Source organism: Thermobia domestica, chromosome 1 (genome assembly GCF_964235325.1).
Source record: "Thermobia domestica chromosome 1, izTheDome1.hap1.1, whole genome shotgun sequence".
In the NCBI taxonomy this organism is placed as follows: domain Eukaryota; kingdom Metazoa; phylum Arthropoda; class Insecta; order Zygentoma; family Lepismatidae; genus Thermobia; species Thermobia domestica.
The window spans coordinates 338,534,518-338,678,696 of NC_137454.1; the positions used below are offsets into that span (position 1 = coordinate 338,534,518).

Here is a 144,179-nt window from a genome sequence, read left to right on the forward strand (position 1 = left end):
AATGTGTACAAGAACAAGCCACGCACCATTGACGAGTTAATGAGAACATCCACCGAGAATATCAGGCAGTCACGTCTAAAACACTGGCAGCAACATTCAGGAACATGCAGCGCCGTATTTAACGGTGTATACAGGTGAGAGAGGTCACTTTCAGCACTTCTTCTAATGTACCTTCATTTCTCAACCATGAAGGTATGTTATGTACAAACTTTGTTTCATATCCTCTTTTATTAAGATTTGGTAACACTTTTCCCGGGGCCTCCTAGAGTGAGACACGCTGTATATATATATATATATATATATATATATATATATATATAGAGAGAGAGAGAGAGAGAGAGAGATAGATAGATAGATAGATAGATAGATAGATAGATAGATAGATAGATAGATAGATAGATAGGTAGGTAGGTAGATAGCAAAGGCATTTCTCACATTTGTACGAGACACCGTGTGCGTGGGTTTCCTCGGGGTTCTCCCGCTTTGTCCCATATTTTCAGTCCACCATTTCATTCATTTCTCATAATCACCGTCTCCTTTACCCTAAACGGCATTAGCGTGGGACGTAAAACTCAAAGATTTCATTTCATTTCTTACATTTATAATTAACATGACCACAAAAAGATTTACAATCGCCACGACCTGGACTCGAACCCGGATCTCCTATGTTGCCGGTCATGTATACTGTCCATTATAGCACCATGGCACGGCAAAAAATTGAGAAATGTACCCTAGGTTAACCTACTGTGCTTAGTGTTGAATTGTGGGTGCAATTGACTTTAGCTCCTTGAAATAATGAGTTCACAATTTTGTTTACAGTCTCGATAGTTTTTGGATACAATGCTTGCATTTTTTATCGACTGTTACTCATGTGTTCAAGTGTAGAGGACATTTTGGTTTGAAAAGGTTATTATCTCATAATGTAATGATCACCATGAAACGAAAACCGTGGTATAAGGTACAAGATTTTCATAATCAGCATACAAGAGCACTAAAATATGCTGGAATTTCATGCCGGAAACTGGACAGAAGTCCATCAAATAATGCTCGAAACAGCATATAAATCTTACAAAGCATGCTAGAATTTCTTGTAGAATCATCACAGAATCAAGCATAATATGCTAGAATTTCTTGCTGTAATAGTTTAAAAATCCATCATATAATGCTCAAATTCTTTGCTAAAACTAACATATAAATCCAACAAAGCGTGCTAGACTTTCCTGCTGGAACAATCATAAAATCTGTCAAAACATCGTAGAATTCCTTGCTAGAACCCTCATAGTAGTCCAGCAACACACGGTGGAATTACTCCCAATTATCAGTAAAAGGCTGGACATTTCTCTGGCCCAGCAACAAATTATTGCTGGATTGACTGGAACTCTTTTGCTGGAAATCTGCAGTTGATCCTAGTCCAGCAAAAATTTGAACCTGGAATGTGTGCATTTGTCGATACAGCTCTCCTAGTACCATGAAACTCCCTTCTCCTATTGTGGAATGAAAAAAGATGATGTAATTGACGCTACTTAGGAAGATTATACACCAAAAAAGTCAGTATAAAACACGTTACAAAATTTAGTTTTTTAGGCTCATTTTGGTCTGCCCCTGAGAAGACCACTGAATGTCCTTTCTATTCCACAGCTTGAATTCTGTCAAACCAATGGGAGTCAAAGCTGCGTATGCACATTTGAAACTAAACTTTTTTCTTCAAAGCTGACGTCACGGAGAATAACCACTGCATCCTAACACTTGCAATATTTTTATTCTTTAGGAACAATCTCAACTCTAAATCACAAGATAATGTGTCAATTTCCGAATATAACTTCAGATCACCTCAGTACTCCCTCCATTAGTAACACGTTATCCATTATTGGAGCTTTTTTCAAATTTCTGGCTGGTCAAGCTTGTACTTTAATCCGAAAAGAGCTGTGTCAATCATCTGGTAGTATTCTCTTCTATAGTAGTCTTCTTAGAGTGATATGTATGAAAATTTCTCATTTCTCCACTGTGTTAATCATCAACAAAGTTGCCACTCTGAGGATACGAATGCGTAGGATAGAACAGAATGAGGTTGTATCTCGTATGGAATGTGGAAGTACTCTATACTCAAGGATGTTATAAAATAGAGGATCAGCCTATACGTATCTTCATATGAACTCAATGAAGCCAGAAAACAATCATCATCTGAGCCGGAACTTTCGTTTCCGCCATGATTGTTGGCTCGAAACATTGTGATCTTAGTTGGCACACTGGGCAAAGTAGGTGTGGTGAAGCAGTGACGTATGGCTCCACGATTTTGTTGTGTGGGGAGATCCTCTATTTTATAACACCCTTGTCTATACTCGTGTAATTTTTTTCTTCGTTGTTCTTTTGTTTTCTATTTCATACTTCTCATATTTTATGTTAGATTAGTAAGTATTTCATAATCCATCTTTTATCTATGTGTTTGAATGCTTTTTGGAGATAAATTGTCGTTGGATAGGAAAGGGTAGCAATCGGTAGTTTCGATTTCGATGTTTACTTCCTTTTCTTTTTTGGAGTACAAAAGGAATATGGTGTAAAAGTAAGGATTCTCTAAATCTCTTAATGAGATTTTAAAACATCAATGTTCTTCGGACTAATTATATATGTATGTATCATCTAATACTCTTCGGACTTCGTAGTAGCAGCTCAGGTAACACTAATTATTCATAAACGTGCATAGATGTATCCATTGAGACGTTGAATTGGACATTGATTAACATAGTTAGCTGGAAGGATAACGTTGTGACGGGATTTTGTGATGGAAATATTTTGTCTTAGCAGTGTCGTCATGTCATCGGGTAATGATTTTATCAAAAATTAACATTATCAAGAGTAACTTTAGAAATAATTTTTTGATCTGATTGCCCGTTAAACAGTGACTTAAAAATTCGTAGTAATCATTAAAATTCGTTCGAAATATGTTCAGTTTCACGTTGCACAAGGTATGATACAGCATGGCTGAATAAGTCTATTCCAATAGGCGAAACTTCCTGCCTTGGCTAACGGCTTTGCTCCGGACATCGTAATCATCCTTGTTAACGCACTCTCGTCCCTCTCTCCTTCTCTGTGTGAAATACAGCTGGTTGTGTTGTAAATAATTTACGATAATATATTAAGAAGTTTTCTCTATTGTCTGTATGTATTCATTGAAGTTTTGATCTTTTCTTTTACGAATTCAGCTGCCTTTGAAGAATATTTTGCGTCCAAATGTCTTTATTGTTATCGCAAGTTCAGAACAAATGTATGATATTCGATCGGGTTTTGTAATCAATGATCGTCTTTTTCGTTAGTATCCATCACTTTACATTTTGTCCACATTAATAAATTGACATTCACAAACCAAAGCTTAGTCTTTCTAGTGATATTTTGTGGAGGTCAATAAATCTCGTCTCAGTCGTTCAGTTAGGTGCTGCCTATAGTTGTTTCAATTCAAACCTTAACATTAAATTGTCAGTTTTAAGAAATAAACAGCAATTTTATAATTGAACGAAAGTAATTGTTTCGGTGCTTTGAGGTATGTCTCTAATTTAAAATATTAGTACAGTGTTGTTGGTATTACACTGTACTGGAACAGAGATGATTTACTTAATACATTAAAGTTCTCTGTTTCCCTTTTGTTCTCGTTGCGCTAACACCTGAGTCAAATTGTGAATTATTCTCATTCCCGAGTTTCGACAAGTGCTTCTAAGAAAAAATAATTAATCCTGCTTAACAGTGAAACTGCATGTAATATGTGAAAGTTCACGGTTTTTCATGGTGACTAACATGATTATATGTATACTTCGTTCAAAATATTTTAGGCAGCTAAATTTAACTACAAATTCGTGAACGACAAATTCATGCTGTGATAAAGAAGACAATAAATGTATAGTTCAAGCAAGTTGCTTTGAACATTACGTAATCTTTGAACACCAGCTTAATTTGAGAAGGTAATCGAAATGATATTACACTGATTGACTGTTTTCTTCGAAGTACAGTTTTGAGATTTGCTTGATTCAAGAATTTTTTTTCCTCTATTCGAGCAGCATTTTCTGCGGACAAAATCTTGGTCCTGATCTTTTCTTTTCTTTTGAAGTTTTGCCTCCTTTCTTCCGTTGCGCTTGTTACCATCGTATCCAGTCCTATAAGGATTGCCAGCATCCCGAGTTAAGTGTTGATAAGATTGGGCTAAAGATAGACACATACAGTTTTTTGGCGACATTTCACCATGACTTTACCTTGTAGTGTTAGCTCAACATATGATACTTATTCTCTTCTGAAACTTAATTCTAGTGTGCCGTTAGCGAAGTCTACTTTTAATTCGGACACATTTGTGAGTACTGTTTGAAATACTGTATTAATTTTCGGTAATAGCAATACTTCAATAGCTACCATGTCTAATTGGACTTCAAGTTATTCGACTTGTTGATATCCTTTGCTAAATGAATCTGGTTACGGGAAGTTTTGTAGTAATACATCATGTCAAGAGCCTTAAACACTTCTATAATGTTTGATTCAAGTCGTTGGCAAGTGTTCTGATTGGTTTAGGTTCTCGAGTCAACCTGTTACCAATAGTCTTAAAAGTATAAGCTTAGGGATTTCCCCTGTTTTCAGGGGAAGTTGGACATGGTGCAGTTAGAATTTTCCTAAGTAATTATATACGTTGTAGGACATACCCTATTTCAGATTTTGAAAAGATCAGTGCTTTCCAAAGTTGCTTGCGAGACGGAGCTGAAGTCTGAAAACGGTTCGTATCCCAGGAAACTCGGTCGTTCGCTGATTGCATCCGGTTCTTCAAAAGTCAATACTGTAACCAGAACAGGGATTAATGCAGAAAAGGTATCTCCACAGACTAAAATTTGATAAAAAATAGTTTTATTTGAGTTTACTTGGCTTTTGGTAGACATTTATTACAGTACGAAAAGTCCTATTTACGAAGACTTTCTGCTTTTATATTCGGAAGCCACGGCAAACTTGACATTTATGAGGTTCTACACTTGTACGTGTGAACTAATCTGTTACCAAGATGAAACTTTTCAAAACCTCTTTACAAATTCTTGACACATACGAGGCCTTTCACTTGTATGCATCTACATGTTTTAACAAATCTGATTTGTTAATAAATCACTTTCAACATTTTTGGCATTTATTAAGTTTTTTACTCGTATGTATGAACATTTCTGCCAGTGTTATTTTAATAAAGTCCTTACTATACTCTTCGCATTTGTGAATTTTTCAATTTCATGTGTAACATGTTTTACCAGCTCCTATTTTGAAATAAATCCCTTTCCGCACTCTTTGTACGCTTTTGTTTTTCACACATATGCATTAACATATGTGTTGCCAAATTAATAAATCCTTTCAACATTTAAGGTATTTTACACGCTTTTGACTTGTATACGTAAATATGTGTTTAGCTAATCTCGACATTTTTGTAATCCTTTACCACACTTATGGCATTGATCAGGCTTTTCACCTGTCTTTAAACATGTTTTACCACATCATATTTTGATATAAGTCCCTTTCCACACTCTTGCCCCTTATGAGATTTCACACTGGTACGTATTAACATTTGCGTTACCAATTTGAATTTAGAGTAAATCCTTGTCCGCACTCTTGGCATTTATGAAGTTTTTCTCTTGTATGCGTGAGCATGTGATTAGCCAATTGTGACTTTATAATAAAAACTTTTCCACACTCCTGGCATTTAAAAGGTTTTTCACCTATATGTTTGAATATGTGGTATTTCAAATGAGATTTTGAAATAAATCCCTTTCCACACTCTTGGCATTTATGAGGCTTTTCACCTGTATGTATTAACATGTGCGTTGCCAGATTTGAACTATGAGTAAATTTTTTTCCGCACTCTTGGCATTTATGGAGTTTTTCTCCTGTATGCGTAAATATGTGTCTTTTCAAAGCAGACTTTGAAATAAATCCCTTTCCACACTCTTGGCACTTATGAGCTTTTTCACCTGTATGTATTAACATGTGCGCTGCCATATTTGAACTTTGAGTAAATTCTTTTCCGCACTGTTGGCATTTATGAAGTTTTTCTTTTGTATGTGTAAATATGTGTTGTTTCAAATTAGATTTTGAAATAAATGCCTTTCCACACTCTTGGCACTTATGAGGTTTTTCACCTGTATGTTTGAATATGTGGTATTTCAAATGAGATTTTGAAATAAATGCCTTTCCACACTCTTGGCACTTATGAGGTTTTTCACATGCATGTGTGAACATGTGATTTTGAAGACCAGATTTGAAAATATATCCCTTCCCACATTCTGGGCACTTATGATGTTTTCCACCTCTATGTATTAACATTTGAGTTGATAAATGTAATCGTGGAAATCCTTTGTAGTTTTTCTTGCTAGTACGAGAGTTGTCATCTGAATGGGAAAGTTTTTCCTTTCGTGTAATTATGCCTCTCGAAAGAGTATGTTTATCATATCTGCAACTAAAAATCAATAAACACGAAATAGAAATTCCAGAAAAATACAAACACTGGCATAAGTACAATAGTAGGAAAATATTTATTTTTCATCTAAAATATGAGAGGTACTTACACACTCGCACTTTGTGTTACGTGATAAATTGAAATCTCTTATCACTGAGCTATTCCATGAAGTGTTGTAGAAGTATGGAAATTTATTAGTAGTATTCAGGGCTAGAAAGACTTGAATGCTCTGGGTTTCAATATCTGTATTTGTGTTTTCAGTTAAAAATTCCGAATCAGATTTAACTCAAAAACATATGAAAGTACACCTGTTGCAGTATGGAATGAACATGGCTTGATAGGTGAAAATGGGCGTAGAAAGTCAATAAATATGTTTATGAAATGTGTTTTTTATTTCTGTGCCAGAAAATTGGGTAAATACGAGAACTTGTTACAATTACAACTACCAGATTCTGTACGATAACGACAAGGAAACAAAGGATAGCTTTCAAAATTTTGCAAATACGTCATTTAAAGCAGTATAACAATAACTGCTGGTGTTTTTAATATCCTTGGATTGCCTTGATATATTAAATATTAATCCACATTACGTTCTTCATGTTCATTGTTATGTAAGACGTCGTGGTTAAATGTGATACATACTTAGGTCCTTTTACGACATAAAACTTCATGAAGAACGTAGAACTTAATGCCCAATTATAGTGTAGGTGTAACACATAATACATTTGCAATAGTTTTCTTAAACACACCCTTCATATTACATGTCAATTTTTGGAGTTTTGTATATATTTTGTTTTAAGTAGAGCATATTCTCCATACTGGCAATTTCAATTATCAGAGTTATTAGGACCACATGTAAGTGTCGGGTATTGAAAATTTAGTGCTGATATGAAATCCGTACAATTAAACTTCTTTTGCACTATTTTATGGAGGAAAATCATATTTACCACATTTCGCCTTTGTTCAAGTGTAGGGATACAGAAGTTGTCTATTAAGAGCCTGCCTTACTAAAAAAATACGAAATTTACCATTTTTCTTTTGCTTGATTATTCAGCAGTGAAAGGAGATAATGAAATGTAAGTTACCACAATCATAAATAATGCTATTCTACAACAGAAAATATGAACCTGAAGAATATTCAGTGTTGCCATCCATAGAAATTACAGTGTTGTCAGAAAAAAATTTCCGTAAAATCTAAGTTAAGACAGCGAGTAGAAAAAGAAACTCAACTGCATTTGATTACGTATCATGTTGTTTTGGTTTCTTGCGAACTACTTTTTAATTAACATTATTATTTAGTTTTAATAACTGTATGTTAAAACTATTTTGTTTGTTACAAACTAAATACAACTATTATTCCATTATCTCCTTGCATTGATGAATAAACAAGCAAGAGAAAAATGGTAAATTTTGTATTATTTTTAGTAAGGCAGGCTCTTAATGTTAGATAATTTTCATAATATGGATATTTTCCAGGTGGTCTCGATGTTGCTGTTGTGATGGGTTTCAAATAAGAGCAGCACATCCCCTTTTTATCAAACACTGGAATAATACATTTTTATTACTGTGGTACTATTGTTAAATTTCTTTCCAGTTCTAATTATGAGTCCTAACCTCTTGAGAGATTCATTAACTATGTTCTCTATTTGGTTATTAAATGTCAGTTTCCTATCAAATATAACTCCAAGTTCTTTGACTGAATTTAAACTATTTTAGTACGATCTGATTCATTGAACAATTAACCTTTGACTTGTTTCTGGTAAAAGATGAAATGTTACATTTGTTTATGTTTACGTTAAGTTTTTAAAGAGCCCACCAATTTGCAATATTTTCCATGTCACGCTGTAAATTAACACAGTTATGGATGGTCTTTATCCTACCGTACATTTTGATGTCGTTAGCAAGAAGCAATTTGTTACTTAATAATATATGATCAGGGAGATCGTCAATGAATAAAAGGAACAGTAAGTGACTTAGATTAGAGCCCTGGGGAATTCCAGAATATGCAATATAATCAGTTGATTTATATTCTTCGTAGACAACGGTTTGTTTTTGATTATTTAAATATAATGAAAAGAACTTGATAGAGGGAGAAATTATATTCACCTAGCCTATGCAATAATACCTGTGATTAACTCTGTGAAACGGTTTTCCAAAAATCTATATATATTACATCAACCTGACATCCTACACCTAACGAATTTGCTATAAAGTCAGTGATAAGTGGAAGGTTTGTTTTTGATTTGTGTGGAATAAAGCTTTGTTGATATGGTGAGATTACGGGTTGGATGTGGCTAATTATCCGTCGGTATAGGAGTTGCTCAAGTATCTTTGCAAAATTAGGTAAAATTGATATAGGCCGGTAGTTATTTTTTTCATGTTTAATATTGGTTTTTCGTATTGGCCACACTATAGATGATTTATCTGGAAAAACGCATGTTTCTTAGCGAGGTTGAATGCAATCCTTAGTGGATATGTAAATGCATCAATACAACTCTTTATAGTATATGGAGGTATTCCATCACGACCAACAGCACTTCTGGGCTTTAAGTATTTGATTGCCATTTCTACTTCAGATTGAATGATTTCCTCAATGCTAAGTGACTCCAGTTTTTTATTTACATAAGTTAATATTGTTTATAGGAATATCAGTGACACCTGTATCTGGCACATATACTGATGAGAAACACTGTGCAAAAGCACTGGCTATTTCATCATTATGATAAACTTCACATCCCCCATAATTTTCCCCCAGAAAGATGCTTAGTCTTATTTTTTTAAAGTTCCACAATTCATTAGTATTATTATTATTGATATTTTCAGGATCTTGTATGAACACTCTGTATGTCAGATTAATGTTTCTTTATTTCCATACATAATTAACTGAATTTATTGAGATAATTTACTCCTTTCTTACATTTGTATTTTTTATGATATATTGCTTTCATTTTAATTTTTTTTTTTTTTTGATAATTTTATTTGTAAGCCAGCATGGATATGCTGTTCTTGAGTTGTTTTTATGTGGCACGCACTTGTCAAATATACTATAAATAATATAATTGAGATTATTAACCAGGTCATTGGTTTGTTTCATAATTCTTTAGTCATTTCTAGTCAATAGACGAGAATTCAAGATACAACCCTAAGAAATAAGCTTACCTAAAATTATATTGATATATCACTTTTTAAAAAAAAAAATCTTCGCAGTCCCCTGCTGCATGATGTTTATTACTAAGGATGGATGGTGTACAACTTCTAGAATTACTGGATAATATTTCCTATTGACTTCTATATTAGTTATATTAGACATAACCACATCTAATGTACGGTTATTTTTGTTCGTCACATTATTTAATGATTGCATATTGTAATACGACATAAATTGATACAAATTCTTACATCCTTTAGAGTTTGCTTATAACTAAATCCCGTACCATTTTTTCCGGTAAATTGAAATCACCAATCAAGTAGTACAGGACAGCCTTGAGGACAATTAATTTCAAGGCGAATGAATAAATCATTATACAATTCAATATTAGATTCCAGTGAGAAGTACAAAACACAAATATATATGGTTTTTCCCTTACAGTTTATTTTTGCAATCAAGCAGTCATAATTATCATCACACCTGTCCAATAAGAACAATACTTAGTTAGGCCTGCAATAAGATCACTACCCCATGTCTTACAAGTCTTGACAGAGTTTCTGCCTTCTCTCAACACAGTATATCTGTTATCAAATAAGTCAGAATCATAATGAGATTCGTTAATCCATGTACCAGTGATTGCAATTAGCCCATAACTGTTAGTTAATACACAGCAAAAGAAATCACATATTCGAACATGTACGCTACGAGCATTTTGATACAGTACTTTTAGAGAGTCTTTATTATTTGTAAGTCCAGTTGCTATTTTTGAACTACACAAACACATTTCTTCGAGATCAGATTTAGGTAACTTACAAGATGTTCCATTGTATTCCTTTGTTAATCACACTGCTTCTCAGTGGGTGCGGCAAGGTCGCCCAGGTGACGTTCCTTCCTCTTTTGTTATCGGACGATAGAATTTCTGCACAGGTGTGTGCAATCACTGAAATCGGGGTTTCGCTAAGCACTGGCAGTGTTCCTAATTCTGTATTCACTTCTTTGGAATTTCATCCTGTTTGATGGTGTCTCACTATTTTGTTGCAGTTCTTGACGGGTAAACGCCTTATTATTTACTATTAACCTGTTATACTGAAGCTTCGCATGGTCGCTTTTCGAACGCGCATCCCACATGAAGACAGATAGCTCTTTGCGAATTTGACGAACTGAGGCAGAGAAATCTTCTGTAATTGAGACACGGATTCTCTTAGCATGATGTGATTTTTTAATATTAGATTCTTCTTTTAGGACGAGAAATTTAGAATGATGGGTCTGTTATGTCCGCGGACTAGACGATGGGCTCTTTCTATTTCACTCGCGTTCAGATCCACTTTCAATTGCTCTGTGACACACTTTATAACACGTTTCTCAGATTCTTCCCAAGTTTCCGCACTTTCGCACTCGCCAATGTTACGAAATAATAAATTATTTCTTCTTGATTAAATTTCTAATTTGTCAAAGACTTCACTGATCGCAGCCCAACTGAATTTTCAGTTCTTCATTCTCTTTTACAGCATTGAGCTCATTAACCACTACTTGCAGCTGATGACTTAGATCGTTATGCACACCCTATATTCCATTTGAGTCCATTTCTTCTAGATTTGTGTACAAGTCAATGTGCAACGCTTTACATTGTAGAGGTTCTTGTACCATAAGACTTAAGAAACTTCTTCGGGCAAACAAAGTATTTTAATAATTTTCATTTTAAATGATGCAATTTTCCAGTTCCTGATTGTATTAATTATTAATTTACTTTTAAATGTAACGAACAGTGCTAATCAAGAACAGAGGAAAAACGATTGATTATTCCATGAGCATATTTTTGAAAATGTATTACTCCAAATATTTGCATTAACATAAAAATATATGATACCTACTCCATTAAAATTGTATGAATATATTTCGTTTCGGAGTGCAGTTACCACACAATAAACACCACAACTGGTATGTATGCATGTGTAAAATGCTATTTTGGTGTATGACAGAAATGCTGAACTAAAGTTACTCTTCAACACATATAAATATTAAATTCAGCCATAACCTATCACACCAAAGAATATGTTCATTACTCATGTACATTATATTATTAGATAATTATAGGCATTGGAACTTGAGATAATAAACTTACTTTACTAATGTATTAATAGAGGTTTACAACGAAGTGAAACGAAAATTAAAATACAGAAAATATTACCAGATATATACACTACTCCTTACGAAAATGTTCGTGGTATTCAAATACAAGAAAACGGAAAATTAAAACTTGTTGCATTCCATTCACACAATCATTTCTTTCTCCTAAAAAATTTATAAAAAGGCAACTAATACGTCGTATAGTACTATAAATTGACAAAATTTATTTTTCTGTGGGTAGTGATGCTTGTATTTCTGCCTAATGTCGGGAAATATATATATATGAAAATGTGATTAAGATCACTACGGAACAAAAACAGACGGTGTCAAAGAGTCATTAGAACTGAATGAATGGATTGTCTCAAGATACACATAATTATGACTATAATAATGCATACAAGCACTGCTTGGCATGGACGAAAATTATACCTGAAAACTATCCGGGAAAAAACTCTCCCATAAGCCTGAGTATTATACGTACCCCGAGCCGAGATTCTCGGTCTTGAAGTTAATTAAAAGACCTCTACTGATTTACAAAAACCGGCACCTCTGCAACGTCGAAATATTTCTGAAGATCGACATTTTTTGGTTCTGTTTCACAGAAAGTATATCCTTGTTGTACTCGTAATGTAGAAAATAAAAAGGTTTTCTTCAATTTCTACAATCATATTTAACAAGATCAGTATTTCACTACTAGAACTTTTTAAAATCCATTTTACTGTTATTATGTTAAAGAAGTTTCCAAGATGAGAATTGCCTGTCTATTTGCTCCGTAAGTTGAGTAACACAAACACACACACACACACACACACACACACAAATTACTCGTTGTGACTCCTTAGGCGATATAATGCCAACGATGCTATGAAATGCCGGTAATATCAAAGTCTATTAGCCTAAGGAAAAGTACATGCAATAACTTATTCTGCAATCGAGAAAGGATTTACCAATGAAGAACGCTGAAACAGACGATCAGCCAATTAGTATATTTAATATAATCCCCAGATACCCTCAATATTACTGCTGTGAATTATGTATTGTAATTTCCATTACTCTGCACCTGTCAACTATAACTCCATCTGGCGATAACCGATGTAACTACGTGAAGAATTCGTAGAGTAACTGATGTTTCAAACTTAATCTACAATGTTGCCACATAGTAGAAGAACAGTTCTCCATAGCGGTTGAAGGAAGCGGCGGAGGGCAAATGGTCATATAGCATTTTCGCTTTATTTTCACCTGTAGAATAGTGTACTGTGGTCCGTGGGCGCCATTTTTAGAATACCCGATATGAGTTAATATTGATTTGAATACCTTTACTTATACAACAGTATTGTAAATATCAAGAATGCAGTCATCATCTTGATATATTATTGTATATTCCACACCTTTACTGTTGGGTGGTTTTAATATCATTCATTTCTTTACATATACTACTGGCTGTAGCAATACACCGGCATAAATCGATGATTACTGATATGAACAAATATCGGCATACACAATATCAATTTTACACTATTATTGCAGGTATATAACATTGTAGGTCTTCTTCTGGCGTTAACAGATAATGTGTATATGCCTAGATTTGTCACAACTATCTTTTATCTTGGCTTCGACAATTTTTTCTCAATACCCCCTGTTTTCTCCTGTTTCGAGTGTGGGAAATTATTTCTTGTCAAGGTTGGTACTTCCATCACTTTCAACTATCTGTAATCTCAACATCACTGATATTATCGCCTTTGTGACTGGCGATATATGGTCCCGAACTTCTCGAGATTCGTTCGAGGACCCTGGCGGTATAGATGAAGTTCATAATCAACTTACGCAACTGTTTATAATATAATAATGCAAATATTAGATAATCTCGAACTTTAGCCGATTGAAGTTGCAACAATGTCTTTTCAATTGTTCAATTCGTATTTACGATGTTTTCCATATGTTGATTTGCTTTTTCAACGCATTCTATCTTGATATGTTCTGACGGATTTCATAATCGACAATTATCAGCGACTCAAATGGTAGTGTATTCCAATTATTAAGATTTACAAGCGGAAGTACCTTATCATTAAATGTAGATATGTACAGCCTCAAAAAATATTAAAGAACATTTTTATCTTAGCTTTTGAATATTAACCTAGATGATGCTCTTTTATGAATACGAGATCCCTTGTTTAGATCTCTCGCTCCTTTTGTTGCTTCAAATTGCGTCTGTCCTTCCTTCTCTTCAATTTCATTTTCTTCTGCTCTGACATCACTAACTTTTCTTGCCACACCTTGAGGTAATTAGGGTCGTCACATTCCTTCTTGAGTTCCTGTTCAAAAAATTTCATAACAAGACCATCACCTAATGTTAAATATAGACATGGTCATCTGTATTTAGCATTAGAGATGCTGGAGATACATCGAACGAACTTGACACATTATGGCTATTTATCATTCTAACTCATGGTTCAAGATACTGATACATCTAGTAGCCATCGTTATCTATGGTTTGGAGGAGTCTTAGGTGTAAGTGTTGCCTTGCAGAGAAGTTACTTCTCGAACTGTACCTCGTTGTGTAATGTATCTTGATGTCTAAATTCGCCTTTCAGTAAAGGTGTGTGTGGAAAACCGGAACATTGTCTCATAAGAAACTTTCAGGTCGGTTTAAGTGCTCAAAATAGTCTAGCAAGCTCCAAATAATAGCCTAGGTGTTGGCTTTAAGATGTGGATGTGTGACCAAATATCGCGTAAATGATTCTGAAACATTTAGTATATATATATCTGTATCCATTGGTTGATGGGGGCCATGGTCCTACAAAATCAATGTACACAATTTGTCTGACCCTGGTGGGATGAGTTGATTTCATCGTTTTTACAAAAAGGCGATAGTCATCTTGGTATCCATACATTTTCTGTAATCAGTATTGTAACATTTCATTTCTTGTCGTAGGTTTCTCCAATACAAGGCTTGTATCGTGACGATGGTCCGATCAACTCCTCAGTGCCCTTCTGGCTCATGGTAAGGCTAACATTACTGGAACAAGCGTTTCTGGGATACACACCTTCGATACGTCAGGATTGGATTACTCTGATTTTTCCGTCTTGTTATTGTTCTAAAGAGGTGAGCAGTGAAATATGGGATTCGTAACTCCTGATTATAAACTCGTGATTAATGTCAGGCAGTTTTAATTTCACATTTTAGAAAATCCTTTGATTTAACCTCATACATGCTGCTTCACACTCTTCTCTCCACATCGTAACTCGTCTCTTCTCTCTTCTATTTTCTTCCTTTTTTTAAAAAAATGAATAAAGCGGAGCGGCAACTCCGGTCACGTTCCTCGAAAACTTATGTTAAATATTGAAGGCAACCTAGGAATCGTTGTAACGATCTTATCGGAGCTACTGACACGGAAACCTACTCTACTGACTGGAGAGATAATGTATCCAGGAACTTCCGAGTTGATCGACATATAGCTAACTTGTTTAGACTCACGTTAATATTGGCTTCTCTCAGACATGCAAATAATCTTCTCAATTGTTGTACATGTCAATCAAAGTTGTCATGAGATAAATATATGTAGTATACGTATCTAGCGAATCCTTTACCAAATTCCTCTTTTGGCAGTATTCTTTGGAGTGTCGTAGCCAGTTGTACTGATGCATTGATGTATCCGTACAGCACAACCCATTCTTTGCGTTGTGAATTGTTGCGAATGAGGATGTAATGTTATTGCACGGTAACACTGAAGAAAATCCAATTTCGACTAAAACTTGCGATACCTAGTTTTACTAAATATTGTATTAATCACTTCTTCCTTCAACTGTCTTAGTCGGATATGTTTATTCATTTCACTCACATCCAAACACATTCTGATTATGTCTGCAACTTCTTTCGAACGACTAATGTGGGGCTAGAATAAGTAGATACACTTCGTTTAAAATTCCAGCTTCACGCAATTTTTGGTTTCTTCTCTAACTTCAGGCCTATACTTAAGTGGAATAGGATGTTTTTTCTTTCTATGGAATCTTGGGTATTCACATCTATGTTAAATGTAAATATATCACATTGTACATTATGTTTTGTAACATTTCACTGAATTCATCGAGTGACGCCTTTAACCTTTTTTCCGCATTAACTATATTCTGTTGTCTGGCCTTAAGTATTGTATCACGTAAGAGTCTTCAATACTTCCTTCAGTAGTTCTACTGGAACAAGAACTAGCATACGGACAATTTTACTCACATCCTCTCCTCGAATTCTAAGAGTTGGACCACTGAAATTCAAAACAGCGCCTAATTTCTTCAGTGCATCAATGCCTAACAAAATGTCTACACTCAGCGGCCGTACGACAAATACCCTAACGTTAATTTTAACACCAGCCATTGAGACCAATATCTCAATCGGCCTAACAATCGTTTCGTTTTCCCTGCAAAATCGACAATGATACATCGCTGGCACATAACAATTGAGGGTGCGCCACATCGTAGCTAGCGCGCCTTCATGCATCCCAAGACATAAGAGACACTTCACTGCCGTTGTCCAATAGGCATTGGTACTAAACTCAGTTTATCTTGCTTGTCGAGTAGGTACTTGAAGTATAATATTTTGACTTATTTCTTCATCTTCTACATCACTGCGACACTCTATTTCTCCCTTTGTGGTATGGGCAGAATAAATAATGTACATCTGTGTTGCAATCCAATCCTTTTCCACATTCTGACGATATGGAATTTTATCGATGCGTCTATCATGTCGACAGTTAGCTTCTGAGCCACCTGGTAATAACCTCATGTAGTTGCCGCAGTTAGACTTTCAAAACGCTGTGCGACTCCGGGACTCTTATTTGGGCTTATATCCCAGAGTTGGACTGAGGGTCTCAATAGTTGATTCCTTAGTGGACCTTCTTGATGTTTTGTTTGCAGTTGAGCTTTCCCATCTTCTTTTCCTATCCTTCCTACCATTCCACGGAGATCGTCCTTTTGTGCCTTGATCCCATGTTTCTCTCATGAGATCTTATATCTTGTTGAAGAGTAACTCGATCTGCCTTGTTCATCGTCTGATAACTTTTTTCCCTTGCATCGAACTTCCTAATTCCTTCACTATTCCATAGTTCTCGGAAAGGAATATAACGGTGAAAAGACTAATACCTACCTGTATTTCCAAGGTAAGGTTGTCATGATGTCCAAGAGAATATAAGGTTCAGATGTATTCGCACGTAATTCTTGGAATTGCTGGAATTTGTGTGTAGCAGATTTCTTAACAGTAGGATATTTGCGAGGGCCGAACTGATGATTTCTGCATACAGTCTATTTACTTGCCACAACCTGTGAAGATAGAAAAGTCTCTATCAATGCATTCTCTAACTTTTGATATGATGACCAAGGTTTTCTTTATAATTTGAACCAACTCCTCGCCGGGTCATCAAATATTAGAGGCATTATTCGAAGTAATTGTTCATAGGACAATTTCATAATGCCAGCTTCTTCAGCTCTCGCTAAGAAAGTTGGCTCTAGGGGTCAATTGGTTTGTCCTTTAAATCTTGTAAAGTGCTTTATTTCAGTCAGGTTAACTGGTAATCGGCTTCTCTTAATGCGAAGACCTCATCTACTACTGGGATAAGGTCTTTGTCACTTGGTGTCCCATAATACATTTCATCTGTTTTCCTCTCTTCCTGGATCTCCCAGATGGTACAAATGAGAATCACGCATAATCATCTTTCTTTTCTGGTGATCCCTGCATCGTTCTTAATCTGTATTACTGTTTTGTGAACGTCTGGTTTCACAATAAGACTTCTTTGAAGGTATTACACTTCATCGGAGTCGTAAAATATTTTAGCACTGTCACTGCCGCAAAACGGCAGTATTCTGCTTGAATCACAAAATGATTTGCACTGTTCACTTCGCCATAATTCACTCTATCATGCTTATTAGAGGTAATGTCTGCATCTGAGAAGGTTGCAAGGTTACGGAATTCGATCTTCTCAACCCTTCCAGCTGAGTCTCGACATCCGCTTCCGACGGTGAAGACTTTCAGACAGGGTGACAACTCTTATATCTAAATTTTCTTCTACAAATCACAAATCAAGGAAATAAGAAATAAGCAAATAACAAAATGATTAGAATAGAATAACATTATAATTATTATTATGATTATTATTAATATTATTATTATTATTATTATTATTATTATTATTATTATTATTATTATAGTAGAGGTAAAAAATACTTTCAACCAACACCAGAAACAATCCATTACATAAAGTACCTAACCCTTAATAGATTACGGTTTTTACCGGTGTATCTCTTCAGTTTCCACTCATACTTTCAATTCCGATAAGCTTGTTTTGTTTAAATAAACGCAAGCACTGCATGAAGCCCTTTTTTCTCTAAAATTGAACATAAGCTTTTCGAAATTATCTTTGCCGTTAGTTGAATTCATTTCCTTCAGCAAAGTTCGTTGATGTAATAAATCCTTGCTATAAAATGGAAGTGTTAGTCTGTGAATAACGTTAATTCCTAACACTTCACAGCGGCACTCAATCGCCAATAGATATCGTTAGTGTGCAGACAATTTCCAGATTTAGAATTATTTTGACAATTTAATTGCAACTTAAAAACTCAACCTTTCCATTTAATTGACAACGCTGAAAATCAATAAACAAACAAAATGTTATTAAGAAGTTTCATCTGTGTTATGTAGCTTGTCAAAATACTTAAAGAATATCAGTTCTAACTTTTCGCTCTGATTTAGCTACTAAATGAGTAACTCGTGATATCATGCAGCATAGTAGCTAACGCTCTTGACTTTGGTGCGAACAGTACCAGATTCGATTCCAGATAGTGACTCTCGGTCGAAGATGTTAACAGTCTTTTCAGGCCACCTATCCTAAGTGCGGTTTTTCGTGAATTTTTCTCACTGGCACCAGGGTAATGCAGGTCCAACGCGCTACTTCTCATCTCTTCATCAGATTTTGTGTTCGCCGAAGAACGATATCCCTCATAGGTGACTGGCCTAAGGGCGCAGATGCCGACAAGACACAGAAGTATTTATAAATAAAATAAATAAATAAATAACAAATTACTAAATCACTTATGATAATGTTTTTCATAAAGTAATACATTTATTTTTTAAATCGTTTCCAGATATATTAAAATTTTTATTTATTATTTACTAATACAGTACAGTTATGTAGTTCTTCACACTGTAAGCAATTAATAAAACACAAGAAACTGTTTTAGAAATACGTCGGTTATTCAAGGGCACCGATTTCTATCTAACTTTCAGAGGACATTCAGACGTGTGGTTGGTTGAAAAAGACATATATGATAATTTTAGGTCCAATTGAATTCAAATTATGCCAACTATTGCATATTCATAAATACAAATCTCATTTGACTAAAGTAACGATTATGCCAGTCAAGGAACAAATTATTATGCATTTAATAAGATCAATAGAATATGATGTAATGATCTTACCTTTACATTCTTTATTGAATATCATACCTACTGAATTTCAATGTAAGTGATATAATATTTGTTATTTAGATTTCTACACTTGTTGGTGAATAAGTAAGAACGTTTGTACTTATGACGTGGTGCTACCTCCGGGGCTAAAACTATCAGCACAACAAGAGTCAAACATTTTTTTGCTGTTAAGTAAAGAAATTGATTTCATAGCAGATGTGTACAATAAGTACACGGTAACGACTTGAGACCAGCATGTTCGTAAATATCGACGTAAGTAATACTACTACTAATTTTAATAATAATAATAATAATACAGAAGAGTTCACTAAGTTAAAATATTTGACACATGACTAAAAATAATCAAATGAACGAAAAGAGAGCTAGATAAATGGGGAAAAATTCGCATAGTAGTATTTACACAACTTTTTATCGTTAGAATTAATATTGAAGAAACTAAACATTTGAAAACCTATAATACTTGAGTCACAGAAATACACACTACAGACGCAGAGTACAGAACAATTTATTGCATTTCTAAGTAGTACGCGAATTTTCTACGTAAAATTGCACAAAAGTAAGATTTCAAAATCTAAATAATTTCTGCAATGAATAAAATAACCAATTGAACGTATAAAACACATTCTAAATTTGGCATAATTAGCCGCCATTCCACGTAGGAAGACACCATTGGTCACCAACCCATGTGCCGTGATTTGGACACATCTTGAACAGGAGGTTTTCCTCCTCATGCAACCATAGAAGCAAAAATGGAAGGGAAGAGTGAAGTAGAAACAAGAAAAACATAACGGATCGATGAAATTAAAATTATGATATTGGTAGTTAAAAGAGGAAACCAGAGATCGAGAAACGTGGAAGAAAAATAGAGAAAACATTTCATTAGTCGTAGGACTGTTAGAAGGCTGAATACTTAATGCCTAATCATAAGCGTTCCAGTCGTGAAGTTTACTATTTACTCTTAGCAATAATGAATCATCAGGACTGGAAAGAATAGGGTTAGAATTACACGTTCAATCAGTTATTAGCGAATTAACCTTAGTGTCATCTATAAAAAGTCATAAAACGTTACTTATCACGACTGGAACGTGTAAGGATAGTATTGTATTTTTATTGAACATTTTAATCGGACATAAAGAAAATATTGGAAAATTGTCAAACATATTCCATATTTAAAAAGATGATGTGTGTATCCGAAAAGAGTGAGTCGATGAAAACTTCACCCGTGTAACATTCACCACTTCACACCACGACCCACTAAAGCCACTATGTACTTCAACCCTTAGTGAACTAATATGACCTATTACTTTTCGCAACAACTGTGGTTAAAAGTTACTACTATGTTCTACGTCTAAGAAACACTTACTGAAAAATAGTATTATATATTAACCTTTATTATGTGTGTTTTATTTATTTAAATGTAATATATGAGTGAATTAAATTTTACGTGGTGAAAACGATGAAAACAAAAAGAACGTTGACATTTTGTTGCTAATCAGAGTGTGAATCTCCATGCCTAATCACCAAAACGTACTTTTTCACCACCGTAACTGTAGATCACGCCATTATGATATAAACAGGGTTGAATATTGGTTATAGCTTGCCTAAACGCAAGAGAGACAAAAGCGCATAAAGTAAAGTTTTAGTGAGAGTAAAATGAAGAAGTCATTTCCTACACAAGTCAGTTACTGTAGTTGAAAGTCTTAAATATTTTCGTTCTTCATTCTCTTTCTTATCTCACACTTTCTATCAAATGTCGTCTATTTTGTTTTCCATTCTAGACATATGTCTCAGGTACTCTTGTTAGTTGTAATCTTTGCTACGAAAACTGTCTGCACATAATCCCCATATATCTCTTGAGTTTGAGCTACAGAGAAATGAAATTGTACAAGTGCACAATAGAATACAAACAAACAAAGCGTTATCTAATAATGCATTAATCTACTTCTAATAAATAACGGTATAAATGTCTCTCAAGGAAGACATATCCAATAAACGTTCTTCAAAATACAACTGAATTCCTTACTTGAAAATCTTAAAATTTTGAGTTAATCAATTTCTTAATGTCAGTCACTGAAATAAATTAATTCTTACTTATTTAATAAGCGTCCCAAAGTACACATTATATTAATAGAGTGTTTGCCTGCCATTTCATTAAACAATTAAAAAGCACTGTTTTCTGTGTGTCTCATTGAACGGTTATGTAACTACTTATTAAAAACAAAAAAAAAAGCCCCTAAAATATAACTTGATATTTGTTGCAGAATAGGTAATGCTGTCTATGCCTAAGAAAAATGAAGTATCGAAGCAATGTATTCGCTTGAAAAAATCGAAATAGAATAGTTGATACTTTTTTTATTATTATCCAATCCTATCGATTTTAATTGAATTCTTATCCCCTTAGATCCTCTTACCTTGGGCAAATTAGCTCTCAACATTTATTTGTACAATGGTTATCGTAACATCCCATTTTTATGAACTCAGGCTACACGAAAAGATGAAACGTATAACAATAGTGGAATAAGGAAAGTGAAAACTCCAAGAAACCCAAAGAAACTATCTTGATTTGGAACAAAACCAGTAGCCCTAATGCTAGAGGTGATCACTCTTCCAGTGAGCAACCTTAATCCCGTAACATGATTACTGTGCAAATAACAGACAAAAGCGTTCTTTAAAATAACATATTATTTTGCCGGCAAATGTGAAAGAAAAAGCACTTTTAAATATAAACTTTGGCGTGGTACAAGTACATATGACGAGACACTCCATCGTAAGATATAATCTTCTGAGACACGAACTTTTACCAGTGAAGTTAATGAGCCATATAATGGAATAAGCTACTTGCAAATGAGGGAAAGCTGAATTTCTGGTTGGTCTAGTAAGAGTTCGTTCGTGATAAGACATACATCAATAATAGAGCAATCATAATAAGTAAAAGAGTTCTGTAATATTAACAATTTTTTAAAAAGAAAAACTCGATAATTCCTTCGTGTGATCCATATTTGGTACTTTTAATTAATAAGGTGTTTTGTATATAAAATAAAGTTTCAGTTTGAGAACCGATAAATAAATGAATAGTAAAATATGATCTTTTATATCATGAAAATATTCTCAGTGACAGGGGGAAAAAATAAATAATTCGGAGAACTACTGTTCCCTATAATAGGAAACGTTTTACCGGATATTGATATTACTCAGAAGCCTGTAAGTATTGAATCCTGACAGTCAAGACCTGGTGTAAGGAGAATGTTTATAGGAATTTACCGTTACCTTTGGATACTTATTTCAGTGCCGAACTGTCTCACCTCTTACAACGCTATGCATTAGTTTGCATTCTTTATGCGTTCAAATGTTTGCAATTCCAATAACACAGTTTAAGGCGAAGGAAAAAAGAATATTTAACGAAGCACTGCAATTGATGAAAAGAAATATTTAGACTAAACATAAGCCAGATGAAATAGATGCATTTCAACGTACCTCAGAGCCTGCTTATTGCTACCAAATTCATGAATATCATTTTCTTGAACATCCTCTCCGTCATCGTTCTTGTCTTCAATAGTGGCACACATGTGACTGCTTGACCCTTCTATGATGTTTGTAAGCAAGGAAGATTTTGGCCTGATGCTATTGCGAAAACATTCGGCATTTACAAGTACATCTGCTGTTGGTAAACGCTTCACCAAACATATTGCTTTCGAAGTTAGTTTCCAATCTGATATTGTTTCATCCTTATTCCTTTCTGAAGCGATATTCTCTCCTTTTGTTGCACTTTTTCTTTCCTTGTATACCGAAGCCATAGTAAGAGGATCTTTATGATCATTAGTGTTACTAATACATAGTTTATAATTACATTCTTCAAATGACTCGTTTTCTGTTTTCATTTCAATTTCATTACAAGAATTGTTGAAATCATGTAAAGGCATTTCGTTCACACAAAACTCTTCAAGTTGGAGATTTGAACCTTCAGCAGTTAATGTTCAAGAAAAAGCAATAGATCTGAAACCAGAAAGAAAAATATTATTCGGTTTAACAAAAATTATGAGCGGGCCGGAAGACAACGGTATTGCCGATTCAGGTGAAATTGAGTTAGTGGGTAGAATGATCTGGGATTAGACTAGGGATGCACTAATGAACTACTGATCCTAAATGATCTGTACTGTTGAAAGCAGTACTTCAAAATATCCGACATTTTGCTACTAGGTTACTAAAATTTCGATATATCTAACCATCAAAATACTGACCAATATCCGATTTCTAAAATTTTCTCTCTTGTCAAAGAAAAGCCTATATTTTTCTTCTACTTACATACGAGATATGATAGGCCTTTATTTTCTTTCTTGCATATCATAATTTTCTTATACATTGTTACATTTTATCGAGATACGATTCTGGCTTTTTTCTTTTCTTTCAAATAAATGTACCAATACTCAACGTATGATCAGTGTTGCATGAGCAGAAAAAGTGCCAAAACTAAAATATCTTCTACTATATTACTAGCTTATATTTGCTAAATAAAACATCACAGGAATGCTATACATATTTAAGTTTTAAAAATGGATATTATTTTGAAGACGTACTCTAATATTTTATAGAAAGATTTGCTTGTTCTATCTAGCCTTTGATCTTCACTCAAATGCATGTAGCGCTAGCAATTTCTTGTAAAATATATTTTGTTGTCGTTGTCGCATATTTGATTTTGCTGGTTTTGCTTATGTAGGGTAGTTTCGGTTCTCTCGGTTCTATTTGCGTTTAGCGTCCATTCTACTAGCAAAGTCACATGAAGCATAGATTCACTGGTTAAGGTTGGAACCCAACAACATGAGTTCCTACTGAAAATGAACCCGACATTTGCTTAGATGGCGCACAGGATAAGCTTACAGTATCTATACAGCTCTTGTATGAGATGTAATGGGGCATATACCCTCATAATGATTTTACAATGCAGCGGTACCTAAACTACATTAACAAAAGAACAAACGTACGAGAGGTATTTCAAAAGAAAGGGCCGATATTTTATTATAACCGACTGGCAATAGTGATCGGACCGACTGGCAAAGGTACGGCAATGGTGTCGTGCATTCAAAATATGCCGTATAAATATCCACGACGAAGAGAAGAGTGGAAGACCAAACATTCAGACTGACGATTTGGTGCAGCGAGTGAATGAAAAAGTTAAAGAAAATCGTCGCTTCACCATTACCGCTCTACACATCGAATTTCCAGAGGTTTCACTAACAACATTGTTTCGAATTGTTACAGAAACATTAGAATATCAGAAATTGTGTGCTAGATTGGTCCCTAAGATGTTGACAGACATCCACAAACAAAGCCGACTAACTGCAGCACGTACATTTTTGCATCGCTACGACAGAGGGTGATGGATTCTTTTACCCACATTGTTACATGTGACGAAACATGGATTTCTTACGTCAATGTCGAGTCGAAACAACAATTGATGCAGTGGCGTCATTCAAATCCCCAAACGGCAGTGTTGAAGTGGCTGAACTCCCAGGCGGAGAACTTCTATGCAGAGGGTATAAAAAACTTGTGCCACGGTACAGAAAGTGCTTGGAAAATAATGGGTACTATGTTGAAAAATAAAGTGGATATGTACTTGTTTTTACCCAATAAAACAAAGTTCCTAAACTAACATACCTGTTTCCAATTAAATATCGGCCCTTTCTTTTGAATTGCACCTCGTGTTACAAGCGTGCGTAAACGATATATATTACTGATCTGAAAATTTAATAAACAGATACCCGCTCGCATCGTATCTTTCTTTCGCGACGTAATGATGTTTTTCGATATACAAAACACCAAAATCAATATCCATTCGGAACTTCCCTATCGTCATATATGTTGAAAACTAATTTGATAACTTTTAAAAAATTAAGTAAAACAGAAAGGCGAGACAACTATGTTGCCTTTCTTTTTAACAAAATTTTTAAAGTAAATTTACTTTACCACGTCCATGTTCATATTAATAGCTTTTTAACAATTTAAATGGTTCTTGCTTATTAGGGCGCAGAAAGAAATAATCTTCTCGGAGCTGGTGGAGATTTGGGGCATATTTTGGAAGATTTACAGGCAAAATGAAATAGTTTGCATAGAAAGGCATATTTTTAAGTAACAAATTTCAGCAAGCGACAAAATTTAATATAAAGTATTACCCCTGTATTTTAGGTTTACAATTGTACAGTTACTACCGTAATCATTGGTGTCTTCCATTTCAATTTAGGCAGAACATGTACCAACACCATCTCAGATATTGTTGAAACTTTTTTTATAGCAACTAGACATGTTTTTAAGAGACCCATATTTTTTAGTTTTGTCAGATGGTTCAACTTTACATAAATAAAAAAAACATACCAAATATTATTCTCGACCAATGCTCCATGAATTAACTACAGCCTTTTAAAGTTAGCGAAGTTTCGTTAACTTTGATGTTACAGTTGGCAACAATGGAAACAAAAGTGCGACGATATGATTATGTTTATGGTTCACATTCATTAAATGAAGAATAAAAGGTTTTCCTGACGACTTTTTTTTTATTTTGATCAAAAATGCTCTCTGAAATAGTAAAATGAGTCTCCCCTACACCTCCGTTTTCTTCAACCAAAGTAATCTGAGAAGGAAATTGCGATTACGAAACACACAAATTTTCAGTTTACTTGAAACGGCCATCCAATAAATTCAGATGATCTTTAAAAACCCTGAACTATTACCTCAGTGATGATTTGCAATTTTCCAAACAAAGTCTCAAGTAAGTGCGATGTCATTACAGTGATCAAAAATGAAAAAAAAAATTAAAATATCGAAACGTATTCTTACACGTTCCATCAAAGAAATTTACGTACTTTTTAAACACAACAATCCCAGCATAAGAATGAGTCACTCGAAATTTTATAGTATTCGACCAGCTGTCAATCTGCAACCTGCGAGAGAAATGTCTGTGTGTATTTTGCAAATTTTAAGTTAGCTGCTACTGCGTTCAACAAATCAAAGGTGCAGTCTGTATTGAGCTGTCAAGGGTGACCTGTTTTCTTTAGTAGTATGATCCGTAGTAAATGACAGTAGTGTTCTTCAAGAATGTGGAAAATGGCCTGGAGTAGAAGGAATAAGTGTGGAGTCTTCAATTATTGATCCTGATGAAAATATTGTTACATATGCCATATGGGAAAACAATGATCTCGTTAAAAACTATGCGACTTTCTGTTTTCGTATCGTACGTTGCTGGTTTAACTGTAAGAATATAATTCATGGCTACATCAAGAACATCCAAAGAGAATTAATTCCTACCGAAAAGCATCGTATAAAAGTCAAAATACAAATTCTATTTTACTTCGTGTGGACTTCGCTGAAAACTGGATTTTTATTCTGCAACGTGAAATTCAGAGTTATCACCGGAAAAACTAGCAAATTTACTGCAGTTATTATTATCAACAACTGCCAGTTTTGTTGTAATAAGCGACGACAAACACACGGTTCGGTTCATGTACTCATAGCCATAGACAAGATTCTAAATACTCGAAGAAAAGCGAAAATATAGGTTATAGAAAAAGATTCGAATATGTTAAAATAAGTGTCTACAATTTCCTAGACCGTGTCAGAGATTTCTGAAGGTGAAAGGGGAGGCTGTTGTAAAGAATGTGGCAACGCGACATAACCTTAGACAAAAACAGATATACACTATTAAAACTGCAGAAGAATTCGAGAGTATAGTGCAAGTACAAACTCCGGGTATTACTCTCGTTTTGTTTCCTCGAACTGAATTCGACGATTTCCGGAAATAATAAAAATGAAAGAATGGGAAAGTGTGCGAGCGGTAACTGGTATTCAACGAAGTCACCTTTGGCTTTCGGAAAATCGCGAAGTTTTTATCAGTAACGGGTCACCATGAACTAACTTCATGCTTCCCCCAAAATCGAGCTTCTCCAATTCAAAGTGTAGATTTAAGAAGCTGCAAAAAGAAACTTTTGTTACGTGCATATATGATAACCAGTGGTGGGTAACGGAAATATTATGAATAAATTATGAATTACCTGAAGTTGAAGTGCTGTTTATGCTTCCATATGGGCTTTCAACACAGTAAGGATTTCCAGAAAAGCAAAGAGAAGTGAAAATAAGTGTCTTGTGACTATCGACAGTGTGCTACGAGTTGTGAGTGCACGAACACCTATTGCAGCATCTGCATGATTGCATGCTTTTAGCGAAGACACCAAGCAAGCAAATGATTGGTTCATGTGAAAAAAAAAACACTTAAATTGTGTTTCCGAAAACCATTTTAGGTAAGTGAACTTAAAATTTGAGTATTTCGTAATCGTAATTGCCATCTCAGATTAATTTGGTAGAAGAAAACGGAGGAGTAGGGGGAGGTTCATTTCAGTATTTTAGAGACCATTTTTGATCAAAATAATAATAAAAAAACAGTCAGGAGAATCTTTTATGCTTCACGAATGTGAACCACAAACATCATCTAATCATTGCACTTTTATCGTTTCCAGTGTTGCCAACTGTAATATCATAGTTAACGAAATTTCGCTAACTTCAAAGGGTTGTAGTTAATTCATGAAACATTGGTTGAGAATATTTGGTATATTTATTATTCATGTAAAGTTGAACCATCTGACAAAATTTTAGAATTTTAAAATATGGTGTTTTCGAGAAAATGGTGCCAAAAAATGGCGATTTTTGAAAATTTTGAAATTTATAGAACTTTTTACGACCAAACAGTTGCACACAGAAGCGATACATTTTTGTTCTCACAGCGGGTAACAAGGTCTAGTGGATATAAACATGTCTATTTGCTATAAAAAAAAGTTTCAACAATATTTGAGATGGTTATGGTACAATTTTACTTTTTTTGCCAGAGTTGAAATGGAAGGCTCCCATTATGACTGCTCTACGACTCTATTAGATGCTACATTCCACCAACGGTGTATTTCTATAGTGTACAGACGCTGTGTTCTATGTTTACAAGTGCAGCATTACTAGTATGAAACGATAGCAAGTGATATTAAAACAAGTATCAAAACACTTCTCTTCACTGACTTCGCTTACGGTTATAGCCATCTACGCTGACACGCAAGCTCTTTTTTCACACAGCCGCGTACTCGCACTGCCCTGACTCAGGTAAATAGCATTTATGCTTTTTAGTGGCCTCCTAGAAGAGGTTGGTGATTTTTTACGAGGTAGTTTTTACGTCATACATCCAGAAGATGTATGTATACGCAAATCGTAAAAGAACTGTGATTTTTCAACAATTGCTTTTGGTGGCACTATTGAATATGTCTACGCTAAGAGACATATTTTCATTTCCGCAACTGCAAATCCTCCAAAGGACAATAAGAAGGAAATCAGTGAAACAACTATATTTTTACAACAATTATTTCGAGTAGTGGACCTAAAGTAAACCAACACGATTTTAAATAAACCAATGCCTTACAAACATACAATCCTATATTATTTCCCTCCTTTTACAAATATTGGTTTGAGTCAGACGTGACTTCTAGTACTTTATATCATAGTTGCCTGATAATCTTCTAAAGTTTCTTTTTCTACGACAGTGAATATTTCCTCCCGGAGCTACAAAATCCCCCGGAGGATTTTCCGATCGGACTGAAGTAGGGTTATAGGCGCTTTCGCAGTATTTCTTTCAACCTCAGGCAGAAATTTTCTCAACTCATCACTGCTAAAATTAATTATCGAATGACATAATAACACTCAGGACTAAATACGAGTGTATACAGAGTGGCCGAACATGCCGAGCATGCGCTCACATAAAGACATGCTTTTAATCAAAATTTGTTTTGCTTCGTATGCCTATTGTACGAAGTTAGCAATCTTAAATTATACCCTGGATTTCATAGATCGTAATTTTAGGTACTAGATGAAGCGCAAATCCTCCTTACTATTGTGTTGGTGTTCTGATCCAATAGTGATTTGTATCTCGTCTTAAAACAAGAATGGCGAGAAAATATATTTGATAATATCATTCCCATAAATTTGGAAAAGGAATTTAGTGAATGTGCCGGTAATTTTTTTTCTGCAGAGGCATTTCACACGTATCAATGGATTTGAACAAATTTTCCATACTGTACAACAAAACTACAAGCAGCAAATTATTCCCTTTGGATTTACAAAGATTATCTGCGAGTGATTGATTGTAGGAAGGAGGGAACTCCAGGAGGAATCTTTCCCAAGTCATGCAATTACTAGGCTCCTCTCAGGACTCACACCGGAGCACCAGATTCGCACTGTCTGAATCACTTACAAGGCATTCGTGGTGCTGGTGGCCACTTAGCACAAATCGGTTTGTTTTTCATTGTAGGTATTTTTTGTACCGAGTATTTACACAAACCATAAAAAATTCTTTTAAACAATTATTCGTGCGGTTTTATTATACGGATCTACAGTATAAGTAGCACTAGCAGTAGGATTAGTAGTAGGAACGGATTAAAAGGCCCGTAGGGGTTAGTTGGGTTTTGTTCTTGGCATAAAATAAGCAAATTTAAGACTTGACCAAATGTATCTGTACATTTTAGAATCTGTGGATCCGTATAGTAAAACTGGACAGAATTATTTCTGGTGATCCCGTAAATTCCTTTTATGCTAACTAGGATTTTGTGATGAGAGCGAAAAATTCTTGAAGACAATGAGGACCGTTAGAAGTACGAAATTTTCGCGTGATACACTAACTTGGGGTAAACTTTAAAATACACGCTCCACCTGCGCATCGACAAGTAGGAGTATTTGGTATAGTAGTGTAAGATAGAGATAAGTATCGTAGGGGTAGGAACGGGTTAGTTTAAGGTTAGGGAAGTTTTGAACCATTTCCATAAAATTAAGTGATTTTTAGTTTTTGTTTCTGTTTCTGAGTTAGTGTACCAGCTGGAGCGCGCGTTGTAAAGTTAACTAGTAACTTGATTTATACGAGGGCAATTGCAAAAGTCATGACAACTATTTTTTCGTCGAAAATGGTTACGAATAAAAATATTCTGAAATATGCAAATGGAAGTTTAGTTTATAAGTAAACATTACTTGTAGGGAGATGGGTGAGTGTACCAGTATTGGGCCATGCACTAGTAATGGGCCACATGTTTCAACCGCTCTTGAAACAAGCATCAGAAACAAGCATTAACTTTGGCTGTTGGGTGCAAAAGTCAAGTCGCGGGTGCCAATTCTTACAATCATAGTCTTTCTTTCTACTCTGCTAATAATGTGAAACAAAGAGCCACATGTTGGCAGTAGGCAGAGCATGGTGCAAGTCGCAGGGAATTAACTAGGGATGGCCAAAATATCAGGATAAGAAATTATTCGGTATCCTTTTTGAGGAAACGGATAATCCAGATATATCCGGATGACGGATAATATCCGCATAACGGATAATATTCGGATGATGGATAACGAATAATAGCCGAATGATGGATAACGGATAATATCCGGATGACAGATAACAAATAATATTCGGATAAAGGATAATATCCGAATTACGGATAATATTCGGAAGACAGATAATATTTGGATAATGGATAAAGGATAATGTCCAGATGACATAATATTCGGACAACGGATAATATCCAGAGACAAATAACGAATTATGTCCCGATAATGCATGGTATCTAACTTATGGATAACGGAGAATATTTGCTTGACGAATAAGAAGACAATTATTGATTAATTGGAAATTAATTATTACTGACTATAAAATAATTCTGAGATAGCCTAGTTCGGGCTTTTGCAGTTGGTTAATAAATTCAATTTGTTGATTACATGAAATATAGCATAATAAGTTTCAGAAAAAAAAAAAAATATATATATATATATATATATATATATATATATATATATATATATATATATATATATATATATATAGTGCGTGTGTGCACTTTAAACGCTTAAAAGTTGTAGGAAAAAGGAAACAAAATATCTATTTAATCAATTGTAAGTGAAAATGAAATAATTGTAAGTGAAAATGAAATATCTCTGTTTACAACTCACTGTTGTGCCGTGTAGCCTGTACCGTAAGACATTTTTAATGAAACTGAATGGTTATGAAATGATTTAATGGAATAAAGAAACGGAAAAATTCCGGGATAAACTGTGGATACGTCATTGACCAGACAAGCTAACATGGTCTGATAACCAGAGATCCCTTCCAATAGTCTACCATTGAGTGATTTTGTCCCCATTCTTTGAGTTTAAATAATATCGTCATTTCACAACCAAGTCAATTCCTGGCCCGACTTACACATTATTTTCAATTATACACACTATTTACTGCCTCAATGTTATCATTTAAAAAAAAATAAATAGGCAATAGTGTTGTCAACGAGGCAGGAAATATCTTGTCTCGTCTCGAAAATGAGACGAATGTCATGACGAGAAGTAGATTTTCAAACTTGAGACAAGACGTAAATTTTCGGTAGTTTCGTGGGCCATAATAGTTCGTCCAAGTTTTAGATATCAAACAATGTTTTATTGTTACATGGCTCGTAATATACAGTGACTCACATTAATATTCGGACACTTGCATTTTGTTGGAAGTAGGAAGAATTATGAAATAAATGAGAGCCGTGAGTGAAAAAATGAGGTACTTAGATATTCATATACTTACAGAAAGAAAATTAGTACAAATACGATGTCTTCAACGAAAGAAGCAGAAAGAACATACAGATACTGATGGCACTGTGTATTTGCAAAGTCACTTTAATATTCGGACACCTACTACATAGATGTTTTGTGTCTGTTGTTTCTTCTCACAAACGCTTCACTAGTACTTACAGGGAAACACACGACGTTTCATGACTTCCTGTAAATGGTTGGACATGCTTCCAACAAGTTTGTTGGTAGAATGGGCGATATGTCATCCCATACTGCGCGGAGAGCCATTTTCAAATCGTCTCGTGACGTTAATTGTACCCGTTTGACCTTACGCTGTAGTTCATCCCAGATATGCTCTATAGGATTAAGGACGGGACTCTGTGGTGGTGTTTCGAGCACTTTCGGACAATTATACAGCAACCATTCGCTCACCACATGCGCTTTATGCTTCGGGTCATTATCATGGTAAAATTTAAACATCCCCTAATTCCTAATTTTTCAGCACTTTGGTGGAGATTTTGCCGGAGAATATTCAAGTAGACCTCCTTTGTCATAATCCCTTCAAAAAAACACGAGTTCTCACACTCCCGATGAAAAAATACACCCCCATACCATCACACTTCCTCCTCCATGCTTTACAGTAGGTTGAAGATTTGCAGGATTTAACTCTATATTTGACTTCTGCCACACATTTACCTTGCCATCGCACTCATGCAGATTGATATTTGATTCATCCGTGAATAACATGCTATTACACCTAAATGTAGGCTTCTCAATATGAACTTTAGCGAACTTAACTCTTTTACCTTTGTTAATTTTACTAATAAAAGGCTTTTTCCTAGCTATTTTCCCATTAAACCCTTCACTTCACAACACTCATCACACAGTTTGTAGATGCACCGTCTTCCCTGTGTCTTCATGCAGCTCTACCGTTCATTTCGGCGCACTTATTCTGGAATTTGTCTTCACTTTCCGAATCAATTTGCGTTTCTCTCCATCATTCAGTTTCACAGGTCAACCGTTTGATTCACTGACTCGATTCAATCCTCTCTATTAAAACTTTGTACAATGTCATTATCGGTGCTTTTGCAAATATTGAGTAGATCTGCAATTTCCCTGTACGATAGCCCTTTCACATGGTGAAAAATTACTAACTGTCGTTGCTTAACGTTGTATTTTGTCCCTTCCGCCCCATTTTCCTTTTGTGCTTTCTTTCGGCCACACTAATCACTCGTAAACTAAGCAGTTACTCACGTCCTGTCTTGGGACAACTTAAACTGCAACTGGAACTCTTCCACTGTCTCGTTTGCTATTGATGAACAAACGTCGAAACAACTGTCCGAATATTAAAGTGGCGTCCCAAATACAGTATATTACAATTGCGTGCTCATAAAGTGAACTTAGTTTGCATAATTTAATTAACTGATAGCATATTTGCTTGACTAAACCATTGCCTTTCTGTTTGTTTTCCGTTGGTTTCCCATTTATTATTTTTTTATGTACAGCAACCATATTATGTGTAATATCTATGGTGTTCGAATATTAATGTGTCACTGTAGAAACTATAAGTTCATGGAGTGATTATACGAACAAAATTAAGAGCATTAATAAAAGTTTGAAGATATGCAAGTCACTATAAAATATATTGTAATAATAAACGTATTTAAATGATGTTACATCTTACTCTTCGAGGAGTTCTCGCGCAGCGGAAGGATATTGATCAATTCTTTATTAAATTAAGAAACTAACAGAGCATACATTTTCTACATAAATTACAAAAAGAGACAAGAAAAATCGAGACCAGACGAGAAAAAATTCCGAAAATCGAGACGAGACAACAGTTCTACAATGGGAGACGAGAAAATATTATTTTTTTGTCTCGTCTCTTCTTGTGAGTAACATCAATTGACAAACATATTGTCTATTCGTAAATATGTCATTTAACAATACAAATAGCGTTGATACCAAGCGCATGTGACTTCAACCTCACGAACTGATCGTGATCATATAAAGTGTGATGTTAAGATCATGATGTAGGTATAAGGTCGAGTGAGTGATGTCGAAAGGATGTTTTAAGTGTGAGATCAAACGTGAGAGATGTTAATGTTGTCAGTATGAAGTTAAGTGATCGTGTGGTCAAAAAGGTGTTGTGGGCGTGATGTCGATTTTCGAAGTGATGTGCGTGTAAAGTCGCTCGAAAGGGTGTTGTAAGTGTGATTTTTTAGTTATGTTGTAATAATGATGCTGAGTAAGCGTAATGTCGAAATGATATTATGGCTTACTGCGTGTGAGGTCGAGTAAGTGTAATGTCAGATTAATTAGGTAAGTATAAAGTTAGTAGTATTGGTACGATACGCACGAAAAATAAGATTTTCTCGTCTTGTATGGTGAAAGTTTCGTCTTGTTTGGACTCTCAAAGATTTTTTCTTGTCTAGTCTCCATTCTAGATAAACTTTTCTCGTTCTCGTAAACTTACACTTAAACTTTATCAATTTCATTCAAGCGGTTAAGGTTCGCGCCTTTGGCATGGGAGATCCGGGTTAGATTCCTGGCGGGGTCTCATGTGGTTCGGATTCCAGATTAATCAGCAGGTTCCGTCTCGTATAGCCTCGCTGCTGAACGAGACGTTCAACTCAAAATCAACTAAAGGTTATGCCCTGATTTTGTTTCTTAATTTATCTAGAAGTTATGAGAATCTTTTCGTGTCAGAAAGGTTCACGTTCAGGAAGCGTATGATGTACCTACCTACCTAACTAACTAACTCTATGGCCTATGGAACCCGGAGGTTCAGTGCCGCGTTCACAAAAGCTCTCCACTGACTTCTATCCTTAGCTAATTGCATCCAGTTTCTACTTTGTATTCCTATCTCTGCGAGATCCATCTTAATATTATCCTCCCATCTGCGCCTAGGTCTTCCTAATAGTCGTTTTCCTATGGGTCTACCAGTCAAGACTGAAAGAGTTTCTACTTTCTTCCATTCTAACTACATGACCTGCCCACCTAAGCCTCCTAGACTTGACGACCCAATGCTGGGTAAACCGTATAAACTATGTAGTTCCTCGTTATGAAGCTTCCGCCATTCCCCATTCTCGTTCCTCTTGGGTCCGAATATTTTTCTCAGGATCCTGTTCTCAAATACTTTCAGTCTATGTTCTTCCCTCAGAGTAAGCGACCATGTTTCGCAACCATACAGAACAACAGGCATGATTATCGTTTTATATATTTTAAGCTTCAAATTCCTCGACAGAATTCGCGACGACAAGAGATTTTGAACCGAATAGGTAACAATGATGTACCTAGGTAACAATATTTAAGCCATATTTATTATTCAAGTATACTATATAAGACTTGCGTATCTTTAAACGTTGATAAATGGTCTACTTTATCAATTTATACTTTTACCCTATGAATCATATAACAATAAAGCAGTGCTTGAGATCTAGGACCTGGGTGAATTCGAGTCCCTCACGAAGTTTATTGTTTCTCATCTCGTTTCGAACTGAAAAAGGTATTAATCGTCTGCAGACGAGAATCGAAACTAAAAATTTCTTGCAGTTTTTTGTGAATTGTGAGTGTGATGTTTAGTGAGCATTAAACGTGATGGCAAATATTTAATATCCATCTGAACAGGAAAGCCTGTAGAGTTTGATTTTTATGCGTATTTGGGATATAGAGGGTTTTTTATCCTCTTGGGTTGGATATTCAAAGCAAATTTTTAAAAATATTTTGTTAGTAAAGATAGAAAATATTTCCTATCTAAGTAGGTTGCTCCTGTGGCAGATCTAGCCTGGGGAGCCTAGTCCCCAGTTTTTTGAGTGACAAAAATTTTAAGCTTTATTTCTATATTTTTAAAAGCTTAGAGTGAGCTCATAATATATCTATAATAATCTGGGTTCTAGCTGCCCCCCCCCCCCGCCCAGTTTTTACCTTCTAGATTAGCCTCTGGGTTGCTCTAAGGTGGGTTCTCTTAAAGTCACTTGGTGGAGTCACTATCACCTTAAATCACAGATTGTTGGTTGCAGTTTAGCGTCTCTTTCCAGTATCGAGATTATAGACTATTAGACTTGGATCTAGAATTTCAAATACAATTTGAATCACCATAATTTGAGTTTTAGTTTTAATATTCTTCCACAGGAAGTCTTATTCTTCACATGAAGAATACCGCTAGCGACTAGACCAGAGGGAAGGGTCATAGAGCGTTGATAGAGTGGCCACTTCCTTTCCGACGTGTATTTAATAAAAAATGAAAAAAAGAAAGGGAAAGAAAAGAAACACGCAAATTACAAATATCAACTTGGAATTTAACGATCCACATTTATGCTCCTATGCAAAGGAGTGGGAGATGGGGATGATAATCAATGAAATGCTGGAATGCAGGAAGTAGGAGAAAACATAATTCCGAGACAGTCCACGCACACAGTGCTTGTCAAACATATAGCTCAGTTGGTGAGGACTGGGATCGAGCCAGAGACCCCACGCAACACAGATGAGCACTCTACCACTAAGCCACCGCAGCTTTCAATAGGTGGTGGATAGATTAGGTATATCGTAACTCGAAATTATAATTATTATTAGGAACTATTATTTTATTACAGCCTAACGTGCGTTCCGAATTATATAAGCCTCTACCGAGAACGAACTGAGGTCTCTCGCGACGAAGCGTGTTTGTTCTCTACACATCCGCGAAGACACACGTTTGGTTTGTGATATTGAATTGCGTATTCTTAAACAATGTGTTGCTACATCCGAAGAAACATTTGAAACCTGTTTAACCACCGAATCATTTCCAGCTGTATAGGGGGTTTACAAACTACAAATGCAGTTTAAACTCTCCTCTATCCCGTTCCTCATGGAAAAACTTTTAGCACCTTTATAAATCCCCACCAAACTTCTACCGCAAACAAAGAAAATACGCACTCTCGTATGGGATTCACGCATCTGTACGACTCATGTAACCCGCAAAATTTTAGTGAGTCGTCCCCGGGCGAAGAAATAAAATGTACAACAAAAAATGTATAATTATTAGTGATTGTAGTTGGTACCAGCACAACCAGCACAATCGTGCGGGTACATCGCGAAAGGGCTATAGGGACAGCGAGGGGAGGGCGAGTAATTCCAGAGCGTGGTGGACTGGTGTCATCTTATCGCTAAATAAAATCTTCCAAGTGAAAGAAATGTTATGGACGGTACTGGGTTAACAGCTTTTGTATTGAATTGGGACACTTTGATGTCATCTGGAAGTGAGAAGCCGTAGCTTTTATCTAGAGTAAATTCCTTTCGTAAACTTTCTTTTTATAAATAAGCATTATAATGACTCGGTATGGAACATTTTTGCGGTAGAAAACAGGCCCGCGGTCGCTAGTGAAGGTCCACATAGTCTAGTTTGACTTCTGATGGGAATGTATTATTGGAATGTTAACTGTGTCTTCGACATGTGTATTCATATACCTGTTGCGTCCAATGAAAAGTAGAGTGTTAAAAAGTGAAATTAGATACAATAATGGTAATTAGAGAAATGAAGTTACTGAGGAATGTTCGGTTAATCAGTTAACTTTTAAAAAGAAGTGAAAGAGTGCTCATCTTTGATGCAGTGGTCCGAGATTCGATTCCCCTGGGGACACTCGATCGAAAAGACAACACTTCTCAGGCCAGATACCCTGAGTGAGTTTTTGCTGGGTTTTTCTCATTCATACCAGGTAAATAATATTCTTTTATTATTATTATAATATTATTATTATTATTATTATATCTCGAAAATTTTTCTTAATGAATAGCAAAGATGAAATAAATTTTAGTTTATACTAAGCCTAATACCTAAAGCTTCCTTAGATTAATTCGAATTAGAGTAACCAGTCACAAAACTATTTACACCTTAAAAAATATTGAGCTATGCAATAATTCTTGCAAAAGCTCTCCTAATTTAAACCTAACTGATCCGTCTTTATCTTTTGTGTGCATACTGATCAAGAACTTGAATTAAAAATTCTTCATTTACGAAACTTTTCTCCTTCAACAGAAATCCTCATGCATTGTAGTCCAATGATGAGTCTCCAAGTCATCTTCTCAGTAGTGTTATTATTCGATTTATTTATTTAGTCTTATTTTACATGGCGAAGTTAAGGCTCCTGCCTTGTCTCCCACTTGACCATGCAATACAATAGTATCATAATTAGTAATACAATAAAAATAATAAAATATATAAAACACTCCCAATCAAACGTACACACACACACACGCGCGCGCGCGCGCATCACATCACATGCACACATAGATTACTTAAATTACTTCAAATAACTACATAATATAATCACATACATTTAGCGAACAATAGAAATAAAAGGTAGGAAGTATAAAAACCAGCATTTTTTTTCGGATATTAGTAAGCCTCTGCTTAGTAGACTTATGGAGGATCTGCTCAACCGACTTCTTAAATAGGTTGATGGACTGAGAATGTCTTGTGTTGGATGGAAGGTCATTCCACGCACGGATAGTGGATGCAAAGAACGCATTCGAGTAGAATTTTGACGAATGTGGGGGAAGAGAAAGCAGTTTATTTACACCTGATCTTGTATTGTGGTCGTGGTAAGCATTTAGTGGTTGCAATCGTTGAAATAAGTAGGAAGGTTGTTGAAAGCGCAAAGTCTTAAAGAGAAGTGTGAGACGATGCAAACCACGTCTATCGGCAAGTTTCAAAAGGCCCAGCTTTCTGTAATATGGAGTTAAATGATTTGATCGTTTGAGATTATAGGCAAACCGTATACAGGCATTCCGGATACGTTGCAAACTCTGCTGAAAGATTTGTCAGCGATAGCCGAGCCGTTGATATAGGCACAGTTAATATTTTCACACATGAGCTTTCAAACGCATTGTCATCTAGAGCTGAAGTTCTTAATAGATGATAAAAGTTTAGGTTTACAAGTTATTTTTCTCGGCTTTCACGGAAACTAGGCATGAGGATTTACACTCACCCTTATCAATTTGTTCCCTTTAATGAGATCTGTCGATTGGTAGACTTCTCATCTTTGGACTTTTTTCCATTAAATGCTAATAATGTAAAATTTTCCATAACATGTTGCTCAAGAGGAATTAAATCCCTAACCTCCTCTGTGTGCGCCATTGATTCCAGCTACATCTTTATAATGGGATCCGATCTGAAGTACTCGATACATCGGAGTTTGATCTAATTTTAATAAAGATCTAATCCAAGACTACTGCAAAAATAAGTGTTGTAGCTATTAGTCCATAGAGATCATAAACTTGCGAGAAGGCCGTGTTATAAAGTTTTAACTTAGTATTCTGTCTCTCCATCTTCTCGAACATACGTGTCGACGTTTCTGTTAAGTTCTCTCTATAAAGTTCTGTCCCGGACTCCTACCCCCTGAGGTATCCATTTCCTTCTTAGTGTTCCTCTATCTCTCTTTCCATCCACTTTCATTGTCATCGCTCCTCTGATCACATAGTCGTTTGTTCTTTTCATTAGTTGGCCGTACTACTGCAGTCTACTTCCTGGATCTTCTTAGATATCTATATAAATTTGGTTGCTTCTCTTAGTCATTCATTACTTTGTCTCTTCTTGTTATGCCTTATATTCAGCGCAGCATTCTTATTTCGATAAAATTCTATCTGCTTTCCTATGCTTTCCTTATTGATCAAGTATTGCCCCTTATATCACCGCTGGCATAACCACTGTTCTATAAACCATTCATTTGTTCTTTACTATGATTCTACAGTAACACGGAGCACCACATGCTTTCTTCCAATTCGACATCCCTTTTGCATTCTATGGGTTATTTCCACGTCTAAATCACCATTGTTGAAAACAATTGAGCCTAATTAAAAATTACTTCATCCAATCGTTCTTCTGATAGTCTTATCTCCCAATTTCCTTCTCCGTTCAATGTGAATTCCGTTTTCTTCCTACTAATTTTTAGGTTCTATCTTTCAAAAGACTTCCTCACAATCACTTCTCTTTAAAACAGTAAGACTTGCAAATCTAAAATTAAGAAAAGTTTGTTTATTTGGTTGGTTGAATTTGAGTTTAGCGTTCGTTTCAGCACTGGTGGAATCCGAATCGTCGTAATGCGTCCAATTTCAACGCTTTCCACTAGATATCAAGCCCCGGATCTTGTGTATCAAAGGTGCGCTATCTCAAGTTCGCATGCGGTCAAACCACGTTGCTTTCGAGCAGGGGTGAACGTCCTGTCAGTATATTACATCCCTAATAAGGAGTCATCTCAAACATTAAATATAGTGGTATTTTCTGACCAAAATTGTCAGTATGCAGGAAAATTAGCATAATGTACACAAAACACATTAAAGTTGCGAGAACAAAATCTTACAGTTATAAAAATTGTCATAATGACATTTTGTTTTTTCTACAGATCCGTAATAGGCACATAGGCATGGCCCCCCGCAAGGAGAGTTCAAAATTGCAGTTGCTCCATAGGAATTTCGAAGGGTGTCCAGTTCCTGTAAACACATTTCAAATAATACTCATTTCCTCTCATATATAGTGGCGTAACTGAGAAGCCCGCAGGGCCTGCAGTACGGGGAGGGGCAGAGTTTGCGGGCCCGCCGCGAAGCAAATGCCAAAAAAAAAAAAAAAAAAAAAAAAAAAAGTGAGCTGAAACGGAATATCCATTTCCCTGAACAACATTATTTACTTTAGAAATGAAAAATATGCTCTGGGTGAAAATTCATCCATTCTAACATCAATTTAAAAAATCATCTTAGCACTCGAAAGGGTAAATACTTTTGCTGCTGACTGTAACGTGCTGAAAATGTCTTCTTTGTTAAAAAAAATTAACAGAAAGAACACGTAGCCCTATAATTATATTCAGTTCAACTTACATTGTTTGTTTCTTTATGTAAACATGTCAATCAATGCGCCAACAAACACTGCTGTATTCTTTCTCGTTTATGAATGTAAGCTATATCTTTATCACGATGATATGTACAGTCACCCACATAAGTACCAACACAATTTTTGGCAGTTTGATTTCTAGTGTTGTGATGTGGTGTTTAGTTTCATTATCCCCACAAAGAGCGTTTTTTTTTTTTTTTTTAATTCTTAAAGGTGATGGCTCAGCGAATGAGTTTAACGATGTGTACATAGAATATATTGGTGTGGTGTCAGTTAATTTTTCTGTGAGTGTTGTAGAACGGTTCCTGTATATCAATGGTCTTTCTTACATTTTTATTTAATATATATCTGTTATAGTGAACTTCAGTCCGGAGAAGGCCTATAGTCACTTCTTAGTTTTGTTACTTCCCTCGCTTTTAGTGAACTGAGTATCTTGTATTTTATAAAACATGAAACCATTTAAGCCAAAGTATGAACATTTGAGTCGTGCTCAAAAAAGAAAGAAACGAAAAGAAGTTGAAAAGTCCATTACAAAACTGGTCAAAATTGATTAACTTTTTACCAGAAATGTGGATACCGCTCCCACCGAAACTGATTCTTCATCTACTATTACTATTACTACTACTACTATTACTATGTCTAGTACTATTACTACTGCTACTACTATTAGTATGTCTACTACTGTTACTACTGCTGCTACCACTAGTAGTACCAACTCTACTGTTCCTGAAACCGCTCCTACGCTAATAACAACCTAAATTTAGAATAATCAAATAATGCAAAAGAATTTTATTTTGATCGTGATGACTATCAGGATAATTTAGATAATGAAACCAAGGAATACATTGCTCATCATGGACCATGTAGATCACAAGGACCGTTTCCTAAAGATCCAGAACAGATTAATAGATCATTCTCCAAAAAATTACCACGAAAAAACAACAAAGAGTGGCTTCAAAATTATTAGAGATGGGCTTTGCTTTTCAGTGAAAGGAGATTTTTCGTATTGGCAACCGTGTTGGTTGTTTGCAGATCGTAGTTTGACAGGTTTTCAGTTAGGTTGGGTAAGAGGAATTCGTGATTGGCACGGGTTATCAAAGAAAACAGTAAAGCATGAAAGTAGCAAATCTCATATAAATGCGTGCGTTATATTCAATACGTGGGAAAGAAAAGAAACAATAGACGAACATATGGAATCAGAAGTAAAATAGGAAGTGAATAAGTGAAACAAATCATTGATCTATTGTTATTGTTACTCTTACAGTAGCAGCGTCCAACCTAGCATTTCGAGGTCATAGAGAAGAAATACGTAAAGGACATAGTGGGAATTCTTTATCCATTATAGAATTATTGGCTAAATATGACCCTGTTTTGGAGCAACTTATCAGCGTGTCAAAGTCATCTAAGAACTATCTTAGTCCAAAAATTGAAAACGAAATAATCGAACTTCTGTCCAAAAAAGTAAAAGACGACATATTAAATGATATAAAATCTGCGCAGTTTTTCTCTATAATTATGGATATTTCTCGAGATATTACTAAGAAGGACCAGTTAAGTCAAATATATTGACATGTTACTACTGAGAGGGATCCATCTGGAAAACCCTTAGGAATCAAAATTAATGAGAGTTTCTCAGGATTCAAAAATATTACCGATCATACGGCTGTTGGGTTAGAAACAGAAATTCTGAAAATGTTGCAGGAAAATGGACTTTCATTGTCAAAATGTCGAGGCCAAGGGTATGACCTGCGGCTAATATGTTTGGCATTTATAAGGTCTTAAAAACAAGTATTCAAGAAAAACAAAAGAGCGCTAAGTTTGTTCACTGTGCTACACATAATTTGAACTTAGTCCTGAACGACGCTGTATCATCTGTGCAGGAAAACAAAAACTTTTATTACATAATTGAGAGACTCGATGTGTTTTTCAGCTAGAGCACCAAAAGATGTGAACTGTTTTCAACGTATTCACATTCATTAAAGAAACTTTGTCCCACGCGTTGATGTTCAAGATTTGATTCATTAAGGCGATGGATCACAGATAGGATTTCAGCACACTCTCTTGTGAGACATCTATCGACAAAAAGAAAAGTTAAACTGCACATGGGACGCACCGCTACTGATGAAATGGCAAGGATGCGCAAGAAAAAAATAGTTCCTCCTACCGCGGTTCCTCCCATATCAGTGGCCTTCAGTTCATTATTGAAAGCACATCGGGAAGCAAAGAAAGGGAAGGGGAGGAGAAGGAAAAGGGAAGGAGAACACATAAGGCACAGCGGTGGAAAGGGACTTATTGCCTCGCCTTTGGGGTTGTTTTTCTTTTTCTTCTTCTTTTTACGTTTTTAGAAGGACATCAGAAAACCTCTCTTCTGTTTCCCGTGGATATCCATTGAATTTGAAGTGTATTGTCTTGTAGTTATGTTTCTTTTTGTGTGTGCGTATATGTGTATTTTGCGTAATTATTTGGATGTAGATTAGTGCTTTGGGTTCAGGGCAGTGCTGGACTGGCCACGTTGACTACTTGGCGATTACCAAGGGCCCAAGGAGCCCCACAGGGATCACGAGGGGCTGGCCCTGTAGGTCTTGAAAGAATTTTCGCGATCGCAAATGCTTTCTTTGAGTCGAAACTGTGAAAGTAACTGAATTAACTTCACGATTACGTTTGATTGTTTCAGTATTATTGTAACATTTTTTGCGATCAGTTTTGTACTATATATTTATTCAATACAGAAAATATGATTTTTGTCACTTATCATGCTTTGCAACTGATCTGTTAAGTTTACACACACACACACACACACACACACACACACATATATATATATATATATATATATATATATATATATATATATATATATATATATATGGGACTTTTACGGACCCGCGCCAAGGGCTCTTAACTTGGCAGTCCGACACTGGTTCAGGGTTCAAGTTTGCAGTCGTATAAGAATATAATATACTGCTAATAAATTTTAATAGCTAATTTCTTTCTGTACATCAATAATTCTCTCAACTTTATTCAATAACTCGCAGATACAGAAAAAGGAATACATGGATGAGAAAAATTACAGCAAGAGTGATAGATATAATATAATCGTGTCAATACATCTCGTCAGATCGCGTCAATAAGCATAAGAATACATAGATCTTATCTTTGGAACAGACCACTTTTTTTGTGTGTCTGTATTACGGTACTATTATTCGCTCAAAAACAACCGAGATGTAAGAAAGTCAATCAAGTTCATCAACTCTAATAAGTGGTAAGATTGAGAAGGAATGATCAAAGTTCCTTGGCGACAGCATGTGAGAACATTAGAAGCTGGCGAGGTGTTTAACGCCATTATTAACTGTGTGAGATTCCATATGCAATATATAAAATTCCCATTTTCTCAAGGAGACTGAGATTCTAATTAGATGAGGGTGCTTGAATATTGGATTTGGTGCGATAACTAGAAAAGCACCCCTGACTTTTAAAAGACGGGATTTCGCGAAATTCAACCTCTAAAGGGAAAACTTTTTTGTTCTCCCATATTATGTCAGGCATGGTACTTAAAATTTTGTACATGTTGTGAGTGAACCTCCCTAGGTTTAGAAGAAGACAATGTTATAGAATTGCTCTGTGGGGGGAAAGCGCCATAGCACTTCTTTCGGCGTCAGATCCCCGAAACAGTTCGGTTTAGTACAGATAATTGATATAGATGTTGTCCTCAGATTCTAGATAGACTTTGGATAACACCGAATTTTCTGATTCAATACTTTAGAACAGACTAGTAAACAGCCACTAAAGTTTGGGGGGACATAAATATGCTAGGGGGGGGCAATCGTAACAATTCTAGATCTCTTTGCATCAACATCATACGGATGCATTGTGGTTTGGGGGAGCCAAAAAAAATTAGGGGGCTGGCCCCTAATTGCAGGCCTGCCTTAGAAAGATTAAATTTTGTTGAATGTTCTCTATGCAGACTAAGACGGAGTTTTGAGTAATCCCACTTCAAGGGATACGTAGGTTGATTCAATGTTTTTCCATTGTTATTACCAACGTATTTATAATCATTCAGCATACAGCCACGAAATTTGTATAATACACACTGAAGCACACACAAAGGGATATACAAAAGATTGTTCGCCTTACATCCGACATTTTTCATTCGGTGATGTCACCTGGCGTATCATGCTGGAACTGTGGGTTTGCTGGCGGGAGCAGTGTTGTCTGACCTGGTAGATGCAAAGAAAGGCATTCTACTAGCATATTTATAATTCTAAGAAAAGGACATATTTTTGAAAGGAGTTACACGAAGACATTTCCAGTTTCTACAGATGTTTTGTTATTTACATATAGAATATCCTTTTTATATAAAGTTTGTTTGTTGAACCTATTTGTCTATTCTTCAGTAGCAATTTTCAACCCGCTCTAAGAAATGAACGATATAATTTTCAAAAAAAAAAAAAAAAAGGTATTTTCCGTTATAAGCACCGTGGATGTAATTACAGTACTTTTCCATTTTTTCAATTGGGATTGATTTTCTTTCCCTCTTTTATAGTTTGTTTCTACACGTCAACTGTTCTTATACCTAAATATTTATTGTCAAACATTATATAAAATACTGCATGTAAATCAGGAGCTATCAACAATTGGCATATTAGCGTACCAAAAATTTCTACTAACACTATATAGCACGATGTTCCCTACGAGACCAGACGAGACAGACTTTTCATTACCATATTCTAGACGGACAGAATTCTTTCAATAGAAAAAGATAACTTTCCGAAACGAGACATCACTTTCACATCTTTTCGAGACGATACAACCCCAAATCATAAAACAAAATATACATAAAAGTTAATGAAACAAAAGATAAGAAATGAGTACCAGAAGTTCAAAATTCCTACTAAAATATTTTAGTCTTTAGAAAGTTGCAGATATCTTTAAACAATACTAACATTTCTACGTAATTACGACAGGAAACTTAATTCTAGACGTAAACAAACACATTTTTCACGAATGCAACTTTTACACAATGCAAAAAAAAAAAAAAAAAAAAAATGCTATTCAGAAGAAATATCGTCCCTCATCGATTTTAACAGCTTCATTATAAGTAGATACTGAAACAACAACATAATTAATTTAACTAAGTCAAAATTTCAACTTCGGTGACCCATAACTTGAAAGCCAACGCATTGCACACCATAATATTACATACACACTATTCTCGTCAAGCTAAAGTACCATGTCAAGTTTAGTCAGTATTAGATGGGTTTGGGGCCGCGGTACTCAGTGGTAGAGCGTTCACACTGGTGCGTGTGGTACTTGGTGAGATCCAGCGCTCGCCAAGGGAGCTTTGTGGTGCGTGCCCGTTTGTGTGGGATTTCTCGGGGTTCTCTCGTTTCCTCCCACTTTCTTCATTCTTCATTCCACCGTTTCATTCATTTTTCATCACCGTTTCCCTTACCCTTGGTGCATAACCGTGGGACGTTGAACTTGATATTTCATTAGATGAGTTTGATCAATTGCGTACGATATATACTATACTTTTGATTGATTTTTAAAAAAATGAATAAATGAAGGACGAACAATAATAGTACATAAAATAACATTAAATCTGACCACTATTTTTTACTTTACTAATATTTTCTGTTTGACATCAAAAACTTTAGTAACTTCAACAAATAATTTAGCATAAAGCATACATGAAATATAATAATTAATGCACCATAAAATTAAAAATAATCCAAGCATTGAATATAACTAACTCTATGGCCTATGGAACCCGAATATTCAATGCAAATTTACAGAAGCTCTCGCTTACAATTTTAAAATAAATACTTTATAAAGTCTTCATGTAAATATGTGAAGACAATACAAAAAAGTTACACACATGCAATAAATAAAAAACACAGAATTTCAGTAACACTACAACAACGTATTTCGACTAAAATATTATAGCGTTTCAAAAGGTACTTACGCCTTTAATAGTATCTTTTCTACACAATTGACTACAGAAAACTTAATTCTACATACACACAACGTACTTTCTACAGAATGCAATATTATATATACATACTTCTACTCTTTTTGTGTTTTTTTTTTATTTCTTATTCTTAGCATCAGGGCCGTGCCGTGGGGGGGTGAGCGGGATGATGGCCCCGGGCGCCGAAGTAAGGGGGCGAAAAATTCGGGAGAATAAAGGAAAAAAGATAGGAAAAATTGCTTGGAATACATATATGGGGGCGCCATCGTATACTCTCGCTCCGGGCGCTGATTTTTCACGGCACGGCCCTGCTTAGCATCAATAATGTACTGGGGATCTCGAATTTTTAAGTTCCTTGTACGGCGAGGATCGATAATTTCAGGAAGCAAGCATTCCATATAAAATTTCTGAAGTTGTTGTTCCATTTTTTCTTCCCAGAACTTGTCACTACGAAGAAATTTGTTGCACCAGCATTCCTTTTGGTGTCCAAAAGACAAAGTAACAATCTCGGCGAGTCATATGTAACTGTCCTTGAACCTGGTACATGAAGTTGTCATTGTCTTTAAGACACATGCTACCGTCAGGATTTATCGTGCAAAATGTAACCTTTTTGGTTCTTACTGCCTCTTCTGGTGTCATGGAGCTTGCTGAAGACGGACATTTTACTTCTAATACAGAATCATCTCCAATAATACCATCTGGGCTTGCGCCTAAATAGCACTTCTCGGCATCAACGAATAATCCGCAAGGATTTACCTTCCTTCCATATTCTGCCTCGAACTGCTCTACAGCAAACAGCTCCTTCTCAATATCGTACATCATTGCAGCGATTCTGGTATTGTCAAAGTATAAAAGGGATTTTATTATACTTTGGCAAGAAATCGTCGATTTCATTTTGCAAATTCTGCCGAACGTTGAAGCTGTAAGCCTTTTCAAGCGTTCTTGTCCCCAAAGCTGACAGCGACTTTGACCAATTGTTTTCATTTGTAATTCATGTCTCTGATCTTCATTTAAATACAGGTCTTTCATAAATTGTTCTTTTCTATGAGCATATTCAACTGGACTCGTATCAGGTTCCTGTGAAAGTGCTCCGTAATGTTCATCAGGTCCTGCATCTGTTACACGTTGACACAGCCTTTTTGTATGGAATTCGTTGCTAAAATTTAGCTTCCTCTTGCGTGGACGTATATATTTCTTCCGTACAAATTTCTTAGTGTGAACACCTGGACTCTCTTCCAGCATTGTCTTCTGAACATATCTATGTAGTTCTCCCCGGGTATTATAAGATGTAACAGCAGCTTCACATCTTGCGTTATATGATCCTCGATTAGCAAAATTGATTCGCTTACCACCAATAAACTTTGCGACGAGAGCGTAGTAAGTTTCTGCTAAATTTGTGTTCACATTATGAATTAGGCTGACCGAATGAAAAGTAACTCGATGCAGCGCACTCATAATCTGTTCATATATTCCACATTCTGTCAGGAGAGGAACTAAATTTTCCTCATCATCCTTACTTCCGTCACAGAAATAACCTCTCTCATTACATTTCCTATGTTCACCAAATACATGAGTTGGACCATTTAGTATGTCTTCCCGTAGTTCATCTGCTCTTTATCTTTCCGACAAGTCTAGTTGTTGGGATCGATATTTAATGGCCTCGATAACTGCATATCTTAACCTTTGAAGTCTTTGTCGAAGTATACTTCGCGTGCGTAGATTTCCAACCTTGCTGTTTAAGGCTATCCATTTCAATTTATTACAATAATTTCTAAGTATGTGGTTTTTACACTTGACTTTCTCAATTAACAACATTGGACCATAAGGCATAGCATCCATTACCTTCTTATACACACTGCTATCTCCGTCTCTGATTAGACGTGAATACTTCAATCCATGCATTTCCACACTTCTACGAAACCCTTCCAAAATTATGTCCGATTCCATTGCAGTTGAACTTTCTGTCCAATTCTTGAAGCATAGATGATCACCAACTTTCTTCCCCAGAGCTAAAGCACGAGCACACACACAACAATATTTGTTCCTGATTCCAATGAATAAGATCTTCTTTGTTCGCAAACCAATAATACAAGCCTGAAAACGAATTATACATAATATATAAGAAAGTGTTAACATTTTTATGTAGACCTTTTAAACAATACATAAATATGCAAGCTTGAGACGTCAAATAAAAAATAATTTTCTAAATGATGGGCTCACAGCATCGTATGTAATTGACCTTAGAGCAGGGTTTCCCAACCGGTGTGCCGCGAATGGATCGCTGGCGTGCAGCGAGGAATCGAAACAAAATTATTAATTTTATAGCAATCAAATTGCAAAACGTAAGGAAAAATGTATATTTGTATTTCACATTACTATGAACCTCTACTATGAATCTACAATTTTAAGTTTCATACCGGGTTACTGTTCTGTACATTTCTAATGTTGAAAAAATATTTATCATTGTTATGACCATTATTGCTTCTTTATTGTTGCAGACTATTTCGTAACTTGAAAATTTAAAATATCATTCAATCCTTCGACAAATTACCTACATTTGTGTTTTAAAAGTAAAAGAGATTTGTTTGTTTGTTCGTTATTTAGTGATCTTCCTTCTTAGTAAAAGGTTGGATATAGTTTTTAAACAGAAAGCGTATTTTTAAAAACCCAAGTCCAATATTTCATTGCAATTGTTTTCTATCTTTAAATTAGAATGAAAAGTAAGCATAATGATTTACCAAGGGGGAAAAACAGTGAAAGAGCTTTCTTCTCTGGGAGGAGATCAATAATCACAAAAATACCACTGTGTTTTATATTTACAAATAATAATATCTATAAGTGTGCCGCGAAAATCCAGGTAACACACGTAGTGTGCCGCAAGTTGAAAAAGGTTGGGAAACGCTGCCTTAGAGAATCTAAAATAAAATGCAGTTTTATTGTTAAAATAAACAAGAACATTGTTAAATAGTATTTTGTTTGTCAGTGTAATCACAAATTCCTTGTGCTTACTATATACATTTACATTTTAATAAAACAATCATGAGAAGTTAAAGTTGATATTTCACTTCATTTCATTTCTACTACACACACTTCTATCTTTTGTGCCCTTTAATCGTCAAGTGTTTTTTTTTCTGGTTATTAAATGAATGTTATATTGCTGAGTATATTGTCACGCCAGCTGGAAAATACTCATCGTACACACTATCCTTATAATCGACTACAACTGATTATGAAATTACAGCAGATAACTTGTTTATTATAGATTATTCAAAATATACCTGGGGCCAAGGTGGCCCATTAGTAGAGCGCTCACATCTAGCATTCCCTACTTCAATCCCAGCTCTCGCCCAGTGGGGATTACGGTGGACAAATACGGTAAATGTGGGTTTTCTCAGGATTCTTCCGTCCTCGTCCCATTTTCTTTATTCCAAATACAGATGTACCGCAGCCTCCTTGCCAGGGAAATTTTGGGCTTTTTAAAAGTTAAATTTTAATGAAAAAATAACAATAAGATTCACCTTTCTGGAAGAAGAATGAAGGTATTCCGCTTTCATTTTCATTTCTTTTTGTGGTTGCAACAAAGCAAATACATCCAATACCTCACGAAAATATCAAATAAATTATGTCAATGTTGGAAAGGGTTGTCCAACAGCTGTGGGCAAGGCTCAAGGTTCGCAGAAAGCGAGAGCGCAGTAACGCAAACGCACTATTACAAATCTTCACATGAAGAAAAGGAGAGGAGTATGTGGATAACTATTGAAGGCTAGTAGTAAAATTAGTAATGCATTTTTGAAGCTAACGATTCACTCTCTACCTCTCATTTTTTGAAACCGAGAATCAGCGGCAGAACATAATGATGGAGGATAATAATTGCCTGTCGAAGAAGCATACACACATAGGCACATATACAAGATTATATATATATACACAGTGGCGGATCCAAGATATGATCAAGGGAGGAGCTAAACCATAGTTTGCAGTTTTATCCAGTATAAAGCAGGATTGAAGCCCATTTTATCCTGTGTATACCTGAGCGTGAAGGGGGGTGCTATAGCCCCCCTTGGATCCGCCCCTATATATATATATATATATATATATATATATATATATATATATATATAAAATTAAGAAGTGGGGAGGATGGTTGATATTATGTTCTTGTCAGGGTTTGTGTTCCTGGAACCTGCCAGCTTTATCAGAGGGTAAACAGAGGGTGGCTTTGTTGGCAATTGCTCGGTGAAATTTGAGAAGGAAGCGGGGAATGGAAAGGAAGATGACTGAGAAGGACAATTTCCCTTCCGTTCGCTTTAGAAAGAGATGTCAAGGTCATTCACCTGCAATGAATGGAAGAACAATGTAAATGGATTCATATTGCTCTCGAAATCATCACATCGCCCTTTTTAATTGGATGTTTGAAGCATAGCTCATTTTCTTTTTCCCTCTTTACTGCGGGGAAAATGTTTTACAGGCAATAATAATATAATAATAATAATAATAATAATAATAATAATAATAATAATAATAATAATAATAATAAATACAAATAAAATTATATCTGCGAAGACTGAATTGGTGCGGATAATCACGGTTTTTCGAAGACAACCTACATAACTGCTTCGGGCAGATACCAGACGCTGAGCACTCACAGGAGGTTCTTCGCATAGAGGAAGAGAGATATTCCACACTAACAAAATAACAATAATAACAATAATCAGCTCTTTTTTTCTGGCAGTTCGCAACGGTACGGCTTACTAGCATTTTTTGTGATTGAAACCTGCTTTAAAGAATTGAAAATATTAGAAATTAGTATGGGGAAATGGAAACAAATTATTCAAAGTTAAATATTAAGTCGGACACTTCGTACAAATCGACCGTTCAATAAATCTAGTACAACTCAACATTTTATTGTTATCAACGTAGACTCTAAAGGTTTTAGGGACTCACCAGGGAGTGTACTACAGCTTGATTCCTTTTGCAAAGGCGACATTTTTTGGTTTCCCTTTTATTTATCCCCTTGATTTTTTTTTAACATCTTTCGGGAGAAAATCGATTATAAAATCCGTATTTGTTTTTTTGTTTATCGAAAGTAAGTTCCTCAATCTAATAAGGCTTTAAAGAACATGAAAGATTACTCTGATTACATTCAAATAATTTAAAATTTGATTGCGGAAAGCAATGAACTGTGATGGCATTCTCTCATCGATAAGGAAAGCAGAAACTGTGAAACTTACGTCACCTGTACTAGTAATAGCAACTTGAACGGAAATAATAATTGGAAAGGTTACTTTCAAAAGGATACGTATCCAGTTGGGTCGTTCAGTGATTACATACATTTTTTTCTTGGTTCATTTGTCAAATTCGACATATACAATCATTTCTTTGAAATGGATCTATTTGGGTTTGTAATAAGCCTAATTCAATGGGAATGTCATTGACAGTTGTCAAATCGATAGGCATCTGAGAAACGAACCAGAAAACACAAAAATGTGCTCACTGAACGATCAAAATGGATATATTCCCTTTTGAAAGTTAGCTCCTCAATTGTTGATATATTTTCCTTGTAAAAAATATTGGGTTCCAGAAAGAAAAACTGGGAGCTTATTGTAATATTACGATCTGATGACAGAATTACTATCACTAAATTATAGTTACGACATTATATTGACGCTACTTTACACAGTATTCAATCTTCTTCTTCTAATAATAATAATAATAATAATAATAATAATAATAAGATTGAATCGAATAACAGGCGCAAAGAAAGTAAAGAAACACGAAGGGCAGGACTATACTGATAGAGAATAACAAACTGGAAAAGCAGCGAAAATGAAAACAAGAGATAGAGAATACGGGCAAATTTACACTGGTAATACGAAACCTTTAGCCAGGAGGAGGAGAACATGAGGGACATAACAAAGTATAGTAAATGGTAACTATTAGGTCCCAGATTCCGCTCTCACCCAACAAACGTACACATAAAATTGAATAAAACAAATATCTAACATTTGTTTGTTAGCGGTAAAAATTGTCTACAAAGTTGAAAAAATATTTAGTCTTTAATAAGAAAACAAAAAAGTATTATAGAATATATTTGCCTTTTTTGCTTCTGTTCTTTATGCCAGTTTAATAAATTTTCTCTTCGTTGTTTTTTTTTTTTTCTTTTGGCAGACAAAAACAATCTTTCTTTCTTCCTTTCTGGTGGCATGGTTTACGATTTACTCTTCTCAATTCCCGCTCTCAGCTCTCCACTCTCAAATCGAGTTTGGCGCCGACCGCCACTTTGCACCACCCGCATAAAGCGAAAGCAGACGACCTGCGCGAGATGATATATCCTTCCGCGAGAAATATGGCTTTCCCGATTTGGCAAACAGATGGCAGTATCGTATGCCGTTACATAAAAAGCCTGCAATTAGCTTCGAATTACTCTAATTACAGGCACAAATTCACAGTAACAATATAAATGGACTCATGTATGTTATTGTTAAAGTGTATTCTTGACTTCTATCTTGGCACTTTTTCATGTTTACCTTCTGAACATTACGAAATCTTCTAAGAATATTAATATTTAATTTTAATAACTTTTTGTTTATTACAAAATAAATACAAATACTATTTTAAAAGTAGTAAACAAGAAAGCAAGACAGCATGATAAGTTATCAATTACCGTTGAGTTCATTGTCCTACTCGCTGTCTTAACCTAGATTTTTGAGTAATTCATATTCTAGCTATACTGTAATTTCTATGGATAGCAACACTGAAAATTCTTCTAATTCGTATTTTCGGGTGTAGAATAACATTGTCTATTATTGTGGTAAGTTGCATTTCATTATCTCTTTTTACTTACGAAAAACGAGCAAAAGAAAAATGGTTAGCTTTTGTATCATTTTTAGTAGTCCAGCCCCTTAAGAACTTTACGTTATTCATATTCAGTTATTATGAGACCCTTAACAAAATTTACGCTTCAGTCCAGAAACACTAACGAAGTAGAGGAGGCATCAGCCCTTCTTCAGAATGGTACTGATACACTATCTACACTGCTCAAAAAATTAGGGAATCAGCTGAAATAGCACACAAGACTTTAAGATACTGTATGGATAAGCTTCTGTTTGACTCACATATATCATACAAGAAGAAATGCTTTAAGATACACTAGAAAAATTAGGCACATGCTGGTGTTGGAGCACGGAAAACCATGTTCACATGGCTCACGAAAGAACATGGATATGTGTGCACCTTTCGAACTACTCACAAACAAGCAGAAAAGCAACATTGATTGTTCCTTAATATGGCGTATGATCACATCGAACAGCCTCGCACTTGCGTGGCATGGATTCAATCAGATTATCAATGAGTTCCTGGAGGTGTTGTGCTACTCATCCAGAAGAGCGACTTCCAGCTCTGGAATGGTTGTTGGAGGTACTGGCCTAACGGCAATTCGTCTGCCAAGCATGTCCCAGATATGCTCAATTGAATTGAGATCCGGAGAGCATGCTGGCCACTTCATTCGAGCGATACTTCAGCATCCAGCATCTCATCCACTAACCGGGCTCTGTGAGGACGAGCATTGTCATCCATGAAAAGGAACGAATCACCAATGGCATCAGTATAAGGAAGAACAAGAGGTTGCAGGATCTCGTCCCTATACCTAAGAGTCGTCAAAGAGCCATTACGTATGATGTGGAGCTCATTACGCCCACCAATGCTGATTCCTGCCCACACCATCAGGCTACCACCATGATACTTGGATCTTTCTCGCACAAACATGGGATTGTTTCGTCTTCCACACTCTCTCCAGATGAAAACATGTCGATTATCAGGCTCCACACTGAATCGAGACTCGTCAGAGAACAAAACATTGCCTTATTCATTGCGTCTCCACCCACGATGTTCCTCCGCCCACACTTTTCGATCAACACGGTTCCGTGCAGTTAGTGGGACACACATCATAGGTCTACGTGCGTAGAAGCAACTTCTCGAAGGCGATTGCGGACCGTTTGAGTGGATATTGTGCGTCCCGTTGCTGTTCGGAAATCTCGCTGGAGTAGAGTTGCATTCTGACGTCGGTTTTGACGGCCTGTTAACAGGAGGTAACGATCTCTTATAACAACGAACAAACGTTATATTCTAAGTCACTGGTTCTTATAACTATAATTGAGCCACATAAGATTACACAAATATTATTTTTTATTCCACTATTTGGATCTTTAAAGGTGAGACACCTCGAACATTCAAAACTTACATTATCATAAGATGGCTTCCAGTACCACTTTGTTTATATTTTTTGTTGCTACGACGACGATCAACCCGTCGTCCTTAGTTACACAAAAACATTTAATTATATACATTAAAGATATATAATATTACTTCAATGATGATTATTTTATTTGCGTCTTCTTCTCCTACTACTACTAAAACTGTCTTGTGCACATTTAGAAATCTAATATTGCCCAAAATTACAAGAAAAAAGAATTATCGTTGTATATTATGGCGCACTAATTGACGGACTTTTCTTTTATTTGATTAACAATTAAAAGAAAAAGAATCCTGGACCGTTAGTTTTTTTACACAAATATTATTTGCAATTTTTAAATACCCCCCCCCGTATATACAAATTACATTTCATATCACAATCCATATACATTATATTTATTTTTATATCAATATTAATATTTATATGAATAGGACACGTCAGAAGTACGGTCTCTATATCTTACTCTAAGTCCGTTTTAGCCATAAAGATGTTCGTTAACAAAATCAAAATTATTCCAGCAAAATTGAGAAGAAGAATGACAAAGATGTATGTTACGAGACTGGAATAACTCATAAGACATTACATTGTTTTATTCTTTTAACTTGCAATGTACTGTTCATTTGCTACAGCTTCAATATTATGCACAAAATCTCATTGTTTTAAACAAGAAATAATCATAACATAAATATATTAAAGAACTACAAAAGGAAAGTGTAAACATTGATAATATTAAGAACAACATAGAACACTAAAACATACATTTACACGAATAGAGAAATTATCACAATAAATATGAATTTACAGATTTAATTGTTACAAATTAAAACTCAACTTAACAAGCTATATATCAATAAAGCTCTTCGTTTTTTTTTTTTTTTTTTAAGATTAAGTACCATTTGTTATACATCACCTACATTAATTTTAGTTAGAATCCCAGATGGAACGAAAGTCTTAATTAATTCCATCCACCGATTTCTAGTATATTTTGAAGGATGCGCTACAAAGTAGCAATTCCAAACGAATGAATTATAGTCATAGAATTCAAATGAAGTACAAATAACAAACAAAATCATAACAATATTTAAAGCGAAATAAAGCTAAAATCAATGAAATACGGTTTTCTCGGACGTCGTAATTTTAGCTTAAGTTACATGACCAATGAATTCATTCAAGTTGCATTGAAAATCATAAACCGGAATACAGTCTTGCGTGTTCTTTACTTCCACCGTTCTTTGTTTACTACTGCCATCTATGGAATTTCTACGAAATCCAATTCGAAGGACATTAAATCTAACGATTATCTGCTTCCTACGTGTGAGTAATCGTACTACACTATGATTAGGTTCAATTACACGATTACTATTACTGTTGCTATGAGGATTAGGTTCGATTACTTTATCGGTAGAATTAGGTTCTCATTCGTTTTACTGGTGAAGAAATGTCATGTCTTCTAACAGAACTGTACTTGTTCTTTCCACAAGATTCACGGTAATTTGTCCTACCACGGTTTCTATTCCACGAAGACTCCCTCGGAGCATCCGATGTATCTCTGTTCTGCTTCTTAGAAGTAACCACATTGTTGTCAGGAGGATAATTTTTGTTTGAATTCTTTCTCTTTCTGTCAATCCAATCTTCTCTTCGCCGATCATTTTGACTTCCATCTCTGTAGTTAGGTTTGCTTGCATTACCGGTACACGTGAATTTAACATCATCTTGTACATTGGGATCACACTTTAATCTCACATGGATGTTTCGAACTTGATTTCGATTAAGGTTAGTTTGGTCCAGGTTAGTGTGTTGTTGCACTATTGATGAATTTTCAAAGTTTTGCAATGTCACACTTAAAAGATTGAAACCAACGCACTGCATCACGTTCTGTAAAAGCATCATCGGATTGTTTACTAACATCATTTTAGTCTTTTCGTAGAATGAACAATTCAACAGATTCAATTCAATCGGCCAATCACTACAAACATTGGTGGGAACTCACGTTTTCTTTTAGAATTTTACGAATACTGGAATCAATTTTCTTCCTACTACATGAACGCAACAGTGGAAAACTCCCTGGTCACCACCCTGAAAGAGAATGAATCTCCTGACCGGATTGAACGTTGAGAAGTTTCTCGACACGCTCAAGTCTGGACTGCACAAGATCAATGACGCCAGAGACCAAGTCTCCGAAATGACCGCCATCGTGGAAGTTGTTCCCGCACTCATCGATGATGGATCCCACTAAAACCAGAATCAACCGGGACATCAGACTGGTCTGTTGAAATGCAGATGGCATCAAAACCGAACAGGACGAGTTTACAAACTTCCTGACCAGGGAGAGCGTCGACGTCGCGCTCGTCAACGAGACCTGGCTCAAGCCTCGCGACATCTTCCACATTAGGAATTACTTTGTCTACAGAACCGATCGACCAGGCATCAAAGGTGGCACGGCAGTCTTCATCAAGAGACAGATCCCACACGATCCACTCCCACTGCCAGCCATTTAGTCAATAGAAGCAACGGGCCTAACTCTGCACTCACCGGAGGGACCGATGCGCCTGATCTCGGCTGTGTCCAACGTTAACGGAAGAGCACTTCAGCGAGCGCTGAGAGAAATAGACCTCATACCTGCAGCACCCACGGAGCCCACCTTCTATCCGAAGAACGGGAACCTGCCTGATATACAGGATATGACTGACAGCCAACGTAGCAATCCTGGAGGGACCAAATGTCATCAATGCGCTACAGTCGGATAAAAAAAATGAAATTAAATCCTCAAGTTTTACGTCCGACGGTTATGTCGGTTAGGCGAAAGGAGACGGTGAAGATGAGAAATGAATGAAATGGAATGAAGAAAGTGTGAGGAAACGGGAGAACCCCAAGAAAACCCACGCACACGGTGTATGCCCGCCAGATAGTTCACTTAGCGGCTGGGATTGAACCCGGGACACCAAGAACCAGAGGTGAACGCTCTACCACTGAGCCACCGCGGCCCCGCTACAGTCGGATAATATTCCAGTGGTAACAACCGTAGCCATCAGGCACTACACACCTGTAGACCAACTACAGCAGGAGAACACTACCAACTGGAACATGTACAGACGACTACTGGCCGAAATGGTGGACACACAGCTTCCAGTGGGAACACCGACGGAGATAGATGCAGCGACGCAATCTCTGACAACAATGCAGTCTGCGTTACGTTTGGCAACATTTCGGGCTGCAAAACACCAAGAGCAGCAAGCAGACTACGAAGAACTTTGCACCACCGCACTGGTGCAAATGAAAAGATGGGCGCGGAAGAAGTGGCAAACTTCGAGGCAACCGCAATACAAGCAACTGTGGAACGCACTCACCGTCAGGGTGATGAAGAGGCTGAGGAGACTCAAAATCCAGAAATGGGATAAGACGCTGCAAGAACTGGACGCACTATCGCCGGACTTCTGGAGGTTCCTGCCCTCCATCACGAAACCCCAAGGACCGACTCGTACGCAGCCGATTCGAGGCCCACAAGGAATGGCGTACTCTGCTCCAGATCGAGCTGAACTCTTCGCGCCTCATTGAGAAGACACGTTCAAGGAACATCAGATACACCCGGATCCAGGCACCTTGGAAGAAGCAGAGGAAAGCCTATGGCTCATCCAAAAACCAACCCAATGCCCAGCAGACCAACTGGCCACGCCAAGAGAGGTGCAGCAACTGATCAGAATAATACACCTCAAGCGAGCAGCCGGAGCAGACAAGATACCTCCTCTAGCAATCAAGCATGCCCCACGGAAAGTGATAGTCCTCCTATGTACAATCATCAACGGTATCCTGCAAACAGGCCATTACCCTTCCTGCTGGAAGGAGGCCAGACTGATAATGATACCGAAAGGAAAGGGATCGAGATCGGAAATCAAGAACCACAGGCCAATAAGCCTCCTGTCACATATCAGCAATGTGGCCGAAAGGGTCATCCAGAGCAGACTCCTCCAGCAAACAGAGGAACTGAACATAGTGCCGCAGCATCACTTCAGATTCAGATCTGGCCATAGCATGACCCTCCAACTGGTCAGAGTGACAGAAAACATCACATACGAATTCAACGCCGGAGGCCACACTCTGGAAATTTTCCTCGACATCGAGAAAGCCTTCGATAGAGTGTGGCACTCCGGACTCATCCGCAAAACTCAGGATAGCAGGAATACCACCGTACCTAGTTAAAGTGATACACAGCCACCTCCAGCATCGCACCTTTAAGGTCCACCATCCTGGGGCAAATGCAGAAGCAAGACAGATTAGATTAGGGGTCCCTCAAGGATCATGTATATCCCCCCCTGCTATACAGCATATAAACGACAGCAGCTGCCACAAGATGCAAAGCACTGCTTCCGATTTTTCTCAGTCCACAACTATCACATGAAGCACGCAGAAATGTGTATGTAACGTGTATTCCTTCCCTACTGCTGTACGCGCACCTAGCTTGGGAGCATGCAGCGCAATCCCACCTTCGGCGCCTCCAGACAGTGCAAAATAGAGCAGCAAGGGCGATAACAGGCCACTCCCTGGACACATCTCTAGCGCAGATACACGAAAACTTGGACCTGCCTCTCCTCAGTGAGGTAAGGCAATCGTTTTCGGCCAGATTCTGTACCAAAGTCCGATCTCAAACGAACCCAGCAGTCGCCCAGATTGGAAACAGACCACCACCGCCAAGAAGAACGTATCCAATGCCAGGTCCGCGATAGCCTACACAGAAGAGAGCACAAAGGACTCGCGACAGTTGCAGTCCTTCAGAACAGATACGTCAGCAACCAGCAGCCAAGTCGATACAACACATGGAAGGCAGGAGCTTAGGCTCGAAACTTCTCGCAGAAAAACGTCAAAATCACTCAATGCTCAATTCACTACCAGTTTTCTGGTGACCTCCTCTAGTCTGCTTCGGGACTTTAGGAGTATCCTAACCCCAGGGCCTCTAGTCTGATTCGGGACTACGCCTATCCTTTCTCCTACCTTGGCCTGCTCGGGGCTCTGACTGGGAATCCTAACCTCAGCCGCTTAGCCTGCTTCGCGGCTCTGTTGGCCAATTAACCTACCCACTGGTTGTTTCGGAGCTTTAGGTACCTAATTCCACTCCGTTTAGCCTGCACGGGGCTCTGCAGAGATCCTGTCTGCGACCTTACGGTCAAAGACCACCTATAATTAACCTTTGACATTAGAAAGATTAATTTGTACAGTATTTTGTGAAAATACTTTTATCGAGAAATTTTATAATAAAATTGGTAGTAGGAGATCAATTCTGGACACACTATTTATTAACGCTCTACCTATACCTATATGTGACAAAGTTTTACAATATTCTTTGAACAATATCTACGACTTCAATTTATTTTTTAATTATCTTAAACTTTTATCATCAATATTTCGAATTATTTTAGTGCCTATTTTTAAAATTTAAAGTGCCTATTTGCATACCTATTTCGCAGGTTTTGAAAGCCTAAACATCCAGTCTCTAATTATCAGATTCTCTCTGACCGGACTTTTGCAGCACATCCGAAAATGATCTGAATGCAAAAGAATTTTGTTACTCAAGACACCGCTTAGACAATCGATCGGAGATCACATGGTCCAACTTGTTCGCAATTTCAAAGACGTCTTATCCCGAAACTAAACAATAGAATTTGCTTTAAACAATGAAAGGGCAGTTGCCAAAGTATAACTTTGACTCACAATGGACTTCGAGGTTTTGTTAATAGAAGTAGGAATTCCTTACACTCTAATGCTACGAAGTTTTTAATGTTTCTTTGTACAACATTGAGGTTAGTTTATTCGCAAGTTATTGCCAAATTAATATGGAAGGTGTATATACCTTTCTTGCAGTCTCTTAAAGTGTTCTGGAGATAATTTCTATAACTTTTGAAACTGTTTGTCTTGAACATATGCGTGAAGTGGTTTATTACGGAGAGGACAAAAACAACTGTGATATATTAATTACAAGTAATCCTATTAGAAATACTGTTGTTTGTCGCTGGTCAGGTAATAGTGTTCCAGACGTATGCACAGCGTTTTTGTTATTTCTGACCTTACCAGTGACTGCTTCTATAGCGGAGCGATCTTTTTCAAAATTGAAATTGATAAAGACCTCTTTACATAGTTCCATGTCTCAAGAATGGTTGATCGGTCTCAGTATCTTAAGTGTTGAATTTGAGAGAGCAAGAGCAATAGATGTAACTGAAATAATAGAAAAATTTGCAACGAAATTGCTAGATTACACCGCTTCAAGTGAACTTCGACATTCAGCAGTTCGTTTGCCTTTTTCGGTGAGTATTAATTTTAATTGTAATTTTATTATATTCCATGGTCAATATGTTAATTATGATTTATTAATCACTGTCTTCTACAGGAACATAATATAGTAGGAACTTAATGGGCATGGGAAGGGGGCCCAGGAATAATCTTGCGGGGAAGCGAGTTTTGCGTTACGCTACTGTTCATATACTATATAATATTTAATACATCTTATATTTAATACTACTGTATTATAGGTTTACTGTAGTTAACAACGACAATGGTTAATTTTATATGATGTATTATATGAACGCGTGTATCAAACTATGTGTGTGCATTCTTGATTGTGCTTGTGTGTCAGTCTTTGCCCCTCCCCTTGGAATCAGTGCTTTGCCACCCCTATTGGAAAAAAACCCTGCTGTCGTTCCTGCATATAAAATTGAAATTTTAAGATTTAGAAACTAAAATTGAGAATGAAAGTATTAAATATGTAAGTTTTATAAACAATGGCGAACATAAGATGTGTAGTTGAACAGGTAAACCAATTTCAACCTTATGACTTAAATTTAAAATACTTTTAGTATGCCGGTTAAAATGAAAATTGGTCTATCTATACAGCTAAGGAATTTTTAATTAATACTTCATTTACTACCATATAGACTTTCTGTATGATGACTACAGGATCGAGAAGCACAAAATGGACAAAACTGGCTTATCATGTGTTTGCCATCGGTATTGATTGGATTCACAAGGTTGAAATTTACTCACCTCTTTCTGTATAATATAGTTTGCCATTCTCATAATCTTTGATCTATATACAAAACTGAACATTTGATTGTTTATTTATATATTTTTCTGCTATACGAATTCAGTTTACTGGCTTAGGATAATCCTAGGCAGTGATTTTATTAAGACAATAAAAGGTGCCTGTAACCATAATCAAGATATTACACTACTCATTATAATTGCTTCCGAAGATCAAAAATTAAACAAGTGAAAGGAATTATGGATACTGTCCTTTATTGATCGTATTACGTATTTCCATATGTATAATATATTCTTGTTTTAAATTATATATATTAAATAAAGAATAGAGAAATCGCAATTAAAAATAATCAAGAGATGGAATAAGTCAATAGGTCGTGGTTCAAGATATGTGAGTAGGACAGTGGGTCGTGAGTTAACATGACGTGGCCTACTGCGACCCACCATCTGCCATAACCCACTCAAATTCGCCGTGACCCACTCATGAGATACTCAATTTTTCGCAAAAATTCGGACCTCCACTCCCACCTTAGGATATTATAATTAAAGAAATATTATAACATAGGTTGGAATTGGGGCCTAACTATATACCAAAAGTCATTTCATTTGGCTATGACATTTTGACATTTGGTCGTGATGATCACGGACATATAGCTACAAATAATTCATATATTAGAAATGATTCAAAAATATTTTTCCAGTAGTTAGCTCTTCAACTCTTCAAACAACAACAACAAGAAAAAAAAAGAGAGAAAGAAAACGCACACGCTGTGTCTAAAGAGCCAAGTAGTAAGGTCCATTGCTATTATTACAATTATAAGAATATCCAAAAGTGCCTGAGGTTCTTTTTTCACTTAGATATTCTCATTCTAGGTAAGTACATAGAAACAAATGAAAATGGAAGGTAAATCGACGTCTTGAAAATAAATCATAGACAAATTCACCAGTGTTCAGAAGAAGCTGTCTACAATGCACTGAGCAGAGTGAGTCGGTGAGTCAGAGTGGGTCATGATGGGTCTGAGTAGGTCATGGTGTGTCTTGGGTCAGTGGATCGTGAGTCATGGTGGGTGGTGGGTGGGTCACTAGTTCGTAGGTCAAGTTTTCATTGACCCACGCCATCTCTGGCGTACAGTTACATACCGCCAGGGTAAGCACTATTTCTCTGTAATTATCGGGAAGAGATTGGTACATCCATTTCTATTTTATTTTATATACTTTTTCGTAATTTGCTCGAAAACAGCTTCAATGAATTTTAAAGTACTGATGCTGTGCATTGTAGAAGCGAGCGAATTTTTTTACATTTTCATCGCATTCCCTTTCATCTATTGCGTATCGCATTATTTAACCTATTTTTTGTCACCATTCAATATCTCATGCAGTCATGACAGATAAATAAGATTTGTGTTTGCCATTTTAGGAGAAATAAGAATCCTTTTTTTAATCCTTGTTACATTTAAAACGGCGCGCAATAAAAGAACGCGGAATTGTGTGGGTGTGTGTGGGGGGGAAGTACATTAAAAGTAATCCCTGCTATATAAAGAATTTTTATATTATTGATATTGATATAACATTGATCTCCCCTGATATTTTTTTTTATGAGAAGATCCAATGTATTTCAGGCAAAAATTTTCTTGTAGGCCTTATATCTCGAGAACCACATATAGTGTAGCTAAACCGAAGCCCAGAATTTACTTAGTATGATGTGCTTATTCCGTAAAAAAAAAAAAATACGAAAACTCGATTTAAGGACCGTTCAAAAATTGTGTACCTCTGATCCAAAAAATTCAATACATTCCATACAATCAAATATTTTCTTGTAAGCCCCATTTTTGAGAACTACAAATAGTGTAGCCAAACCAAAACTAACAATTTACTCAATATGATATGCTTATTCCGTAAAAAAAAAAAAAAAAAAAAAAAAAAAAAAAAAAACTTGAAAGCTCGATTTAGGAACCTTTCAAAAATTTTGTGGCCCCTGATACACAAAATTCAATATATTTCATACAATCAAACATTTTCTTGTACGCCCCATTTTTGAGAACTACATATAGTGTAGCCAAACCGAAACTAACAATTTACTCAGTATGCAGTGCTTATTCCGTTAAAAAAAAAAAATATTATGAAAATTGGATTTACGTCCCGTTTAAACATTTTGTGGCTCCTGATCCAAAAAATTAAATATATATTTTTTTAAGTCAAACATTTTCTTGTAGGCCTTATCTGGAGAACTACATAGTTTAGAGTGTAGCCAAAACCAAACTATCGCTTAACTCAGTATGGTGTGCTTATTCGGTAAAAGACACGAAAACCCGGTTTAGGAGCCGTTCCAAACTTTTGTGACCCCTGATCCAAAATCTAATTATTCGACCAGATCGCAATCTTTTGATACAATTTTTGGATCATTCCTTAAATTCTTTGTTAAAATCGCAATCTTTTCATTCAGTTTTTCGATCATTCGTAAGATCCTTAATATTTAGATTATTTTAACTTTATGGAAGATTAACATTTATGAGGTAAAGAAAAGTGTTGAACCGAATAGGATTCGTTTTTCTTTTATTGAAGTTAGAGTCGTATTTTTGCTCCGATTCTATATGAGACGGGAATGCAATATGTACCAGTTGCAATCCCAACCAACAGCACTAATTTCTTACCTTCCAAATAATACAAATAATACAAATAATAATAATAATATAATGTCAGTTACTATGAATTTATTATTGGAGTGACTTTGTACCCTTTCCCTTGAGTGATATCAAGTACGAGTAGCAAATCTCATTGACAAGCGTGAAGGAAATAACATGCAATATTTCCTCAAAACCGGGTATTTTTAAAGGAACGTTATCGTTAAAACGATTTCATAAAAGTCGATGAATTAATTCTTTTCTCTGGGGCGCTGCATTCAGTATTATAGCTTGGGTCTCCGGTGCGTAAAGTGACCAGGAAAAAAAGTAATAATTTTGGAAAACGTTAGTGAAGAAAAATATTTTATTATATTATTTCCGTCTCCTTTTACCTAAAGGGCATAATTGAGACATTAAACTGAAAGCTTACATTTCATTTTTCTTTTTATATTATTTTCACAAAAAGAAGCTGGGAAAATCAACTGCCTTTTCACTCGTTAAACCTTCACCGATTTCAATCGCAACCCAATAATTACGTAGGTACTAAGTTAAGAACACGTCATACTCACTGGCGTATTTAAGATTTTGTTTCGGGGGTGGAGGACTTTGCTGACTTTATTCCTGGAAATGCAAAAATTCTGCAAGATATTTCATTTACTTTAAAATAGTAAATAAAACTTCGGGAGGGCTTTGGCCCAGAAGCTCCCTTAAATACACCACTGGTCATACCACTCACTCACTCCTACTATGAAGATGGAGTTTTCTTTCAGTACTTTGAAAGCTTTTTACGAAAGAGACTTCTAATATACGCAAACAAAACAAAGCTGCCTCCTGTGTCCACTAAGATAAAAGCGCTTCTTCTGTCAGAAATATCACTGAGATTTAAAATTCGGTTTCCCAAGAAATACACCATGCATAGAGTTTCATCGTAACGTCAATCAAGTTTGATATTTATCATTTCTTTGTGTGTAGATGAATTTTAAAAGCCTGTTTGCTATATTTGAATCATCCGACTTCCTCCAAGTTTAGTGATTACATCCTAGTCTTGCTATATATTGGAAGCTTGAACTATTAGTTACTACCAAGATTTGTTGGTACTGCCATAGGAATTTTCCAGAAATTGTCTAAGCCGATACGTTCATACATTGTCATTCTAAAACACAAGGAAAATAGAAAACCACCTACAAATTCCACCACTTCTACCCCTTTTATCTGCAGGGATTGACTTCTCTAGAACAATACAGTAACATGTCAGGGCAAACTGGTGCTTTCGAAGGTTCCACATTTGTCTCATTTGTTCTAAATATGTAGTAGTATTGCAAAATACAATACTCACTATGGCGACCTGTGTTAAAACCGGAAACCGCAATATCCAACACTTCCAGTTTGAATACAGGGATAAAGGTCGAAGTTAAACTTATTCTTAGGAGGGTGAATTCATATCGAATGGCAATTTCTCTCTATTTCTTACTGTTTTTGGTCTATAAATATCAAAATTTAAAGTGCAAATGGTAGAGGATTTCCACCACTTCCGGTGTGAATTCAGCAAAAAAGGCCAATTACCTGTCTCTTACTACTATTGCTCTATGAAGATTAATATTGAAACTGAAAATCGAAAAATATTTCCATCACTTCCAGTTGCAATAAGTCCCGGATGGAACCTTTTCTTGCAATCGGAATCCATATTTCAAAATTGTTTCTCACCATTTACCAAATTACCAATTACCAATCTTTCACTATGATAATCAGAGATGAAACCGGAAATTTGAGACGGCATCTCTTAGAACTTTGAATGCACCTTAAATAACTATATATTACCGTTTGCGTTTTATGAAGAACAATACTGAAACGGAACTGATGGTGAATTTTACCCCTTCCATTTGTAGTAGAGCAATCTAGATAGAGATGGAATCCATTCTTGGAATTCTGAATCGATTTGGAACAATATAGCTCATTACCATTCTCAATGAAACTTCAAGGAATGATCTTGAGTTCGAGACGCACGACTTCCAGTGAATATGTGACCATGAGGTTAAGTGGACGTGAAGTGGGATTTTTGTGGAGTGAGCACCAGATTGGTGATGCAGGGTCAGGTCGAGTGAGCGTGATGTCTAAACGACGTTGTGAGCTTGATCTCGAATTGATGTGTCGTGAGCGTGGGGTTGAATGAGATTAGACTAAGTTGGCACCGACATAGATCTAATCTTTAGAGAAACGTTTATCAGTGCCAAGAAATTTTAGAATAACAGAAAGTAATTTATGTCTAGATCAAGGTCAAAGTCTGCCCTACTACATGGTAAAAATTTCAGCACGAGAAATGCTAGCAACTTGTTGCGAAATAAAATTTATCGTTCTACGTTTCATGATAATGCTGAGGGGTTACAGGAGACAGTGATGATGAGAATGAATAAAATTCAACAATGAAGAAGGTAGGAGAAAACGATGAACCTAAAGAACATCCACCCACACAGTATTTGTCCATGAACCAAGGACCCTATGAAGCGAAGGGAGCACTCTACCACTTGTCTATTGTGATTCAAGTTCTTGCGAGTAACAAGACCGAACTAAGCTACTCAAAGACATTCCTGGTAAAAAAACGAATTCCTTTTTAAGTGTGTGGTCGTAGATATAATTTAGGAACAATTGAGAACTTGAAAAATACCGTACCTTTTATAAGCAAGAGCAATTAATTCCTTATGATAGACTGCTCAAATGTATTCCATTAAACTATTATATAATTTATTTACAGTATACATTCATATAACCAAAATATGTTTTCTTCGGACGAGAAGAGTAGTTCTATGAAAAAGGCATACTTCCATATTTCCCTTACGCTACGCACTGAATTATAGTAGTAAAAACAGTTTAGCCCAAGTGGAGAGTATGTAGAAAAATGCATTTCAGACTGCTGTCATTGTTTGCGAAAAATATAAACACCTTTCCTCCTCTAACGTGCGTATTTCAATGAAAGGAAACTGGTAAAATCATAGGTCGACTTACGTACTATGTATAACTACTCTCCATTTCAGCGTTATAGACCCCTGGGTTCAAACAACTATCTTCGAGCCCAGTTAAGGTAGAGACACGAGATATGCACCATTTTACTCACTGAAGTAATTACTTTAACAGGCTATTTGCTTGCAACTCTCCGTTTAATACTTTAGGTTATAAAACAAAAAATGTATTTAAAAATGTAATTTTTTGCAATAAATTGGTTTCCTTGCAGTTTAAAGAGAAATATCTGTTATCTTTTGCAATACAAGAATGAAATTTTTACTGAATATGAACGAAAGTATACTAAACAAACGTGCAGTAGTATTTTTAAAATTAGTTTTATAGTTATTTTACAATAAGTTATTTTGTTACATGTACCAATCTCTGCCCGTAACTCAATTAGCGAACAACGGAAAGCTCTGAAGTACGCTACTTTAAATGGCAATATAAACAACGTATACAGTTTTAGTTCAGATACAGACAAAAGGTCCTAAATTACAATATGAAAATAGTCATATTTTTTACGATCAGTTACCACTCAGCTGTTGCGACGTTGCCGCATGGAACTGCATGAGTCAGCGTTGCGCGCCGCGCGGGAAACAGAAATTGTGGCTGTTTGTTCTCGTGTGTTTTTTCATCTTTGTATGTGTGTTTTTGGTTAGGTTGTAATATAAACAATGGAAAAGCATCATTTTCGAAGTTTCGAGAAACAGTTTATAATAACTGCAAGATCATTTTTCGGAGAAACAAAACAACGCTCCACAATTTTCGTTCTCTCAATCCGTCAAAAGAACTGCCGAATGCTTAAGGGTGTCTGAAAAAACTGTGAAGCGTGTTTCAAGTTAGTTTCGCAATAACAGTGTCCTAGAATCCCAGAAAAAAACAGGTTCACCGTCAAACAAGTTGGTTATAGATGAATTCCTTGAAGGGTGTATTCGCCGTAAACTGCACGAATTTTATGTGCGAAAAGAGTATCCAATGGTAAAGAAACCCTTGGAAAAGATAAGAAAGGACTCTACTGATGCTCCAGAAATGAGTGAAACTTCGTTGTGGAGTGTGTTGCGAAAACTGGGATTTCAGTATAAAAAGTTCTAATGGAAAGTGATAAGATTGCTTGGCAAAGGGATCAGTTTCTACGATTGTTGAAATTTTACAGACGTAATAATTTTAGTATCTTTTACACCGATGAGTCTTGGTGCGGTGCGAATCATTCTGCCAGGTATGGATGGCAAGAGCAAATTTTGCCAGAAGAAGACACACCAATGTATGACTACTACCGGAGTGCTGTTCAACAGGTTTCGGGTTAGAGAGGGGGCATTCGTACTCCTTCCGGTGCTGGGAAGAGAACATATATGCTGCATAGTGGCAATGAGGAGGGATTTCTTGATGGAGCCGTAGTTTGTTTTGCTGAAAAAAAAAAAAAAAAAAAAAAAAAAGAATTCAAGATTACCATTCCGAGATGAACGCCAAGCACTATACAGAATGGTTTCAACGCATCATTCAGCTTCTGCCGGACAAATCAGTCGTGGCTTTAGATCAAGCACCATATCATATTATGCTAAACCCTGAAACTCGAAATCCAACTATGCGATGGAAAAGAGACGACATAATTAAATGGCTGGAGAAAAATCAAGTTCCTATTCCGTCCTACGTTCAAACTTTCAGCGAACTTCACAAAAGTGCGCTATTGAATATCGGCAGGCCTTATTTCTAACAGCAGGAACGTCTTCTAGAAACAATTGTGCGAAATACTGAAAACAAAACAATCAAACTTTTGTGGCTTCCTGTGGCACATTGCGAATTGAACCCTATAGAGTTGATGTGGTCTTATATAAAGAATGAGGTTGCAAAGAAGAATAAAACGTTTCGTGTCGATGATGTGTGTGTTCTTTGCAAAGATGCATTTAAAAATGTTCCCGTCACTGTATGGAGAAATGCAGTTCGTCACGAACGAAAATAGATCACTATTACAGTACGCAAGAATATTTGGACATTGCCTTGGAACCCTTCATAATCAACACACAAGATTCGGATGAAGCTTCGAACAGTGGCAGTAACAGTGAAATCCTGGATTCGGAATTGGACTAATAAACAAGTAAGTACAGCAAATAATTCTGTATTTAAAGCAATTATTCAAAAATGTATGTTTGATTAAATGTGTGCAATTCCCTTGAAAAAAACGTTTATAGCTAACTAACTAACTAACTCTATGGCCTATGGAACCCGGAGGTTCAGTGCCGCGTTCACAAAAGCTCTCCACTGACTTCTATCCTTAGCTAATTGCATCCAGTTTCTACTTTGTATTCCTATCTCTGCGAGATCCATCTTAATATTGTCCTCCCATCTGCGCCTAGGTCTTCCTAATGGTCGTTTTCCTATGGGTCTACCAGTCAAGACTTTGAAAGCGTTTCTACTTTCTTCCATTCTAGCTACATGACCTGCCCACCTAAGCCTCCTAGACTTGACGACCCTAACAATGTTGGGTAAACCGTATAAACTATGTAGTTCCTCGTTATGAAGCTTCCGCCATTCCCCATTCTCGTTCCTCTTGGGTCCGAATATTCTTCTCAGGATCCTGTTCTCAAATACTTTCAGTCTATGTTCTTCCCTCAAAGTAAGCGACCATGTTTCACAACCATACAGAACAACAGGCATGATTATCGTTTTATATATTTTAAGCTTCGAATTCCTCGACAGAATTCGCGACGACAAGAGATTTTGAACCGAATAGTAACACGAATTCCCTGCTTTTAGTCGGCATTTAATTTCTTCGTGAATATGATTTTCGTCTGTTAATATTGATCCTAAATATTTGAAAGTATCCACTTTATCAAAAGCATTATTTAATATTTTAACGCCTCCACAATTTGCCGTATTACGGTCCCGACGCACTTCCATGTATTTAGTTTTCTCTGCATTTACTTCTAAACCCATGTCCCTGCAAGCGTTTAATAAGATCTCTGCATTTATTTCTACTGTTCTCCTATCATCCCCTATTAAATTTACATCATCAGCATATGCCATAACCTGGTGAATGCCGTTCAACTCTAGGCCCTGGTTGCTATCTTTGATTTTCCTTATGGCGTATTCCAGCACAAAGTTAAATAATAATGGCGACAACGCATCTCCTTGTTTCAGGCCATTTTCGACGTGGAAGCTCGTGGACAAAAATTTTCCTACCCGGACTTTACTTTGGGATTCACTTAAACATATCTTAATTAATCTAATTAGCTTTCTCGGTATTCCAAGTTCTGTAAGAACGTTGTATAATGTTTCTCTCCTAACCGAGTCGTAAGCCTTTCTAAAATCAATAAATAGTTGATGTACCGGGGTATTGTATTCCTACTTCTTTTCGAGTATTTGGCGAATGGTAAATATTTGGTCGATAGTTGATCGATTTCGTCTAAATCCGCACTGATAATCTCCAATAATTTCATCTGCGTATGGGGTCAATCTTGCTAACAGAATATTTGAAAGGATTTTATAGGATGTTGACAGAAGAGAAATGCCTCGATAATTATTACAGTCAGTTTTGTCGCCTTTCTTGTGAATTGGAACAATGATTGATTCTTTCCACTCTTGTGGCAATTCTTCCTTGTTCCAGATAAGGAGAATGAGTTTGTGTATCTTGTTCCACAATTTTTCGCCTCCAGCTAAAATTAACTCAGCCGGAATTTCATCTACACCCGGAGATTTGTGTTTCTTCAATTTCTTTATAGCGGCTTCCACTTCTATTCGATTGGGTTCTGGAATATACGGTTCTGCGGTGTGTATCTCCTTTTCTCCACGCACATTAGTTTTTGGCTGCGTGTTCAGCAAATCGTCAAAGAAATCTTTCCATCTATTTAAGAGGCTATCCGTATCGGTGAGAACTGTTCCGTCAGATTTCTTTAATATATAAGCACGAGGTTGATAGCCTTTCTTAAATTCGCTGATCCCCTTATACATGTCCCGAATATTTTTATTTTTACTATTATCTCCAAGTTCCTTAATTTTAGCTTTCAAAAAATCCCGTTTCTTTGTTCTAAAAGTTTTGGAAGTTTCCCGCCTGATATTTGCGAAATTTTGTGTAGTTGTTTCATTCGGATTTTGTAGCCACCGTAATTTTGCCTGTTTTCTCTTCTCTGCTAGTTTAATGCATTCTTGGTCGAACCATGGTTTCTTCCTATGTATTTCCGCGCGTCCCAATTTTTCTATTGCTGAACTTTTAATGCTATCTCTAATTTCAATCCAAGTATCATCAACACTAGTGCACTCCGAGTCTTCTAAAACCGCGAATCTATTCGAAACTTCAATCTGGTATTCCTCTCTTACCTGGCTCTCTTCTAATTTCTTTAAATTAAATCTCTCCGTTTTCGGACATTGAATATTACCTTTATTCAACGATAATCTCTCCCGTATTATAGCTACTACCAGGTAGTGATTAGTGTCACAATCAGCCCCTCTAAACGATCGGACGTCAATTATGCTAGATTGTCTTTTTCTATCTACTAAAACGTGATCAATTTGATTATGTGTTTTTCCGTCTGGTGATGTCCAAGTGTATTTATGAACGTCGCGATGTGGGAATTTTGTACTCTTCACGATTAGGTTTTTGGATGTTGCAAAGTTCACGAGTCTAACACCGTTGTCATTACTTTCCTTATGCAAACTTTCGTTCCCTATAATCGGTTTGAAAATATCCTCTCGTCCTACCTTCGCATTGAAATCCCCTAATAGAATCTTCATATGGTATCGCGGGAGTTGATCAAATATCCGTTCCACTTCTTCGTAAAAACTATCTTTTATATCGTCACCCTTATCTTCAGTTGGAGCATGTACATTTAAAACAATAATATCACACCACCGTCCCTTAAGAGTAATAAAAGAAAGTCTGTCAGTAACAAATTCAACCCGTTTAATTGCTGGTAATATTCGTTTGTGAACGAAAAACCCTGTTCCTAACTGGTGATTTTTATTTCCTTCCCCGTAAAAGAACATAAAATTTCCGGAATTCTCAGATCCATTTCCTTCCCACCTAACTTCCTGAACTCCTACTAAGTCCATCCTGTATTTCTCTAACTCACTCGTTACAGATTTTAACGCGCCTGCCCTATAAAGACTTCTAATATTCCATGTTCCAAATCTCATGTCCATTTTCTTTTGCTGATGTCGTGCCAAGTTATCAGTCCTTGTCCAAGGCTTTTGTGAATGTTTCTGAACAAGTACCTTTTTTTTACAGGATGAGGGTGTTAGCCTTACCCAAACCCCCAAGCTGGAGGACCACTCCTAGTCGTCTGTCCGCGACTGCTTATTCAGTATATTCGCAGCTAACCTCTATATCTAGAGGCCTTCTCCTCGATCCGCAACCTGAGGACGCGCCATGCCGTGGTGACAGGAACCCACGTTACACGGAAAACGTTTATAGAATTATGCAAAAAGCTTTTTTTGAAAAAAAGTATTTGATACATATTTTTTCTTCTGTTAAATCACGCTCACCTTCTCTCAAGAGGCAGAATGTCCGGCAACAGAGGGACTGCAGCGTTGCCACAGCGAAGTCGGAGAGAGGTCCTCTCCCATGCTGGTGATGCGTTGGCCTTCTGTGTAGGCGAATTCTGTAACAACGTCACACAAAGGGAATCAGCTGGCAGTGTAATTTTTTTCCCCCGAAAGAACTCGGAACTTTCTGATTAAACATATAATTTATTATTTGTGATATTATAACATTACACTAACTTCTGTTTTATAGATATAACATATTTTATCTAAATAGTTTTAATATGCCTCCAGCTTTGTTACACTTGGAAATGGCATGGGATCACAATATCGGTATTTGCATGAATATGAAAGGAGTAAACATGACCAAACATGCTCATTGCAATCAGTAATAATCATATGTTGAACTGTGTGAATGGCGCTCTTAAGAGGCCCGTCGTTTATGAAATATATCATGTGAAACTGGTTAATTTATGAAAATGGCTTAAAAAAACACAGTTTTGAGTGCACTTTTACTCATAACTTTTTCCGAGTTACACGTAAAGCTCTTAAATATACACCAATTTGTAGCAAATACTTCAACGATTAAAACAAGGTATAATGTATAAAATAGTTGATAGCCATTTTAGCATAACAATGCTTTAAACACAAGGGTCTAAAACGCTGATATCTAGAGTAGGTACAAAATTTCGTTTTAAACTATTGTAATGTTTCCTTACACACGCCATTTTATATATAGAAAAAGGGAAATCCGAATATTTTAGAAAGCGTAAAGATGCATCTTTCAGAAACGGGATTTCTGAAAATGATCAGAAATAATCAACAACTATTTAGTAAGGAGCTCATATATCGCTCAACGCTGAGAACGTAAAAATTGCTAATCTCATCCATCTCCTTAGAAGCTGAATTTTCGAATACTTTTGGACACACGACCACTTACTTTTACTGAGTTTTATATAGTTTCATCTCCCTCACACCAGAGGCTCTATTTTTCATGTACCTTTTTAACTCCCTCTCTCCTTTAGGGTATGTAGTTTATGAAATTGGCAAGTACCTGGCTTTATTTTTTATATTAGCTGAATATACCCATTTTTCCTATGGGGGCTGTATTTGGAAGTCAACGCCTGTAGGAGTATCACCATGCATTACAGCGACCGTGAAAACTATGGATTTGACGCTAATATCGGTCATTTTGGGCTGTTTTTACATGTTTCAGTATCCACCCGCTGACACCCGGCCCGAATTCAATGGTAGCCAAGGGCGCCCTTCAGGGGGGGCAAGGTGAGGCGCTGCCCTCCTAAGAGGAAATTGTACTTTTGACAAAAACGCTTCGTCTTGGTCTGGAGCTTGGACCAAGATATCCGTGACTAAAATTTCGTAATTCTCGGTCAAATTACCCGGTCCCGGTAAACGCTCCCTGAGACCCACCTCCTTCCAAATTTGAAAAAAGAGCTTCGTCTTGATCTGGGGCCTGGACCAAGGTACCCGTGACCAAATTTTGGTAACTCTCGGTGCCCTCGTTTGGTCCCCAGGTCGCACACAGTCAAACACAGAAACAAACTCTTTATTTTATTTATATTAGATTTAAAAACATTGTAAAAATTGTCCCTTTCTCCCGTAGAAGTGGAATTTTGAAAATAATTTTTAGTTTAACGGCCCAGGCTTATGCCTTTTAGACAAAGGGAGGCTGATAATTACAGCAAATGAATGATAAAGCTATTGGTAGAATGAGAATATGGGAGGAAACGGGAGCATCTCCAGAAAACTCACAGATCCCACACATCAGAGATAAGTGTTGTAATATTGAGCCACCGTTCCCCCTTGAAATTTTCGAACACCTTGAGTATGTGCCCACGTATCTTCAATAAAGAGTTTTAGATTCATGTTCCTAATATGAGGGGTCTAATAGGATATTTGTTTCGACGTATGTTTTAAACAGCCTCCCTCCCTTTCGTTTTTAACGACTTGACATAATTGCAATTGAAGGCAATAGGGTGCCTAAAAATAAAGCTCTAGAAAACAACAGTGTATATTTTATGTCCATAGAAATTGAGACACTAGTTGTCCACTGCTCTTTATGGTTCTAAATCCTTTTATGATGGACCATGCATGTTAATAAACATTAAATTGCCTCTTTCCATTTACGGCCTCAAACTGTTCTTTGTTATACCCCCATAAAAAAATTTAAAAAACCTACTGGCAGGTAAAATTAGAAATAGAAATGCTAAAAAGAAGATATCCACTATACTCGCATTTCTACCTAGCCTGCTCTTCGGGAAGTTTCGAGCTCTGGATAGAGAAGTTACCAACTTCTACTATATTATATAATAATACATAGGTATAGATCGCCGGGGAGAAGAAGTACCCCAATATTCTTCACTGATTTTTATAAAATCATGCATTCACGATGAATTTAAAGCCCCAGAAACATAATCGATAGTCAATCAAAATCGAATATTTTACGAAAGTTGTCGTGAAAGATGTTTAAGTATAACATATCCCGTTATTCGTTATTAACTTTAACTTCATGCAACGAGAATCATTAAACAGCCATAAATGAATAGTAAATGTACCATATTTCTTCAAAGTGAAATCGTTTTTTTAATGAAAATTATCGTGATACATATTTTCATTTTAATTTAGGAGTTTACCCTTATATTTTTGAAAGACTTTAACCGCAAATAGTGATATGACTGATAAGCATCAAAGAAAATATGCGCCATACTGCATCAGAACAGAATTCTTCGTCATTTGTCATAATTAGAAGAAATTGGCGAGAATTCTTAGATATTTTTTATCCCATAATTTAAAGCAGGAAGCTTCGAAAATTGAGGCGAGATTACCTACTTTGGATTTTATCCACTTGCCTTTGCAATAAACCGATCGGAATTATGTTGACGCCCTAAAATACTTGATACAATGTTTTATCAAAATCGAATAATTTTTACATATTTTATACTGGAGTGAAATGGATTTTACTGATTTTAAAATTCTTATTACTGGGGAATGTAGAGCCAAACATGGGGTTGTTACGGAAACTTGCAAAAAGATACGAAATTTCTTAACACTTGGACAAGATTGACAGGGTTGAACGGCCACACACATATGTAATTAATTGGGAAGATACAAGTTTTAAAAGTTTACTTAAAATGAAACTATATATAGTCTACTCGTGCGGAACATGCCAGATGCGGGATACTTTAACATCTTCTTTGTCAAAATCTGAGAACAAAAAAAATTAACTGAAATCTTTGAGTTTAACTTCGTACGATCATGCTCGTTAGCCTAAGGGAGACGATGATTAAAGTAAGGGAACGATAATAGAATTGGTGAAATGAAAAGTGGGACAAAAATGGCGTACGCTGAGAAATTCCACGGACACGATGTTATCCACTACAAACTTACTTGCTCTGCGATCGAAATAATAAGGACCGCAGGCACCAGAGGAAGCGCTCTACCACTGAGCCGCCGTGCCCCACAAAAAAAACATAAGAAAATTAGAAGTTACTAAGAAACCTTTTAAGAAGTAATACCTTTCAAAAATAAAAATCACTGCCCGATGATCATCTTTTAATAACTCCATAAGCAGAATAGACTGATATGCCCCTCTCCTATATGATATTTTTAAACCATATACGTTATCCGGATATTATCCTTTATCCGTCATCCTGATATTACCAGTTATCCAAATGTTCTATTATCCGGATATTATCCGTTATCCGTTTTGTTATCGTCATCCGAATATTGCAAATCCGGTAAGTTTCTATCCGATATCCGAATTAAAAATTAACCGGATATGGCCATCCCTAGAACCAACTTAGCATTTTGATAAGCGAAGAGATAAGTTGAATCAAAATTTATCCAGTTAATCCTTATTGTAAGTAAAATAATAATTCAGAATATAAATGATGGACAAATAGACGAATTGCTGTCTATATTGTGTATGTAACTAATTGTTGGTACAGTCCAGCGTACTGGCCGTCTTTAGGTACAAATAAAAGTAACTTACCTAGTAATGGGCCACAGGTGCACATTATTGGTGAAATAGGGAGAAATGGTTTAGGAACTTGAATAACTGAAAATATCATAATCATGAAAAAAATAGTACATCTTAGTAGTGAATTTCTGCTCTGAATTAAGTTCCAGTTGTGGGCCATGTTTCACTTTTTGGCCAGGATGGTGGCCAACTAGAGAATCACTTGATCTAGTGGTGGGCCATGCCTTGCAATTCCTTCTTAGAATGATTACTGGGCTGGGAAAATGTTCTAATGGTTCAGTATGTTTACTTAGACATGTTTCCTCGAAAGATATGGTAGCTTACGTTTATTTCCCTTCCAAATTAAAGCAGAGCATCATAATATCATAAGTGGCCCACTACTGGATTTTTAAGAAAATGCATAGCCCATTATCAGTCTATCCACAAATATATTTTTGTTACTCAAATATGAAACACTTATCTAAAATGGTTGTTGTTGTTTCGTTTGCATAAATCGGAGTGCCGGAAAATCATTTTATGAGTTCGATATCTTGACTAACTCCTAATATATTTCATTAAAACTGCTTATGTGGTTTAACCTGGCTCATTACTGGCGCAGTCACTACCTACACACTACCATAAAGATATAACACGAGAAAAAAGACAAAAAAATCTTGTCGCTAAAAACGTGTTTTACTCTCAACTGCAACAGTACACTAAAGTACAGGGCAGCAATACGTGCCTGTGACATCTTAGAGTCTCTTCTATCTTGTGGTTTCTTCTGGAGACTACTGATGCCATGGAGTGAACATAATTTGTAATGTACTATTCTATAGCTACATTTGCAATTGACGGAAACACTTTTGGAACATAAATTTTTTCGTCTTTTTTTCTCGTGCTGTATCCCTATAGTGGTGTGTGTGTTTATCTATCTCTCTACACGTAATGTTTGCATATGACCTAACCTTCCATTAGCATATTTCAAAATTTTTCAATTGTTTACCATTTTAGAGAAAAAAATAATTGCCATGACTTTTGCAATGGCCCTCGTAAATATATTTAAATTCATGTATACACATGCTGAATTTAAGATTTTATGAACTCACGTTGGTATATTTTCTTCTACAAAATACTAACGGTTTAAAAGAATAACGCTCAGAGATACATCATATAGGTCATAGATGCAAAATTGTCTGGTGCTGGTTAACCTTTGGTGCACTACATTTTGGAAGATTATGGGCCATATACATAGAGGACCGCGTAGAAGTTCCCTAGACGTATCGTACCTGTGGGATACCTCAAGCTTCCCCTTGACTGTGCAATGCATAAAATTGCCAAAGTGATCCCTCACGTATGGTCAACACTGAGGGCTGGTTGGTCTCGCTACACCTCGGGCGAGGCTAAAATATTGGCAAAAAAAATTGAAGATACAACTGCCAAGCTCAATTCCTCTATGATAAAGCATTAACATCGTATTCGTAAGCAGCTACTTGTAGATTTAATGTATACCATTACAATAAAATAAAATAGAAGTTTTGAATTTTTTTCTTGAGATATAAAAGCAGAAAAATAAACGGTGCATGTTAGGATTATTTTCTTTTTATTATTATTATTTGTTTCAGGTAAAGTTTTTTAACTCGCAAAAAGTATTAAGGCGGATATATATAGCTAGAAAACCTGCGAGGCTGTAGCTTTACAATAGAAGTACAACTAGAAATATATTACAAATACTTTTTTTTTTTTTTTTTTCAAAATCACCTTATAGTATTGTCGAGAATGTATTTTCTAAACAATTTTCTGGTAAAGGTTAACCTTAATGGGGCACAAAAGTTATGTCTGTAAGTACAATATTTTCTTGGCAACGTTCCATGCTAACAGCGTAAAACTTCTTATCTAGCTCCTACAGTGTTGTGAACCAATTGCGTATAATTTTATAAAACATATATACTTAGCTATATATAGTTAAAGCGACACGTCTCAAACTTCGCAAGGTGCTCATTACAAGCTATTTTTGCATCTGTTTCGGTTTACGTCAAGGTGAAGCTGGAGGGCTACAGCCGAGGTGCGTTTGTAGAGAACAGGCCAATTTTTGATGGTGGGTATACGTGTAATCAAATTAAGGGTTCACTCGAGCAGACAGTTCTACCAATTAAAAAATTTATAAGTAAAATACGATGCGAAACATATTCCGTGAAGGAATGAGTGAATGTAAGTCATTACCATCTATTACAGCATGTTGAAATGAATCTTTAGTGATAATCAAAGTACTGTATGTCTAAGTGTACTTATCCATTATCCACTCTTATGCGTATACCCCCTTCGCTGACGCGCCTACTCCCTCTGATGCACACGCTGGCTATCCCTCGGGTCCTCCTGTTGCGCTCCTTCCCTATCTCGGTTAAATAGCATTCGTACTTCTTAGTGGCTACCTAGCACAAATTGGTTCGTGTTTTGTGCACAGTAGTTTTATTGTCATACGTCCACACGGTATTTATACGAGCCCTCCTAAAATTAATCTGCAAGTACTAATGGAGCTCTTTAGTTAGTGCTCACTCTGCTAAAAGAAAGCTCTATCCTAACCTGAAAATGTATGAAAGTGTCAAAATTTGGTAGAACCGTTTGATCGCGAAATGAACAACTTAGTACCAAAAAAATGCACCAATCTGTAATAGGTGGTAACGAACGTAATTTGAGAAATTGCAGCGCCAAACAGGAGATTGATATTTTCCGCACTTGTCTTTTCTTATGCACAACTACCTTAACTAATGTGCCTGCTTCCGCGGACAAAATCACGAGCAATCCCTCAAATTGTGCCGTGCTTGGAATAGGTTGTGTTAGCCACCTAGCACATATTCATGGGAGATTTTTTGCACTTATTGTATTTATAAGTTTGCAAGCATATTATAACTGTGTACGCAGCTGCTGGACAGGTAAGAAACTATGAATGCAGAACACGTTAGATCATAAGGTAAAAAATGGATGGTAGCGGTCCTCAACTTTACCTATGCGAACTGGGAAACGCGCGCAAACGCCAACAGAGAAAACGATGTAAAAGACTTAGAATAACATTTTCACGAAGAAATATGCATAACTGTTGAATCAATTTTCTCCATCAGTGATGATACTTTTTTTTTTTTTTTTTTTTTGTATGTGTGGTGAGGGGAGACTTTGGAGAATTTCAATATACTAGAGACGAAATATATTTGTAACGGAAATACTGGAAATCCACATTGTGCACGATAGGATATGTTCCGAAGGGAATTAGATGGTTCTCGGGGAGAAATCCTCCTGGCCGATCCCTCAAATCAGCACTGGCCTACATAATATTTGATTGTTGCAAATTCATTTACATGTAACCTTAATGATGCAGTTTTACTGCACAGATCCACGGATCGTAAAATGTACGAAAAAATTTGCTGGTCTTTAATTTGTCCATTTTATGTCGAGAAAAGTACCTAACAAGACCCTGCGGGGCTTCTAACCCGTTCTTACCACTTATACTATGGATCCGTATAGTAGAACTGCACGCTACAATCTAATCTAAAATCTACTTTCAATATTGCAACACCAAGTATCACTGGTTTATTTTATTTCAGATAGAATTTATTAGTTCACTTTTTGTTAATATTTGTACTCAGTGGCGTATTTACGATTTTGTTTCGGGAGTGGCTTTGCTAACTTTCGGGGGGACTTTGCCTTGAAATGTGAAAATTCTGCAAGATATTTCATTTACTTTACTATACTAAGTAAGATTTCGGGGGGGGCTTAAGCCCGGAAGCCACCCCCCTAAATACGCCACTGTTTGTACTAGTGAAAATCAAAATAATCTGTAACCTTCTTTATTTTCAAATTTTTTACCATCAAAATATTTTATTTATTATCGCGGAATCAGCTCAACGAATTCGATAAACTCATTATTATATTCAAATAATTGGCTAGCACAGAGCATAATACATTTTATACAACAACAGGAACTGATACGGGCTAGCAAAGTGTGCGTTGAAGCACCCCAGCCATGCCCTTGACTTACGAAGAGGTTGCGGGCTTGTTTGACATTGTGGGAGAACTCTGCAACGCAAATTATCAAAGGTCCCGTAAGTAACCCGCAAAATAACTATGCATACGGCCCTTAGAGATAAAATTCAGTATTTTGCATGAAAAGACGTATTCATAAAGAACAAAGTTCGGTAGGGCTTACATTGTAAATTAAAAACTTAAAAAAACTCACGTGGTATATTTTCTTTTCTTCCAGAAAAACACCAGCGGTTAAAGAAATAAGTAATTAGGGATAGATCCTATAGGTCACAGATCTATAATTGTTTTATGTACACTTCGTAAAAAGCACTTTTCAAATTAAATTGTCCAATGTGTTTGTTGTTCCTATGACTATGCTCAGCAACTTTTTCTTGTTTTCTCCGTGCCAGTGTTGCCAATTTCTACTGAAGCCTTTTTCCTTCACAAGGCTTAAAATTTCACGTTTGACATACAAATTTCCATCCACACACCATGGAGTGTGTATCACGTAGTGATGGGCAGTGGGAATATTCCCGGTGGGAAGGAATTTAAAAATGGGAATAATCCCGGGTTTTTCCCTGGCCTATAAATTCCCGGGAAGGAATTTATTTCCATTTTTTTACTTTATCTTCCAAATTATAAGAACCCTATAACTAGTTACTTTATTTTAATATATTATGATTTACTTCTAGGTTTTAAAGAATTTTGAGATTAAAAAATTTAAAATTATTTGACGATACTTTATATAACTAATAATATGATTTTTTAAGTTACATTTCAATTTGAACTAAAAAGTAAGGTAATTGTTTAGAGTTGGGGGGCCAAAACTAGCAAAAAGTAGGATGATTTACGGAAGAAATGAGTTGATAGTGATGTTCAAGTAGTCAGGAAAGTATCGAACACATTTATTTTAATGCTGTAGGGGATTTATACAACACGGAAATGTAAGTGGAAGTGATTTAAGTGAGAAAAGAAAGTGAATTGTTGGTAATGAAGATAGAAAACAACGTGCCATGCGGGGCTCTAACCCGCCTTCATTCGCTAACGCTCGCTCTGCAACGCTGTCTGAATTTAATGTTGGTAACGTAATTTAAGATATGAAACCATAAAACAACAGCATCGCAATAGAATATCGCAAAAAAGTAGGTGCAAAAGCAGGCCGCCAAAGCTAAAAAAAACAGCCAAAATTAGCAAAGTGCTAATTTACAAATGACGAAAAGGAACCATTTTGTAAAGTAATTTAGAATTATGTAGAAATAGAGATGAAGTACTATTAATAAACCCTGAACCACAATTAGTAATAGACGTCGGTCTGTCTCCTCTCTGAATCGAATTTCTGAAGAGGTACTCGGACTTCTTTTACATGTGAATTAACGTATGGAATTTCGAGAAATAGGTAGAATGAAAGGTCGTGTATGGCAATGTTACGTGCTAAAATATAAAGATAAGTAAGTATCTTGTAAATTTTGTGAATATAAATACGTAGGCGCAAATGTTGATAAATTGGTGAGACATGTATCTTATCTTCTAGCATTTACCCAATCTAATTGGTTTATAACATTTATAAATGTAATGTGTTTATAATATCATTAATAGAGTCAAGTTGAGCAAATGCACTTACATATAAATTTAAACTGTTACTATATAATTTACTATATAATTTTTTCACGCATATTTAATTGATAGAACATATTGTAAATAAACATACATTTATGCGTACTCTCTAAATATAATAAAGTGTTAATAAAGTTACATACTACCGTTCAGTATATACATTTTAAAGAATCCTCTGTGGACAACTGTAATCATATGCTGTGATATAAAAATTAATTCAAATTTGAAATCATAATATAGTAATAGAATGCAATTTTCTTTCTGATTGAACATAAATTCCCGGATAAATTCCCAGGGAATATTCCCGGAAAATATCTTCCCGGGAATTTACCCATCACTAATATCACGGGAGTATGTGTTGGGGGGCCGAGGGGGATGCATCCCCCTCAATATTTTGAAGTATGAAATATTCAATATTTTATTCTAATTTAGTTTATTTACTAACAACAGTATAACCTATAAATAATAATAATTATATTAATTTGGAAAGATTATAACGATTATCAAGAAGTCTGTGTTAAACAATTATAACAGACTTCTTCATGTGTTTCAGAAGGTCCGTGAAGACAAGAGGAAAGGTAAGAAATTTAATCGAAGGTAGTACACAAATTGGGCTAGGTTACAGTGTTTGTTAAATACAGTTCCGGTAAAAAATATTTACATTGTGTGGCAAAAAAAAAAATTAGATGCAAAATCCACGTAACGGGGTCAAACGCCGCTCTCGCCATAAAAATATGAGAGGAGCCTGGTAATAACGTCAGTGATTAGCGCGCCACTTGCAATCTTCCCTCACCCTACAGAAGCTCAGTGTGCCTCGTAGCGTTGTACGGCGAGATAGTTCTTTCTTTGCTCTGTGCAGCTAGATTTTTGTATAAGTTCTTGAAAGTAAGTGGTCTTATAACTTTGTTCTGATTACACAAAATAGGTCCTAAAAAGCTGACAATGGCAGAGAAATCCCGGCCCTTAACTCATCTGAAGAAAGGTGATTCGGTAATCGCTGTATCCAGGGATCTTGGAGTGTCAAGAGAGACAATTTACCAGCTAAAGCGTTCAGCGGCGTCATTTTCTCCTGGAACTGTACCATGTAGGAAGTCCGGCTCCGGTGCACCTAGAAAGACTTCACCAAGGACTGATAAACTTCTAAAGCATGAAGTAATGTCAAATCCTTTCATAACATCTGTAGAATTGAAAAACAAGTATCCTGAGCTCCTCCAGAATGCCGCAACTAGGACAGTTCGTCACCGTCTGCAAAAGGATCTGAGCTTGGCAAGTCGCCGTGCTGCAAAGAAACCCCTTCTCACAGCAGCAATGAAGAGAAAAAGGCCCGAATTCTGTAAGAAATATCAAGATTGGACACCTAAAGAGTGGAAAAAAGTGATGTTTAATGATGAGACCACTTTTAGGTTGATCCGGGATGGATCTAAGATGGTGCGCCGTCCGAGTACTGCTTCACGGTTTGACCCGAAATTTAGAGTTAAGACCGCTAAATACCCTGATAGTATGAAGGTTAGGGGGCCATTCAGTGGTAACAAGGGCAGAGGTGGATTGTACTTTCTTCCCAAGAATGAAACCATGAAAGTAAGCAATTATATTAATGTTTTGGAAGAACATTTACTTCCTTTTTGGCACATTCATGAGTGTAATTATTTTATGCATGATAAGGCCCTGGCTCACATGTCTAAGGCCGTGCAAAAGTTTCTCAGTGTCCATAATATTCCTCTGTTAGACTGGCCAGATAATTCTCCTGACATTAATCCAATCGAAAACACCTGGAACGTCATGAAAAACAAGATTCAAGAGACATGACAAAACATCATCAAGGATCTCAAGGAAACGATTTAAACACTATGGATAAACATGGACTCTACATACAGGGTGCGGCACGTAAAACCGGCCCGTCGTAATATTCTGGTATATTGTGTTTTTGGCAACACTTAAATAATCTACCTTCCTAGCGAGAGATGGCGTGTCGAGGTCGGGTCGACTTACGTGACCTCCAGCAGTCACGTGCAGCCGCAGCCAGTGAAACTTGTCGAAACCAGTTGAGAAAAAGGCCTCGTTGTGTTAAGCCGGGTGAGTGTCAGTGTGTGATAATGCCGTATTCGATACCCGAGCGTATTGCCATTGTTGAAGGGTTCATTCTCACTGGATCTTTTGTGAAAACAAAGAATTTCTTTCGGGAGAAATTTCCAGAATACGAGTGAAATCAAAAGTTAATAAAAACAGTCCAAAACAGATGGAAGGCAAGGGCATATGCCCGGAATTTCGTTCACTCAAAATCGCCACTAGAAACGAACGAACGAACAGGACGTTCTGTGCCAGCAAAAAGCACCATTCAGGAATTGATTGAAAAATGGCGGCGTACAGGATCGGTAGAAAATGCTCCCAGGAACAGACAACCATCTGTCTGCACACCTGAATTAAAGATGCAGGTGGAGGAGAAAATGACAAGAAGTCCTCGAAAGTCAACCAGGAGATTGAGTCAACAGGTTCATGCGAGTGAGAGAAGTTGCAGACGTGTTTTAAGGGGACTGAAGTTAAAACCCGTATCGGATAAGTGTTGTGCAAGAACTGAAGAAGCCTGACCTGCAGAAGAGGGTGCATTTCTGTTCATGGCTGTTGAGCAATGTTGCCAGTGGTTTCTTGGATCCACTAATGCTCATCATGAGTGACGAGGCGTAGTTCCACCTGTCTGGGTACGTAAATTCCCAAAACAACCGGTATTGGTCGACAGAAAATCCACACGCAATCCACCAGGTACCCTTGCATGATGAGAAGATTGGTGTTTGGTGTGCCATTTCCGCCACACGCGTTATTGGGCCCATATTCTTTGAGACGACAGTGAACAGTGACGTATATATGGGAATCCTGGAGGAGTTTTATACACACTTGACCGAAGAGAAGCGTCAGTTATGTTACTTTCAGCAGGACGGTGCAACTTGCCACACAACAGCTTCATTATTGTTCCTTGTGCATGAGATGTTTACACCAGAGAGGACAATCAGCAAAGGCTTGTGGCCTCCTCGGTCACCAGACTTGCCCACGTGTGACTTTTACTTATGGGGACTGTTAAAGGGATGATTATACGAAACAAATCCACACACAATTGAAGAACTCAAGACCAGGATCCAGGATGTCACCAATAGCATTACAACACAAGAACTGACAAGGGTATATATGAATCTCCTCAATCGTGCTCACATGTGTGTTGAAGTGGGCGGAGGACACTTTCAGCACCTGCTGTGAAGGTGAGTAGTCATATTCAATACATTACATTTCATTTATGTGTTGTAGTTAATCATATTCAATACATTACATTTCATTTTATGTGTTCACTTTACGGGCCGGTTTTACGTGCCGCACCCTGTACTTCGCCAGTCTGGCTGAATCAATGCCAAAACGACTGCAGATGGTGATAAAATGTAAAGGCGATATGACAAAATACTAATTGTAAAGTATTAGCCACAATAAAATACTTCAATATTATGAATTTGTAATGATTTCTGATTTGTTTCACAATGTAAAGATTTTTTTGTTGGCACTGTAGTATTACATGGCAAAGTAGTAATTTATTATGTATGATACGATCAAGTTTCTGTAAAATAAAGTATACGAAAACATATTTAAGTCAATATATCTTGGAAGGAGGTTCAAAACTCCAATCATAATCTCAAAAGGGACCGTGACTTAAAAGAGGGTTAAAAATCATTGGATTATAACGTAATGTCAATATAGACCTAATCCGCCTTATGCAGAGTCGTTTTGAAATATGATTAGCGTGTTACTAAAGGTCTGACTTCTACAGGAACCTTATGTTAGATGAAGTCTTTAGTACGGCACTAATCACGCGTAAAAACGACTCTGCATAAGGCCCAATATTTTTATCCTCCTTCATTAGTCGTGTAATAGTCCTTCAGGGTAATATTTGGAAGCTCATGAATGCAATCCATTGACCTCATGGGTTAGGTGTCATGTTTTCTCAATCATTTATAGCACGAAGAAATTTTGTTACTGTACTTGAATCTGGTCTGAAGGTACAATAAGTAATGTCACTAGAATAAAACCACTTTGTCCCACAAGACCGGAGACCATATTCGAAAAATTCTAGATAAGTATGATGTTATACTAAAAACTCTGCATGGTATTTCTGAAGCCGACAAGCAGCTTACAAGAGCTCCAGGTCTTCTAGCCCATTTCGAAACAAACGCTGTTGGGTCTGTTACTTAGACAGAAAATAATTGTCATGCTAGAACTTCTGAATAAGCCATTCCAAAGTCAGAAACAAACTGTAACAGGTTTGATTAAAGATGTTTAAATTGTTTCAGGAAGTATTCAGAACTTACACAACCAAGAATGTTATGACAAAATAATGCAAGCTAATGTGAAAGTAGAAAAGTAGAATTTGAACCTCTTTTCATTGCCAAGAATGAAGAGAGTACCAAGGAAGTACACAGGGCCGATAGATGCGTATGCCGGTCAAGCGGTATTATAGGAGAAAAATATTATGGCATCATTATTGCAGCTGTGAAAGGCCTAGAATGAAGATTTACTCAGTCGTAATTCGTGCGTCTTCGGCAACTAGAAGATACAATGTTATCAGATGTGGTAGAACAAGTTGGCATACTTGAAAGTTATCCAGAAGTAGATGTAGCGTCATTTTCTCTTGAGATGAAAATGTTTCTGCAGAAGTCTGGTGTATCTTGTGTCAGTCATACTTGCAAAGTACTACGACAAATGAAACCAGAAGTTCGAGCTGTGTTTAATAACGTTGAAAACTCATTGCGTCTTGATTGTGCAGCTTTAGCTCCATTCGGAGACTAGAAGCACAATGACACAGCAGAGATTGAATCATGTTATCATGTGTCCCCTGATTTGCTGGACCTTCTCAACCTAGACGAGTTAGCAGACAAAATTTATTGCAAGCAGTGACCGTCGCACGACGATCGTTGGTCCAATCACCATTAAAAATAGGTAAATAAAGTATATTAAGGTGACTCTGTATTTCTTACGTCCTTGTATGTGTAAATTTGCTTTTCCGTGTTGAAATTTTTAAAAATTTTATTGCTCAATATATTATTAAATAGATTCGAGTTAATTTAATTTTGTTCAGTTTATCTCCGAAAATTTTCCATGCCAGAGACGCTAGTAGATAGATAGATAGATAGATAGATAGATAGATAGATAGATAGATAGATAGATAGATAGATAGATAGATAGACAGATAGATACATGAAAAAGAGACTGTTTATTGTCAATTACATATTGTCCTGTGTACGCACTTAGGAAAGAGATGTTACATTGTATCAGCATCCCCCGTGACATCATCTGCTTTGGTAGCATGGTGGCTCAGTGGTAGAGCGCTTGCCTCTAGTGGGTAGTCCCGTGCAAGTAAGCTTGTGGTGTGCAACATCATGCGTGTGGGTTATCTCGGGTGCCTGAGGCCGAGGTTATTCCTTTTAAAATGAAATGAAATGGTATTGATGAATTTAAAGTCCAACAATTATGCTTGTCAGACTAAAGGAGACGATTATTAAAGCAAATGATTGTAGGAAGAATTGGTGGAATGAGAAAGTGGGAGGAAATGGAAGTACTCCAAGAAAACACGATCACGATGTTGACCACCACAAACTTACTTGGCCGGGATAGAGCCAAGGACCTCGCGCACAACAGATAGGCACTTTACCACTGAGCCCTCCTGCTTCCTAGTTTTTGTTGTTTATTTTAGTTTAGCGTCCCTTTCAGCAGCGAGCTATATGAGACTTGTATCTACTGATTAACGTGGAATCCGAACCACATGGGCTCTCGCTAGGAATCGAACGCGGGTCTCCCACGCCAAAGGTGAGTACGCTAACCGCTTAGCCACGAGGGAGACCCCTCCTAGTTTTTCTTTTAATTAACAGATTATCGTTATGCTTCAGAATAATCCTTATTCACTTTGACCTTCTCCAGATCTACTTCAAGTGTGCATCTTGCCAATTTTTCAAAGTTACAAGGAATTTGATGGCCAGTATTTGTATCGTTGTTGTATACCGTTATTCGATCGATGCTCTCTGCTCTAAATACGTTAGAATTCTTAGAAAAGAAGGAAAAAGTACAGTTTTTAACTGATAGTTTCAGAGATTTCTTTTAACTGACGTTAGTTGCCACGGTGGCTCAGGGGCGGAACAGCTCTCACCTCTGGTGCATAGGGTCTTTTTTCGATCCCAACAGTAGTAATTGCGCTAACCTATCTTAATGTTGGTTATCCAATGTATTCTCTTTCCAGCCTTAGAAAAAAGTAGATGTAAACAAACCCACCTGACTACCAGTTTGTCGATGACCAGTGATTGGTTGTTGGTCTCAGTGCACTAGTATCCTACCGCAATATAATCCCTACTAAAATAATAATTTCAAATAAAAATATCTGAATTTATCCTACATTTTATGATAGTAAGCGCAATATATATAATATCTAACAACAGATGTAGCTTTATTTCAACCTCACCCGTATCTGGACATATAATATTTACTGCGCATGAGTATGCGTTCACGCGCCTTCCCACTCATTTAAAATTATTGTAGAATGCAGAGTTTCATGGCGACGATGTGTGACAATAATCCATTTTCGTCTCGTGTTATAAAACACAAAAGAGGACAACAGAAATAGAGACAATCTCGTTTATATAAGGATTTAAGAAAATATATATCTCCAACAAAGAGTAGTCAGTGTCAGTCCGTTAATTATTTACCAATAAACTGTCTGGAAATTATGCGACGACAGTAAGCTAGCAGACGATCTTGCTGTTCACGTCTCTCGCTGCCGAAGCACGTGTGAGCCGCGGAGTAATTCATTTCGCTTTGATTACGCCTACTTTGTTCTAAGGCTGGAAAGACTTTAGGAACCCATGGACCATAGCGTTAGTGCGAATGAGTTAGAGAGTTTGGCCCGGGATTGCGTCACCTATTGAAATTTTGCTTATGCTTGCTCAGGGGCCACGGATCAGGGAATGCATAGGATCACTCAGGGTATATAAGATCACCTTGATTCGCATGAGGAGTTGGGACGTATAGGACCTTGTTCCCTTTGATGAGTATGAAAATATCAATTTCGGAAGTTTTTTAAACTTATTCTATTATCTTTGGTGAGATCTTTTTGTTATATGATTGAGTACAATGATTCACTTCTTAAATTTGTGAGTCATCTCGTTCCCTTTGATGAGTATCAATGATCAATTTCCGAGGTATATGACATCTCATTTGATGGGACCTTATTACGTTATATGATTATTTGCAGGTGTACTTAAGATCATTCCCTTAAATTTGATATGGTAGTATATGTACTTCGTGGTCCATTTCGATCCTTGTTATGTACCTCAGGGGTGGACATGGATACCTTACATGTGTTGATTACTATGTTATAGATATTGCAATCGTCCCGAGTTCGATTCTTGTTGATAGTTTAAGGAAATTTTCAGGTTAACGTCCCCTCGAGGCTAAGCGAAACGATGATGATGTGAAATGGTAGGATGAAACAGGAGAAACATGAAACTTACTTGCTTGTGGATTGAACCAGGAACCTCACACATCAGAGACAAGCGCTCTATCACTGAGCCACTGTGCCCATTGAGAAGTTTATTTTGTTGATTTCTATGTTACAGACATTGCAATCGTCCGAGTTTGATTCTTCGTGCTAGTTTCAGTCGATTTTGAGTTTAATGTAATCCTCGAGGCGAAGGGAAACGATGAGAAACGGTTCAATGAAAAAGTGAGAGAAAACATTATAAACTTACTTGCTTGTGGATTGAAGCAAGGACTTCACACACCAGAGGCAAGCGCTGAGCCATCGTACTCCATTGTTAAGATTTAGTTTTCGTTGCAAGTAACTTCACATATGCAAAAGAACATGAGCATGTTTTAGACAGGTTATATTACATTACACATTTCTGCTTGTTGTTACGCATACGAGTTTGATATTGTGAAATTACTGGAATCTGCTTTTACGAAGAGTACAATATCTTACTACATCAGCATTTTTTCTCTCAACTGTTATTGCAACGACGGGCTTTCTAAACTCAGCTTTACATTTATGTCAAAGGCACTTTCGTAACATGTCGATGAGTGTTACATTTTTTCAATCAAGTTTATGGAATATGAGTCACTTTTAGATGTCTTAATTTGAATGTCGTAATAAATTAACGAAAGCATATTTCTCGTCAACAGTATGATGTCATGATCAGAATTGCAATACTAGATGACTGACTAAAAGATACTAACTAATATATCGTAACTATTGATGTGTCAGGAGAAATGTGAATTTGTAATTCTGTGACGTCATAACAATGAACAACCAATCAGATTGCTTGTTACATGTCCTTTCGGCTCTTCATACAATATGTTCTCTATATTGAAAGCTGTGTTTTCATTGATTCTTCATGTTGTCATTCATTAATTTCCTTGTTCCCGATTGGCTGATAGTGATGTCACATTATAGTTGAACACGTCTCTTACCTAAATCAAAATCCATTTTTCATTTTTCAGATCCTATTTCCACGAAGATCGTAAATTTGAACAGCTGTACCTCTTGTGTCAGCGTGGCTTTACTGCAGCGAGTTTCCGTTCATTGAATTTGAGTTAAGTTCATTGAGGTTTTATCCTCAGGCAAGTTTATAAACCGCGTTACTCAATATCCGTGGAGTGATGAGAATCATAAACTACGCATGAAGATAAAATTGTTATGACTAACGCACTGTTATATTTTTATCATGAAATATTTAGTCTATGAGAGAGCAAACGGAAGAATTAGTGCGAATACCCGAATAAAATCACACTCACTTGGCCGGGGTTCGAATCGTGAACCACACACATCAAAAGTATCGTGTTCTCTAAAACTCAGCACAAGAGATGATATGCTTTGTTGATTTTGGTTTAGCGTCCCTTTAACAGTGAGACTAGGGCCTTCGGCTTAAGGTTGAAACTGAGCGTTTACCGGTATTTGAACCTGGGCCAGAGGCATGTAAAGCTTACCACTTAGCTATGAGGAAGCTCAGTTTCTGAAAGTTACCATTAACGTAATTTTAAAATTACAAAATTTTAGTTTTTCAAAAACTACGCACGAATTTGTTCCCCGAAAAAGGTTTGACACCGTGCCATTTAACAGCGAATCGTTGATTTACAGTTTATCGTTGCTTTACAGTTTGTGGGATCTGATCTCGCCGTGAATTGAACCCAGGTCTTGCTCGTCAGATGCACTTACGCTAACCGTTTAGTTCGAAAAAGAGTGCATACAAAGCAGACGCATGAGATTTTGTTTCCGTTTCATGTTCGTTATAATTTTCAAAGTTCAGGTGAGGGAAAAATTCTTACTACAATGATTCTCTCTGCATAGTTAGAAACAAATTCATTCATTCTTTTTATCACTACAGAATCGTAGATCAGTTACAGATTATGTTTGCCACTTCGTCCCGGGTTTGATTTCTAATATGACGACGATAAAACTTTTCAGCAATAGAACTATTTGAGATGCAATTTATTAAAATGTTTGCATGATAATTCTTTTACGATTGACAGATTAGTAATTTGATACCGTTTCCCTTTCTTTGATAAACGTGTAAGCGAATTCTGATCTAGCAATTCGATTTTTAATTCGTGCTTTTTTCGTTTCGATATTTGTTTGTTTTTTGCCTACGTCGTTTTTATGCCTTTTTTGTTTTACCTTATATTTTCCTGTTTGAATATGGCTACCTCTGGATTTACTATCTTGCGAGAAATCAATAGACATTATCGGCGTTTTAATCTCGAAGGACAAATGCTGGAAATTCAACTAAATACTCCGACCAGTCACACCGATATTATTGACTGGGCTCAGACGTCGTTTCGACATACGTTGGATTATTTATAGGAAAATGTCAACGAATCATCGATGGTTGGATTATCTATTTTATCTCACGATGAAAAGAACAAGTCGTTTTATTTATCTTTTAGGCGTGTAAGTACTCTGACATTGGAAAGTGTATGGACTTCCTTGGATCGTATTTTGCAAAGTAACGATAGTTTTCTCATGAAAGAACCGTTCATTGTATATTTTCATCATATCGATGTCCCCCGTGGATTTGGAAGAATGCGTCAAGGTCTTTTATCATACAAGGAGTTCCTAAAATGCAAGAATGGCATTTTACGTGTAAAAAACACCTAGAAGAAATGTTTGGCTTATGCGATTGTGATTGCTATTGGCCTAAAGAAATATAAGGATACGAATAAGAAAATGTTCAGACAATATCAGGACCAGCGCTAGTGTATTGTTATCCCTGACGTACATGAACGTTTGTCCATATCCTCAGTGAATTTGGACAATGGTGGATCCGTGGAAGAATTGCGACAATTGCAACGCTACCTGACCGATTACAATCTTACCGTATACACCAGCTTTCCCGGAGAAGATATTCTGCATGAAGGACCTGGTAGCGAAGACAAAATTCCAATCAATTTGATGTGCATCAATTCTCATTATGATATCATCACGTCATTAACGTCTGTTTTTTCTACTCATTACTATTGTGCTGCATGTCACAAAAAATATGTCCATCGTACTGTACACGTCAAGAACTGTTCGGCCATGTGTGAGAAAGGTTTGCAGAAACCGCAATGCAGTAAGACCAATACAGAGAAGCAGTACCCAGAATGTAATCGTGAATTTTATGGTAAAATATGCCATGTAAATCATCTGACCAGCCAATATGCAAGATGGTGAAACATTGTTCCAAATGTCTACGCATTTATTCGTTTGTTCATACAGGAGAAAGAGAACATGATTGTACAGATTATTTTTGTAATGTGTGTCATAAACACGTTTTGTCGTCTCACCAATGTTACATGAAGCCTGATACGACTAAATTAAAGCCTGGAGTTCCATCAGTGTTACATGCCAAGAAGTCTATGATTGTTTTGTATGATATCGAAGCAACACAGGATATTTTCTTTGATGAAGATACGTTTATTCGTAAGCCCAATTTACTAGTGGCCCAACAAGTATGATACGTCTATGTTCAAGATGAAGATATACATCATCCGTGTGAAGTTTGTGGACAGCGGGAACATATTTTTTCAATTTGATCCGATCATCACCTTTGTTGCGTATCTGCGCCAACCAAGACCCAAAATCAAGCTTATTGTATCTTTGGCACATAATTCTAAAGGCTGCGATGATCATTTTATCCTTAAATCCTCAGTGGAAGAACATGAATTGAAACCTACTTTGATCTTGAACGGGGCAAAAATTTTAACTATGAAAGTAAATCACTTATCATTTATTGACTCCTTAAATTTCATGCCAATGGCTTAAAGTAAACTATCCAAGTCATTTCATTTACCAGCGACAAAAGGATATTTTCCACACTTTTTAATACCTCTGAAAATCAAGCGTATGTGGGAAAATAACTGGAGATCCATTATTATGATGCAGATGAAATGAAAGTGGATGAACGACATAAATTTATGGCATGGTATAACGAACACCAGAACGATACGTTTATTTTCCAAGAAGAGTTGGTGAAATATTGTGTACAGGACGACAATATACTTGGAATGACTTGTATATCTTTCATGACCACTTTTGAACAAGAAACCCACGTCAATCCTTCTTGGAGGCTATCACTTTGGCGAGTGCGTGCAATTAAGTATTTCGACGAATTTTTTTGAAAGCCAATACCATTAGCATTCTTCCTGCGCAAGGATACCGTCGCAGAAATAATCAGTCACGGATTGCTTTGCAGTGGCTTGCCTACATGGAAGAAAAGGAGGAACATCCAATTCTACATGTAGCAAGACGAAAATGAGTTTTTGTTGCTGGTTTTCATCTGGACGGATATTATAAACATCCCGACACTAAAGAAGAACACGTGTATGAATTCCAAGGATGTAGGTTCCATGCCTGCCTTCTTTGTGTTCCTACAGGCCGTGATCAGCAAATTTATGAAAATTCCGAAGAGACTATGAACTATCGCTGCAAGAGAAAACAGCGTAAAATGAAACTATTGCGATCCATGGAATATAAACTACATGAAATGTGGGAATGTGAATTTCGTCACTTGTTAAAATCCAATCCAGCTTTGGCCTCTTCTTTAATCTCGCAGCTTTACACTAATAAGACACAGAAAAATCCAAGAGACGGATTCTATGGTGGCCGAGTTAATGCTTGCTGCAAGAAAGAGTGTCATATTTCCATACAGATTCTGTGATATTAACGCAGCGACCATCAGAGCCCACAATAGCACCAGAAGTATTTATTAGTTCAATGTCAAGTGAACTCGAATCGATAGGCTCAAAAGCATATATTAAAAATTCGTTTCTCCTGGCCCAAAACAGTATGCTTTAAAAATCTACGACCCCGACACGATGTCAGCCAATTACGTATGCAAAATTCGTGGATTCACACTCAATTAAACAGCAAGCCAAAAGTTAAATTTCAATAGTCTGGAGCAAATAATCGTCAATCAGTCCAGTGAAAAAATACCCATTAACACGCCACACAAAATTTACAGAACTCAGGAACATAATCTTGTCACAAAACCTGAAGAAACGAATTACAGTTTCAATTAGTAAAAAACGCCAACTAACACTCGGTACGTACGAGACAATACCCTATAGCTATAAGAAAGCCAAAATGGAATAATAGCCATAATTTCCCCAATCCCACAAACATCACCTCCTAAAGACCGGCAATGAGTCAACCGTAACACGAGACATGCTTCAACGATGCACAAGTTCCTTTTGATGCTCCAGCAGAGAAAAACTCAGATGACATCACCTTTCCATCTTGCAGCAACCAATGGAGTAAACGAATCCAGGTAGAAAAAATCGTCACATTTTTTCTTTTTCACACCTCACTCTTGGCGTACACCCAACCACAAAAGTATGTCACCCCTAATCCCTCTAATTCTATTACTTGGGGTCCAGGTCATTGGCAGTTGTGAACGCCTAGACAGATGCAACCCAACTTACAGGTAACATTTCTAGGCACAGACGGCAATTGGTAGATCTCATCCAGGTGTTTATGCAGGTAAAATTGTAACGTTGGTGACTAACGATACAGTTCTCCATTCTAAGATGAATCTCTATAGATCGGATCGTGTTTTCCAAAGAACACCATATATTAATCTCAATCTCAATTGGTGTGAACATAAATAATACATTTGGCTCAGACAAACCAGCGGCGCAAATCTTTCTTCAACATTGCAGGGCACAAGTAAGAAAGTTTCTTTTTTCTTTTTTTCTTTTGTTAAGCGATGCTCAAAATATTTGTGAAGTTGAAAACCAATCCAGTGGAGGATCAGGGAGCAGAGTTGTCTCTAACATTGGGAGGCGGGCAGATTTGAGGCTTATTCTGGGGGGACATCAATTTCATTTCACTTTCCTTTGTGGCCGTCGGACACAAATCATCACATTTTAAAAAAACACACACATTTCATACCGGATTATTAGGGGGAAGTCCCCTCCAGTTCCAAGATTGGAGAAAAACATGTCCCCCTTATCCCCCCGGGATTTGCGGCAGTGGATAAGACGTGAATAACTATTGTTACTTTGAAAAATGATTCCTATTCTTTATGCTCTTAGAACCATTTTTTTCGTAGATTAGAAACATGTTTGTAGTGTCTTCATATAAACTATACATTAAATTACATAATTTTCGCTCCTGACCCACATTGGATTACTAAAATAATATTCTCGTTTCCACGTTAGTAGTATAATTATTGAAACTGTTAGTGAATTGAGTAAGAGAGTGCTTGATATGTTCACTAATTGATCAGCTAATTAAACGGTTTGTACGGTTACTGATATTTAAAGTTTAGCTAAGAAAAAGTTACAAAACTAAAAGTATTGCAAAACTTCCCCGCAAAAAGAGTTTATAAAGCTAATTAGCTGCCACGAGGGGCGCTCTCGCGTCCCGGCCATTTCTTTGCCCTCCCTTCTCTTCTATTCCTTTGCATTCCGTTTTGGGGAAATCAGGCTTGCCTGGGATATCCTATTTAGGGAAAATCCCGTTTTCTTTTTTTGTCGGCAATCCCGCTTTCTTGAAGAATCTCGTTTTCCTGGGAAACCACGTTTTTCTAGGAAATCCCCTTTTTATGGTAAATCTCGTTTTTATGGGAACCTCCATGTTAAGGGAAATTCCGTTTTATAAGGAGTCATATTTTAATGGGAATACACAATTTATCTGTAAACTCCACTTTGAGGAAATCCCTTTTCCTGGGCAATACCCACTTCTTAGAAAATCCCCAATTTTGCAAACACCCGCTATCTGGGAACCACCACTTTAATGGAGAATCCCCACTTTCTGGGGAATTTCACATTGTAGGGAAAATCCTACTTTCTAGGGAGTCCTTGTTTTTGTGGGAATTCCCACTTCCTGGGAAGTCCTTGTTTTTGTGGGAATTCCCAATTCCAGGGAGTCCGTATTTTTCTTATTGGGTAAATCTCGTTTTCCTAGTCACTTTTTTGGAGAATCTTACTTGGGGGGAATTCAACTTTTTGGGGAATCTACACTTTCTGAGGAATCCTGTCTTTCTGGGAATTTCTACTTTCTAAAGAATTTCCACTTTGGTGGAATTCCAACTTCGTATGGAGACCCTACACTTTGGGGAACCTCACACTTTCGAGTATGCTCACTTTTTAGGAAATTCCCACTTTTTGAGGAAACTTCACTTTCTGGAAATCCCTTCTTTTTGGACAATTCCGACTTTCTAGGTAATCCGCACTTTCTGGGGAATCCTCACTTTCTGGGGAGTCCCTACTTTTTGGGAAACACTCACCTTCTGGGAATTTACACTTTTTGAGGTAATCCCCAATTTATGGAAATTCCAACTTCCAAGAAGTCTCTACTTTTGGGTGAATTCCCACTTTTGGGGAATCCCCACTTTTCGGCAATTCCCACTTTTGCGGCAATCCCGTAATGGAATAAGAAAGCAGAGATAAATAACTATTTAATAGGGGAAGCTGTTATCAAACTGTCCAAACAAATAGCTTGAGGACAATTTAATGATAAGCGCTGTTCAAACTATTATAAAATTTTCTAAATTAGAATTACAATTTACTGGAAAGCATTTGTTATTTAACAGTGAACAAGTACAAATGAACATCTCACTTTTACAGAACTCGAACCCGCTTACCACTATCTCCTGCTTACAGACTCACTGCTCTAACTAACTTTTTAAAGCTCTTCATTTGGAAATCAATTATACAGAGATTGACTAGCTCAAGATAGGAAATACAGACGAAAATCAAACAGTAAAGAAGACAAATATACATTTGCGATAGTCGAATAAACATTATACACTTAGAGTAATATAGTTAAAAAGTTTGCAAAATACTTTCGTTTATGAACATAAGAAATGTCGTGAGCAGAATAAATGAGATAACCAAAGTAAACATCAGAGTAATATGGACCTGGTGTAGTTAACACATACGTCGATATTTCGTTAAAAGTTCTGTTCAATAGTTCAGTAGTTTGTTGAGTGATTGGCTATCCACCAATCACGTTTGTTCTTAAAGGTAATATTTTACAAAAACAAGCTGAAGGTGTAATCATTCGATAGAGGGCAATGGCAGAGAACCCAATGGAAGGCATTCTTGCCCTTCTTAACGTGGGGGCAGTGTCTCGTAAGCAGCAGTGTTAGGGTTATCCCAAGAAGAGCTCAACGGTGGGTGAAGCGGTACCTAGAAACTGGAAAAGCTGGTAGACGCACCGGTTGCGGGAGGAAACGTGTGACAACAGAAGAGCAAGACCATCAGCTCATTGATGTTGCACAGCAACAACCTTACACGACCTCTCGACAGTTGATGCGAATAGCAAATTTCCCAGCTTCTAGGTTCACTGCTAGAAGACGGCTTAGGGACGCTGGCCTTTTCGCTCGTCGTGCGGCTCGAAAGGAAGTCCTCTCGGAAGATCATATTCGACTGCGACTTGAATTTGCAGAAGCGAACCGGCATCGCAACTGGAACGAAGTTATGCGTGTTCGTCTCTGAAAATTCAGGACCAGTCGTTCTGTTCGTCCGCGTGGAACCAGGTATGACCAACGATACATCCATCACACACGACACTTGTGGTCGTATGTCGGTGTCGGCCTGGGGATTCTTAACATCAAAGGGCCGAGGAGTACTCCATTGGATAGAGGGACGTGAGGTGCGCAGTATTTGCACATTCTTCAGAATGCCATGCTGCCATCTGGTAGAAGAACTTTATCTTGATGGCGTAGTCAACTTTCAGCACGACAGATCTCCCGTCCACACATGTCGGGTAGTTCAGAATTGGGTAGCAGAACAGACTGATCTAGATGTTCTTGATTGGCCTCCATGTGGGGCTGACATGAACCCGATCGAAAATGTGAGTGCTGAGGTGAAAAGAGTGATTAAGGAACGCTTTCCTAATCCGCCACCCAGGATACAAGTTGCTCTCTGTAACTTAGTAGAAAACGCATGGGAGGAGGTTGCGCAAAGCGAACACTACCTCCATCGTCTCATTGATTGGATGCCACGAAGAATAGAAGCGGTTATTGATGCAGATAACCATTGGACGTCTTATTAATTTGGAGACGGGTTTACATAAAACAGCCTTTTTTGAGGGCTACATTAATAAATTCCTAAAAAGTAGAAATAGAAATTGTAACTTCTAACAAGAAGCACCATATGTAGAAATCTTAAATTTAACAAAAAATCATAATACTCACTCACTGGGAATCGAAACCCCGACGTTTCGTTCAAGAGTTCCACGCGCGAGCAACTAGACCAAGGGAGTACACTACAAAGTACCACCTTCACACTGTCCGTACAGACTGAGAACCCTTCAGTAATTTAGTGACATGTTATACCAAGTATATTCTAAAACTAAGTCTACGGAAATGAATTGATAATAAATATTACGGAAGACAACATATAAAAAATACAGTTACAAGTAAAGTGAAATCTTTATTTCAAAGTCGATATAATCCTTCACTTACACTCTCGTTATTGTTTCACTGTAATATAGTAAGGAGGGTTTTGTTTATTTTTATTTACTAAAGAGTTCCTGATACAACCTGTATATCCGAATTGCATTCTAATATTTGGCAATGAGTGAACAGTAGTGATACCAATACCATTGGAAAACGACCCGCTCGGGCGAGTAATACTACCGGAAGTACGTTTTTTCGCGCGCTATTCTAGCCAGCTGTTTTACGCGCTATCCTAGTCACTTGTTTTAAGTTGGTCACAAAATCAATATTTAGTACAAGGGGAACAAAACGAGCCTTATATCATGGAGTACAAAGGCAACAAAACGAGCTTTATATCATGGAGTACAAGGGCAACAAAACGAGCCCTGCAGGGCTTCTAACCCGTTCCTACTACTACTACTACTTATCTGCACAAAAGTAAGTAAATCACATTTTTGAGTATTATTTTAATTTAAAACGTGTTATAAAAATGTGAAAAAATGTTTAAAAAAACTTCCCTCGGGCCGGGTTTGAACTCATGCCAAAAGAGATTTTCGTTACTATCATATAGCGATAGCCCACTTTTTTTAAAGAAAATTTATTGTACTCAAGAATCAATTACATTGAAGTGGTTATGCTTTTGTCACAAAAAAAGGAAGTTACGGAAAAATGAGTTGGCTATAAAATTTGCAAATTGCTTATTACGTACATCCTTTGCTAATTTTGAGTATTCTTTTTTGTAAATACTGTACATAGAAGGCTCCCCCTGTTTCTAAGTTGGAATGAAAAATATATTTGACGGTCGTCCCTATATACCAATTGACACTACGTTGTTTACTAACGGAATAAAAACGATAATCTGGCCTTAAAACTATGCTAATATTTATATTGTGTTCCGGGCTACGAGTAAGAATACTTAAGAAGTAACGTAACTGAGACCAGATTTTTGTGGATTCCAGACATGTCGTGATTCTATGAATCAACGTATCTATATTGTTACATCTATTGTAAAGAGCATATGGACTAAAACCATATTTGTTTCTCTTTCCTTTAGTATCAATAACGTCATGGACAATCATAAACCAGATAGATTTGCTGGTAACACTCAAGGTCCAGTCATTGATATTGGCCCAAATATTGGACCAATTACACAAGCAATCATCTAACACAATTTTAGGTGGGACATATAATCTATTCATTTTAAAAACATACAGCTTTTTACTACTTAAAGTTTTAAAATCAAAAAGCTGAAACAGATATATATATATAATCACACAAAACAGTTTCCAAGTACTTACAGCTGTGAGGGAGATCAGCCATACACAGGGTAGATTCCTGTCTGTTCGTGCTAATACGTAAGTGAGCAGTTGTTGTGTTACACTATTAGCTTCGTCTGTGTACAAGATCATTGAGCGAGTAACATACAAACTGTCAGCTTTTTCTTGCACATTGAACAGACTGATACCATCTTGTGAATGTAAACAACACATTACATCATATTTAACACGAAAGACCTGATGTTTCCAGAGAAACCAACCACATAAACTTTGAATTTGTTTTCCTATGAGTTGAGGCATGGGTAATACATTTGCCAAATACCAGATTTTGCTTAATAGATAAACATTTATAAATTTAGCTTTAGAATATAAACATAGATTTCTGCATTGATTTACATAACCTGAATGACGCAGTGTGTTAACAATATTCTTATAGTTATGATCAATAGTGTGCATTATATTTGAATAAAAGGTAATTCCTAAAATTTTGATACTGTCGGCCTGAGGGACGGTATCTATATCATTAAAATAATACTATTGTTTATGTTTAACATATGTGATTTACAAACATTTAATCTAGCTCCAGATGCTACCTCATATTCACGAACACATTCCATCATGAGAGGATAATCTAGTTGAGAAGAGACAAAAACTGTTACATCATCTGCATAACTAGCCACCTTTATAGCAGGGGTAATAATATTTAGACCAGTTAGGCGGTCATCCATAGCATATAACAGGGGAGCAAGGCTAATACCAAAACTCAACATTGAAAGGGGATCATCTTGTCTTATTGAACGTTTGATGGGAATGTTGTTGGATAGGTGACAGTTAACATTTAACTTCGTATGAGCGTCTTTATAAAAATATTTCATCCATGTAACAAATTGTTCATTAAAACCGAATTCCTGAAAACAGACAATAAGTACGAGTGTTCAATATTATCAAAGGCATTTTTAAAATCTAAATTGATCAGAGCCGCTTTAAGAGCGCAATCATTACAAATAGTAATACTATCTCTAATAGTTAATAAAAGGTGATAGATGGTTTTCTTTTTAACAGCCACATATTGCAAATTTTGTAATAACTTATCCATGTATTCCAGTAGTCGGTTTTTAATACATCTACTAAAAATTTTGATATCTGTATTAAGAAGGGATATAGATCTATAATGGCTAACATGAGATGGTTGAGCAGTTTTAGGGATAAAGACCGTAACGGCTGTATTAGGGCGCTTGATTGTCTCTGAAGCTAAGAACCATTCATTTACAATCAATGTTAGTGTATCGCCCATTATATCCCAAAATTTAACATATAAACGGCCAGAGATAGAGTCGGGGCCAGGAGATTTTCCTTTTTTTTTTTTTTCAGCATTCACAGCTCTTTGTACTTCATTTTTAGTAAACGAAGCACATAAAATTTGATTGTCTTCATCATTTAGCACTGCAGGCACACTGTCAAGTAATTTATTTTCGCAGCCGGTAGCAGCAGCGATCCCAAATAACTGGTAGTAATAATCATACAGGGTGTTACAAATATTGTCCTGAGTAGTTTGAATAGAGCCTTGAGCATTAGTGAGTGACGTGATAAGTTTCCTCCGTCCACGTTTGGCTTCTGTTAACACATGTGTAAGAGAGCATTGTTCTTCTTCCGGAAACCCTGGAACTTTACTACGTAACCTAATCCCTTCCATTTTCTGTTTATGGAATTGTAATAATTATTCTTTGTATTTACGTACAGAGATAAGGGCCGAGCGATTGGTCATCGCTTCAGTTTGTGCCTCTAATAGACATCTATAATAGAAATTATAAAGTTTTCGCTTATTAGCATAAATTTCAGAGGAATACCACCTACAAAAGCTTCGGATATTGTCCTTACAGTATTGATTCCACCACTCAATATATGTTTTAAACCATTTCTTTTGTTTAAGCCAATAAGCCCACTTTTGAGAAAAGAGCTGACAAAATGACTCATCATTTAGCAGACTTTCATTCATGTGATAATATCCCCGTCCCCGAGCAATCTTCTGGTCATTAATTTTAATTTTCATTATTAAACAGAGATGATCAGTGAAACAAATGGAATATCGGTATACAGAAACAACTTGGGATTTGAAGTTAGCATTTACATAAATCCTGTCTATCCTTGAGCTCGAAGTTTTTGTAATAAATGTGTCCCCCCGTAAATCTGGGTGTTTGAAGTCCCGCACATCTACCAAAGACAAATTCTTTACCAATTCATTTAAGGTAGGGCAATAATTGTAAGTTGGTTCTGTTGTGTGAGTTATGCTTGAATTATGATCTCCGCCAAATATAACATTATTTGGGCCACTAAAAAATGGCGCTACCTCATTTGCATAAAAATTATTCCGTTCTTTTCTATTATGACTTCCACTGGGCGCATAAACATTGATTAGAGTTATATCATTAACCTGACCTTTGATAATTCTACCATTAGGATGTAATTCTACATTTGTAAGCGGGATGCCTTCTTTAACCAAAATTGCAGTACCAAGTAGTGTTGTAAATAGAAAAAAAACCGTTCGTATTTTTTCAGAAATGTACGTTTTTTTTAGAAAAAAAACATTGCCTCTCGTTTTTTTTCTAAATTTCGTTTTTTTTCAAATAGTCATTTGTAATGCATCTTACGTCTATTTAAGTATTAAATACTTTTAAGTAGGTGTAATTACCATAAAATGCAACATAAATTAAACGCTAGATATTGACACGCTACAAATATTTTACAATTTATATGAATAGCATGCCTACTAACAATTCGGGTTTCAGCAGTTTTCATCAATATCAGGTTAGAAATAAAAGTGGAAATGAAATTTTGATTTTTCGTGAAAGCAGGTCTTTAATAAGTACGAAAATAATGTCACGAACAGTATAAAGATCCAATAACTTGACTAAAGGTAAAAACTAATACAGTGAAACCTGTCTTTAGCGGAATCGAGCGGGACTTGCAGAAATTTCCGTTAAAGTCAGGTTTCCGCTTAGTGGAGGTAGACCTTTCCTTTCTTTCTTTCTTTCTTTTTTTTTAAATACATGCTTATAAAGAGGCATACTGAGAAAATATATTGCTCTACGTACATTGTTCGATTACAGTACTTCTTTCTTCTACAAATAAATACACACAAAAAATTAAAATGAATACAAAATATAGTATGCACACGTTTTCTTTATCTTTCTAATAGCCAAGCAGGGTTTTCTGTGTACATTGCTGCTTGACTTTCCGCATACACTTTAGCCTGAGAAATTATACTAAGTGAATCAGAATATTTTTTCCGTAAGGTAAATTTTTGCAGTTCCTTTAAACTTCTGAGAGCATTTTAATATGTATTTATTCTACACTCTTCTTCGAACTCGGTATCGTATTCCTCTTCTTCTATCTCGTTTTCTTCTTTCCGACATTTCGTATGATTCTTGATTAAGTTGCGGGAAATAAGGACAATTTGTAGGGGTGAATATGAGTAGTGGTTGGAGAAGATCAACATTGTTCAGAAATATTTAACAAAAGAACGAACATTTTATCGCAGACAGTGTAATGTATATGTCTCACGGAATGTCTAAACATCTTCTAAACGCTGTAGTCTGGAACTCAGAATTTTCCGTTAAATGTTTATTTTTCTTTTCGTTGTCCGCGTAACACAGTTTCCGCTTAATGAAGGGACTTTTACACGTTTTGTTCTCCAAAATTCATGGGACCGTGAAATATTTCCGTTTAAGACAGTTTTCCGTTTAATAAAGGGTCCGTTGAAGACAGGTTTTACTGTACTAATTTGCCTACTAATACTTTTCTAAATATCATCATTATATATAAACAATTTGTCGACTAGATATATATAATATGCAGAGCTGGCTCTACCATATGTGCAACACGTGCATTTGCATGGAGTGACAAGTATGGAGAGTCCGACAAAATCTGTCATAAATATATTATTTAAATTAAATATTTCTTGTTGGAAACAGACTTCATGATTATGGTAGTTGCATTTACTAGGCTTACCTAATATTTGAATACTACATTCATAAATTGTGTTTAGGTCGCATTAGTTTAAGGTCACATGGACAATGCTAAAGCAAATGGTCAAATAAATCTCAGCACAAATTGCTTGATTGTTGTCAAATGCAAGAACTCAATTTTCAAATAGTAGCGAATATCTGTTCCATTTAGTTAGTTATAACAGTTTTGATATGACAACTAATCTTATTTTTGTCACAAACAAGTTCCTTATCATTGAAGATAGAAACAAGTTTGTTTTTTTAAATGTTAACAGATGTAGAAGAAAAATCAAGAAATAAAGATAAAAGAGCTAGTTGCACTGGAATTGCAAACTGATACATTGAGATTGAAGCTCGATATTGAATTATGTAAAAAGGATTACCATCTTTCCTCTGAAGGTGTGTTTCCTTTATCTCTCACTAGCATTACAGATTAATATTTAAAGAAAAAAAAAACAGACACAAAGAGATTGTACTTTTAGTACAAGTAAGTATTTAAGCCTTTCTGAGTGGGACTGCACTTACCCTCCCCTTCGTTGTTCATGCTGGAGTAGCATAGTTAAAATTATGACTTTTTAAGATTAGTTCCTTCTGGAAAAAAGGAGGAAGCGGCAAATTATGCCATTGCACGGAGCGACAAATTGCCTAGGGCCGGCCCTAATGATATGTATATACAAGACAAGAATATAGGATGACGCAATTTGAATAATGCAGGGTGTTTCAAAATGAATATTTGGGCTTTGAAACTTTCTAGTATCTATTACAATTAACTTACAATTGAAGCGCTTGGAGGATAAAGGTATTATGTTACATTTTTCGAAATGTTGCATTCTGGCTGTTCATGCACGTGTTACATGCTACTCATGCTACCTAACACATTATTTGGTAAGTCCTCGTCCTAGTGCAGATATTTAGAAACAATGAAGGTGGTATGTTAACGGACAAAGTTGTGAAAGTCAAATTTCCCATAAAATTCAACTTGTTACATACCACATTTATCCTCCAAGCGCTTCAATTATAAATATTATCAAATAAATGAGCAGCTCAAGCAGTTTTGTACGCACGCATGCACATGCATTGTTTCCTCTGTCTGCCGTTAGAAAGAGCTGGTAGCAAAGATTGAGACTAGAGAGCAGAAAGCTTTTTGTGTTTTAATAAAGACTGAATCTGTAGTTACAGTGCAACCGTCTGTGTGAAGAATATTAAGGGGATGCTTGCAACTACGTCCTTATCGTTTGCAGTTGCTAAAGCCTACAGACTACAGTTTACATGCCAATTTCACAGATGAAATATTGCTGCATAACAATGAAGATTTTCTGGATCGTGTCGTCTTCAGAGATAAATCGATATTTTACCTAAGAGCTAATGTGAATACTCATAATGTTCGCATCTGGCGGTCAGCAAATCCTCAGGAGATGGTACAGTTGCAACAAAACTCCACTAAATTGAATATGTTTTGTGCTATATGGCGGAAAGTGTATGGGCCCTTCTCGTCTATCGACTAGATGTGTCCCGTGTGACGAATGAAGTTCACATCGAACACTTGTAGCAAAGACTGTTTGAGGTACTCTTTTACTTGATGTATTGTATATAATTGTACGTAACATGTAACAAGTACTTCGAAGACTTAAAACCCCGATATTCATTTTGAAACACCCTGCATTTCTCAACAACAATATTGGAACTAACATGTAAAAAGGAGAGAAAAGTTTCCTTATAAAGTGATTGTTTACAACAACGATATTATTATTAGTCGAGACTATAACTACAACAACAACACGGGTTAGTAGTCAAAAAAAAAATATAATCAAATGTACACTCGTAACCCTTTCGGACCCAGGTGGCCAAAGTGGCACATACGGGTGTGTCACTTTTTTAATACGCTCCTGTATGGACACTAATTAAGATATCGAAATATTATTTTTGCCAAATATGGTTGGATCATAGTTTATTATATTAATTTCTTTTTCTTCTCGGGGTCGAATTTCCTTCTCAAATTTCAGCCCAGTCAAAAATTCGAGAATTTTCGAATTTCCATTACTTCTTTTTTGCCTGTAGCTTCCTTCATTGTAGAGAGACCTCCTTAAGACTTAACATCAATTATTAGGTAAATTAAAACTTCCCTACATTTGGACAAAAAATTCGAAATTTTTGTTTATAAATCCGTATCTATACGTCCGAGTGCAAGTCAGCTTACGCCAGTCGAACATTTGTCCTTACTGAACAAACGCGGATACAGATCGTACAATGGGGTAATTAGGGGGCACACCGAAAATTCGTATTTAGGTTCTAACCCTTGATTCTTCTAGTTTTTCCCTACTTTTCTGTTTACCGTAATATATGTTTTGGTAATTAGAAGCTTTGTTTCTTAAATATCGGCATGATACTTGTAGGATATATTAGTGGTGTACCAATGTTTAATTTAAGATAGTTTGCGTCTGTCTGGTAGCAGCGTTGCCAGCTACAAAAAAAATGTAATTACAGATTTCAGGGGGAAATTTTGGAAAAATTATTTGTTTTGTCTCTATTATTTCCCACTTGTTCGCTACATCGGAACAAACGTATCACTATCTGAAATTCTCGTCTTTGCCCTACACAACGCACTATAGAAAGTTTTAATAGGATAATTAGGGGAAGTAGAATTAAGGTTTACAGTAGATCTTGTTCTCTAATTGGAAAGATAACTGTTTTTTTTTTTTTTTTTTAAAGGTAGAATGAGATATTTTTTATTGACATGCTTACTTTATTAGATATCATCACAATACTTGTAGGATATATTAGGGGGATACCAAAGCTTATTTTAAGATAGTTTGTGTGTGTCTGATAGCAGTATTGCAAGCTACAGAAAATTTTAATTCCAGATTTTAGAGGCAAATTTTGGAAAAAAAATCCCTTTTTTGTTTCTATTATTTCCCTCTTGTTACCTACACTCGAACAAGCATACCAGTGTCTAAAAGCTTCGTCCTTAGCCTACACAGCGCACCATAAAAAGTTTCACTAGAAACTAGAATAATTAGAAGTACAGTTGAGGTTTATAATAAACCATGTTCTAGAAATGGTAAGAAAATGGTATATATCTGAGGTAGAATGAGATATTTTTTTAAATTTCGTGCTTAATTTGTTAGATATCGCCATGATACTTGTGGGATATATTCTTAGAGTACTAAGGTTTATTTTCAGATAATTTTCGTCTGTCTGATGGCAGTATTTCCAGCCAAAACAATTAATTCCCGATTTTAGGTTAAAATTTTGGAAAATTTCCCTTTTCCCTCTATTATTTCCCTCTTGCTGGCTACATTGAAACAAACGTACCACTACCTGAAAGCTTCCTCTTTGGCCTACAGAACGCAGCATAAAAAGTTTCAATGGAATAATTAGAGAAGCTGTAGCCCGGGCATGTCTGTTGATTTTTGCTTCTGAGATATAAGAAGTGTCAAAATTTCATATGTATGATGAAAGAGAATTTTTTGTTTCCCTCTTTGAATGGAAGCCAGTGTCTTCAGAAATTTCACTGTACCTTGTCAAGACACCAAAGATTTTTTTTAGGTGACTTGAACCCATATGGCAGCAGTGGTGCTAGATACAAAGAATTTTGAACTTCGGTTAGGGAATTTTTTGTAAATTTTCACCCCTACATTTTCCTCAATAATATCCCACCCGTTGGCAAGAGTGCAATGTAACTTACACCAAAATATAGCCACATCCATTTTCTATAAAACAAGGCCTTAACCATATCAATTGAATAAACGATTTTTGAGCAATAAGTCACTAACTGAAAATGTAGGAAAACGCCATAAATGACCTGGGTCCGAAAGGAATAATCACACAATTTTGCTAGTATATAGGTACAAAGAAACAAACGATTTGTAAGTTACGAGGGCTTCGACTCAAGTTCTGTTGATTATTTCAATAATCTGCAACATAAATCAATAAATAATAGTTGCCAGAAAAAAAACAGACATTTGAAAAAAACGTGAAAAAGAACGATGTTTTTTATTGAAAAAAAACTTCACAGAAAAAAAACCGTTTTTTTACAACACTAGTACCAAGGCTATTATATGTACAATTATTATATACGGATGTACGTTTACAATCTTTGGACCAACTTCTTGGAAAAAAAGCTACATCTATTTCAGATTTAAGTAGAAAGTCATTGAGAGCTTCAATTTTTACTGGCGATTGTATTCCGTTGATATTTATAGTTGCTAGTTTTAAGATAGTACACATAAATATTGTAATAGGAAGTTGTCTAATGTTAGCAACACACTTCATAATACCACACTACTGTTTGGCTGCAAGCACTGTGTTTCTGAATGTTTAGGTAGGAGTAGAAACTGTTGGTGACTCACCTGAAGAAAGAACTGCGGTATCAGGTAGATATTCTGTACTCACTAATTTCGCTACAGACGACCGGGTGATCCTAGGTGATACTTCTAAGGGTCCCTGATCCGTCTCCTTAGGTTGTTTTACTTGAGCTATAGCCGTTCCTGCTTTCTTCCGTTTCTTGTCTTGGGAGGCTTCCTGGGAATTCCGGGCATCAGATCCTTTTTTCCCACTAGGACAACTCACAGGGGAGAATAGATTATCTTTTTCCTAGGACTGAACTGGGAAAATGGGACTTACAGAGGAAACTTCCGATACACTATAGATGCACTCTAGATTCTGATCACCATCAACAACACTAGTGGAGGAGGAAGCACTGTCTATCAAAAGCTTCTTTGTATCTTGTTCAATGACAACTTGATGTTCCCGTGGAAGATCTGACTCAGCCAGTGAAGAAGTACCATGTAAAGCTGGAGGGGCTGCAGATGAGGTCCTGTCCTGACTATCACTAATATCCTTGGGAGAAGCGTTTTCCGAAATTGCTCCGGAACATGTCGGTTAGGAACACTGTCGTTTGGCACTATCGGAGTAGTGGTTAGAGAACGGCCCTGTATCACAGGGGTAGTAAGCTCAGTCATTAACTTTGGAAAGTCAACATCTGACGTTAAAGTAGGCAAATTAGCAGGTTTAACCACATTAATTTCTTGGAGTGGCGAAACCCGAGAGCTTTCCTTATCACTTTCAGTATGTGCTATGGTTGTTGTTGAAACAAAGGCCTGTTTTTGACGCTGAAAACATTGATCTTGTAAATGATCTCGAGATTGGCAGTAATAACAAGTACGGTCCTGACCGAAATAAGTTACTAGGAACTTCTGGTTACGAATATCCAGGAAGGACGGTAAAGGTTTAAACAAATACAGTCACGATCTTTCGTCCAGATCTAACTTTATAAATATGAGTATCGTCATAAATTTCGTCTTTTATACTTTTACACTCTCCATAGATAGACAAAGCACGCGTGACATCATTATCACTATATTCCGTGGGAATAGCATGTATTCGCACATAGGTTAAAGGCCGATCAGCTAATTCTAATGTCACTGGGTATGTTCCACTATCATCTCTAAATTTAACACTATCACCATGATCTCTTAACAATTTGTCACACAACAAGTCAGACAATAACTTAATATACACACATTTACGATAAATATCCAACTCAATACTTAGTATTTGTTCTTCCTTTAACTTAAACGTATTTTGAATAAACTCATGGATTGTTATTGTGGACGGACGGTTAGGAATCGCACGAAATCCTAATTTTAATGTATTGACACGTTTGATAGACATTTTATAATTCTAAATAAACTCACTAGTCACCACTAAACTGAAATATATTAGAATCAAGTCAGCGTAAATTCCAAGCAAACACAAAGTACACTGAGCACATTCAATGCCTCTCGCACGATACGACACTGGACGGACGACCAGCGAAAGACATGTTACTTCTTGGGCAGCTAACACGCGAGTCACCCACTCGGCCACGAGGACCGACAACAACAATCGTCTAAATTCTGCTATTTGAATGCAACGTGGCAAGACATAGATAACGCCAACCAATCAAAACTGTGTTTTCCGTTCCTACTTCCGGGAGCATTACTCTCCTGGGCTAGTCCTATTGGAAAAGGGACACTGGATTCAATTCCTGCCGGAAGCTCATGTGGTTAGGATTTCACATTAAGCTATTGGTGCACGTCTCATATAGCCTCGCTGCTGAACGAAACGCTACACTGAAATCAAACCAAATAACAATGGAAGAGGAAGAAGAAGCAAAAAACGCTGAAATTCTACATTAATAGTGCTTGTCCAGCATTTTCCTAGTGGAAAAGAGGAAAAGATTCAAAAACTTTTACTTGTTAGTTAAGACTGTTGGCTACCGAACGTAAACGTAGCTTGAGAAACAAAAACGTCCCTCTGCTCCTTACCATTTCTCTGTAATTTGTGCAATATAAAACAAAAAAGTCAAAATTGCCTCTTCTAACATCGTGATCCGTTTGCAATAGGTAGATTAAAACCCCCATATAAATGCTTCTTAAGAACAGAAACTTAGATATAACAGTCGCTGGCAACAAGGATGTTATAAAGAGGGATCATTATAGGAAATAGGTTGAGAATCACTGATATAAATTAATAACGAGGACCTAATCGAAAGTAAATAATAAATTCAATGCCATAAAATTGAAGAATATTTAAAACAAACATAATTGTTTTGTTTTATATGATCAAAAATGTTAATATATCAGAAATTAGCAATTTGTTTACCGAAATGGTTGTGCCTGATTAGATTAGACAGTATAGCACAGTGCACCGAGGTCTACCTGTTAGGATTTACGTCATAGTAGTAGACCACGGTCGAGGTGTTGGCCATCCCTGATGGAAGTAAAAAACATTGACAATGTCATATCAAGCATCCTGCACCATTTATTTCATTCTCCAGCATTTTAAAAATAATTTTCATCACAACTAAGGGTTTATTCTTCTATGTTTGTCTGTCACTTTGAAAGAGCTGCAATCTACATTATTTGCCTGAAATGAAGATCGCACAACAGCAACAGTAGACATAACTTATGAGCTGATCTTGTTTATTCTTCTTTTTTTTAACACTTTACATCCGAAACGATGCTGAATATGCCTTAAACTTCCGCGTTTGAGTGAGGTAACGAAAGAGTCAGGGAAGTTACCTTCGAAATGTTTCGGATCTGTAATTTTCCTTCAAAATTTATCAGCTGAGAAATGTAGTACCACATCTTATCCGTTGGTTTCTCCCTTAGTATTAGTTCTTCTTCACCCAATTCATGGGGAAGGCGCCTTCATTCTGCGACAAGTTCATTGCTAACAACGAAATTTGCGAAATGACTTCGAAGATGGCAAACATCTCGTAGCTTTCTATTAAGTGCAACATGTGCACTTAAGAATTGGATTTCATTAAATATATCTATATTAAGCGGAAGCCTAGACGTTAATTCTTACGGATGGTACCGAGACCGAGACGGACTTTTATATACCGAGACGAAACCGAGACCGAGACGGACTTTTACATACCGAGACGAAACCGAGACCGAGACGAGACCTTGATCAGTCTCGAAAGTCTGTTTTCGTCTCGAATATTGACAGCTATTTTGCCTTTACTCAAAATTTGTTTCGCTGCTGTGTGAGATAATATGGGAACGGTTGACTGATGTACAGTGGCGTATTTAGGGGGTAGATGTCGGGTTCAAGCCCCTCCCGAAATAAATTTATGATCATTTTTCTCGCATTGCACGTACAACACAAATGTTTCTTACCCGTTCCTCAAGCTTCTCCCGAAACAAAATCCACTGCTGTTGTATATAATCCTCTCTCTCTCTCTCTCTCTCTCTCTGTATATATATATATATATATATATATATATATATATATATATATATATATATATATATATATATATATATATATATATATATATATATATATATATATGCTGAAAATTTGCACTATGTAAGGTATTACCGATTTCTAATTTAGATATTAAATAAAACCACAATACCACATACATTATTCAGTCTAACAAAGAACAATTCAGTATCACCAACATAAACATTTTGGAGATCTCTAATAACTCAAATGTCATATACGGTGCAATGCGCATCATTTGTATCTTAGTGTCAAATACTATGATCATAGTATAATGTATTTCGAATGAATGAAGGATCAAAGTTACAAGAAATGAAAAATTTAACTTTTTCTAAAGTCTTCACTTCAAAAGCGTGCTGACATATCACGTCTCATCATGTAGATGCTTCCAAAAGACTTAAGTGATCATAATGTCACTTACAACAATTGTTATTTCAAACCGTTTCAGAGATACCAAACACATGGATAGTGATTGTTGTACTGCTTAAAATAACGTATTTGTGTTAAATTTTAAATAATGATTGTTGTTTTATTTTGCTTCTAGAACATTACAACAATAGTTTTTAGTGGTTTTAATTACAAGTCGCAGTTCCATTATTTGAGTGCATTACAATTTTTATAGTTATACATATTTTTTGTATGTTCTACGCTTCTGCCTTCCTTTTTAATTCACAAACTAGTGTGGAAACAGAACTATTTGAAACAGGCCAATTCGTCCATTTTGGAACGGGCCATCTTCTACAATTCCTTTAATAACAAAAAGATTTAAAACAATTCTAGTGAAGTAGTCAACTTGGCCTTAGTGCTGTGACTTTTTAATTATAAAAACTTCCGCGAGGGAGATGAATAGAATAGTTCCACAATTAGTTTTCTCGAATAAGGATCACATGCACCGTTGAGAGCTCAGGAATAAGCTTAATCTATGTTACGGCACTGGATATATGTAGGGATGCGCACGAGACGAGTCGAGACAGGGTTTTCCTGACAAAATTCGAGTCGAGACACGGCTTTTCCAATAAAAAAACATACATTTTCGAGACGAGACAGCCACAAATCTTGTCTCGTGCGCATCCCTAGATATATGCTTATGTAATACATTACGACCTTATGAACTTGTTTAAGAAACAGAATGTACCGTACTTAAAGTGAGACGCGAACTATACGAAACATCGGACTTTGAATCTAACTTGTTTGATGATCCAACCCGAGACCTCAGATAGCAAAGATGAGTGCCGTAGCTCCCAGCACAAGGTTAAGGAAGTTCCTGTTTTAGAGATTCAATTAAACACTGAGATGTGAAACGGTAATAAATCATTTGATTATTCTGAAACAAAATATATTCTAGTAATAATTTACTCTATTTGTTAAGGTAATGAATATGACAGTCAAAGCAGAATGTATTGGATAATAACTGAGAAATTGTAAAATTTCAATTTCGGTACGATTAAATACATTCGTGCTGCTATGTGTTGCGTTATTCGTTAGGAGGTATTGAACAATTCTGATTCAAATGAAGGAAATATACTACTGTATAGCACTGGAGTTAATTTAATAGAGTTTAATTGTATAGGCAGTACTGAAGCTATTTGAGACAAAATCTATTGCTGAAAGTGAAATATGAGTTACTATTAGGGTTTTATCCGTGGTATGTTATACCCACTGATGATTGAACCTGGAACACACACATGGAAAGCATTAGCGCTAGCAAATTAGCTACGAAGAGGTACATCATACCATAATTCTATGTCAAGAATGAAGGCAAAAAAAAAAAAAAAAAGAAGCGGAAACGACAGACTGTACCTTCGAGACTTTCGAGACGAGACCCGAGACGAGACCGAGACTTGGCCTTCGAGACCGAGACCGAGACCGAGACGGCGATTTTTGATTCGAGACGAAATCAAGACCGCTACTTATCAACCGAGACGAGACCGAGACTGTATGAAGTCTCGTCTCGATACCATTCCTATTAATTCTTTCGTCGCTTCAACATAGAATTCAAGAACACGGAGTCTAATATTCTTAGCACCTTCTTGCGGCAATTCTTTCAAGAAATCTTCACATTCTTGCCCGAGAAATATCTCGTCCAAAGGCAGATAATTTCTTGGAATTTAAAGATTGACGCTATAACCAGATACTAAAGAAGGGTGCAGGAAATTTTGTACCAGAGCCCGAAAAAGTTTCCTTGTATTTTCAGCTAGAGATGGCAACATAATTTTTTCAGACTGAAAACGCATATTGAAAGAATTGAAATAACTCGAAGCAGTGCCTGAAAGTTTTAAAATTCGTTTCTTTGCCACGTTCATGTGTTCTTGAATCTCTGTGAGCGTGGCACACCTTTTGGAGCTTCTTGAAGTATATGAAGAAATTGAATGAAGCAATTCTTCTGGGCTCCGCGGTAATTTTTAACATGCCTTACTGGCAACTATGGCGCAGAGTGACAAATACACTGCAAAAGTACAAGATTTGGACAATTTGGTTCAGTAACGCAGCGAAAGAATTTTAGCAACCGACCATTACATTTACACCATCACATGCTAAAACAATAATTTTCTTTATGGGTATTTCTTTCTCTCGCAGGCATGAGAGGAATGCAGAATATATATTGTCTGCTGAACAATCTTTGGCGTCCAATTTAATAAGTTCCAAAAAGTCCATTGAAAGGGGATACAAATAGAGCCATCGCACACATACTCTTATTGCAAGAAATATCAGTGCTTTCATCTACCAATATTGAAAATTGAGTCTTTCTCAAGCACTCAACAATCCTGTTTGTTTCAACCTGGGCCAGTACATTTTTAATAATAGCCGTACCTTTTGTTCTTTCCAATTTTATATGTTTCGCAATCTCTGGGTCTGGATACACATCTTTTAGCAAAGGTAGAAGGTGATCAGCAACTTGAAACTACGCAGAACCAAACCTTTTCACTTGGTTCCATAGGACTTTCTCGTTAGCAGAAAGTTTCTCTTTTTATTTTAGCTCTTATCTTCACTGGTGTTGTGGATCCTTTTTCTGAACAATGCACTTCCATTATTTTCAACGCAATATAATGGTTGATTCAAAATATGAAGAAAGAAAAGAATAAAATAAAAAAAGGCACTAGAATTATTACGAAAATTGGACAACAATAGCTTAAGGCCGCGCCTCCATTGCTTCCGAATGCGATTGCGAATGCGAATGCGAATTTCCCAGCACGTGTAAATGAATAGCAGTGCCTCGACTACTTCCGACCTGCGAATTGCGAAAACCGACGAAAAGATGCGAATGCGAACGATCCCAACATGCTGGGATTGTTCGTCCGAACTCGTGCGAACGGAGAGTCGTCTGGGGGGAAATTGAGCGCTACGTGAGAGAAGAAAGTTTGTTTTGCGTGAAAACAGACGACGTTGCGAGGTGCGGAGATAAAAATAAAAATAAAAATGGAAATAGATATTGATGCTTTAATAAATTGTGTATTTGATAAAGTTCTATTGTGAACCAAGCTCATCCAGATTACCACAAACGACAAATCGTGAACAAATGATGGGCAGATGTAAGTGAAGAACTTGGTTTGGAAGGTATATATATAATTTTCTTTGTTTTCTCTTTAAAATATGAAGATTTAATTAATACACGAACCGCAACTTTTTATTCAATTTATATTTCCTCTTCGTTCCTCAAATAATGATTTTACGAATACATGTAATTATTCACTAATATGTGTGAAACAGCAAAAATGAGTTTTTTACTCCTGGAGAAAATTTTCTTAGAAAGTTGGTTGATTTTGCAATCTCTAATTTTATTTAATTAATTTATTTTAAAGTGAAAATAGCGGTTACCACAGAAGCATAATAACAGGAGCGACATTCACTCTATTTTGCACACAAAGGAAATTTTATTATTATTATTATTATTATTATTATTATTATTATTATTATTATTATTATTATTATTATTATTATTATTATTATTATTATTATTATTATTATTATTATTGCTCTGAAAACATTAAGATATGAATTTTAAAGCAAAAATATATCACATTGAAGGTTTGAAAGAGATATTGCAACTTGATTCGCATTCACAAAACTTCGGATGTAGTAGAGGCACATGAATTCACAGTTCGCATTCGCATTCGCGTTTGCAGTCGCATTCGGATGCAATGGAGGCGCGGCCTAACTCTGATGTTAGAACTCACCGTCAAAACACTCGTCTAAATTATCCCGATTGAACAACACTGCAAAAAAAATTGTGTTTATTTGTGATCAAATGAAAAGCTTTGTTAAAAATAAGAATAAAAAGAAGCTATCGAAACGCAACAGCTCTACTTTCAAGAGTTGCAGAAGCAGAAGAAAAAACGTACAACACACAAGAATGATTCCTTCACTCGCACAAAAAAAAAAAGAAAGAAAATACGGAGAAGAATTAAAAATATCGACTTCCCGTCAATCCTGTGCAAACAGAAGATACATAGGAATTAAAATCAGTCGAAAAATGATTATTTTTTAGTGGTCAGAAACAAATATAATGGGTATTGTCCTATATATAAAATCAAAGGGGAGATTTGTTCGGCTATAAAAACAAGGCTTTTGAATTCAACATACGTTTGCTGTAACTCTCCCCCCTCCTATCTATTAGATAGAGGAGATTACAAGAGGGAAAAATATTGGGATGGTAAAGTAACGGAGGTTCACAAAAGCAACGAGACAAATTTAGTTGAAACAGGAAATCCTCCAGTAAACCATTTGTCATGAATGCTACTTGAAAAAAAGAAAAGAAAAGAAGTATTTCCTCTATTCCATCCACCCATTAACTACATTTATGGTTGGCGGCGCCAGTCCCCCACCCTTAGACTCTGGCTAGTCGAGAAAGCGTTTACAATGCGTTACCCCCAACAGCGAACACGACCTAAGTGACTACTTGGTAATTTTACTTTCACCAGAGTTGTAAATCATACTATGAGCCAGTCAGGATTTCCAGGTTTTTTCATTTGCCTCGCCAGAAGTGTAGAATGAGAATAACCTGCTTCAGTTTGTTTCAAATGAGAAGACATGAAGGTTATCGAAGAAGTGTTGGTTTTAGCTGCAGTTTCTTATATAAAGAAGAAAAGACGCAGAAGCAAACGCCGATTTAAAGTGCACCCAATTAATAATTACAAAATCGCATTTTATATCGAGGTCTGGAGGGGCCACGAAAAGTTTAGGGGGCTCTAGCCTCCCATCTAGTTGTGGGCCTGAGCGCCTAGCAACATTTAGCTGTTTCGTCATGCATGTGCTAATCTTCACTGTGATAGGAGCTGATATATCCGCAATAAAATTATTGTGACAAACTACACCAAAATCAAGTTGTGGCAAACGACACGCCATCGTTTCAGAGTAGCTTTCGAAAATAGACTTTAATGAAAGAAAACGTGTGTGTGTTTTCTTGGATGTTGAATTGCCACTTTTTTCCCCATTGATTTATATGAGGAAGTATTTTTCTTTTAAATGGACAGGATTTTGGTTGTATGACTTTACTAATTTCTCCTTCTTGCCTACTCAAGTGTCACTTGCTTTAAAAATGTTCTTATATAATTATAATTCTTAATTAATCTCTATCATTAATGTAATATTGCTTTAGTTTTTATTTATATATATTAAAATTATATAATATAGTAGTTAAATTTCGCATAGAATACATTTAAAGATCTCAAAAGAATAAATCAGTACCACAAAATAAACTTGTTAAAATTCTCGTTTATTTCAAAGAATAAATAGAATGTTTCCTCACATAAATTAAAGGGCTGAGAAACCATGATGCTGTCGATATTCAACACTCTTAAGTGCTACTCCTTTTGGGATTTATCAAACCTACAATTAAAATAACACATATTTCGCTCGACTTTTCTATGAACGCACAGTTTCATTAGTTGTTAGTATATAAATTTCCTACCTGGAAAGAACAAGAAGTTTCCTTACTCTATGATCGTAATCTTAAAAAAAAAAGAGGTATGGAATTTGTTACTAAAACAACAAAAATAAATGTCAGCCTCAAACACCACTCAAAAAAGAATGAAAAAAAAAAACATTTACATTTCCAAAGATGTTTGAACAATGAAAATCACAGCATCAAATATCAGACATTCGTCAAGTGGATAAATATAACATTACAAATATTACAGAGTGCACTTCATCTTCGTTTTGCAAAGCGGTTTGGGTTACGTTGACCCAATTTAGCGCGATCATAGTGATCATTGTGGTTTCGTAATTAACTGGATACAAGGCCCATTGTGTATGTCAATTTGACACCGAACAATTTGCACCAAATTTACTTAAAGCGGAAATTTGACCCCTCCATTGTGGGCAATTTGCCGAACTTAGGTAATTTTGTCATGGTAATTTCGTCACTGGTACTTTTGTCACCAAACTATTAGCATGTAAGTAATTTCGTTACCGGAAATTTTTACACAGTAATTTCGTCATCGGTAAATTTATCACCATTGTATTAACATATAAGAAACTTTGTCATAGTTATTTTTCCCCTTTGTTGAACTAAGTACAGACAAAGTAAACGACCAAAACAACTTACTTTATGTTAATCAAACTTGGAAAACAATTCAGTTAGTGTTAGATTGTTGCTTTTTCAATTTATTCCTACATCCGTATTAATCTGTGTATCTGTATAAAAAGGATGTGTATGTATGTTAGGAATGGTATAGAGACGAGATGAAACCCAATACAGTCTCGGTCTCGTCTCGAGTCAAAAAACATCGTATCAGTCTCGGTGTCGTTTCGATCAATATATGGAGCTCCTTCGTGACTAAGCCGTTAAGGTATGTGCCTTTGGCGTGATAGAAGTGGATTCAATTCTAGGCAGGAGGTTATGTGGTTAGGATACCACGTTGAGCTGTAGTTCACGTCTGATCAGGGCCTAAAATTCAACGAAATCACAGCTCCACACTGGTAAAAATTTTATATAGTATATAAAAACTAGTTTAGTCAGCATTTGTTTTGACATATAATCAGTGTTGTGTCCAGTACATCATGTTTACTTGCGCCCCAAAAATATAATAATAATAATTATTATTATTATTATTATTATTATTATTATTATTATTATTATTATGTAGGAAAATTTTGGCATCCAGAGCAAACAAAATTAAATGCACATTAGGATACATATTTAATTGTATTGTATTAAACCATATAATACAGGAAACAAACCGATAAGAAAAATAGTCACACTGGAAGTAAAAAGTCACTTTTTCTTACATAAGAATTTCAGTCATTTTTCCGTGATCATCACGCTGTCTCAGTCTGTTTTCTGCTGAGGCAAATACCCCGTTATATCAGGGCTGTTCTTTTGACTTCCTACCAACTCTGGGTAAAGTAAACTAGACGTAGCTGACGTTTGGCTCTACTAGGTATAAGTATTTCACTATAAACATTGTAAATTCCGCATAATGCTATCGTTGATATGAGATTGGGAACTGACAAATACTGTTCAACCTTATGAACTTACTGTGATTTACCAATTACCATATTATGGCCACCGTATTAAAGAGGTAAAATTGATTGAAAAGTTAAGCCCTGCAAACGCTGGCAAAACCCTCGCACAGCTCCTGTGACGTGCACATAGTCAAAAAGTAGCTTATTTCTTGCTTTTTTAAAGGGGGAAATGTGATTTTCTGTTTGACGACTTAGGAATGGGCTTTCAGATTTGACAGGTATTATACTGTTTGCGATTGTATGTTATACAGTCAAAAATTCAGATTTTTAACTATCATCATATAGATTTCAGTAATTTTGCACTTATTGTGTTTTTGCACTCACATTGATATATGTTGTTTTCAGCCTGTAAAAGCACAGTAGTTGGCATTTCTTGAAGTAAAACCATTAGAAAACACTTAACAATATTTAACAACACTTGTAAACTCAACATAGGCCTATAATTTTGAAGGTTTATAAAAGCGATAGGGAGACTAATCTACAGCATTCTACTTACTCCTCATTATCACTGCAGCATACACAAAACGATGGAAAGTAATGACTAGACTTCGGATTTTTGCATATTTGCATGTTTTTTTCCTGATGTGATATTGATATGCTCGTTAAACAGAAATTCGTTTAAGGTGTTTTGGAGTAAAATAGCAGAGTTTTATAGTGCATATATGTGCATATTTTGGAGGTTAGTGCATGTTTATGTCGTTAATGCATATAAATGCATATTTAAAGAAACAACCAAATAGAAAATTTTTAACGTCCAACAAATTTCCTCATAAATGGAATTTCAAGTTTCTAATATAGACTCAAGATCTTGAAATGGTTCATTGTTGTTGGTTAAGAATATCTTCCAAGGACATGTGAAAGGAGAATAAGAAAGGGGTGAGTGATTCATCCTCCCGGTAATGATGCATGACTCTCACCTTTTTGGAAGAAGATATAAATAACGGTGTCAAATCACCTACAATAAAATTTCCACGTCACCCATCTCGTAAATTGTGTGGTCCTGTGACAATATAAGAATATTTAAAGAAAAATATTTCCATTTAGTTGTAGTGCGACATCTTCAAATTTGAATTTTAACTACTTCAAAATTTTGTCCCATTTTTGTACACCCAAGAAAAAATTGTATAAATCATATAAACGAGAAAGGACCATTTTAAAATTTCGGCGACATCGATCACCTGTAGTGCGACATCCTCGAATTTTAACTAGCTCAGAATTTTGTCCAATTTTTGTCCATTGTTGTCCACCCCAAGAAAAAAAATTGTATCATTCTAATAAACGAGGGAGGGCAATTTCAAAATTTCGGCCACTTCGATCACCTGTAGTGTGAGATCTTTAAATTCAACTTTTAATTAGCTCAGAATTGTGTCGAATTTTTCAAAATTTTTGTACCACGAAGAATAAATTCTGTACCATTGAAATAAACCAGGGACGGTCATTTAAAATTTGGCCACTTGGATCATCTGTAGTGAGTCACTTTCAATTTTGAATTTCAACTATGTTGGTCGTACAAAAATCTACAAAAAGTAGGGAAAATTCAAAGCTAGTTAGAATTCAAATTTAAAGATGTCACTGCTGGTGATCGAAGTGGCCAAAATTTTGAAATGGCCCTTCTTTCTTAACTTTAATGGAACAAAATTTTTGATGGTACAAAAATGTACGGAAATTGGACAAAATTCTGAGCTAATTAAAATTCGAATTTGAAAATGTCGCAACAGGTAATCGAAGTGGCAAATTTTTTAAATGACCCTCTCTCGTTTATTTTAATGGTAAAAAACGTTTTGTTTGTGGTACATGAATGCGCAAAAATCGAACAAAATTTTAAACTTGTTAAAATTCGAATTTGAAGATGTCGCATTACAGGTGATCGAAGTGGACAAATTTTGAAATGTCCCCTTCCTCCCCATTCATTAGAATGGGACAAAATTTTTTCTTGGGTGGACAAAAATGGACTTAAATTGGTCAAAATTCTGAGCTAGTAAAAATTCGAATTTGAAGGTGTCACACTAGATGATCGAAGTGGCCGAAATTTTGAAATAGCCCTCTTTTGTTAATTTGAATAATACAATTTTTTTCTTATGTGGACAAAAATGGACGAAAATTGGACAAAGATGTCGCACTACAACTAAATAGGCCAGAAAAATCTTCTAGAAGTTATCTTTTGAAACAATGGATTGAAGTTGAGAGACGCTAACATTTCAACAAGAAAATATATTTTGCAACGCGTATGCTAAACAAATAATATTTTCAAAGTAAGCTCGTTTTCAGAAGAGGACATCTATTCTCTCTAAAGCTAAAGCTCAAACTTCAGCAGCACTATTTTTTTTGGCCTTCTTATATTTTCACAATAGTTTCAAGTCTGGTAAGGAGTTTATACAACTATGAAACAACCCAGATGTGTGCGTGTTTTCATATTCGACAGAGTTCATTCCAAAGAAATGGTTGAAAAATGTAGAAGAAATGAACAACCTTATTTTAAATTAGCTTTGCATTGATTAAAATATTTGCTTTACAAAATCTAAAACTTGTCACAGCAATTACTTTCTGAGATAAGGAGATAAGTTCTTAAGTTTTTCTTTAAGGAGTTTATAAGAGTATTTAATTATAAGCTTGCGTTGCTTTGATACGTACCTCGGTTTCTCGAAAGGTAACTTTCCTACCAACAAGTAACACTTCCGAAGTGTAACACTCCAATTTTGATTAAATTTGTCAGGTAGATACTACACATAAAATAATCGAATACATGTTTTTTTTATTTTCTGCGGAAAAACTGTTTTAGGGAGCAAAAGCCCCCACCCAAAATTTTGAAAGTTGACGCCCGAAAGGCAAAAAGAAGTAAACCGAAGTGACTGAAATTGTGCACAGATATTGCAGACGTAAAATGAGAGAATACGGGTTTCGTATTTTTCTGCAAAAACGGCTGGGTGGGGCACGGACCCCTCCAAACCTTTGATAACGAAATATAAAAAGTGCTAGTAACAGTATGTCAGATGTGTGAAAAGGACATAAAGAATTACAACGAAACTTTGTGTATGGACAATACACAAAAATAAACGAATACGGTTTTTTTTATTTTCTGCAGAAAAACGGTTTTAGGAGACAAAAGCTCCCACCCAAAATTTTGAAAGTTGGAAAACATGGTTGGGTGGGGCACGGACGACCTCCAAAGCTCTGATTACGAAATATCAAAAGTGCTAGTAACAGTATGTAAGGTGTGTGTAAAGGACATAAAGAATTACAACGAAACTTGGTGTATGAACAATAGGTAAAAATTAAACGAATACGTTTTTTTATTTTCTGCAGAAAAACGGTTTTAGGTGAAAAAGCTCTCACCCCAAATTTTGAAATTTGACGTTCGAAAGTGAACCGAAGTCAACGAAATTGTACACACACATATTGTAGACATAAAATGAGGGAATACGTGTTTCGTATTTTCCTGAAAAGAAAGAAAAAAAACTGTTGTGTGGACCGAGGCGTTGAGTGGCGGAGGGAATGCACCTAAGCGAATTAAATTGTATGTAGATATTGGATATGTAAAATGTAGCCTTTCGTGTTTCATAAGTGCCTCCATCCGATTTCTTCAAATTTGGCAGATCAACTACAAGCACAAACAGTACAGCGTATTTTATAGTATTTCAGGAGGCACCTTTAACCCTTACAATGTTTTTGCGCATAAACAAAAACAGGTGTCAATTTATTTCCAGTTTACTGTTGATGTGCCAAATTTGAAGCAAAACGGATAGGGACACTTGAGAAACATGAAAGGCCTTATTTTACATAGTGCCTATATAATATGTACACATAATTTCATTATCTTTGGTCCATTCCTTCCTGCGCTATTACGGTAATATTTACTTTTTGGGGGGGATGGGGCCTAGGCCCCAACACTGTTTTTCCGCAAAAATTAAAACACGTATCATTTATTGTTTTGCAAATTGTCCCTATACAAAGTTTCGTTGCAATTCTGTATGTTCTTTAGGAACTTCTGAAGTATACAACTTCTCCTTGCCTTTTGGGCCTCAAGTTTCAAAATTTTGAGTGGGGGCTTTTGGCCCCTAAAACCATTTTTCCGCAGAAAAAACCGTATTCGTTTATTTTTTGCGTATTGTCCCTACACAATGTGTGTTCCAATTCTTCATGTCCTTTAAACACTTCTGAATACTGTTATTAGCACTTTTGATGTTTCACAATCAAAATTTTGGAGGAGTCTGTGTCCCACCTAAACGGTTTTCTTTTTTCTTTTTTCTTTTCAGGAAAATAAGAAGCCCGTATTCCCTCATTTTATGTTTACAGTATCTGTGCACAATTTCGTTCACTTCGGTTGACTTCCTCTGGCCTTTCGGGCCTCAAATTTCAAAATTTTGGATAAGGACTTTTGCCCACTAAAATGGATTTTTCGAAGAAAATAAAAAAACGTATTCGTTTATTTGTTGCGTAATGTTTATACACAAAGTTTCGTTGCAATTCTTCATGTCCTTTACACACATCTGACATACTGTTATTAGCACTTTTGATATATTGTTATCAAAGTTTTTGAGGGGTTTGTGCCCCACCCAACCGTTTTTTTTTCAGGAAAATACGAAACATGTATTCCCTCATTTTATGTCTACAATAGTGCTCTCAAACGGGTCGGGTTACGGGTCGGGTCGGGTCAAGTCAGCTCGGGTCGGGTTGTCGGGTGGGGTCAGTCGGGTCAGCTCGGGTCGGGTTATCGGGTCGGGTCACTCGGGTCGGGTTGTCGGGTCGGGTCAGTCGGGTCAGCTCGGGTCGGGTTGTCGGGTCGGGTCAATCGGGTCAGCTCGGGTCGGGTTATCGGGTCGGGTCACTCGGGTCGGGTCACTCGGGTCGGGTTGTCGGGTCGGGTCAATCGGGTCAGCTCGGGTCGGGTTGTCGGGTCGGGTTATTCGGGTCGGGTTGTCGGGTCGGGTCAATCGGGTCAGCTCGGGTCGGGTTATCGGGTCGGGTTGTCGGGTCAGTCGGGTCAGTTCACTTTGGTCAACTAAGTTTAGGTTGAGCTTAAACTCGGCTGGAGTCGAAAACTGCTGTTTTACACTAGCTGCCTAATTAAAAATAACAATTTTCAATTGATTTTATAGAAGTCATAAATGTATTTTGAACACTTGCAGCTAGTGTTTTTATGGTAAATGCTTATTTTTGTACTTGTGTGTACTTTAATTTTTAAATGTGGAAGATTGATTTTACCAATCGACTGTAATATTAATATCTACGCCAATATGGAGTCTGGATTTAGAACAAAACTAGAAGTTGTTTAAGCAAGGCCAAAAGAAAGATTGGATATGGACGACCAAGCCCAAGCAGGGCCGCGGTAGCTCAGTGGTAGAGAATTCATCTCTGGTGCATGGTGTCCATGGTTCGATCCCAGCTTGTGTTAAGTAGGCTTTGTGGTGGGGAAACGCCGTGTAGTGGGTTTACTCTGGGTTCTCCTGTTTCCTCCCACTTTCTTCATTCCACCATTTCATTCATTTCTCATGGTCACCATATCCCTTAGCCTCGAAGCAGAATCGAGGGACCTTAAAATCAGGGGTGTAGCCAAGGGGGAACCATCGGGTCCAGGCCCTCCAAATGGTTTCCTGCCCCCCCCCCAAATGACCAGCTTTAAAAATATCATAGTAAAATTATCTCGCTTCCTTCATTTAAAAGTAACAAAGTTATTGACAATTAATAATTTACGGTAAAATAGTATGGAGAAATATTGTTTCTCCATACCGATCGAAAAATAGGATACATTTTTGTGACAGCAGATTACACAATTTACTGCGATTTATATTTGACAGTTTAAAGACAAACATTTTAACAAGGTATTATAAATACAGCCATAAAACAAAGATACTAAACTGATTTGTAAGTACATTATATTTTTATATGCTTTAACAAGTATTTTAAAAGACAGAGAATGGAAAATTTGGTGAGAAACAATGTTTTTATTCAGTTTGGATTTCATTCGCTCTCTTTTATTTCTACTCAGTGTAATAAAATATTTTTTTTTAGTCACGAATAATAAATAAATATTTTTGTCAGGAAACTATAAAGAAATTAAGTGAGATTTAAAGAAAATCAATCTCGTGTACATAGGTTCTGTATACAAGGTCTTAAATTTAAATAAAAAGGTAACCAAGAAAAGTTTTGTTGCTTTTTCACCCACCACCTTCGAACATCGATACGTCACCTAACCTGGAAGATCAAAAATAGTCCCCATCAGCATCGACGACCTTCTGAAAACGTTCTGGAAGGCCATGGAATTCATCGCGGTAGAAGTTGGTGGGCCGTGAAACGAAGAAGGTATCAGGTGCATTTTGGACTTTTACTGGGGATTTGAATTGGCGGCCTCTAAGGTGATTGTCCCAAGGATGGAACAGGTAATAATCGGACGGTGCAATACCCGGGGAATATAGTGGTTGCAATATTGTTTCCCATCCAAGGCGGAGAATGGTGTCCTGAGTCATCCTAGCCACGTGGGACTTAGCGTTGTCCCGTAAACGAGGACCCATTTGCAATTCAGAAGTGATGGCTCCAGAGTTTTGAGTTTTTGTTGAGCACAGCTCAACTGCTGACACTACACAGTTGCATTGATACTCTGACCAGCTGGTAGCAGTTCCCGATGCACGATGCACCAAACACACAGAAGGACCTTCTTCTGGTACAGTGCTAGTTTCGGCTGTTTTGAAATCGGTTCATGGGATTGCTAACCAATGCAAACCAATGATGACGGCGCCGTGGAGCTTCGTATAGGACCCACTTTTTATCACATGTCAACGCCCTGTCCAGAAATGGCTCCGAAACAGTAAATAAACCCATGCGACTGCCGCGTTGCCTTCTGGCCCGGAGTCAAAACATGTGAGATCCAACTTGTAGTGCTTCCCAACTTGATGGATGTGCTGCCGAATGGTTTCTCCACACACTGAATTGTAGTCCCAGTTCCTCTTTGTACGTACATGTGTTGGTCTTCTGGCATGTGGTGTTTTCGGGTGTTTGGTCATCGTCCTTAAACTGGTTAAACCATCGCTGCACTGTCCGCGTCATCACGACACCCTCAACAAAGGCCTGGCATATTTTCTGTCCCGCTACAGCGGCATTTGACCTCCATTTGAACTCGTTCAGCATACATGCTCTTATGACGCTCTGTGGATGTCCCATGTTCCCTCTGTCTTTACGCAAGTTCACTGTGTATCTGAATTGCCACAACCAGGTAGTATGTTGGATATACCCACACCAACAACTGACGTTCGCCTTATCTCCACTCGCATTCAACTCATGGTGTGAGGTCCAATTGAACACAGGCCTCCACGAAAAGGGACAGAACTTTCTGGTTATCTTTATAGTTATGCACAAAAGTATAGCGTTTGGTCCCGGGCAGTAGTTCTTGATTAAGCATAATAAAAACTATCTTGAATATATTTTATGGATAATAATAATAATAATAATAATAATAATAATAATAATAATAATAATAATAATAATAATAATAATAATAATAGTAATAGTAATAATAAATAAGATAAAATAGTGTTTTTAGTTTTCCAGAAGGAAACCAAAATTTTCCTTTCTTTTAGGCCTGAAAAACACTAGCAGCAACACATTTTTTGCTTTGTACATTGTAGCCGCCCCCCCCTCGAAAACGACGGGCCCTTCCTACACGAACCTGCTGGCTACACCCCTGCTTAAAGTGAATATTTAATTTTATTTCACCAAGCCCAAGGACATCGATACAAGAACAAGATAAAGATTGGATATGCAAGACGAATTGCATAGTAATCTTGCTCTTGGCCTCGTTTTGGTGATCACCAAGTAGCGATGAGCGTATTTTCTAGCTTTCCGTATAGTATGAAATACCATAATCAAAATCACACTTGGTCTTCATTTGTACCGATGAGGTGAGCATTCTTGGCTCTTGTATAGCATGAAAGATCACCAAGACTACGAAATGCAGGACCAAGACTTGACTGCAAGACAAAGAATAAGACGCAGTATTGATGACCAAGACCTAGGGAGCGAATTGTTTGAATTTCATTTGTTGGGCTGAAAGTGATGAAATAAAATTAGTACTTTATAATTAAATATCAACCTGTATTTTTAAATTCATATTATGTATCTTCTTACGTGCAACTATATATACTGTAAAATACGTTTTAATTACCGAGAAAGAAAAATCAAAGTGGTAAGGGTCCCGGAATCATAAGAACCTATTTTGGAATGAAAGTTGAAGGGTTGGAAAAAATCACAGGTGTTCTCCTGTTTCTTTAACATTGTAGTTAAACGATTTCCTTTTGTCTCCGCCAAGAGACTCTTCCTACTGCCTTCCGAGAAGACGCCCTGCCGTCCCAGCAGGTGAGAACACTGATCTTGAAGAAAAATTTCGTCACATAGAACTAAAGAAAAAAAAATTAAAAAAAAATAAATAAATAAAATAAAAATAAAAATAAATTTCTCCCACGTCGGACATTGGTATCAGTTATAAAAAGAAATAACCAAACCTCAAAAGTACCAAATATTCATTAAGATGCATATACAAATCCCCGCTTCATCTAGCTAGTGGTTAACGTGTAAGACTTCGGTACACGTGGTTAGGGTTCAATTCCCAATGGGAGTGCATTTTGGTGTTCACCCAATGTTGTGACCATAGTGCTCTCAAACGGATCGGGTCAGCTCGGGTCGGGTTACGGGTCGGGTCAGGTCAACTCGGGTCGGGTTGTCGGGTCGGGTCAGCTCGGGTCGGGTTGTCGGGTCGGGTCAGTCGGGTCAGGTCGGGTCGGGTTATTTGGGTCGGGTTGTCGGGTCGGGTCAATCGGGTCAGCTCGGGTCGGGTTATCGGGTCGGGTCAGCTCGGGTCGGGTTGTCGGGTCGGGTCAATCAGGTCGGATCACGGTTCGGGTCAGTCGGGTCGGGTCGGGTCATCGGGTCGGGTCAGTCAATTCGGTTCACGGGTCGGGTCGGGTCGGGTTGAAGACCGACCCGACCCGACCCGTTCAGAGCACTAGTCTACAATATGTGTGTACAATTTCGTTTACTTCGGTTCACTTGCTTTTGTCTTTCGGACGTCAACTTTAAAAATTTTGGGTGAGGGCTTTTGCCCCCTAAAACCGTTTTTCCGCAGAAAATAAAAAAATACGTATTCGTTTATTTCATGTGTAGTATCTACCTGACAAATTTTATCAAAATCAGAGTGTTACACTTCGGACGGGTTACTTGTAAGTCTTCTGTTATGTTTTCAATAACTTTACCTTCTTCCCATTAATGCTCCGTGCCTCGCTCAAATCACTTTATTCCATTTAAAGTATCAATATTATACACTGTAAATTGTTGCTGTTTAAAACGAACAATGTTACGCTAGAATAAAATATTCTAGGATTTACATATAATTGGATACAAAAAGTAATTTCAAGTGAATTTATTTTCTTTTAACAAGAACATAAGGTTTTTGAATACAGGCTTTTAATACAGTAACAACTGCCTTCAGCAGACCCCTTATAAATGGAAATTTATTTTAAACGGAAATATTTCACAGTCCCATGAATCTAAAGCTAAAAAAATGTGTTAAATTCTCTTGATTAGGCGGAACCTGTGTTGCGAACAATGAATGTTAAAATATACTTTTTAACGGAAATTTTCAAGTTCCGGAATGCAGCGTATAGAAAAATTTTAGACATTATGTGAGAGGTTAGGTATAAGAACTACGTTGTCTGTAAAGGTCTTCCTTTACTTGTTACCCTACACATTTAACCTTTAGTCTACTGCCATGTAAGGCCCTAGTTTTTGAAAAAAGTGCAATTTACATAGTTTTTTTTTTTCAAATACCAATAACTCGTTCTCTAGCTGGTCTAGAGACATGGAACAATTAGCGTAATATACACAATAGATCAAAAGGGAGCCAATAGTAGAGAGAGGAGCGCTGAAAAGGGCATAGCATCTAGTTTTTGTATGGCCTTTGAAACCGTATGTAGGCTTTTTTCACTGTAAGCTTTATGTGTATTAATTCATAGCATAAATAAATGCTGTAATTGAATACGGTTGGCCTATGTACAACATTTTATCTCACTATGTCCATTGTATGTATGTGCCTTATTTTTTAAGCATAGATCTATCTCCGTTAACTCTAGAACATTTAACGGAAATTTTTGCGAGTCCTGTTTAATTTTGCTAGGCTGGTTTTATTATATGCGCTTAATCCAGAAATGTTTATTTATTTTTCTGAGTATATCTATTTTTATTCACAGATACTTCACGCATTCTTTTTTATTTGTTTGTATATATAAAAGGAGATGTATTTTAATTTCACATACTGACTATGAGCTGTTTTTAACTCGAAGAAACGAAATGTATTCAAGAAGCTTTAGACGCTTGCGAAGCTGAACACATTAAAAGCGACCTTACGTTTATCAATACTCATTTCAGTTCAATTTCAAAGATCATAACGAAATTAAAAGAGCGATAATTAAGACTTTGCAGTGCATTTAAGATGTTTGATTCAATAACGAAACAGACGCCACCAAGACCAATCGGACAAGCATTTTTTCGAGACTCACATTCAATAGACACGAAAAATCTAGCATAAAATTGTTGTTTAATATAAATAAAGTGTTCCTGGGAACAACGTCGCACGAATTCCATATTTATCGGCAAGTAACATTGCTTTTTTGAAATACTGTCCCTTAACGACCCGTGACACGGAAGGAACTTTTCGATGTACAGTTATGTTTTAACCGACAAATGCAGGTTTTTGTCAGAAAACACCAGAAACTACACAGTTGTGTATTGCAGCATGAATGCATCATAGTTATACACCAAGTATATGTAGTTCAAGTAATTCAACTTTTTTCTCTAAAGATAATAAAATTCCTCATTTAACTTTAGCTTTTGATTGGTGCATATTTACAATTTTTAGTGCATATCTGCATATTTTCAGTGCATATTTTCGTGATTTTTAGCGCATATTTGCATGCATATTTTGCCGTTTTTTTAGTGCATATCGATCCGAAGTCTAGTAATGACGAAGAAACAGATGTTACGTTTCTTATATTAGTAGGCGTACCTATTTTCAGGGATCCCTCCACGTGGAGCGTCGTTTTCCGCACTTAACATTGCCGGGACGCCGCCCAACACCTTACCCGCATTTAAAATTGCCGCGTTAATACGTGAAAAGAATAAAAACACTCAGAGTTGGTGAAGTACTTCTCTACTGACAAGACCATGTACTCTTTTTCCCAACATGCCCAACTTGGCTCAAATTTACTACTGTACCTGTTCATACTGCTGACTGTGAGCGCGATTTCTCAAAACCGGGTAATATTTAGTCAGTAGTGGGTGCGCACTCTAAGAAATTCCTGGAGGGATCCCTGTATAATGTTACTGAGGCTTTGAATTCCAATGTTCCATATAAAAATAAATAGACCTAATGTCCAACGCCCAGCAACATGGAAAATTGAATACCCTATGCTGCTTGTAGGCACAAAGTACCGGTAAATCAACTAGACGAGAACCATGTGTCCGGTGGCGTGTCTACAGGCATAAAGAAGAACTAAAGGAACATTGGCTTACCTTTTGTTTCTTTATTTCCTTCCTCTGTTCCATTTTCGTTATTGTTTCTGAAGTAATGAAATTACCTTACCAAAGATAACAATGCATCGTCACCAAACAGCGAACACTGATCTATAGACAAAAGAATTAGCCCGGACTGGCTAGGGAGATACGTATTTTCCCCATAAAACTTATACGAACGGATAATATTTCCTGGGTTATGATTGGTTGTTGAGAGTCTACGGTGCTTCGGCTAGATTTTTTGGCGGTTATTGATGTATGTTATTCTGGTAGTACATACTTCTATAACGGATTCAAAAGATCGTGTAATTTTTATCTACAAAACAACACATTTCATTCTATCGGAAAAGTGTAATGTCCTATTGAAACAACAGAGAAACGTGCAGTTAGTTGCATATTTTAAAACTATATCAATGCAACCGAAAACGTTTGAAAACTAAATATAGTTTTAAAAAAGTCATTTACCTCAAAATTGGCAATGGTTTTCCCTGCTATCTAGGAGACACCTATACGTATTAACTCTGGCTTAATGTCATATACTGGCAGTTATATGGAATTGAGTAACCCATTGCATAATGAATGTATTGAATCAGTAAGACTTAGTTCGATACACTAAACGCGTTTAAATGCATAATCCGAGAAAAGTAAGGTACTCACATTAATACCACTCCACACTTTAAGAATTATAGTTCCACACTCCTTTCCTACAGTTCCACAAAGTGTGGAGTATTCCACTCAATTTTAGGCCCTGCGTCTGATGTAGCCTCGCTAATATAGTCGAAAGAGACGGAGCAAGAGGTATTTTGTTTAAGATATCCTCTGTATCGAAAACAAATATTAGACCTCAATCAATAAATTCCAACACTTACATTACTTTATACTTTACTAGTTATTCACGTGCCTTTGGAGCATGGGATTCCGGATTCGAATCCTGGTGGGAGATCATTGAAAAGTTTCAACGCATAAAGGTAATTTAGATTCCACCTTAAACTGTAGGTTCACATCTTGTACAGCTTCGGTTTTGATAGGGCCGCTAAATTCAAAGCCACCAAGTATAAAATTTACATCTTGATATTTTAAACCCCAATTCTCTGGTTTAATCTGATAGTTTCCCTCTTCCCATGATCTTGCCTTATTCTGAAATTCCTACTCTCTTCCAATTTTAGCATCTTATTCTCAGTTTCAGAACAAAGTTCATACAACATGAGCAGCTGCAGTTAAAATAATAATAATAATAATAATAATAATAATAATAATAATAATAATAATAATAATTAATAAATAACTAAAATAAACATCCTTCCCAAGCATCTTTCCCAGGAATATTTCTAAGCTGCATGGAAAGAAATGTCAGGAAACTGAAACATTATGTGTTTGTTTTACAAAACTAAGTTTCGAAATAATTTTGCAAGGTTTTTTTCGGTCATTTCAAAGGCTGGAAAGATAATAAGATATAGTGAATCCCAATTCAAAATTATGGTCTTTGCTGTTTAAAACATTTTCGATATACCTAAGTACCAAACTATTAGAGGTGGCATTTTCCGCTTTTCTCCTGTGCACACATCTATGACTTACACCATCTAACATATCCACCCCCATAAAAAGTCGCATAGCCGGCCCTGGCCCTTTCGGGCTGTTGCGCCGTAAGGTTTGGTATATATTATGTATATTGGAAGTTGGCATAACTTTAACAAAGTATTATTATTACTATATTATTATTATTATTATTATATTATTATTATTATTATTATTATTATTATTAATCATAGTGAACATACAATTTGACTCGATGTAGCTCTACTTAACAGTATTAAATGAAATCATAAAATAAGAATATTCGTACTTTCTTCATTCTGAGAATTCCGTTCCAGTCGCTCCCAGTCTGGAACAAATATCTCAGCCACTTTCTCTCCACATTTTTATTTTTAAATCACGATTCATGTAGTTCGGATCTCTTAAATCATACGGCATGGTCTATTTTGTATTTCGGTTATAAACGCCTCTGTGTTAAACACACTAACCATGATTGGAGATGTATACAGCACACGTTTTCAAACACAACTGAAAATTTCTCTTTGTGATTACACTTGTGGTTATCTGCTTCGGGGTGGAGTTCGATCTTCGGAGATAGGAGCTCAAATTCAAGTTATATCGTTGTTTCATCTTTTGCCTAAAGCCAAATATTTTGCTTATGGATTACCATGGCACCAGTTAACTGTCAATCAAGTGTATCACGAGAAGTGTATTTTTCGGAATTTCCTTGTATTTTTGTGAATTTTCTTTTGTTGTATACACACATACTTCATAATAGCAGAGTTCCAATCTCTGCACAAAGCGTTTTCCAAGCAGGCGTTTTTTGCTACAACCCCTTGCCTGACAACACGTCTTTCCTTTTTTTTTCCCCCTTCCTTTTGACATCTTTTAAACAGCAGGCGGTCTATCGTTCCGACCCGCACCAAATACGCTCGAGCCGACGTTTTCTCAGCCACCCAGATACATGGAATACATGGCACAGATGCTTGGAATACATGGTCAGCGTATTCCAAGCATACGCATGAGCAATAAATACGCTTTGCGATCGCTTTAAATAGCCGGGGTCTTATAAATTAACACTGACCTGCAAAAATCGTGCGGGATCGTGAGGTCTTTTATTGCCGTTTTACTGTATTGGGTCTTACTTTACAACGGGATTGGAAAATTGCCCTGTCATCTGAAAGTTGTTAGAAAAGGAGAATTCATAACAAAGATTGATCCCATTCATATCGGAACAAAGTAACTGTTGCCGCCGACTTTAGCTCTAATTTCCCTGCAATACTGGATTTTGAGAAGAAATTTCCCTTTTTCCGTTCTCTCAAAATTCGATCCGAAATTACCCTGCGCCGAGGGAAATTTTCCCCCCATTGGCATTACTGGTCTATGCTTACAGTCAATCAAGGGCGCGATCCAGGAGGGCGAGGCTCCCCCCCAAAGCTCATGTGGGCCCCCTTATTCTATATTTGAATATACATTATTTGGCATAATTTGAGTGCAATTTGTCTTAAAATCTTCATATATACCTTCTGCATCTGAATGCCCCCCCCCCCAAATTTACAGAGAAATCGGCGTCCTTGCAGTCAATCCATCAACATCTTCGTCACTTCTTTTTCTACAACAAATATCGTGAAGATCATTTTGCTAATAGGTATTTCAGAAAGTAGCAGAGGCGGCTCGTGACTAAATAAATAGATGAAGCACAGAAAACCGGGTCGTTCACTGAGAAAAAAAATGTAGGTGGCGTACTTAAAAAGATAAGTTACATGCGTAATTCCTGTAGTTTTTGGACTTAACGTACAGCAGACATATAACTGAAAACGCATGTTTTATAATATTTTCTATATGTGTTCTATCTATGCGTACGTTCCGTATGAAACAATGTAGGCGGTCAGGATCTCACATACAAATGGACGTATATAACAAATACCCGACGAAGGTAACATAAATATATGTATGTGATATACGGAAACTGTTAGATGGCAGACATCCTGCAACGGCATGATGTAATATCTAACGACAGTGCCTATGTAGCATACGGATAGCGTATCCTCCGTACTGATTTCTGTAGTAAGCAAGAGGATACCATATATTTGTAGAATATACCGCTGTCCGGAGAACGGATTTTTCTCTGTGTAGTGTTCAGTGGCGATGAAACTGACTCTTCTCCCCCCGCTTCCGTTGTAAGATTTCCCCTGACTTTCGAACCGCTAGTAAGCTAATAAGCATAGTATGAAACCAATCACTTCAGGGGGCATAAAGTCGACACTTCCCACGTTGTAGAGGCTTTATTGACGCCACTGTCAATGTTATATCTGCAGAAGACGAAGTGGCATTTGTTAATCTTTTTCTCCTTATATTTTGATACAAAAATAACATTGCTTTAAAGATAATGATCGTCATGTTAGATTTTTCTTCAACGTTGAATCACTGTCATAGGCGCAAATCTGTCTTAGATATTGGGAGGACGGCTAAGATCGTTTCGCCCATAATCTTTTTTAAGCGATGTTCAAAATATTTATGGACTTCAAAAACAATTCTGTGAAAGATCAGAGGAGCAGAGTTATCTTCAACATCGAGAGGTGAGCAAATTTGAGGTTTATTCTGGATGGGAGAGGGAGCATCGATTTCATTTCACTTTCCTTTGTGGCAGTCGGAAACAAATCATCACATTTCTTCCCCCAGAACACATTTCAAATCGGATTACTGCGGGGACAAAATTTTGAAAGTTGACGCCCGAAAGGCAAAAAGAAGTGAAGCGAAGTGAATGAAATTGTGCATAGATAGTGTAGGCATCAAATGAGGAAGTGCTACTTTTACTACTATTACTACTTTTACTACTACTTTTGCTATGGATCTGTATAGTACAAGGGCAAACTTATTTTAATGAAAGAAGTTTAATTAAAATTTTTAAAAATAATCGTTAAATCACTTTTTGAATATTATTTTTAATCTTATTTTAACGAAAGAAGTGTTATAAAAATTTCAAAAATAATAAAACAAACGCTCCTAACACAGGGTTTGAACCAACGCCAACAAAGATTTTTTTACTAGCATGTTGCACTAGCTCACTCGGCTACGATGGCCGACAACATCTGGCCTTTATTTTGTGCTATATGTATACTACCCAACGCAATGTTAAGTTGAGAGCCGCGTCACAAGCGAATTAATACATGTCGGCGCGCGAACCTTTTCACAGGGAAGCCTTTGTATGTGTGTGTGTGTGTTTTGGTTTTTCTCTCAATCGCCAGGGTTTCAACTGGGGCTGTTCTGAGTTTCAGCTGATATGCGTGGAGCGATGATTTCTCGTCCTTTTCCTGCCGCTTACGAAAAATATGTTTCTTGGTCTATTTGTTTTAATAATTCATGAAGACACGACAATAGTAATAAATGTATTGGAAATTCGCACATGTATTTGCAATCCTCACAATTAAAACCCGAGAGCATGAAAACTATTTTGTTTATTCATTTCAATTGATTAACCTTTTGTCACTCGCGCCAAATTTAGTAACATAACTACTTGCGCGTTTGATTTTTTCCAACATTGATATTTTGAGATACAATAATATATTTAGTAACATTTATTTGAAGTAATGCATGCAATTGTTGAGTAAATTACTTAGAACATTTCGAATTGCTGCTATAGTGCTGTCAAAATGTTTCGATCCGTGGCAAAAATGCGAACTAAAACTCAAACCATCGACACACCCACGCGTTGAGAGAATAATGGTTCGGCTGTTGCTAAACAAGAGAGCCTTGGCGAAAGGGAATGGATTCCTTCAGCCGATAGCAGCGCTTCCAACAGAAGACTAGGTGCCAAGTCAATGTGGTATATCTATAGCTTGTCAATATCTCTTCTCTGAGATCGGCTTTCGAAATCATCGAATCTAATGCCCTGAGTAGCAGTAAAAAGCTCGTGAAACTCATTGCTGCTCTTACGATTGGAATTCCTGTTCCGTCACATGCCCACTGTGATCTTACATCATCACGTGCTCCTTTCTTCGTGGCAATCAAATAAAGACGTCGAAATAAAGCATTAATTAATTCCGCTCTTGAAATTGTGTACAGTTGCAGTGCGTTCTTCGTCGAAACTTGTTCATAATTTGTCCCAATACTTGTTAATACATTCATTCATTCATTCATTCATTCATTTGCCTGTTTCATTAGCTTACAAAGCATGAGAAATTCTCATGTAAGCATTACAGTTGTCAGAAAGAAAGAAAAAAAACATACAATATTGTCAAGTACCAGAGGTATACATCTTTCTAAAATACAAAACCACATAAATAGGATATATTAAGTATAAAAACATGACAATTTACATCTAATTAGGTAACTGTTTGTACCACACCAGGCATGTACTCACGGGTAAGTATGTGTTACCAACTTTTCAGTTAATGAGTCATTTAAATATTCTTTAAATGTATAATAGCACTTTTTAGTGAGTAGATTATATAAAGTCTTACCAAGAATGGAAACATTGGTCATATTTTTCAAGTACAGAGGAAGTTTATTATACAATCTGACACAATTCATGTACACGGTTTTGCTTATATTAGCATATTTTTGATGCATCACAAATATGTCACTACCTTGTCTTGTATTATGGCTATGAACATTTTTGTTAAAGATAAAAAGATGCTTGTTTTTCACAGTGAAAAGAATAGATTTATAGATGTATAAGCTGGGGAGTGTTAAAATTTTTGCTTCTCTGAAAATCTTTTTACATGTCGATTTTGTGGGTAACCCAAAAATTATTCTAATCGTTTTCTTTTGCAATCGGAAAGTGCTTAAACTATTTTCAGCAGATCCCTAGTGTATTATGCCAAAGTTAATTAATGAATTAAACTTGGCGTAGTAAAAGCTAAGAAGTGCTTCTCTCGATACAGTACCTTGAAGTTTGTATAAGGCAAAACACACGCTACTTAGTTTGTTGTTTAAAGTGGAGATATGAGCAGACCATGAAAGATCATCACTTATGATTACACCTAAAAGCTTTGTTATGCAAGAATATTGGAGTAAGTTAGAAGATATTTTTATTCTAGGTGATATACGCGGTTTTCCTGGAAAATGAAAATGTAAGAGAATCGACTTACAATGATTTATAATTAACCTATTCGCTGTTAACCATTTTACTAATTTGTCTGTAAAACGTCAGATTTCCTCTCAACTTCTTCTATTGATTTACCTGATATTATCATACTGATGTCATCAGCATATAGAATACATTTTGCTGGATGCATAAATTCTAACAAGTCATTTATATATATCAGGAAGAGAATAGGACCCAAAATGGAACCTTGAGGAACACCTCTGATTACAGTTGATATAAAGACGAACAAGTTGTTTGAAACCCATCTGCAGCTAATTTTGATATTTGTACCGCTTGTTGCCTACTGGATAAATAAGAGAGAAACCAGTTGTGAGCTACTCCTCTAATACCATAAGCATACAACTTGCTTAAAAGAATAGCATGATCAATTGTATCAAAAGCTTTGGATAAGTCGATGAATAGACCAACAACATATTTACTGTTTATTAATTCAAGAGCTATATTGGACATGTAATCAAACAAGGCTGTTTCAATACTTTTCTTATTTTGGAAGCCATGTTGTGATGGTGATAGTAAGTCACATGACTTCAAAAAATTGCAGAGTCATGACTTCATCACATATTCAAAAATTTTTGAAAACATGGAAAGAATGGAGACTGGGCGATAGTTTCTTACATCATGCATGCTCCCCTTTTATGGAGAGGAATTACTTTTGCCACTTTTAACACTGATGGAAAATTTCCTTTCTCAAGAGATAGGTTTACTAAATAACAGAGATGATTTACAATGAAAGGAAAGCAAAATTTAATAACAGTCACTGGAACTTCATCAAAACCTGAAGATCCCGAATTAGACATCCTACTCAATATTTTCCATAACTCCTCTACTGTTGCTGGAATTAAAAAAAAAATCGTATGTGAATACATTGGAAATTTCATCGAGTCGTCATAACTCGCTTGTATGGGGTCAGGTAATGGTACACTATCTAGAAAATAATCATTGAAGACATCTGCAATCCGCTTAGGTTCTTTAATAATTTCGTCCCCAACTTTAACATACTCAAAGTCGCTCTTTTTGTTGCTTGTTCCACCATTTAAGATTTTCCACAACTACATTTTGCAGTTTCATCAATCACGGGCATATCGATAAATTTCAAGAAAAACATCAATTTACTCAGTGATACCCTTAGCAGTAAGTATCGGTCCTAGCATCTTTTCCAAAATGTTTTTACACTTTGTCTTTGCCGATGCTGCCAGTTACTTCTTCCATTTTGTTTTTCTGTCTTTCCCAATGAAACAATCTTCACTATTTTCACTGCAACTGTAACTCACATCCATATCGTTTGCATCTGAGTCTGCATCTACACTGTTCTCATCTGCTTCACCAACACTATCATGATCAATATCATCTTCATTCACTTTTTCATTACTTAAATCCGCATCACTTTCAGCAGCCATTAATTTTCGATAGTTAACATCAGACTCATCATTAATATTGTCGAGAGACTTCTGTATCTCACTTGTACTCAAGAAGCGAGACATTGCTTAGAAAAACAAAACTTCACTCATAAACAGTAATTATTACATTAACGATCGCGCGTTGGAAAATTTCAAACTCCATAAAAATATATGGTTGCTACTTTAATCACGGAAGTACTCGCGCGTTTGAAAAAAGCAAACACAGACGAAACTATTTCCTCAACCTGTACTGGAAGATACTACAATTGCAGCACGTCATCGAGCTTTTGGGTGGAAGAGGGGGAGGAACCACTTGAGGAATAGCAGTGAGGGTGACTCCGCTAATGCGACCGTTCGTAAAAATCATTAGCTTTTATTCACCTGTTTGCTTTTTTCCAACAGCGCGAGTGACAAAAGGTTAAGGTAAGAAAGGATAAGAAATGAAGTTATTCTCATATAGCTACCTGGAAAAGGTCAATCATAAACAGAAACATACGAGCAGCCACCCCCCCCCCCACACACACACACAATAAATTAAAAATACGATTTTTTTTCTAAAAGCACAGCAACTCTACATTGGCACTGAGTAAACCACAGCGAACCGGCAACAATCATATTAACAATTTCTTCAATAGTTTTGTCTGCATATTTTTCTCTTAATCGAGCGTACAAATTGTTGACAATTTACTTTGCTTGACTTTAAAGAGGTTTCCCTTCCTCGTGTTTGCGATAATACTGAGAAGATGATAATTCGGATTCATTCATATTTTCAACTTCGCGCTTAAGAGTCTTCATCCTGGCGAAATTAAAATACCGCTAATTTTACATTAATTATGTGATATTTTCAAATAGATAAAAGATAATCGAAATGTGGAACAAGAGCGCCCTAGACAATATCATTTTACATGAGAAACCGTTATCACGACTCACTTATCTCCCTTCGATTTCGAGCCATTTTGCATTTCGGCATTTATTTTCGCGTTTCTGAACAGCTGAAAACATAAAGCAACTAGGTGATTTGTGATAACGGTACCTCACGTAAAATAATATTGCCTAGGGCGCTCTAGTTTCACATTTCAATTATCTTTTATCGATTTGAAGATATCACATAAATACTGTAAAATTAGCGGTATTTTAATTTCGCCGGGATGAAGACTCTTAACATGGTTTCAGTTTCAGTACACCCACGTACCCACTCTAACGCACGCGCGAAGACGATATTTGGCAGAGCAGTGTTACTCTTTGCACAAAAATTGCAGAAGTTACATGTGAGTTCCGTTATTTCTTTTGTTTCATTTATCAGCAGGCAATGAAGTTTCTTACGGGGTAGTTACTCTATTTAATTTATATATCATATAAAAATATTAAGCCATTTCCTATCCATTGTGGACGGTTTCTAACATTGACCAATTAAGTAATTTCACTGGTCCTCTGCTTTTGTTATAAGAGTTTTCAAGTTTATAATCTTGCAACACTTGCAAGAGACTCGCATCTTAGCTGCCGGCTTTTCACTCCTTTCTTTCCTTCTCTCCTTCCGATTCTGAATCGTGACATCATTTTCATAACCCTTTACTAATAAATGTAGTATCATTTATTTTAAGTATTGTTTCTGTATTGACATTTTTATATACTTGAACTCAATTAGCTCTTTGAATTGATCTCCTAAGTAATGTTTTATTTGTGCAACGGGAGGAACTATGTAATGTGCGCGGAGTCGCCTGAATTGAAGCTGCGTATCTCGGCTATCAGGATAAGGTCGCGGCAAGTTTACGTGATGTAGTGTCACAAACAGGATCGCGATATAGACGTCATTTATTTTTCCTACATTGTTGCCAAGCTTAACCCGTTCACAATGCCTTATGGCTAGAGTTCAGTGTATTTCGAAAATACGTGTCTGGGAAACAGCGAAGGGTATGACAAGTATCACTCTCTCGTTCAAGCATGCACAGTGCGCGTAGGCAGACCCATTTTCAACTGGCCTATCTTGGAACACAGAACATTGGAATAATTCCTAACCCAAGGTGACCAGACGTCCCGTTTTAGCCGGGACAGTCCCTTATTTTCAACCGTTGTCCCGTTTTTTTTCTGACTCTCAAACGGGACGCCTAAATGTCCCGTTTTTAAGCAAAAATGACTCAGGTGTCCGGTAATTATTAGTCAAAATATAAATGATCAATGCAAATTCTACACTCTTCCGTACCAACACACATTGGGAAGGTTCAGCCGTGTCTGGAACTTCTGAATGTTCAAATGGGAACTGAGTGTTCTGTGATTCAAGTGGGAATTGAGTGGGAATACTGAGTGTTGAAGTAGTTAAAAGTATTTTTGGGTAGTATTTAAGTTAGAAACGCTGTGTTATTATTCTTACTTGTGTATTTTGTAAATTGAAAATACTGCTGAGTCCCAAAATGCAATGTGGAATCCCCCCCCCCGTCGCCGATTCGTATGCGTCCCGTTTTTGAAAGTAAAAGTTCTGGTCACCTTGTCCTAACCCAAGACTATTGCTCTCTGGTTATTCCCTCGCCCCTTTTCAGAGTACAAGAAGGTGTTTGCGTTATCAACAGTGCTTCGCCGCTGAGAAGGCCAAATCTGTTTCAGGCCTCAATACAGGATTGGAATTTTTAAAACTGAAATTATCATGCCAAATAATATGAATTTTCGCCTTTGCCTTTCAATTCTATTAAATTCTGCAATACTATACAAACATTTTCTACACTTGAGTAAATGAATTTTAAGAAGTTTGTTTTGAGCTATATAATAAATAATTTGAAATAAGGTTTATTTCAAAAATTACACAGAAATTTAGACTTAATTTGAAATTTATTGCAAAAAAGTTAATTTAGTTTTGCTCAAAAATATAGGTGAGGCCCGGCCTTACATGCCTCATCTGACGAAATGCTAATGGAAGGTAGGTACACTAATATGAATTGTAGTTTAAATTAGCCTTACCCGAGAACGTCATTCCGCTTCACCTTTCGCATAACATGGAAAGTTTAAAGGAATGCAATGCATGTAAATATTTATAAGGTAGCGGCTGCTTCCACACCTAGTATAATATTAGTGTGAATATTAGGTTCAATTATCTCCACTCCTCGCCAATACGAGTTCGTACTTCAATAATGATGACGTCAAGAGGTTTACGTCATAAACGAAATGTAACATGTTTTCTTGGCTAAAGAGATTGTGCATGGGTTGTCTGCTGGTAAGTTAGTGGACTGAAAATAGTGAAAGATAAGAATTAGGTTTGCAATGTGTGTTTAGCACAGCCTATGGCATAAGAGAATGCGGAGAGAGAGACCTGGATGGAACGGAGAAGTATCTCAATCACAACGTCGCAGAGAGCAGTGCTGAGTGAATATGCAGTATGAGGCTTTGCTTCATTGGTTACAGTACTGTGATAGTACGATTATCCTGTTCTCTTGCTAACATGCGGGCCTAGTACATTTCACAATTGCCGGTGTGGAGATTTATGTAGTAAAAAATGGAAAGGAAATTTCAAAACTGCATCTTTTCTTCTGTAATGAGTGAAAAAATTCTTTGGGTAATGTCCATATATAATTTTATTGCATACCAGTATCTTTTCAAGTACATTTCATCTCCCTCCTTAATGTCTTTTTTAGTCGTTAAATCTGCTAGACTCAATTGACTCATCAAGCAAAATGCATACAGAAATATACCAATTAAAGTTAAATTTTTAGTGAAGGATTATCTCGCACAAAACATGTTGTAACTGACAATGTATCTAATCTTATCATCATAATTGACCATCATATAACGTGATTACGGATATTGTTGTCTTCTCTACCAAAGAATCTCATCATAGAAAATCTTAGTATATATTTATTGCACAAAACATATTTCATCAAGGAAATGGAATCAGAGACATGAGTTGTTCTTATTTTGTTTTATTTAAAAATCCAAAGCCAAATCCCAGATTAAACATATAAGTTATCAATTTTTTAAAAAAGAATAAATGTTCCGAAATAATTGTTTGGATTTAAAACGTTTAATCCTAGAAGGTATATAGGTAGATTAAAAAAAATTCTTAGTGAAATAAGTATTATATACCTTTCTATTTCATTTTTCACGGTGGAGGTAACAAAACCTTCGTAACACTTAACTACTTGATCTACTGTAGTTTAACTGAAGACAAAAACGTAATAGGAGACAAGAGCTTTACAAACGTGTCTGAATTAAACACCTTCCAAACACCGTTGAAAATCTTTTACATGTGACTTGGATAAAAGGAAATTTGCTTTCGTTTCTGTACCAGTGTTTTATGTATATCCTTAATTTTGTTTGTATTGACTGTTCAACTTTTTACAAAGTTTTGAGATATAGTTAAAAAAAAGAAAAGAAAAATGTGTTAATCAATTTAATACAACAGAAATGAAATTTTTAAAAATATATTTGTGACCCATTTTTAGTCTGGTTATTTATTGTTGTGGCTTCCTCTATTATTATACAAACTATATTAAGTCTTTGAAACTAAATATGTATATCTCTAACATTAT

General features: G+C 36.4%; 1 protein-coding gene across 4 annotated transcripts; it reads right to left on the minus strand.

Moving 5' to 3' along the window:
• Positions 1-4,858: 4,858 nt before the first annotated feature.
• On the minus strand, positions 4,859-81,424 carry LOC145663300 (uncharacterized). 4 transcript variants are annotated; one of them, XM_081729621.1, is made up of 4 exons: positions 81,212-81,423; positions 48,483-48,734; positions 22,678-23,196; positions 4,859-6,460 (listed from the first exon to the last, which is right to left on the minus strand). In XM_081729621.1, the coding sequence occupies exons 3-4, from the start codon at positions 23,121-23,123 to the stop codon at positions 5,578-5,580; spliced, it is 1,329 nt and encodes a 442-aa protein (XP_081585747.1). In that variant the 5' UTR covers positions 23,124-23,196; positions 48,483-48,734; positions 81,212-81,423; the 3' UTR covers positions 4,859-5,577. The 4 variants fall into 4 exon arrangements, with proteins under 4 accessions (XP_081585747.1, XP_081585749.1, XP_081585748.1 ...); XM_081729623.1 differs by lacking the exon at positions 48,483-48,734 and having other exon boundaries at positions 4,859-6,454; positions 81,212-81,424; XM_081729622.1 differs by lacking the exon at positions 48,483-48,734 and having other exon boundaries at positions 81,182-81,423.
• Positions 81,425-144,179: the final 62,755 nt, after the last annotated feature.

What these genes read in the sequence shown, in the direction of transcription:
- LOC145663300 (XM_081729621.1), bottom strand. Translation starts at nt 23,123, where the DNA reads ATGCCTTTACATGATTTCAACAATTCTTGTAATGAAATTGAAATGAAA. An exon ending in AGCAATAAGCAGGCTCTGAG is followed by an intron (nt 6,461 to 22,677) that starts GTACGTTGAAAT and finishes ATTGATTTTTAG; the next exon opens with TTGCAGATATGATAAACATA.